This window comes from Miniopterus natalensis, chromosome 2 (assembly GCF_054644295.1).
Source record: "Miniopterus natalensis isolate mMinNat1 chromosome 2, mMinNat1.hap1, whole genome shotgun sequence".
In the NCBI taxonomy this organism is placed as follows: Eukaryota; Metazoa; Chordata; class Mammalia; order Chiroptera; family Miniopteridae; genus Miniopterus; species Miniopterus natalensis.
The window spans coordinates 182,338,680-182,469,828 of NC_142082.1; the positions used below are offsets into that span (position 1 = coordinate 182,338,680).

General features: G+C 44.5%; 3 protein-coding genes, 1 long non-coding RNA gene, 2 other non-coding genes and 1 pseudogene across 7 annotated transcripts; 4 read left to right on the plus strand and 3 right to left on the minus strand.

Annotated features, from left to right (window-relative positions):
• Positions 1 to 2,533: 2,533 nt before the first annotated feature.
• On the minus strand, positions 2,534 to 3,425 carry LOC148093944 (uncharacterized). Its single transcript, XR_015714011.1, has 3 exons — positions 3,312 to 3,425; positions 2,985 to 3,195; positions 2,534 to 2,683 (listed from the first exon to the last, which is right to left on the minus strand). It is a non-coding gene; the product is annotated as an uncharacterized LOC148093944 (long non-coding RNA).
• Positions 3,426 to 4,516: 1,091 nt separating this feature from the next.
• EP300 (EP300 lysine acetyltransferase) lies at positions 4,517 to 76,769 on the plus strand. The gene is made up of 31 exons (XM_016205321.2): positions 4,517 to 5,098; positions 25,036 to 25,652; positions 32,432 to 32,608; positions 33,726 to 33,987; positions 34,825 to 34,938; positions 35,941 to 36,186; positions 43,927 to 44,020; positions 44,778 to 44,915; positions 46,311 to 46,428; positions 47,095 to 47,269; positions 51,857 to 51,934; positions 52,368 to 52,477; positions 53,147 to 53,284; positions 53,889 to 54,320; positions 54,924 to 55,103; positions 55,318 to 55,462; positions 57,502 to 57,620; positions 58,761 to 59,000; positions 59,372 to 59,460; positions 61,375 to 61,455; positions 63,522 to 63,578; positions 64,308 to 64,385; positions 65,176 to 65,243; positions 66,421 to 66,571; positions 66,682 to 66,828; positions 67,420 to 67,533; positions 68,223 to 68,388; positions 69,488 to 69,652; positions 70,663 to 70,824; positions 73,031 to 73,312; positions 73,485 to 76,769. The coding sequence occupies exons 1-31, from the start codon at positions 5,005 to 5,007 to the stop codon at positions 75,684 to 75,686; spliced, it is 7,239 nt and encodes a 2,412-aa protein (XP_016060807.2). The 5' UTR covers positions 4,517 to 5,004; the 3' UTR covers positions 75,687 to 76,769.
• LOC148093945 (ubiquitin-conjugating enzyme E2 L3 pseudogene) lies at positions 36,827 to 37,315 on the minus strand (annotated as a pseudogene).
• On the plus strand, positions 66,155 to 66,256 carry LOC148093946 (U6 spliceosomal RNA). Its single transcript, XR_015714113.1, has one exon. It is a non-coding gene; the product is annotated as a U6 spliceosomal RNA (small nuclear RNA).
• Positions 76,770 to 102,749: 25,980 nt separating the features above from the next.
• On the plus strand, positions 102,750 to 120,529 carry L3MBTL2 (L3MBTL histone methyl-lysine binding protein 2). Of its 2 annotated transcripts, none has more exons than XM_016205322.2 (17): positions 102,750 to 102,836; positions 106,322 to 106,562; positions 107,729 to 107,862; positions 109,841 to 109,964; positions 110,755 to 110,834; positions 111,897 to 112,014; positions 112,443 to 112,577; positions 112,850 to 112,938; positions 115,526 to 115,757; positions 116,200 to 116,276; positions 116,442 to 116,546; positions 117,357 to 117,504; positions 117,606 to 117,688; positions 117,963 to 118,197; positions 118,629 to 118,694; positions 119,511 to 119,624; positions 120,071 to 120,529. In XM_016205322.2, exons 1-17 carry the CDS (start codon positions 102,813 to 102,815, stop codon positions 120,181 to 120,183), a joined length of 2,118 nt encoding a protein of 705 aa, XP_016060808.1. In that variant the 5' UTR covers positions 102,750 to 102,812; the 3' UTR covers positions 120,184 to 120,529. The 2 variants fall into 2 exon arrangements, with proteins under 2 accessions (XP_016060808.1, XP_016060809.1); XM_016205323.2 differs by having other exon boundaries at positions 115,559 to 115,757.
• On the plus strand, positions 104,885 to 104,991 carry LOC148093947 (U6 spliceosomal RNA). The gene has a single exon (XR_015714171.1). It is a non-coding gene; the product is annotated as a U6 spliceosomal RNA (small nuclear RNA).
• Positions 120,530 to 124,164: 3,635 nt separating the features above from the next.
• CHADL (chondroadherin like) lies at positions 124,165 to 130,064 on the minus strand. Its single transcript, XM_087813811.1, has 5 exons — positions 130,025 to 130,064; positions 128,255 to 128,423; positions 125,771 to 127,468; positions 125,084 to 125,250; positions 124,165 to 124,459 (listed from the first exon to the last, which is right to left on the minus strand). The coding sequence occupies exons 1-5, from the start codon at positions 130,030 to 130,032 to the stop codon at positions 124,165 to 124,167; spliced, it is 2,337 nt and encodes a 778-aa protein (XP_087669937.1). The 5' UTR covers positions 130,033 to 130,064.
• Between the last annotated feature and the right edge of the window lie 1,085 nt (positions 130,065 to 131,149).

Consider the following 131,149-nt stretch of genomic DNA (forward strand, 5'->3'; position numbering starts at 1 on the left):
TTGGTTTCTCTTTTTCTTGGGTGGGGCAGAGGCCACTACAATGCTGCAGGGAACATTTTTATATACAGCAGTCAGTCCCCCCTTACCTGCGGGGCATGCGTTCCAAGACCCTCAGTGGATGCCTGAAACCTGGGATACTACCAAGCCCTACATATACTAAGTACATGTTATGGCTTCTGTTTGGCATATCTGAATTGCCAGCATCACTTTGGGCCTTGCACTTTGGGGCCATTATTAAGTAAAATAAGGGTGACTTGAACACAAGCACTGTGGTATCTCGACAGTCGATTTAATAACTGAGACAGCTATGCATATACAGTGTGGAGATGCTGAACAAAAGCAGGATTCACATCCCAGGCAGGACAGGGCGGGACAGAGTGAGATTCCATCATGCTACTCAGAATGGCAGGCAATTTAAAACTTATGAATTGCTTATTTCTGGAATTTTCCACATAGTGCTTTTGGACCATGGTTGACCGTGGGTTACTGAAACCATGGAAAGTGAAACTACTGAAAGTGAACCCTCAGATAAAGGAAGACTACTTGTGTACCTCTACACGTTTGTAGAATACATCCCAGACATACTGGGGTTTTCAAAGTCTCTAAACCTTTGGTATGAACCTAAAGGTTTGTACCATGCCTTATTACCAGCAACAGTGTATGAAAACACCAGTTCTCCACGTCCTCCCTAATATTGGCTATTAGATTTTTTTCAAGAACAGATTATTTAAAATTGACTTGGGAGAGAGAGGAAGGGGGGGAGAGAGAGAGGGGGAGAGAAACATCAATTTGTTGCTCCACTTATTTATGTATTCATTGGTTGATTCTTGTATGTGCCCTGCCTGGGGATTGAACCTGCAACCTCAGTGTATCAGAATGATGCTCTGGCCAGGGCTCAAGGACAGATTTTATTAAAGGTGGGATATAAATAAAAATGTATTCTTACAAATGCTGGGAGTAGAACAGTATCTAGATGGATAATTCCTTATAAAAGATGTGCAGCCACTTTCACAACCCTGAGCACACTCACATTTGCAGCAGCAACCCAAGTTCCTGAACCATTCTTCCCTTGATGACAAGTATTTTGGAAAAACTTGGTTGAGGCCACACCTATGAGAGCGCCCTTTTTTGGTGTTGCTAAGAGGCAATACTTGCACATGTTTCAACACCCATTTGATTTGGAATGTAATTCAGGAAGCAGCATCCATCGGACTTGATGATTGGGAGTGTGGACTCATGGAAGGCATCCAGGTTCCCACCAGGGGGATGGTGCATAGGGGTAAGGGCCACACACAAGAAAGGTGTAGGTCCTGGAGACGGGGGTACGGATGAGCTGAGGCCACGGTGCCTGTGGATCATATGGGTAGCATCTTGACCAGGTGCAACTGATGCATTTATCCTGAGGTTATACCTTTCTCCTGCTATTTTGTGCCCACCATCTAGGGGTCTCCTTTTTGGCAATCAGGGCACCCAGAGAGCTGGATTCATCATCAGAAGGTTTCAAGGTGAACAGAGACTGTCTTAAAGGAAGTTGGATGATCCTGTGAGACATTTCCTTCTGCCCGCGGGGAAGCCAACGTGGTAGCCAGGGAACATTAGCCAGGCTCTGGGTACTGCTAAACACCTCGCGCGCAGCAATCGCGTTTTCACCCTCCTAGCAACTCTCTGAGTTAGGTGAGATCCTTTCCCTTTTAGAATGAGGGACTAGGAACACCTAAGGGGTACTGAGTGCTTACTATGTGCCCGGCACTGCGGTGAGCATTATTCATAAACTACCATGTTTGCTCTTTGCTACAATAAAGTAGGCCTACTCAAGAAACTCCTTTTATAGACGAGGAGCCTGCCCTGAGTGACAGAACCAGGATTTAAACCCGGTCCCAGCTGACTTCAGTGCCTCTGCTCTTATCTGACAGCCTCTGTTGCCTGATGGGTGCTCCTCTCCCACCCTCCCCAACCCCTGCTCCTGGCAGACGGTTCCTTCTTCACAAAGGCACTTTTAATCTGCACATAGCACTGCACAACTGATTACACTTTCATTTGATTAGGTTACATGTAATCCAGGCTGGCCGTTCCATTCTGCTTCCTTGAATCCATCTGAAGTCTCATCTTGATTGCATTAGTGTGATTCTGTTTTCTCCACGGCTGACTTTGGGGTCCCAGGTAAAGACCCAGAGAAGGGCATCCTAGGATGGAGCAGAATTCCCGTGTGCTGCAGAGCTTTTCCTTCTGTGCAGGTGGGACTGGAGAGGCCTTCCTTTGCTCTTTGACGGGCGTCCCGAGCCTGGTCCCACAGTGCTTTCAGCTAAGCTTTGCCCGGCATGTTCCAATGCTGATGAGACTCAAGGTGGATCCTCTGCAAAAAAACAACGAGGCAAACGTTTTTGAAAGGTCAGACACTTCAAAGCCAGGTGAGCACCCTCCCGCCAGGAAATCGCGCAGCCCTGCTTCCAGGTGCTGTCCACCTGCCTGTGCTCTGTCCCGTGTGCTGCGAATGCGGGTGGGAACCGTGAGAAGGCGACGGAGGGCCGGTCTCGCCCGCGGCCCTGCGCACCGGGGCGCCCTGCAGCCGCCTCCGGGAGCGGGGACCCGCGGCTGCAGTTGGGGTGAACGAGGCCTGCCCGTCACACGACATCGCGCACCCTCGTCGGCAACCTGGGCTGCTTGAGGCTTCCGCTCCTAGGTTCTTATTCATTCCTGTCGTTCATTTAAAAAGCAAATACCAACAAAAACGGACGTGAGCTCGACAATTAGCCAACGCCAACTGGGGAACGTATTTTAAATAAGCTGAAAAGCTCCTAAACTCTCTCCACGCGGGCCGGTTTGAGGGGGTTCCTTGGGGAGCACTACCCGCTCCCCGAGGCCAAGCGGATCCTCCCGGGGAGGGCGGTGGGGGCGCGGCCGGCCCCCCGCGCGTCCATCACCCGCAGCCCCGCGCATCGTCGCGCTTCCCCGCGGTGTCCCCGTCTCCGAGGCCCTGCGCAAACCTGGTCTTTTATGAAGCTGGGGGGGGGGGCAGGGTCCCCCAGCGCCCTCGGGCCCCGCAGTTCAGAGCAGCAGCCGGAGGCCCCGGCCCCGCGGCGTCTGGCGGGGACCGGGGGGCACGCGGTGGGCACGGAGCGAATCTAGGTCCGGTCCTAACGCGTCGTCCCGCCGCTGCGACTTTTGTCGTCTGGTTACCGAAATAATACATGCTCCCTGTCAACAAAAAATGGTGAAATTCAGAGAAAAAGTAAACAACTCGAAATCGGTGTGATTAGGGGACGAGAACCGTTTCCTTCGGGAAGGCGATGGACGGGAAGGAGGGGACGCACTAGGTCTCTGGCCCGGAACACCGGGCGCCGGGGTACCCCCGGACTGACGGACTCAACCGGGGTTCGAAAGGCCCGCCGCCCACGGGCCCGGGCGCGGGGCCAGCCGCGCAGCGCTCCTTTTCCGCCACCTGCGCGGAGACTGGGCGCCTTCCCCGCCGCGGCGCCCGCACGCACCGGCCCCCGACGCGGAGACCCAGCCCGGGGACCTTCCCCGTAAGTGTCCACCGACTGAAAATAGGTCCCGAGTCCTCCCCGACCCCCCCCCGCGTCCTCCCCTTTAAAGGGAGCCACCGGGTGACTCCGGGGGAGTTTGCGGAAGCACCAACCGCGTTAGGGCCTTGGGCGGATCCCGTGATTGAAACTGGCCCCGCCCCCGGGCCCGCTTCCCCCATTGTGTGAGCGGCTCGGGCCAGGCCCCGCCCCTCGCCGCCTGCCTCCGGAGGCCCAACCCCTCCCCTTCACCCCCCCTTGGCTCATTTCCGGCCGCCGCTGCTACCGCTAGCCCGTAAGGAGGATTCGGCAGAGGGAAGAAACAACAGCCGCCATCTTGTTTGTGTGCTAGGCTGGGGGGGAGCGAGGGAGAGGGCGAGAGTGGGCAAGCGGGACGCCGGGCAGAGTACGAACCGCGGGAGCGAGAGTGCGGAGGGGAGCCGAGCCGGAGAGAGGCGGCAGGGGCCGAGACAGTAGCAGGGGGCCCGGGGCGCACGGGCCGAAGCGACCGACCCCCAGCCCCCTCCAGCCCGCACACACCCCCAGCGCGGCCCGGGAGCCCGGCCGGCGTCGACGCCTAGGGGGGACCATTACATAACCCCGCGCCCCGCGGCGCTTTCGCCCGCCGCCGAGGGCGGCCCCGAGCGGAGCCCCGGGGGGCGGGTGCTCCCCGCACCTGGCCGCCGGGGGTGGGGGCCGGAGCGGCGGCCGTATTTATTTTCCGCGGGAGAGGAGGGCGAAGGAGGAGACGCGGAGCGAGGGGCGGCTGCCTGCGCCACCCGCCGTAGCTGGGCCTCGGCCGGCTGGGCGGCGCTCTTCGACTCGGCCCTCTGGGCTGGCGAGCTCCGCGCCCGGCGTCCTCGCCGCGCGTCCGCCGCGCGATGTGAGTCGGCGGCGCCAGCCTGGCTCTCGGCTCGGGCGAGCTCTCTGTGGCCATTAGGGGCCGGTGCGGCGGCAGGAGGAGGGCTCGGAGGGTGGGGGCGCAGGTCCGGGAGGGGGCACCGGGAGGAGGTGAGTGTGTCTCGTCGCCTCCTCCTCTCCCCCCTTTTCGCCCCCGCCTCCTTGTGGCGATGAGAAGGAGGAGGACAGCGCCGAGGAGGAAGAGGCTGATGGCGGCGGCGGAGCTCCGAGAGACCTCGGCTCGGCAGGGACCGGCCGCGGCGGGCCGGGGACTGCGCCGCTAGAGCTGCGAGTTCTCGGGAATTCGCCGCGGCGGACCCGCTCGGCGGCTCGGCGTTTCTGTGCCCTTCTCTGGGCCTGGGCCCAGGCCCGGCCCCTCGCACTTGCCCCTACCTTTCTATCGAGTCCGCATCCCTCCAGTCACCGCGACCCGGCGGCGAGAAAAGGGAACTTCCCCCACCCCCCTCGGGGGCCGGCGGAGCCCCCCAAGCCCACCCCACAGAGCGGGGCGGGGACCCCATCTGAAGAAGAGATTTCCCGGGGATTCTCGTTTTCCTCGCCTGTATCTCCGAAAGAATTAAAAATGGCCGAGAATGTGGTGGAACCGGGGCCGCCTTCAGCCAAGCGGCCTAAACTCTCCTCTCCGGCCCTCTCGGCGTCGGCCAGCGATGGCACAGGTTAGTCTCGGGAGCCCTCGCCCTCCGCATCCCCTTTAATCTTTTCTGCTCCGTGCACCTCTCTTCTTCCATATTTTCTTCCTTTCTCTCTCTTCCTAGTTCTCTCTCGAGCAATTTTAAAGGTGTTTGAATGAGCTGGTCGAAGACGTCCAGTAGCCCAACCATTTTCTTTGCTTCCTAATACATTCGTTGCAACATTATGTCATATCGATGTGTGTTCTGGAATCGGAGCTCTTTAGTGGTGCTATAGAAATGGCCTTTATTGTTGCTCCCATGCAGTTTAATTTGGGAAATGCCAGTGCATTGGTGTGTAAGGGTTTTTAATGCAATTTTACTTTTAATTTTGTCGTTGTTGGTAAATGAGGAATTGCGAATCTTTTCTCCTTGGTTTCTCTTACTCTGTGTCCACTACTTTCCACTCTTCCTTTTCAAGGTTTTCTTTGCACAAGATTCGTTTGTTGAGGATGAGGGTGTAAAAAAAAAAAAACCTTTGTTTTATTTATTTGTATGAATGTGATCCAGGATTTCAGGTTTGACGTGAGGTTTAATGTCAAACCTGAAATTTAGTTTGAGTTCTTTCACGTACCATTCCTAGCTGCTTTTTTCTTTTTTTCCCCCCTTTTTCCTTTTTTATTTGCTTTAAGAATCAATATGGAGCGCAGTTCATTTTATAGCTTCCATTCTTTGGTTTGAGACCAAAATGTCTGAAACTCTGGGTTTTCAGGTTGGGAGAGAGTGAGGTATTTTCTCCGCAGTTTGTAGTCACTTTCTCGTTGGGGTGGGGGGGAAGAGAGATAACTGATTTTGTGGAGTTAGGTACTCAGAAATCAAGATAAGAAATTGAAAGAGTCCCAATCATGAACTATAAACATGAGTTGATCTAACATGTTTGAAGTGTGCATTAATTAGGTTTAGTATTTGTGTGTTTTTGCCTTTTTATGCTTTAAACATATTTGGAGATTTCCGTTTAAAAAGCTCTACGAATTCTTCACTCAGTTGGGGACTAGACCTTTCTCAAGAGATACTCTGGGAGACTTTCTTCCATCATCCCTTCCTTACAGTTAGTTTGGTGCTATCCTGATCGCCACTGGCCTTTTTTGCTGTCGCCGTAGTTTGAGGTGCCAGGATAATGAAAAGGAAGAGTGGCTGGCCATCTGACAGTCCACAAGATGTTTCCCCTTACTATGGAGCATCTCTTTAACTCCCAAGAACAGGCTCGACGTCATCCTTCCATCTGCCAGTGAGAGTGCCTAATGGAGTTAAATGTACCCTTTGAGTTTGTAGAGAACTTTCAAGCACGTTTCTAAGAAGACTTCATTTTAAAGGGCAAAAATGTAAGGGTATAGCAAATGCTGTGGTTTCTTTGCTCTTATAAGAAAGATAACCTGCAGAATTTGAGGACTTCTGTGGAGTTCCTCTGCTTCACGCCTGTAATGCTGTCAGTTCTTGAACTTCAATCTGTCCTATTCCTTGAAGTTTCTGTAGTCTTCAGGGATTTTTTTTTAACCTGTCTTTTTTTCTTCTGAATTCATGCACGTAATGAGAGTTGTATTCCTTTGCACTTATTAAAGTGTCCTTCAGAAGTTCTTATAGATCAACATTAGACATGTTTTCACCTTAGATTTTTGGGTGGTTTCTTTAGTTTTTATGTAATGTGATAATGAGTTTTACATTTGAGTTAGCCAGTGACTTGGAATATTTTCGAGGAGACTTCTTTTGTGTGCATTATTTTGATGACTCCTTATTTGAAAAGCTTAGTCTTGGAGTAATGCAAGGCCTGAAGGGAGGCTCTGCTCACGTTCACACCCCTCTGTTCAGGTGCACTACTGCATTCTCCATACCTGATCTGTGTATTTGGTAACTTTAGCTAACTCATTTTGGTATAGTGTTTCACCTGTCTATTGCACAAAAACTGTTTTGCTACTTCATATATCTTTGAATAGTTATAAGAATACTAAATGTATCAAGTGGGTTTTTAAAATAAAAAACATACTCTCAACATTGAGATTGACTCAAATCTTATTTATTACTAAGAGTTTATTTTAGTTAATTTTCTCTAAATTTTGTTGTAAGGGTTGATCCCCCACCTCCCACCTCCCCAATTAAGATTCTATTCCAAGGATTTTTTTGTTCAGTTTTTAATCCTAATGAGTCTGGGGTTTTTGTTGTTGTTGTTGTGGGGGTGGGGAGGGATGTATAAAGAAACTACTGTCCCCCTGTGAACTTACTTCAAGTTGGTTACCATTACATTTCTATTGTATTTTCCTTTTTGCATCCAGTAGTATGTAGTATAAGTTTGCAGCCAACTTTTAACAGAGACACTTCACTTTTTAAAACTTTAAAATTTCAAACTTGTAACTTACACATTTTTTACTTTTGAGCTGTCACTTAGATATTTTATAAATGTGAAAGTAACTTGTTCCTTGGTACTGGTTGTGAATTTTATCTAGAACTGGTCAAATAATGCCATAATTCTAGACCCCAGAAACCTTTTTGTTTTTTAAATAGAGGCTTGCGATTTTAGTTGTGTAAGTGAATCTACCAAGAGTGTTTGCATGTGGCAGTTTTATAGGATAGAAAACTAGAATCCATTTGGGTTGACATTTGAAAAAGTATTACAAAACAAATCAGCATAGCCACTGGTGCAGAATAAAAATGATTGTTCTAAAAAATTTTCAGGTTAATTCAACTGTAAGTTTAAATTTCATGTGTTGGAATGAGGAGGAAGAGACTTATTTTTTAGCTTTTGCATCTTTATGTTCCTGTTTCAGTATTTGCACTTGAGTCATTGAAAGTTTTAACTTACTATGGTTAGGTCAAAACTATTTGATATAAGTCACTCCCCCCCCCCCCCCCAAATTATAAAAGCCATTTGTAAAAAATTTTTGATAAAATTATTGACAAAAGTTAACAGGTAAGTCCTGGAAGAATTTCTTGAATGTGTTTCTAATAATAACCTGAGTGATGGGAATGATGAGGATGATGTGTTGCCTTCATTGCACACTGGACATGTTCTGTCACTCCTCTGTAAACACTTAATGCTATAATGCACTGAAAAAACAGACTCTGGAAAGATGGGTGGCAGCAGCAGCACTAAGATCTGGCATATTAAGTAGGTAAAGATCTTTCTGGTCTTGGTACAGTTTTGTGGCCCTACTGTGTACTCACCTGTCAGAATTGGCTTGGGTTTCATGTCTGTTTTTTCATTTTATTTTATTTTTTATTTATTTGTTTTTTAAAAAACACAACCTTGTCAGGTGCTTGGCATCTACGGTATAAATCACTCTGATCTGTCACTGAGCTGAGCGTGAACTTTGTAGCAGCTTAACTTTTTTTTTTTTTTTAATATATCTTTATTGATTTCAGAAAGAGGAAGGGAGAGGGAGAGATAGAAACATCAATGATGAGAGAGTCATTGATCGGCTGCCTCCTGTACCCCCAGGACTGGGGATTGAGCCGGCAACCCGGGCATGTGCCCTGACTGGGAATCAAACTGCGATCTCCTGGATCCTAGGCCGATGCTCAACTGCTGAGCCACACCCAGCCGGGCCTATCTTTTCATTTTAAAAGCACGGGGCAGGTAGTGTATAAAATACACCTGCATTTTAAGCACTGGGTTAATGTACACAATAGAGATGTGGCAAGGATTTTCTAAATGTCAGTTTTACTTTCTCAAAACACCTTTGTGTATTAGTGGTTTGTCATCGTAACCAGAATGTTTTTGGGGGAGGCCGTTTCTTTTTTCAGCTCTTAAACCTGCAATACTATGTTTTAGTTTTGATTTTTATACAAGTGTTTAATGAGTTCTGCTTCTGGAGTTTTTCAGTTACGGCTCTTTGACCCAGTGAGGTGTTATAAAGGATAAGACATTTTACCAAGTGCCTTGAACTCTAGCAATTGCTTATTCTCAAGGCTTTGTAAGTTCATTTATAGGGCTTCGGGAAGGCTATCTGTGCTTGATAGTGAGGTAAAGTGCCTTTTGTTAAACTGTAAATCTTGTATGTGTTAAAATATGGTGCCCTTTTCCAGCAGGAGTTCATGTTCTATTGAAGAGGTAAGAGGTGTATTGGCCTGTCTAGCGAGTGGATGAAGGGAATGGTGGAAAGGGTTTCTGCCTTGGTTGCCTCTTGGTATTATTTTCTGTTTTACTTTGCTTTTCTGCCTTCTCCTGAGTCTAGTCTATAAAAAAGATGAGGGGTGTGTGACTAAAACAAGTTGAGAATTGGTGCATAGTGTTTATAGGGGCATTAAGTGGTAAATAAGAAAGGAAAAATAAAAGCAAAAGTGTTGCAGATACAGTGGAAGTAGAACTTCTTCCTGGTATATTTACAAAAACATTTCAGGAGTTATTCTGTCAAACACCCAACAATTAATGGAAAAGTAAGACATGCTTCTTTTGTGGTGTGGTGTGGTGTGGGGTTTTTTTGGTGGAGTTTTTTTTTTTTGAGATTTTAGGGTTTCCTCCTTTTAGAATTTTGGAAGTTGAATTTTTTTAGTGTAGCTTACATTAGAAAAATTAATGAGTCCTGGCTGGAGAGCTCAGTTGGTTAGAGTGTCATCCCCATATGCCAAGGTTATATGTTTCATCCTCAGGTAGGGCACATAAAAGAATTAACCAATGAATACATAAATAAGTGGAACAATAAATCAATGTTTCTCTCTCTCCCCCCCCTCCCCCCCCTCTCCCCCACCCTCTCCCTCTCCTCTTCCCTCCCTCCCTCCCTTCCTCCCTCCCTCCCTCCCTCCCTCCCTCTAAAATCAATAAATTTTAAAAATATTTTTAAGAAGAAAGTAAGGATCATGTTTAAAACTTAAATTACACCAAATGTAACATTTTTACAACACTGAATTTTGCCAGTGATTTTTTTTTTCATGTGATGGATGGTAGTTTTCTTTTGAAATTTTAATGGGAATTTTTTTATTGCTCAGTTTTCAAAAAAGGTTTAAAAGAATAAATATTAATTGAGGTGTTAAGCCTCTTCTAAAAATTTTGGATCTCATTTGTTTTTAGATGTAGTTTTTGTGTGTGTTTTTTTTAATATAAATGCCCAAAAGGGCAATTAGGAGTAATTTAGTTGGGAGAGAAAATGAAAACTACTGGAAAAAAGGGACTGGCTAAGAGATTGAATTTTGGACTCACACTACTGGAGTTCAGATCCCAGACCTTCCTTTATCAACTGTGAACCTTGGGCCAGTTTCTTACCTCCCTTTCCCAGCTTTCTCACCTGTAATACCCACCTTACAGCATTGTGGTAAGGAATAAATGAGAATTCTCTTTATCAAATGGTTAAGATGGTGCTTGCTGCAGCATAGTGTGCTTAAGCATTAACTGTTTTTAACCTTACTACTAAATATGCAGAAAAAAGCAATGGTAGATTTTTTATTTTATTTTATTGATTGATTTTTGTAGAGAGAGGGGAAAGGGGGGAGAGAGAGAAACATCACTTTCTTGTTCCACTTATTTATGCATTCCTTGGTTGATTTCTTGTATGTGCCCTTATCTGGGATTGAACCTGCAACCTTGGCATATCAGGACGACACTAACCAACTAAGCTACCTGGCCAGGGCAGTGGTAGATTTTTTAATGACTACATAGAGACTAAAAAAAGAAAGCCAAGTGCTTGAAGTTCAGAGAGTAGTCTTAGAAGTAAGGCTGTGGTGCAGTTAACCTATATGTGAGATTGTTTTTTGAGAGTATAAGAAAGTGACAATAGAGATTAAAATAAAAACAAAAGTATTCCATATATTACTGTCACATAGAACGTCTTATTTATATGATTGAAATGAAAATCAACAAAATTTTAAGACATAATGAGAGCAGATTGTTCTTATTGGAAATGCTCAAGTTAAGAATTGCCATTTGTGCCCGGCTGGCATAGCTCGGTGGTTGAGCATCGACCTAGGATCCAGGAGATCCAGGTTTGATTCCCGGTCAGGGCACATGCCCGGGTTTCAGGCTTGATCCCCAGCAGGGGGCAGCTGATCAATGACTCTCTGATCATGGTGTTTCTATCTCTCCCTTTCCATTCCTCTCTCTGAAATCAGTAAAAATATATTTTTTAAAAAAGAATGGCTTTTTGCTGAAGAATTATGTGGCTGAGCACTATTTTTTCTGTTACGTATTTGCTTATCTGCATCTTAAAGGAACACTTTCTTATAAAGGAGGAGGAAGGACAGTAGAAGGAGCAGTACAGTGCTTCTAAAAATGTTTTGACCACACCCAAGTAAGAACTATATTTTGTGTGGAAAACCAGAGACCGTCTTAGCAATTGAACAAATAATACCCTTACTTCTTGTAATATATTCTTAATATTTTCTGTTGCTTTTATAGTTGTGACCCACTATATTGAGTTCATGCTCCTCTATTGGCTTGTGACCCACAATTTGAAAAATACTGGCTTAGAAAGGTTGACAAGGTAGCAGTTGTCTTGTATTGGACCAACTCTCTATGCTAGGTATTTATCTTCAGTACAGGGAATACTCTGGTAATCCATACAGACAGACAGACCCTTACTTCCCAGAACTTATAGACAAGGGGAGGAGAGCAACATTCAACTCCGATGTGACCATCATTGTATTTGGGAAGTACAGTGTATATTGGGAGAAACAGGGGGATCTAAGCTGTAATTACTATTACTCTGGTGGCTGTCTTTGAGGAACTGGTGTCTGGTCTTAGGATCTGAAGGATAGATACAGGGTTGGTTAGTAAGAGTGACCCAGGCTGGGAAAAAGAAAGCGTGGCCCATTCAGGGAACCTGTAAGTTCCATCTGGCTGAGGGGATAGCAGGAAATGACCATAGAGATGAACAAGGAGTCTGTCATGCAGGGCTTATAATGCTTATTGGAGTTTAGACTCCATTTTTAGCTCTTTTAAATGAATGGGGCAGAATTGTTCCTTAGATGATAGACTAAGTGGGGAATTATTTAGAAAGGAACGGAGAAATGTGAAGCTGAGAGGCCAGTGAGATGGCTGTATTAGGATTCTAGCTGTGATGAGGGTTACCTGGATTAGAAGATGGAAAAAAGTGGAGAGATTTAGGAAAGGTGATTGTCAACAGAACTTGGATGTTAGGCTGTTGCAGTGGAGGAATCAAGGTAACTTTCAAGTTAGGGCAGCTGGATTGGTGAGAATGTCATTTACTAAAAAAGCAAACATAAGTAGTTGTGTATGGATATGGGGAGAGCGGTTATGATAAGTTAAAGTTTGGACATTTTGAAATTGTGTGATTCTCCTAAATTGAGTAGTCAGTTTTCATTTGGTGTACCTTGAAGGTAACTTCCTTTTCATAGAAGTAGGGAAAGTTGGGTATTTCAGGCGAAACAAACACAAGTTTCAAGTGGTTCATTTGTTCTTTTTTTTTTTTTTAAATCAAGGCTATTTTCATTGATTTTTAGAAAGGAAGGGAGAGAGAAACATCGATCTCCCTTTTGGTGTACAGGACGACGCTACAACCAACTGAGCCACCCACAGGGCCAAATACAAGTGGTTCTGATGTGACTGGAACACAGACTGTATGGTGGAGTGTTTTCATGGGATACAGATAGGAAAGGATGTTGGAGTCCTGTTATGAAAAGACAGTCATATGCTAAGGAGTTTGACATTTATCTTACATAAGGATAAAAATTTATGAACAAGGGAGTGACATGGTCAAGGAAAGGAGAAAGACTAATTCTGGTGATTCTGTACAGGATCAGTAGCAGGAAGAGACCATAGTGGCAGGAAGACCAAGGGTATGTCATTTATCTCTTGTAATGCACTTATCATTTGCCTTTGAAGTTTTGAGTAAATGATAATTACCAAAGTGAATTATTTTTTTAAGATCCAAGTTTTGCCCTGGCCTGGTGACTCAGTTGATTGGAGCATCGTCCTGTGCACCAAAAGGTTTCGTGTTCGATTCCCAGTCAGAGCTCATATCTAGGTTGCCGGTTTGATCCCTGGTCTGGGTGTGTATGGGAGGCAACCGATTGATATTTCTCTCTCCCTCTCTTCCCCTTTCCCTTCCTCTCCCTCTCTCTCCCTCTCTCCCTTCCTGTAAAAAACATGCCCAGGTGAGGATTAAAAAAAAAAATCCAAGTTTTGTTTACCAGTTGTCATAAATGTAGAATAATATAGCAGATAACTCAAAAACTGTTCTCTCCCCTTTTTCTTTACAGATATGCAAGTTTTAGGAGGCTTTTTTTTCTTTTCTTTTCCCTTTTTAGGGGCTAGTATGATGTTTTCATTATCAGGATCCACTATAGGCATTCCCAGTCAAGCAAACAAATCCTAGACTCACAACAAAGCTGCTCATATGATGTTACTACTACTCAAAATCCAGAAATGATCAGTGGTAGTTAAGTTAGCATTCAGTTTAGGTTTAATATAAACATGTCATTGAGTTAATTCTGAGACTTAACCTTAAATGTGTTGAGGTTGAGTCAACTTCAAGTTGATCACTTTGCAAAGAATAGATACACCTTTTGATGCCATGGTTGCAGGACAGTGTTAAGAGTGCATATTTTGAAATTTGCTGCACTTTTCCCCTTTGACTCTACTGGATTTCTAAATTGAACAACTGTTACCATGCATAGCTATGTGATCCTGTGTAACTTAATATTATTATCTAATCCAAATTTGTATATAATTCACAGGTTGCTTCCAGTTGTTTTGGAAATTATTACAAGTCTTAACCAGTATAGATATTTTATTTAATTTTCTTTGTGTTTCTTTAAGTGGTTTTAAGTGCACATCTTTTTTCCCTTGTTAGGTGGACTGCTCATGATTAGATTAATTCTGCTTCATCTACAGAGTATTAAAATACGGTTTTTTAAAAATACATGTTTTTAGTGATTTCAGAGGGAGGGAGAGAGAGATAGAAACGAGAATCATCAATCAGGTGTCTCCTGCACACCCCCATCAGATATCAAGCCTGCAACTCGGGCATGTGCCCTGACCAGAAATCAAACCATGACCCTCTGGGGTTCCTGAGTTGACTGTCTACCACTGAGCCACACAGGCTAGGCTAAAATACTAATTTTTTTTTAAAGAATAATTTGTTGATTTTTTTATTTTTTTTTAGAGAGGGGGAGAGAGAAACATCGATCAGCTGTCTCCTGCATGCCCCCTCCTGGGGTTTGGGCCTGCAACCCACAACCCAGGCATGTGCCCTGACTGGGGATCGAACCTGCAACCTTTTGGTGCACAGGATGATGCCCAGCCAGCTGAGCCACACCTGCCAGGGCTAAAATAAAGTACTGAATGAAGTTTAGGAGAGTTGTTTTACCTGATAAATTCGTGACGTTTGCAAAATTGCCTAATTTTAAAGTCTGCGGTATTTATTTATTTATTTACTTATTTATTTATTTTGTGTGAGAGAGAGATATCAATCTGTTGCCTCCCATGTGACTGGGAATCTAACTTGCAACCTTTTGCTCTACGGGATGACACTCCAACCAGCTGAGCCACCTGGCCATGGCTGCTGATCCACTCTTTATACATTCATTGGTTGATTCTTTTACGTGCCCAGACCCGAGATTGAACCTGCAACTTTTGTGTATCAGGACGACGCTCTAACCATCTGAGCTACCTGACCAGGGCAAGGCTGCGGTGCTTTAAAATGTCATGCTTTTAGGCACCCCGACCAGCTGAGTGAATGTAAGAGTGTCCCGGGCCTATAAGAACGAGAGATCTTTGTGAGATTGATAGTTTCAGTGTCTAGCCAAACTGTTACTGGAATTATTAAAGTTACAAGGCTTTGACTTTTCATCTCCATCCTTATTTTTAAAATCCCAACCCCCTCACCTGGAACTCCTAGGGGATCTGAGTGCTTTGGTCTCTACCAGGCTCCTCATCACTGCTCGCCCTGCTTTGAATTTTTTTGGTTGCTGAACTGGCTGAGCCGTAGGCTTTCACACCCTTCTTTCTTTCTCTGCACTCTTTGTTTGTCCAGTCCCTACTCCATCCTCGCCTTACCACTGGGTTAGGTGAAGGAAAGGTCTTGAGAGCTAGAACGTTCATTTTTAGAAAGCCTTTTAATACCACGAAAACTAATTGAAAGGAGAATCCATGCATGGATTCTCTCTTATAAGTGGATACTTGAGAATTGACTAGTTTTAGAATAATTCATATGGGTGTTTTGCTTAGTGTTTAAGAGCAGAACTGAGTTTTTATTTTACTTCAGTTTACCTGAAGTACCAAAATAAGCCTGTTTGTTCAACAAATAATGCATAACTGGAAGAAATACTATTATGCAGTAGAATTAGATTTTGAGCCAAAATTAGCTCAATTTTAAGTTGTTTTGCATCCTAGTTATTAACTAAATTTTATTTATGTTCACAGGTGATACAGTGTTTGGAATTATATTGTTAGTTTTGAAGGTTATGTTTCTCATATATTTCATGGTAGGCAATATTTGCTTTTTATGTACCATGGAATTGTCTTGATCTTTTGATTTATGGATAGGCTAAGTGAGCTGAGTATTTATTTTACAAGAGATTATATGGCTAAATCTGCTATAAGGATTACAGCAATATAGAAGATACCAAGAGTGACCTACAGAATCAATATGTAATAGTGAAGGGATGTTTTGACTCAGTGCTAGTTTCCCACTTGCTCAGTCCAAACTTGTTTTTTTTTAAATTGTCACATTTCTAATACATAGTCCATTGAATAAACCCTCTGTATTATGCTAAATTTTTCAAATAAGATTTAAATCTGCCATTTTAGTCACATTTTGTTTGCATCACTGTGTTTGGACTGAATGTACACTCAGATGAAGAAACATTTTACTCGAAGTCGTTTTGTATTTGAGCATCATTGAATGTCTGGGAACTTACCAACAAACTATTCAGTAGGAGTAGCCCAACAAATATTGGTTGATATTTAGAAAGTAAGTAGGCAGTGTCTTACTAGAGATAGTGTGATTTCATTCATTTCATCAGTTGTATGTGATAGTTTTGTGATATTAATGGAATAAGTATCAGATTTATAAATTTTAATCAAAGAGAGAGGAGGAAGAGTGAGCAGATTACATATCTAAGAGCTCACCCTAATGTCTAGAAAAAGTACTTGGTGTCTTGCTTTACCTCCTGCTTCTCAATCCACTGCAGTCTGGCTTTTCCTCTTTACAACTCCCCAGGACTGCTCTTACCTAAATTATTAAATATATCCTATTATCTGCATTCAGGGAATTCTTTCTGGAGTATGGGACACCACTGACATTTTCTTCTTGGAACCTGGTTTCCAGGACAGTATTCCTGGTGGATAGGCTGAGAAGTGTTGGGTTTTAGCATCCTTTGCTGGTTAAGCCCATGGTTCTTTATTTTATTTTAATTTTTTTAAAGATTTTAATCAGGTAGAAATCTAAGTTTCTCCCTACACTTCTTTTTTTTTTTTAAATATATCTTTATTGATTTCAGGGAGAGGAAGGGAGACCGAGAGAGAGAGGTACAAACATCAATGATCAGAGAGTCGTCATTGACCCGCTGCCTCCTGCACACCCCCAACTGGGGATCAAGCCCACAACCTGGGCATGTGCCCTGACCAGGAATGAAACCGCGATCTCCTGGATACTAGGTTGGCGCTCAGCCTCTGAGCCACACCTGGCTAGGCCCCATGATTCTTTAAATACTGGCGTTTTCAATGGTCCCCTTAATATCTGATGGTGAGTTAATGTCCACATTTCTCTCTCACATCACCATGTATTCTGATTGCCCATCTGGACAGCAGTACCACTGTACTCTTAGGTTGTCCAAGCCAGAAATTTAGGAGTCATCCTTGTTTCTATTTTTTTTCTTAACCCCATATTTATAGTTACAAAACGAGTACTTTAGATCGGCCTTTTTGATGCCTGTGCTCCCCTTAGTACTTCTCCAGACTTAAGTGTTAGTTTCCTTTATTTCTCCAGCAGCAGCCTCCTAACCAGTCACTTACTGTAGACTTGTCTGTCTGATTCATTACTCATCGTATTTGCCTAAGTAGACTCTAATACAGGCAGATTTGTCCATATTATATTTCTGCTTAAAATTCTGCAGTAAATCCATTGTCTCTCTAGAATAAAAACCCCAAACTATTATGTCACAGGACCCTTTCGGTTGCTGCTTGTATTTGTTGAACATCTAAATTTTATTCAGCTGATCTGAACTAATTCCTGTGAAGGGCAAATTGAGATGGGAGCCTAAAAAGATGATTTATTTGTACCTTTATTTTTCCCCCTTTCCTTGGAGGAAAAGGAAGAACCAGAGGAGCTTGGTAAGAGGCATGAAATCAAGGCTGATCAATACTAAAACCCACTGCTTAATAGGATTTGTTTAAATTACGGCATTTAAATTTTTAATTATTTTCCCTTGCATCTTTTTTTTTTTTTTACTTTTTAAATTTATCTTTATTGTTGAGAGTATTACAGGTATACCATTTTCCCCCGCAACTGACCCCCTCCACTTCACTCCCACCCCCTCCCCAGGCCTTCACCCCGTTATTGACTGTGTCCATGGGTTATGTATATATGCATATAACTTCTTTAGTTAATCTCTTCCCACCCTCCACCCCCCTTCCCTCTTTCTTCTGAAATATAATCGTCTGTTGCATGTGTCAGTGTCTCTGGATCTATTTAGTTCATCAGATTCTTTTGTTCATTAGCTTCTTCTTAAAGAAGACCCTTCAACATTTCCTGTAGTGCTGGTCTGGTGGTGATGAACTCCTTTAGCTTTTTCTTATCTGTGAAGCTCTTTATTTGACCTTCAATTCTAAATGATAGCTTTGCTGGGTAGAGCAATCTTGGTTGTAGTTCCATGTTTTTCATCACTTTGAATATTTCTTGCCACTCCCTTCTGGCCTGCAAGGTTTCTGTTGAGAAATCAGCTGACAGTCGTATGGGTGCTCCCTTGTAGGTAACTAAGTGCTTTTCTCTTGCTGCTTTTAAGATTCTCTCTTTGTTTTTAACCTTTGGCATTTTAATTATGATGTGTCTTGCTGTGGGCCTCTTTGGGTTCCTCTTGTTTGAGACCCTCTGTGCTTCCTGGACTTGTAAGTCGATTTCTTTCCCCAGGTAGGGGAAGTTTTCTGTAATTATTTTTTCAAATAGGTTTTCAATTCCTTGGTCTCTTTCTGCCTCTTCTGGCACCCCAGTAATACGAATGTTGGGCCTCTTGAAGTTGTCCCAGAGGCTCCTTATACTATTTTCATATTTCTGGATTCTTCTTTCTTTTTGCTCTTCTGGTTGGGTGTTTTTTGTTTCCTCATGTTCCAAATTGCTCATTTGATTCTCAGCATCCGCTACTCTACTGTTGATTCCCTGTAAATTATTCTTCATTTCAGTTCCTGTAGCCTTCATTTCAAATTGGTACTTTATTATGTTATCGATTTTCTCAGTTATTTCCCTAACCATTTGCTTAAACATCCTTATAACCAAAATTCTGAACTCTCTACCTGTTAGCTTGCTTGTATCTATTTCATTTAGTTCCTCTTCTAGAGATTTCTTCTGTTCTTTCCTTTGTGGCATGTTTCTTTGCCTCCACATTTTGGCTGCTTCCAGGTGTTTGTTTCTATGTATTAGGTAGAACTGCTATGTCTCCTGGAATTTGTAGAGTGGCTTTGTGTAGTAGGTGTCCTGCAGGGTCCAGTGGCTCAGCCTCCCCAGTCACCTGAGCTGGGCCTTCTAGGTGCTCCCCTGTGTGGGCTGTGTGCACTGCCCTGTTGTAGTTGAGCCTTGGTTGCTGTTGGTGTCCCCGGGAGGAACTGACCCCCAGGCCAGTCAGCTGTGAGGACCAGCTGCAACTACAGCCAGAGAGCTGCTGTGCTGGAGACACCCCTACAGAGCAGGATTTACTTCAGTGGAGCTTTGGTGTTCACCAAGTGCGCCCCTTGAGTGTGTCACTCATGGATGTGGTAGGGTTCCCTTGCATCTTCATACGTATTGTTTTGAACTTGGGACTTGCTTTTCTGCTAGTTTTAGACCACTGGGTTTCACTTGCTATTTATGACCAACTTTGGCTAAAGATACAGTCTCTTATTTTAGTAGCCTTTTTACAATATGCTGCTCATGAACTTGCTACCAGGTTTTTTTCTGGGAAGCCTTTGTAGAAAGATTTAATGGGGGAAAATTCAAAATTTGATGGCTAAAGTGAACTCCACATATTAGGTTTTTGAGCTTTAGTACTCTTAATCCTACCAGTGTAGAATTGATTATTTACAGGTTGTGTTAATAGGGTTCATATTTAATAACAAAATAATACAGTCTTAGGGAAGCCAGTGTTAGCATCAGTTACTGCAGCTATGCAATGAGAGACTCAGTAATTTCACACTTGGGTCCTCCCTGGGAGGGTCAGTGTTCTAAAAGAACTGAGTTGGATCTTTATTCTCCCAATTGCTCTTCAGCCAGAACTTTTATGCTTTTTTATTTTTATTTTTTTGTTCCCAAGTAAACACTGCTAAAGATGATCCCAAAGGATTCTTTTGCTGTGCTCCACCTGGTATATAATTTTTTTAAAAAGGGTTAATAGATGTACACATTTATATGCTTTAGAATCTATCTTTTAACATCTTTAAGAGCCACCTCATTGGTTCTTAAAACAGTTCCATGGGGGGGGTGGGTTACTACCTTTTGACAGAAAAGGTAACTTGAGCTCACAGTTGGAAAGTGATGGCTAAATGAGGTCAGCTTGAAGACTTGGGTTTAAATCCAGGTATTTAGATTCCTTGAGCAGTGCCAAGTTAGATACCAGTGATGGCTGATAACATTTGGGAATCATAAATGTCCAAAACTTTGAGGCACAAAATTGATAAGGAGTAATAATGACAGTCAGTGATACTAGATGAAATAATAGAGTCTGTTTGGTTGGGGGTCAAAGTATATATGGCTTTTTTACATAGTCTTCCAGTTTTAATCAATATAGTTAAAAATAAATGGTTTAAAGCTGAGGTAAGAGAACTTTTATAAAGTTGAAATACCAATTCAGACATAAGGATAGTATACAGTTGTAGAATTGCTAGAAATATCTAGTCATTCTGTGAGCATATCCTAGGTGCTATGGGAAATGTAAATATTAAATGAGACCCTTATCCTTCAGGTACTTATAATTTGGTAAAGAAGTAAGATACACACAAATACTATTTAGCTGTAATAAAAGAAATATGAAGTACATAGTTGAACTGCAAAAAAGTGAGCCACCTTGGGAGACAGGACTGTTGGGACTAGTCTTTGAGTTGAAACCTGAGTGATAACTACAGTTAGGTCTGTTGAATGTTTAGGATATAGAGGATTGTCAGTTAAAAAAAAGAACAACCCCGAAATCTTTATTTGCAAGGTCTACCAATGTAAACCCTGTCTGCTTGAAAGTGGAGCCTAACTTTGTAATGTGATGTTAAATGTTTTGCATAAACATAAAACAGCGTAAATATAAGTTCATTAGACTATAGTAGAGGTTAAATGAAAATCCTCAAGATTCTAGGGCCTAGAGTAAGACTTCTATATTATTGAAGTTCTTTTCTCCTCAATGAATTCTGTATATGTCTGTTACCTATTTCTGAGATTGAGAGGATTAACAAGAATGATACAATTATTGAGGCATCAAGAACAATGCTTGCCTCATTGAAAGTGCGTGATAAAAGTTTGCTCTCATTATTATAAACCAATCTTATGTCATAATAGGGTAATGATTTTATTGAATAATAATACTAGATAACATTTTTATATTTTTAATATGTCTGGCAATATTCTAAATACATATATTAACTCATTTAATCCTCACAAATAACCTATGAAGTGTGAGTACATTCCTGTTTATAGTTTCCAAACTAGGTTCTTCTGTATATACTTTAGAAAAATCTTGTCTGGTTCCCTAAAAACTGTTAGGATTTTGATTTAAGGCATTGCATTGACTCTGTTGGGGGCAGAATAGATGTCTTTATATAATATAAAGAATTTGTACCCAGGTGTTTGGAATATTATTCTATTTAGGTAGTCTTTCACAGTTTACATGTATTTTATAGTAACATATTGTGAGATTTTTTTCCCCTAAGTTTCCCCCATGCTATCATAAATTATATTAAAAAAATTTTTTCTAAACATTTATTGCTAATATACAAAAGTGCAGTTTAATTTGTTTATGTTTGTGATATATTCAGGCACCATGCTTAACCTCTCACTATTTCCATTTTGCTTTGGATTTTCTATGTTGACAGTTGTATCATCTCCATAAAATAAGTTTTTTCCTTTTCAATCTTTTTACTCATAATATTTTTTTTATATTATTGCTTTGGCTAGATACTCTAGTACAACATTGAATAGAAGTGGCTGTCATGAGCATCTTTGGCTTGTTTTGATGCTAAAGTGTCTACTTTTCATGTTGGTCCATTATGCATATTTGCTGTTAGGTTTTGGAAGAAACCTTTTTGTCAATTTAAAGAAGTTTCTATCACTTCCTTGATTGTTATTTGTTTTTTTTAAATGTGATTTGGTATGAACTTTATCCAGTGCTTTTCCACAGCCATTGAGATGAATCTTATATTTTCTTTCTTCTTTGTTAATATGGTGAATGACACTTTTTTTTCTTCTTATGTTTTTATTGATTTCAGACAGAGGAAGGGGGAGGGAGAGAGAGAAACATCAGTGATGAGAGAGAATCATTAATCAGCTGCCTCCTGAACACCCCCTACTGGGGAAGCGAGTCTGCAACCCAGGCATGTACCCTGACCAGGAATCAAACCATGACCTCCAGGTTTATGGGTTGACACTCAACCACTGAGCAATACCTGCCGGGCTGAATGACATATATAGATGGTGAAAGGTTCTAATGCAAACCCTTCCCTCTTGGATTGCTGAGATTACACCAACTTGATCATGATAACCCATTTTTAAGGCACTAATGAATTGGTTTGCTCTTTTATTTTTTTAAGGATTCTTGCTTCTGTATTCATGATTTATACTGGTCATGTGTGATTTTTACAGTATTCTTTCTATTTTCTAGACATGTTTGTGTAAGATTGAATTGTCTTTGCCTTGAAAGTTCAGCAGGACATACCTGTAAAAACATTTAGATCAGGTGTTTCTTTATAGAAAGATTAACCAATGATTTATTTTCTGTAGTAGTAATGGTATTATTTAGGCTTTCTATATCTCCTTTTGAGCTTTTTAAAATGGGAAATTTCAATTGAATAGGAAAAAGAACTCCCAGGTGCTTATAACTTCAAGGTACCAGTATTTTTGTGTACCTCCCTCCCCCCTTTTTACAACTGGTTCGAATCAGAATCTAAACAAGGTCCTTAAATCTTTTATTTAATAACTCCTCCCATTCTCCTTTTTGCCATTGATTTGTTGGAGAAACTGGGTCATTTATCCTTTATAATTTTTTTATTTTTTATCCTCACCAGAGGATATTTTTTCCATTGTTTTTTCGGGGGGGGGGGGGGGAACATCGATGTGAGAGACACACATTGGTTGGTTGCTTCCCCCATGCACCCTGGGGGGCCAAGCCTGCAACTGAGGTACGTGCCATTGGCCAGAATCAAACCTGGGACCGTTCAGTCTGCAAGCTGATGTTCTAACCACTGCGCAAAACCAGCTAGGGCCCTTTATAACTTTTTAAAATAAGTTTGGTGAGTATTTTATCAGGAATTTATCCATTTATTTCTCTTCAAATTTTTTTTTACATGAAGTTGATTAGTAGTATTGCCTTCTCATTTTTTGTTTTTTTCCCCTTAACTTTCCCAGAAGTTTATCTTTATTGCTCCTTCAAAGAACCAACTTCTGATTTGTTGATCCCCTCTCAGTTGTATCTATTTCTCTCTTGTTGATAATTAATTGCTTTTTATCTTTTGATCATCTTCCTGCTGTTCTCATATAATAACTTGGATACTTAACTCATTAATTTTTAGCTTTATTTTCTAATATAAGCCTTTAACTTTTGAAATCTAGTATTTTTATTACTCAGTTTCTTTTGTGACTTTCTCTTTAATTTGTCACTTAGGTATATGTATGTTTTTTAAATTTCTAAATGGATAGAAATTTAGGTTTTTAGTTTTCCCTAAGTGTGCAACAGTAAAAATAAAAATATACGTATTTGTAGCCTGGTTGGCATGGCTCAGAGGTTGATCATCAACTTATGATCCAGGAGATCGCGGTTCAGTTCCCAGTCGGGGCACATGCCTGGGTTGTGGGCCCAGTCCCCAGCCAGGGGGCATGCAGGAGGCAGCCTATCAGTGACTCTCTGTCATCACTGATATTTCTATGTCTCCCTCTCCCTCCCTCTTTCTGAAATCAATAGAAAATATATTTCAAATATGTATATATTTATTTGTATACTTCAGGGGAAAAGTAGAATGCAAAATTGCTCATAAACTATGTATGATCTTAGTTTTGTGGGTTATGTAAATAGAAATGATTAAGGAAATATATCATTATAGTAAACAAATTTCTTTGAGTAGTGATGTAAGATAAATTTTGAGACTTCATCTTCCAAAACTATTTTCATAAGACATCTTTTATTATGATGGATGGGCACATAAGATTTTTCAAAAGGAAAGAAAATAATTCTGTAAAAGTCGGGACTCTAAATCATGCCCTGAGGTCCTAGGATACAGTTTGGTTCGATTAAAATATGATCAGAATGTTTAACTGTGTTGGGCATTAGGCAAGGAGTTGGTCTGTAAGTGATAAGACATGTGCTTTCCAACGAGCTACAGCTTGGGTGCATGGGGTGGTGGGCGTGGGGGGGGCAGGTGGCAGCGGGGAGGGGAGAGATAGATGCACTTATAATTTCAATGCCGTGATAGAATGCTATAAGAACAGGAAGGGCACGTAGAGGAAGAGTTTTACTTGAAAAGCAAGATTAATTGGACCAAATAGATCATTTAAAGTGGTATTTTGTCTTCAAGGGATGAACTATTTTTAATAGGATAGTCAGTTGTAGATTCAAGTATATTTAATTATTAAATACCCAGTAATGCCTTCTTAATGTGAAAGTGCTTGAAGAATTAAAAGGGAAGAAAACTCAACAATAAAGAAAAAAAGGGAAAACTCAAGTACCTAACTATATATAATGAGTTAAGACTCTCAGCAGGTGAACCAGGAACAACTTTGCCCTTCCAAGAGACATTTAGTGATACTGAAGACATTTTTGGTTGTCACAAATGGGGTATGGATACTAATGGCATTGAGAAAAGAGAGCAGGGATCTGTGGAGTATCTTAACAATGCTCCCTCACAGCGAAGAATTATCCAGCCCAAAATGTTTAATAGTAGCAAGATTGAGAAACCCTGGGTTAATTTCTAATTTCTTCTTTTTGCTGGGAGTTGGGCGGGGAGAGGGTGAGGGTGATTTGTGTGTTGTTAAAGGAGCTAGAGGCATAGTTTTGTATCCTATTTCAGCTGCATTTTGGTTAAGGAAATCTAATCTGTAGGCTAAAGTCAGGTGAAAGCAAATTCACTCAGCAAATTGAGGACCTACTCTGTGGCAGGTGCTGTGAGAAAACTTGGCGAAGAATGGTAGACAGCCCCTTGCTTCATGGAGCTCACAGTGAATGTTCTGCAGATCAGTGGTCTTTTGTATCAGTTGTCTTTATTATGATGATAGTTTAAATCTTTTGTTCTGAGTTAGTCTGTGTATTGATAAATTATTTTAACCTAAGGCATCCTGGACTGTTACATAACTTGTTTCCTGACCATCAGTACAAACTTAGCAGCTCATAACAGGTTGTGTGGAGATTGAGTCCTCCTTCCTTGTGTTATTTTAAGTTCAGTTCATTAAGTGTTTACACTTGTTGGTATAATCAAGCCGTTCTCCTATTTTTAAATATGTAGATATCAAAAAAAAGTTTTTTAGTATAACATGAAAAACCACAAGTAGATAGTAGTTCATAGAGTGAGGTGTAGAAATGTAATACTTATCAAGAACAAAGTATAGAGCAGTTTTTTATTTTGATTTTTGTCAAACTCTAACCATTATCTTTCTTCTTAATTTCAGATTTTGGCTCTCTATTTGACTTGGAGCATGACTTACCAGATGAATTAATCAACTCTACAGAATTGGGACTAACCAATGGTGGTGATATTAGCCAGCTTCAGACAAGTCTTGGCATAGTACAAGATGCAGCCTCTAAACATAAACAACTCTCAGAATTGCTACGGTCTGGTAGTTCCCCTAACCTCAATATGGGGATTGGTGGTCCAGGCCAAGGCATGGCCAGCCAGGCCCAACAGAACAGTCCTGGATTAGGTTTGATAAATAGCATGGTCAAAAGCCCAATCCCCAACATGGGGATGGGCACTAGTGGACCAAATCAGGGTCCCACACCTTCTGCAACAGGTATGATGAACAGTCCAGTAAATCAACCTGCCATGGGAATGAATACAGGGATGAATGCTGGCATGAATCCTGGAATGTTGACTGCAGGCAACGGACAGGGAATGATGCCTAATCAAGTCATGAACGGTTCAATTGGAGCAGGCCGGGGACGACCTAATATGCAGTACCCAAACCCAGGCATGGGAAATGCCGGCAGCTTAATGACTGAGCCACTGCAGCAAGGCTCTCCCCAAATGGGAGGACAGGCAGGACTGAGAGGCACCCAGCCTCTTAAGGTAAGTGCAGTTTTTGTTTGTGTGCACATCAGTTGTTTTTTTTTAGTGTTCCAATGTTGGAAGAAGGGCTAAGGTCAGTTATTTATTTTTATTCATATTCAATCTATATTGTGTAGCATTTTCCACATATTTTATGCCAAGGCTCTTCTGTATTGTCACAAGTTTTATGAAGCTCTTATTAAATTTAAGTAAAACATTTCACACAGCCACCTGGTATTGTATATACCTTCACAGTTTGTTCCAAATTATTGCCAGCTAATTCCTGTTCTCTGGCAAAAGTATTAGAATATTTTCATATTATTTCTAAACCCACTTTAGCCTTCATAGCCTGCTTATAAATATACAGTTTTGAGATGACTGGCATTATACTGTCTTCAGATAGACTTCATTTGTTACCCCTGCTTTGAAGGTCCCTGCTTTTTAAGAGATATTTATTTTAAGATTTTTTTTAAATGTTTTTCCTTATTGATGAAAATTAAGGTGTGTTAGTTTACTGTGAAACCTCAGGTAACATTCCAGGTGTTTCAGTGGCTACTTTCTTAGTTATATGAATTAGAGAATGCTAAGTATGAGACTTTAAAATGTGTTCTATGTAATTTAGACATCATAAACACATTTTTTATGCTTATTCTGCCATATTTTTCTTTTATATTTTATTCCTTTTTCAAAAAATGGTATCACACTATAGTTGCCACTACCTGGCATGTAGTTAGTAAATATTTGTTGAGTGAAAGAGATGGTTTTGCTTGAAAGGTGTTACTGGAGAAGGGTAAGCTTCTCACAAGTTGTCAAGAGCAAGTTTTCTCTGTAAGGAGTAATTTGAGCAGGCATTCGGATTTCTGTGTTCCTGAGAATCATGGTAAGAGTTCAAGGATGAAATTAAGACACAGGAATGAATCAGGAGTTTGGGGACTAGGGTCAAATGTAGATGTATGAAAGCCCTTAAAGCTTTTTTACTACACAATAAAGTATATTGACATTAAATATGGGAAGAGATTCTGTTTGGCATCCTTACCTACACTAGAGAGTCTCCCTTGCTGGCACTTCTGTGTTGCTGTGGATGCAGTTTACTTAGAATATTTGGAGTGAAAACCAGAAACAAGAGGTAAAATATTTATTGGGCACCTCTTCTAGGTTCTAGGAACTTAGTTGTAAAGAATTCCTGCCTTCCTGATGTTTATATTCCAGTGGGGAAAAGAGGGATGACAGTAAATCTTCACCGATTGATCAGATATTTTTTGAGTCCTAGCTTTGGTGCTGAAGATGGAGCAGTGAAAAATAAAGTAAGGGTAAGGCTCATTGGGAGAATGCCTCAGTTGGGAGTGGAGCTTTTTTTTTTTTTTTTTTTTTTAAGATTTTTTAAAATTGATTTTTAGAGAGGAACGGGGAGAGAGAAACATCTTTGTGATAGCGAAACATCTATCAGCTGCCTCCTGCACATCCCCTACCAGGGATTGAGCCTACAACCACGGACATGTGCCCTGACCGGGAATTGAACCTACAACCTTTTGGTGCACAGTAGGACACTGAACCAGTGGAGCCACACTGGCCATGGCTGAATCACAGATTTCTTGCATCAACATTGTTTGAGGAACTGGATGTATACAATGAATAAAACAGACAAAATTCCCTGTTCTTGCGGAGGTTTATTTTCACAAGAAGGAGGAATTTAAATATTAAAACTTTATTATTAAAATATTTCCTTGTTTTAAGTGAGTGTACAGATTCTGAACCATACTACCTGGGTTAGAATCTGAACTATAGCCACAGTCATCCTCTTTAGTTGCATTTTGTGAAGCTTCTTGGTCAAATCATTTCATTCTTTTGGTTAAATAACTTCACAAGATATTACATCTGCCTCCTCAAAACTGCTGGTAAAAAAGAAATAAAAAATTTTGGAAAAAATTTTTTTAAATAGCTGTCCTTTGTGTGTGAAAAAAATGGAGTTAACTAATAAAAGCATCATAATTAATGGTGTGGACTATGGAGCTATACTGCCTGGGTTTAGAGTGGATCAGCCATTTATATGGTAGCTATATTACATTGGGCAATTTGCTTGCTGTACCTCTGTTTTCCCATCTGTAGAATGTGAATAGTAAGAGGTGTAGCCTACCTCAGAATTGTTGGAGAACTAAATGAGTTGATAAAATAAGCTGTTTATGAGTGGCATATAGTGAGCACTTATTAGTGTAGCAGTACGAGTAGCAAGTGTTTAGTATTATTGTAGTTCCCGTTTTGTGATGACGAAACATTTTTATGGGGCAGGAGAGAAATCAAAACTACATCGTGTGGTTAAGCAACAGTCTTTTAGAGGGGTAGCTGTCAGCTATAACAGAGACTAAATGTACCGCATGAACAGTAGTTGACTGGAGGATGTAGAGATGCTACTAGTACAGACTTCAGTGTGTTAATATATAAATTTGTAGAAGGTTTACTTTCTTTGGAACTAAGGACTTTTCATTCAAGAAGTGTTCATTAATATTCTGGAATATTTAGTTTTTGTTTTTTGTAGAAATACAAAAGAAATCCGTTCTGTGAAATAGCTTATGATTAAGGTGACAAGATCCAAAATAATACTAATTATAGTATCAGGTACTGTAATGTTAGGCTTTAAATGCTAAGGCTATCCTGAATATTAATATGTATTTAATATATGTTGGGGCCATTAATGCTGACATCAACCTGATAAATGGAAAGTTTTATTTTCATTATACAGGTGAGGAAACAAAGTTGGTGGGGAGGTGTTGTAGAGAATTCTTGTCTTTCTGAATTAAAAGTCCATGTTGCTCATCACTATAGACTGTCATTCTATTATTATGACTCATACATTGATAAAACCTACACAGCTGAAAACAGACTCAAGGATTTTATGTTTGCTGCAACAGCAATCACCTCATGACTGACTTGTAACCTTATGTGTGATCACTGCTAGACTGAGACCTCTAAGAGCAGGAGCCATGCCTGCTTTCTATAATCCTGCTCTACTGTCCCTGAACCTTTCACAGACACAACTGTGGAACATCTTCATGTATTACTTTTCAGTTTTTACTCTGTAGTCCTAGATTTGGGGGAAAAGAAAATTCCTAACCCCTTTCCTCTGACTGCTGACCTCACAGGCTGTGACGAGGTGTGTGTTACCTGGTATCCAGATAGATTCATATCCAAGTTTTACATGCTTTGTGACTGATAAAATTGATGCTGAAAAAAGAAATTCTGAACAGCTTTCAAAGGAGTATTGGCCTTAGGAATAATTCCCATTTTCCTTTTCTCTTTTTAAAAATTTTTGAGGAGGTAGGAGCTATTGTCAATTTTGGAGCTCTTTTGAAAATAACACCAGTTTTTTTATGGTCTTTGCAAGAGCAGTGATGATCTGTTGCATCTCTGCTTTAGAACGCGGGTGACCTTAGATAGGCGAGGAGTGAAGCAGGAAGGGAGGACCAGTTACAGGGGCATGGCTCACTCTGCTGGGTTTTAAATGGGAGGGTCTTAGGCCCAGATTGACAGTTGAAATGCATGAGGTTTTAGGTGCACAATATCAGTTTAAGAGGAACAGTCCCTGTAAGGTGATGAGCCGCCTAAACTAAGGCAATGGTATAGGAATAATGGGAATGAGTCTGAAAAATAACGTTGAAGGTTTGGCATATGTTCTGAGAGATCCCTAGTCCTCCTATTTACCAGCATACCCCCAGCACTTCCATAGTGCCTGGCATTTAAGTTGTGTACAGATACATAACGTGGGCATTTATTGAATCCAGTAGCTAGTGGGAAATGTCTGAATGTCATTTAATTTTGTTTTTATTGTTTGGTGAACCTTGGAGTCACACATATCATGTTACTCTTTGTGTTGCTGTAGTGTCTACAAGTTTTATTAAGGGATTTTTGTCCCTGTGTTAAACAGTTCCTAAACTGTTATATTCTCTGTATCTTGGGCACTTCTTTGGATTTGTTAATCACTGTCGTGTGTCTTTTGTGTTCATTTCCCCTAGTTTCTGCTTTTACTATATTGAAAACTTAGAAACAACCTGTAAAGTCAAATTTTTTTTTAAAGAAAGAAAAAATAATCCCCTGCAAGTCCTTTTTGTTTTGGCTTCCTAGAACTGTTTGTGGCTTCCTGGTCCTTTGCCTTTTCAGTTTAGGTAGTTAAGTCAGTATATGTCCTTCCTATTATATTTGGTGAAGGAGTTGTGGGGATTGGGGTTACTTTCCAACAGGTGCAGCAGAACTCTGAGGGAGACTGTAAAACTAAAGCCTGAGTCTGGGTCTGAGCGACCAGAAGTGTGGGGGATGACTACTGCCAGCTGACCAGCAGTCAGTGCAGTCTGTGTATTTGAGTTCAGTCTGCTAGAGAGTGGACTTGGAGTTTCTAGGTAATGCATTGGATTGAAGGAACAAGCAATGTCAGAAACTAATTGAAACTTGGAATAGGCAGGCAAGATATGTAAATAATGGACTCTTAAAAGCATAACTTACTATCTGTTGTTTTTTATGGCCTTTCATGCAGGTTCTGTGATAGAATGGCTTTCATTTTATGTCTATCACAAATTTCTATGCTAATAAGAAACACAAGCTAAATATAACTCCCCCAGGTGTAGGCGTGCATATTATTGGAACTATATTGGTGTAAATGTTAGTACTTTAAAAGCATATGTAGCAGCAGCACTTGAAGCCACATTTGAAACTACCAAAAGAAACCTGAACTGGCATTGAAGCCTATTCCTTTATTTGATTGTCCCTACAATCTTACTGGCCAGATACACTTAGGAAATTCCAATTATTGGAGACTGAATCAGTAAGTTTTTTACTCTGGATGCCCCATTCTTTTATGCTTTCACCCAAACCATGCCACTTCCCTCAGTCTCATTCCCTTTCATTGTTAGAGGAACTTACGATGAGTTACTTTAACTCCTAGTCTTCAGCCTCATCTGGAATATGTGAATGTACTTTAAATTTCTTTATTCATTATTTTGCCTTTCCACTACAGGCAAACCTTGGAACTGATAAATATGTCATGTTTATATATGTTTGCAGAGTATAGATATTGCATATGATTTAAGAACTGAATTTTATTTGTAAAGGTTTATGCTATTTTATGACTTTTATAATTTCTGTTTTCCTGTGTTAACAAGGTCTTTGTCAATCAGGTTTAGGGTGATGGTGCTACAAAGATAGATAAATTAAGATTCTTTCCCTTGTGCCTGGTCTGGGAATAGAGGCATGCATTTTGACAAATTATTTTATCACCTGTCCTGTGTTATAAATAAAGGCATGAACGTTTGTATCAAGGTAGGAAAAGAGCTCTAGCTGTTCAGGAAAATGAACAGCTTCACACAGGTGGTAACTTTTGAAATGTATCTTAAAGGATGAGTAGAATCTGTAGCTGCCCCTTAATGATAGTTGCACCAGCTGAGTAAGCAGCAAAAGTTGGACTGCCTCCTTATGAACTTGACTGTTTTATTTCCTTTATAGATAGGTTAGCATTCAGGAGTCAAATAGGAAAGGAAGATATGCCACTGCCTAGGTTAGGGAAAAGGAAAAGCTTAAGACAAATACCAGAGATTTAAGAAGCGTGATGCCCTCAGATTTGCGAGGACGGGACAGCGTGGAACAGTAGTCTGGCCTCATGCCCACCGTGAGGGCTCTGGTACACCATGGTGTTTTCCCCTTAGGAACTGAATAAGTGAGGGCAGAAGGCAAGAAAACCTGTTGGGCACAGTTCACTACATAGGCTGCGACGAGGGGTTTGAATTAAGACAGTGACAGTGGCGTGGATACACGGAAGGATTTGGGTAGTGGTGCAGAGAAAGACTGAGGGACCCTTGGGTAGAATCGGGTCTGACTGAGAAGGAGTAACATCTGGTGCGACTCCTTTCAATGGGCAGTAGCTGCAGTGCCCTTAGTTCCTGTCGAGCGCTTGCTGTATGTTTCTGTAGGCAGTGATTGACTCACAGTGGGGTCTTACATGGAAGAATAGAATTGTAAGTGGCTTGCATTGTTGTTTTCATCAAAACATTTGGCTCTTGAATAATTAATACTCTGTTTCAATTAATCATTATACAGTATGATGGCTCCAGGTGGACTTACATAAACACGGGGGGGGGGGGTGTCTTTTTAAAGTACATAGAGGTTGCAAAGAAAATCAGATGAAGAGCCAAGCAGGTAATTTAATGAATAGAGAAGGTAGGTTTAAGACAGCAAGAAATAGTGTGAATTCTGAGGTTTACATGACTCTATAAAGGACTCAGATTGAAAAGTGTTAAAATCACGGTGCCATCATGTTCCTAAATAAAAAAGGACTTACCCTGATCTTCCAGTTATCTACCTTGTATGTAAACAAAATGCCAGTGTAATGGAATAAGTGCTCCAGTGCTTTGATGTATGAAACTAACATACTTAGGGATCAGATGAATTACTGAGTTGAATTCATTAAGCCCCATAGTTTGTGCATTAAGTGAAAGTGCATTTAATGCGTTAAAAGTGGAGAGGAACGGTGAAGCTTGCTTAGCAGATAGAGCTAAATAAAGATTCTTTTAAGTTTTTCTAAAGCACATTTATCTCAAATATTTACAGAAAATAGCTCTGTAAATTTACTGTACCTGAGGACCCTAAATCTTAATCTTAAAAGCATATTTTCATGAACATACTCTACAGTCTGTTCCTGTATGCAGAGGCTTTCCTTTAAATTTTTCTTTGTAATTTAGGAAGTGGAAAAGGAAAGGGAAGAGCAGTGTTCTGTTCGTGTGGGGAGTAAGATTTCATTTCCTTCTGTTCCTCATTCTCAGATGGGCATGATGAGCAACCCGAATCCGTACGGCTCGCCGTACACTCAGAATTCTGGACAGCAGATGGGCGCCAGTGGCCTCGGTCTCCAGATGCAGACGAAGTCTGTGCTGCCCAATAGCTTATCTCCATTCGCAATGGACAAAAAGGCAGTTCCTGGTGGAGGAATGCCCAACATGGTGGGTAGTAATCTATTTACAAATTCATCTTCAAACTGGTATTTTTACAAAAGAATTATGTTAAACTTTCATCCCTTCTATGCACACTACAGTGTAACAGATGGCCCTATGATTGAGGAGGCTTGTACCCTTCTTCCAGTTCACATGGTATTTTGTCACTTGTGGTATTGATCAAGAAGGACACTGGTCAAAATAGGAGCAAGTGGAATTGCTTCAATGAAAGTTCTGGAGGTCTGCTATAGTATGCAGCTTCTGCTTGTGAGCATGTCTGTAGGATAGGAAAGTGGAACCATTCTCCTTAGAAAGGATCTTTGGCAAAGGATTCCAACTCCTCATGAACATATCTGCTGATTTGAATCTGGTAATACTACACAAAAGGAACTTCCCTCTCAAAGTTACACATTGTTTTAAACATTGATTTTTGTTATAGGAAAAGTCTCCAACGCTTCTAACATTGCTATTTTTCTAAAGTAAAACTATTTCTAGTTGCAGATGTGTTGAGTTGTCCACATTCACTTTTGGGAAAAATTGTCCTGTAGGAATTTTATTTCTCATTCAGATTGTTTTAGTTTTTTGCTTTGTGTCATACATTCATCGAATGCCTATATTTGATACTCCAGGAAGGTTGGCATTGAAGATAAAAGGATGGATAAAACATGGCATCTCTGTCCTCAGAAATGTTTTCTTTTTTTATTGGACAGATTTCTTCCAGAGTTTTTAAAAGCGAATTTTTCACCCACCTGAAAGATCCTGCTTCCCAAGAAGCCCCTTGGTTCTTCAAAACCTTAACTTGGACACACTCTTCACTACAGAGTTCTTGCTTTCCCCTGCTCCCTGGAATTTACCGTGTGCTCCTCTTTCCTTCACCCTGTATATTATACATCCTTTGATCATATCATGTGGCAATATAGTACTTTGTTTTCTTACTAAGTTGAACTTCTCAATGGTAGGACCATCATTTATTTATTTATGGAAATCTCCTGTGTCAAAAAATGGAGTCTAGCTTATAGTAGACTGTCCTTAAAAGATTTTAATTGAAATGCCCAGGTTCATATTTATTAAATAGGTAGCACATTGTGACACCTAACATTAAGTGTATCTTTGTTTTCTCGCTTAGGGCCAACAGCAAGCCCCTCAGGTCCAGCAGCCAGGCCTTGTGACACCGGTAGCCCAAGGGATGGGTTCTGGGGCCCACACAGCTGACCCAGAGAAGCGCAAACTCATCCAGCAGCAGCTTGTTCTCCTTCTGCACGCTCACAAGTGCCAGCGCCGGGAGCAGGCTAACGGGGAGGTGAGGCAGTGCAACCTTCCCCACTGCCGCACAATGAAGAACGTCCTAAACCACATGACACACTGCCAGTCAGGCAAGTCTTGCCAAGGTGAGTAAGCTCGAAGGGTTTGTGTGTGCAGAAGTCAGTGTTTACATGAGAAAAGAAAATGGGATCAACTCCACTCCTGAGGCTCCTTTTCCTGATGATGTCTTCCTCTGTAGTAGAGCATTCTAAACTGTGGTATCATTCTGTGAGTGTCTAGAGATGTGGTAGGAGAAGACAGTTTTAAAGGACTTCCTTTTCATGATGACCCCTATTGACTGATTTGCCCCAGCATAGCATACTTTAAATATTATTGAGGGTTTGCTAACTATCATGTATCCCAATACTAAAACAGTGTTACCCGATGTAATAGATTGTGTATATGTGGAATCCCTAGAAATCGGTTTTTATAAAGTAGATTGCACAGCTTGGTGTGGTGAAAAGTATGGGCCCTGGCTGGGTGATGATACCTGTGCACCAAAAGGTTGTGGGTTCGAATCCTGGTCAGGGCACATACCTAAGTTGCAGGTTCCATCCCCTGTTGGGGCTGTATCAATGCCCTTCCCACCCCCAAAAAAATCAATTTTTTAAAATATGCAAAAAACATATCCTCAAGTGAGGATAAAAAAATAGTTATGTATTTTTTAAATACGGGTTCTGGAGCCACCCTGCTTGAGATTGACTTCCACTTTAGGTACTCTATGACTTTGTGCAAATGACCCACTTTTGCCTGTTTCTTCAACTATAAAATGTGAGTACTAATAGCTATCCTGTAGGGCTGTTATGAAGATAAAATGAGTTAATAACATCTGTGGCACTTGTTGAGTGACCAATTAAGTTAGCTGATAATAATGTAAAAATATAACCTGCATTTGAAAAAAAAGTTATTTTTCTTCTTTTTAGTGGCACACTGTGCGTCTTCTCGACAAATCATTTCACACTGGAAGAACTGTACAAGGCATGATTGTCCTGTGTGTCTCCCCCTTAAAAATGCTGGGGATAAGAGAAATCAGCAGTGTAAGTGATTAAATATTTTGAAGCTTTTATACCAAAAGTATTCCTAAACTCTCCCCAGTGTAGTTTGATGGGATTTAGAATATTTGATTATGTGAAGTTCCTGTGACTGCCTAGTTTTCACTTTTCATTAACTTCATATTAATGAGGTTAGAATTGAACTGCTCATTACCTAAAATAAGATCCAGAAACTTAGGCATTCCTCATAAAAATGAGGTGAATTTATGCTCATTTTTAAATTCATGAAATTTTTAAATTTATGAAAACTTAAAAGATTATTGCTTTAACACTGGGCAAGTTACTACTCTTTACCTGTAAGCTAAATATTTAGATACTTTGAAATTATTTAAAGAGAAAAAGATGGAAATTATTTTTAGAAACCTGAGATGATGAGAAGCTTTTCTGAGAGAAAAGGCAAGTCAAGAGGAGAAAGATTTAAGTACAGCTACCACATCTCCCCTCTAGAAACAAAACAGTTAAGCATTTAGGATTGAAAGACAAAGTTGGAAATACATATGCAGCATGTGGAAAAGGAATTAAACTTCATAAATTAATGGAGAAATCCTAAAAAGCCCAGTAGAAAATTGAGACTAGGAAACAGACAATTCCCTGGAGGGAGGAAATACCAAAAAATTCGCTGTTAAAGTAAGAAATGAAGTACCATCTCTCCCAACACAGTGCAGAAATACTGCTACCTAGTGTTGGTGTTTGTATGGCCCTGAGGCATTCATACGCTGTTGCTGGGAACATTGATACAGCTTGCAGAAAGGCTTCTGGGTATTTTGGATCAAAAGTCTTTTCAAGCCAATGATCTCCTTTGACCAGTCAGTTCTGCATATCAAAATTTTTTTCAAGGAAATAATTGAGAAAAAAGATGCATGTATTGAGATGTTTGACAAAACAATAATTTTGTGGTTTTTGAAATGCATTCAAACATGTTAGTCGTTTTTTAAAAAAAGAAAACTATCTTTAAAGTTGTAATTCCATTTCTTTTGTCTTCTGTAGCAATTCTAACTGGAGCGCCAGTTGGACTTGGAAATACTAGCTCTCTAGGGGTCGGTCAACAGTCTACACCCAGCCTAAGCACTGTTAGTCAGATTGACCCCAGCTCTATAGAAAGAGCCTATGCAGCTCTTGGACTACCCTATCAAGTAAATCAGATGTCCACACAGCCCCAGGTACAAGGAAAGAACCAGCAGAATCAGCAGTCTGGGCAGTCTCCCCAAGGCATGCGGCCCATGAGCAACATGAGTAAGTTTGTGCCCTCCTAGTGAAAATGTGATATTGTGTCTGTAAATGCCATGTTATATGTAGGATTAACTCCTTAGGTTATTTGCCCTATGTGTGTGTACCCGTCTCCCTCACCCTCCTTAATTATTTTGTTAATGATTCATTTTTGAAACTTTTTTAAAGATTATAGTCCCCTTTTAATCCACATACCAGAGGCAACTGCTACTACTTTATATCCTTCTAAATCATTTTATGCATATGTAACTTTAATTTCTAGAAATGGGATCTCTTGTGTTATTCTATAGCAGACTATTTCTTTAAGACAATGTGGCCATTTTTTAACTTCCTGTACCCAATATATCCTTTTTAGTGGTTGTTGAGTGCTTCATTGTATAAAACAATTTCTAAACAGATGGACATTTAGGTTTCCAGGTTTTTGTTTATCTTCCATTATTTTATTTGTTTGTTTGTTTGTTTGTTTTTAGAACATCTTAAATTTTTAATCCTTCTTTACAGGTTACCTAAGACCACTTTTGATTAAGAAAACTGTAGAAAGTTAGTAACTGCCACAAGCAAACACCAGGTGGTGGGCCTGTGTCAATTTTCCACAGCGTCCTGCTTTGCGGGGTGTCTGAATGCACTGCTCGGGGTCTCTGCTCACACTTTTTGGAATCAATCGTGGCAGATTTTAGTCCACAGGTCGCTTTTCCCCATATTTCTTTGTAAACTCTTCAGCATTCTTACAGAATTTTTTACAGTCCTTAGAGTATTCTTCAGTTAGGTCAGCCCAAAGGGGGTGCTCAGGCTGGGGGTCATTCACCAGTGCTATGAGAGACTGGATTACTTGGTCAGTTTTCGTTGCTGGCTTCCAGTTTTCAGCACTAATGACTGGCAGACAAACCTGTCCCTTTTCGTCGATGTTGGGGTGATAGATCTTTGTTTTAAATGTGATCTCCGGTGGTTTGAATGGGTATTCTGCTGGAAAGTTGATTTCAATTCTGAAGGCCCCCTTATATGGAGGGTTGTCAGGAACAATAAGCCCTTGCCAAGTCAATAAATTAGCTTCATCAACCTGGATGTTACGGAAGTTTTTCATTCCACATTTGTGGATTTCTTCAAGCTCCTTCATCAGCCTCCTGCTGGCCGCCATCTTGGATCGGTGCTGCTGCTTTCCCCTATCTTCTATTATTTTAAACTGCACAAAGAGATTGTTGTGTTTTGGCTTGAAGTATCTTTTTGGTTTGAAATGTGTATAAATGAGTGTGGATATTGTTACTATAGATTTCCACATACGTATCTAGTAGCAGAAATAGTGTTGAAATAGTTTATTGAATGCACTTGTTCTCCTAACCTCTTCCTGTGATATGACTGAGTGGTGTTGTAATAGCCTAATTAGTGGTATTTTTTCTCTCTCTAATTCTATGGTAAAATAAAGGAGATTTGCCCTCTGATTGTCTCTTTGCTGTTAGGCAGTTGAACATCTAAACTGTTTTGTTTAAATAGTTAGATATCCAGCACCGGTAAGTTCGTGACTTTTAATACTTATTTTAAAATTGATTCTGGTGATGAATTTCCTCTGAAACTAGGAAGTAGTATGATTCTGAATAACCCACCATGTTTTTTCCTGTGAACTCTGATTTTTGTCCTTCTATTAGTATTTGTGGTAGGCTTTAGTTTCTGTCCATTTTTTATTCTAAATTAGGAAACAAAATTGGGCACACTACTCTTCCAAAAATGTAATCTCATTAACTCTTGTTGTTTTTAACTTAAGGAAGTGTATACTATTTCATGACAAGCAGTGCTAACTCGTGAAATAATTCTCGTGTGAGGAGTTTAAAACACTAGACCAGAAACAGATGAAGAGTGGTTCTGCCTTTTCAGGCTTGTTTCCAAACTCTTGAGTATTATTAAAAGTACATGAAAAGGGCTTAGAAATAGAAAGAAACCTGAGGTCTTCATTTCTCCCTCTTTAATCTTTTTTTTTTTTTTTTTTAAACTTAAAATGACTTCTCTCCTCCCCATGTTATAAGAGTTCATCTTCCTCGAATTTTATGTTCTTGACCCAATGTAGTTGGCTGCCCCTCGCCTGAATTTTCATTTTTTAATTGGTTATTATCCATTAATTTTTCAAATTTCTGCATATAATTCCTACTTTTGCTCTTTTCATCTCCTGTTTTGCCATCTGTGCAATTCATTTGTATATACCCATAAAATTATTTGAAAGTGAACTTCTTGGGATTTTCCCCCTTTCCCTAATGCCTTTATTTTTGGATTAGATTTCAGATTAAACAAGTTTTTATTTCTTACTCAGTTAATGGTGCTTTTTTAGTAATAATCATGATAAGCCAAAACGTCAAAATACTTCATTTATTTTGTTGTCTAGATCCCGTCTTGAAACCTAGCATGAAAGCATAACCTACATTACTTTTTAGCCTAGAACATCATCATTTCTGTTCACCAGGAACAACCCCAATAGGCAAAGGCCTACTTATGAAGTGTTTTTCCTTTTAAAACAAAGCCCTTCTAAAGATTGTCTATTATGTTTATGTTGAAGGGTGTCCCTGTATTCTCTTTTTCTTTTTTTATGAGTTTCCTAAAGCCTAGATCAGCAATTTTCAACCTTTTTTTATCTCATGGTACACATAAACTAATTATCAAAATTCTGCAGCACACCAAAAAATACATTTTTTGCTGACGCAACCAAAAACAGGTGCGATTTTGATTGATTTACACCCCACCCCCAAAAAAAATAATGTAACTACCTGCCCTTTATGCTTTTTAGAAAATCAGGTGCCTATACTTGTATATAAGGATTTCTGGTACCAAGAATTAACCGGTCAGATGCAACCTTATGCAACATGACCAATAAAATGCAACTCTGTTATATGACCTATATATATATTTATAGTTTAAGACAGGGCATTCACACTGGGCGGCTATTATGTTGGCTGTTGTCATTTTTAAATTTGACATTCTAAGGGGAAAGAGGTCAGCACCCCTCACTAAATAGTCAGGTATTGCATGTTTTAAAAATTCTTGATGCATACCAGCTGAAAATCACTGACCTAGATAATATATAAAGGAAATAAATATCAAAATGGAATCACCATGACTGAGTCATGTAATTTTCTCAACAGTCTTTTTTAATTTTTTAATTTATTTTTTTTCTACTCAGTCTTTAAGGGGGGCTTAAGAAAGTATTTATTGCATATTACAAACATGTGACTGCCTTTTCACTTCGCAACACAGCCTTAAGCAATTTATCATTTTATTCAAAACTTAGTATTTTTAGGTGATGTTTGGGCCAGGGTTTTTTTATTTTATTTTATTTTTTACTATAAATTCGTTTTTTCAGGTGCTTAAAGTGATCCTTTAAGACTTCTATCATTATTAGGCTTATCATTGATTGAACTAGGAAGAGTTGTGATGGTGATCAGAAATATGCCTCTGGAGTTGCAACTTGGCCTTAGCCTAGTGCCATGTTATCAGAAAGAATAAACACAGTTATTAATTACTCAAATTAGTGTCAATAACGATATTCTTTTACTCTTTTGATGTCTCTCATGATTTTGAAATACTAAACCAAGCTCTTTTCACTTTTGTTTTTTTCCCACCGATGGTCTTTATTTTAGGATACTTCAGGTTTGGACCGAAATCCATACTAGGGCTATATTGTGTCAGTGGTGTAAGATTTTTTGTTGTGTTTTCCAACAGTATAAAAATTTTATCCCGCCCAGCTGGCCTGGCTCAGCAGTTGAGCATTGACCTATGCTCCAGGAGATCGCAGTTCAGTTCCTGGTCAGGGCACTGCCCAGGATTGCAGGCTCGATCCCCAGTAGGGGGCATGCAGGAGGCAGCCAGTCAATGATTCTCTCAACATTGATGTTTTTATCTCTTCTCCCTTCCTCTCTGAAATCAATAAAGATATATTTAAAAATTTTTTTTTCATATCCCATTTGTGAACAAAAGCAATGTACTTGATTATATTTCCATTTACTTAGCAACCTACAATGTCTGTCTTTTATGTTTTTACAATGGTTAATGCTGTCAGGTCTCACCCATATTATTTTAACCCTAAAGTATTCTTGGGGGCCCTGCCAAGGGGATAGATTGAATATGTTATAATTAGAAATCTATGCCCTGGCTGGGTAACTCAGTTAATTAGAGCATCATCCTCATGCACCGTGGTTGCAGGTTCGATGTCCAGTCAGGGCATGTACAAGAGGCAACCAAAGAGTGCATAAACAAGTGGAACAACAAATCAGTGCCTGTCTGTCTGTCTGTCTCTCTCCCTCTCTCTCTCTGTCTCTCTCTCCCTCCCCCCCTCCCTCTCCTCACCCTCCCTCTCCTCCTCCCTCTTCTTTTCCATCTCCCTCTCCCCCTCCATCTCCTTCTCCCTCTCCCTCTCCCTCCCACCCTCCCTCCTCCCCCACCCCCCATCTCTAAAATCAGTGAATTAATTAAGCCCTGCCACTGTGACTCAGTGGTTGAGCATCAACCTGTGAGCCAAGAGGTCAGGGTTTGATTCCTCGTCAATAAAAACATTTAAAAAATAAAATATTCTGAGTTCTTCATTGCAGGTTTAAGGTAAAAGGTAGTATTTTGGTGACTTCTCCCTTTCTGAGTACATTTTCTTAAGTGTCTTTCATGTGTTTTCATCTAGTATTTTTTCATCACATTTTTTATATATATACACACACACACACACACACACACATGTCTTTATTGATTTCAGAGAGAGGAAAGGAGAGAGAGATATAGAAACATCCATGATGAGAGAGTCATTGATTGGCTGCCTCAAGCCTGCAACCTGAGCATGTGCCCTGACCGGGAATCAACCCCGATCACCTGGATCCTAGGTCGACGCTCAACTGCTGAGGCACGCCCGGCCAGGCCACACATTTACTTTTGATGAACCCTGTAGATTGTCCCGTAACTTGGATTTGTCTGATTGTTTCCTTACACAGTTGAACCTTGAACAATACAAGTTCAAACTGTGCAGGTCCAATTATATGTGGATGTTTTTTAATTAATATCCCCTCGGCCCTCTGCATCTCCAGGTTTTGCATCCACGGATTCAGCCAACTGCAGATCAAAGTTGATTTGCAGTTGGGAATCCGCAGATGCAGAGAGCAGACCATGCATTTTATATAAGGCACTTGAGCATCGCAGATTTTGGCTTCTGCAGGGGGTCCTATAACCAATCCCCTAGGTATACCGTGGGACAGCTGAGTTTTGGGAAAGTCAAAAGTTATTTGGATTTTCGACTCTGCAGGAGGTTGGTGCACCTACCTCTCATGTTGTTCAAGGGTCAACTGTAATTAGATCCAGCTTAAACATTTTTGGGATGACTTTGTCGTGGGTGGTGTAATTTCAGCATAAAAGTTGCTTGGTACTCTTTATTTGCCCTTAGCCTTATGATATCCCTGTCATCTAGTTTCATTGCTGACCATATCACTAGTTAGCTATTTTTCAGAAAATTTTATAGAAATTCTGGAGCTATAAAATAAAAAGCTTCTGAGTTTCGTACCCTCTTCTAAAACTTTTGTATCTCATTTACTTGGTAGATACGACCTCTATTTTATGCTGCTCCCATGCTGTTGGATTTTAGAGAAAGTATTATTTATGTTATGGTAGGTCTATGTCATACCATCTTTACCTGAGGTGTGTAGCACTGGGTAGGATGAAGCATTTCATCCTAGGCAAACATTTACACTGATGCTTCCATGGGGAAAATATATTCACAGTAACAACTTGATATGACAAATATGTATCCCACTGTGGCAGAACTGGCTATAATGCTCAAACATTCTCAGAGTTATAAATTTTAGGTATCTATGATTGAAAAGGGTATTTGAATAATTGATAATCAGCATTCATTCAGATGTGCTTTGTGCTGAAAAAACATACTAAAGGGACATGTTCTCTACTTTGTAACATCTCTAGATGGGCAGGTGAGTGCTTATGTGGACAAAGCTACAGGATCTCTGTTCTTTATCAGGTTATCGAGACTCTGTAGCAGGGAGGGGAAGAGGAAATCCCCCCTGGAGTCCCAAATTAGAGCTTTTTACTGTAAGCCTACCACAATCACATTCTTGGTCTTCTGGTTCGTATTGAATTCACTTATTCTGTAAAATTTTTTAGTATGGGAGTCCTCCTAGGGCTTAGAAAACAAAAACATAGTCTTGCCGAATTCTCTGTGTTCATTTTTTCTTTCCGACTATTCTTTGGCAGTTCCAGTAATGTCTAGTTTCTTACATTCTTACATTTTGAGCATTCACATTCTCAAGTGAATGCTCACTCTTAACAGTCTTAACTACTAGCCTCTGTAAGGGCATCTCTCTTGAAGTTATCATCGAGCCATTACCTGAAATCAGTGCCAAATATTAAGTGGACCTGGAGACTTTGGAGCGACTGTTTTGCTGTGTTTTCCATGTGCCCTCAGAAGGCATTAAGAAGCAAATTAATATATAGTTTAATCACTTTTTTGTTTACCTCATCATATTATTGCCACCAATAAAAGAAATCTATGTTAAGGCTATATAGCTTTTCTAAAAGGAGTATTTACAGTAACAAATACCGAATTATGGACAACACAGCTCTGTTCTAAAAGACCACTTCAGCAACTACATTTCAGAGACAGCCTGTGCTGTCAGCGAAGCAAAGTGCTGCCTAAGCATCTAGGAAGCATGATGTTCAAAGAAGGCGACAGTGTTTTTCTTCATTAAACGTTGTTTATAGATGTGCCCCAGTTTAAGCGCCGTAGGAGCAAGTTCAGGGGTGGTTTCTTGTTTTTAACTAAAATACAGGTATAGTAATAGAATTGTGTATCAAGTAAGTTTTGTTTAACCACATGGAACTATGGTTTATTGTGTATATTGCTGTTGGATTTTTTTAAAACAATATTCATTAAAATTGTTAATTGAAGAATATATGCACACAGAGATATTTAAACCAGTTTGAAGGAATAATTACATTTTAAATGTTTAACTTTAACCCAAACACTGCCTTTTATTCCCCTCCTTAGGGATCATCGTACGTAGGTTCCTTATGTCCTTACATAAATTGTCTGTGCATATGCATGTATACTTCAGTTCTGTAAACAGTTTTAGTTCTAGCTTTTTGTTTTTAACATCATTGTACTTATGTCTGTTCATACATATATGAACATAACTGTAAGACAAATATCGGGAGAGGAATTCCTAAGTCAAAGAATATGCATATGGATAGTGTTAACAGTTGTCAAATAGCCTTCCCAGCAATGTGTCGATTTACGCTCCTATGAATTTTCATTGAAAATGCTTCTTCCCCCAAACCCTTCTCAACACTTGGTGTTTTCAAACTTTAAAATGTTTTCATAATTTCATATATGAAAAATACATTGCTTTAAGTTTTACTCTAAGTATAGTTGAACATGTTTGCACTTTTTAAACTATTGTATTTCTTTCTTTGTAAATTGACTGTTCCTATTCTGTAGGATTGCTCATCTTTTTCTAATTGGTTTGTAAAAGTACTTCATGTATTAGCCTTTATATATGTGTTGCTGGTTATACTGCTTATAATTATTATATATGCTCCTACTATTTTTCCCCCCGGTATTATTTATTTCTAAATGTCCTTAGGGCTTCTGAGTTTGGGGTCTTGAAAGATAATTTCTTGTGATAATTTCTTCTAGCACTTTCATAGCTTTTCATTCTTTTTGTTTTCCTTTTTTGCTACTGGTATTTAAAATATTCTATCTTGTTTCTTATTTTGACCTAGATGCTAGTCCTATGGGAGTAAATGGAGGTGTGGGGGTTCAAACGTCGAATCTTCTTTCTGACTCGATGTTGCATTCAGCCATAAATTCTCAAAAGTAAGTTTTATTTTGGTTTGTGCTCTGTGTTGTATCCAAACATTTGTTAGAATTTCTTACAGTTTTGTTTGTTGTTTTTTCTTCGTTTCTTTGATTTGAAGATATCCTTGATGAATAAAAACAAATATGATGTTCGAGTCCATACTTTAAGCTTTCTGTAACCTATTTGAAATTGTATCAATTATTTAGGGTAACCTACACCTTCCCATAAACCTTAGGAAGTTGCAAGTATGCAGCTACTTAAAAAATGAGCCCAGCTGGCATGGCTCAGTGGTTGAGCATTGACCCATGAACCAGGAAGTCACGGTTCGATTTCCGGTCGGGGCACATGCCCAGGTTGCAGGCTTGATCCCCGGTAGGGGGCGTGCAGGAGGCAGCCGATTAGTGACTCTCATCATTGATGTTTCTCTCTCTCCCTCTTCCTTCCTCTGTCTGAAATCAATCAAATAAAAAAGTCCATTGTCCAACGAATTTCCTGGGATAAGCTGTGTCAAAATGACAGCATAATCTTAAAACATAAGACTTAATCTTCTAAACCCAAGCCTTCTTTCTCCCCTTCACATAACGAGATGTTGTGGATTAACATTTTCCCTCACAGAAGCACAAAAATTTATATTATTCCTCTCAACCCCGAATTCTTTATGTAGTAAATAGACTTATCACAGTATACTAGACCCATTGCAGTCATCACTTTCCACTCAAATGAGATCTTGCTCCTACCCCTCTTACCTAAAACTATTTTATCTCCTTTTTAAAGCCCAATGATGAGTGAAAATGCCAGTGTGACCTCCCTGGGTCCTATGCCAACAGCAGCGCAACCATCCAGTACTGGAATTCGGAAACCATGGCATGAAGATATTACTCAGGATCTTCGAAATCATCTTGTTCACAAACTGTAAGATTGTAGGCATGTCTTACTCTTAAAGAGTTACCATGTCAGCATGCTTCCAGACTGTCAGGCACTTAACCATGAGAGGAATATTACTGATTTTTTCTGTAGCCTGGCTGTTGCTGCTGACACATTTCTGCTCCTGTGGCTTTCTTGCTTCTTAGTTTCTGCTTAGGGTTTTCACCATCATTTGTTAGGAGTCTTTCAGTTTTAATAGTGTATAAACTATTCTGCCTAGTGTTCAGTAATAAGCATATTACTTAAAAATGATCCATTTTAGTGTTACTTGCCTTTACAGAATTCATAGTTTAAAAAGAAAAACTAGGTCTCAGCTCATTAGAATATGGCACTGGCAGCAGTTTTTTGTTATCCCTGGTAAAGCTTTTACTATTTTGACAAGTTGAATCCGGTAGGATGGTCTGATCCTCGAAAAGTACATATATCAATAATTTGTGAAATGTTTGCACTATTTGTTGAGAAGTTGATACATAGCAGACACTCTGCCTCACAAATACTGTCTTATTTAAAGAGTGTCCGAATAAAGAGGAAAGGCATATTGAGTGCAAAATGTAGTGTGCGCAGTATCAGAAAGATAGAGCGTGGACCTCTCTGACTATAGAACTTACACTTCAAACACGTTTTATTCTTGGAGAAAGCATTTTTTCATTTGTTCTCCACTAGTAGAGGGATTTTATTCATTCCATCCATATTTTTTTATTTAATGAACAGATAATCATCTGACCTGATGTTTTTGTTGTTTTGTTTTTCACCAACTCAAGGATTCTTCTTAACTTCCATTTATTTCTCCCCCTCTGGTTCCTTAAGGTGCTGTACAGCTGAACATGAGATACCCAAATGATCAAATTAGTGGCTAGAAATCACATCAGTCAGTTTCTAGGGACACAAGTGTCAAGCATTTTGTAGGAAACAATAAAAGACATTTGACAGAATTATTATGGATTTCTGCCCCCTCCCCTTCAAGTTTTTGATCTTTTAAGATTTCATGCTGATGCTTAGGTTTTATTTTACTAAGTTGAATAAATTTAGGAGAGTGGAAGGATCTGAGGGCTATTGCTAATTAATGCTGTACCAAAGGTCAGGTTTCCTCACTTCCTTAATGCAAAATGCGCAGTATAATTGTTTGCTTCAAATTAGAGAGTATATTTATGGAGTCATTTATTCTGATCAAGAAAACCTTTTGTTTACCACAAAGGGACAATTTCATTTTGGTCAGTATTTTATATGTGAGAATATACCACCCCTCATTTTTAAATTTTAGTTAATGTGGTGTATGCTGTACAAAAATGAGAAAATACTAATAAAGTTTAAAGTACTGTATATTTCTATGATGAGATCGAAAAGCTGACGTGATGTAACAGTGGTAGAATTCTCTATTCTTAGTGTTCAAGCCATATTTCCAACTCCGGATCCTGCTGCTTTAAAAGACAGACGTATGGAAAACCTTGTTGCATATGCCCGGAAAGTGGAAGGGGACATGTATGAATCAGCAAATAATCGAGTGAGCACCTGTTTTTCTGTATAAAGTCAGAATTGGACTTGTTCTGGTTGCTTAATTTATTCCTTTGTAACATGTACTTCAGAAGATAGCCTTTAGCTGTCCTGTCTTATTCTCACTATGCATAGTCAAGATAAAGTGATTTTCTTAAAGTGTATGTCATCAAGAATTTTACATTTTTCCTTTTATTAATACAGTGCACTCATGTGGCACTTTATCTGGGTTGGCCTTCTATCAACTTAGAAAGTGGTTGAGCTGTTTCCAGCTGTGCTATTTTCACTAGAATATGGTGAATCAGCCGCTTAGGATTTTCATCTCAAGTAGTATTGTAGTTTCTCTGCATCATTTGAACTTTCTTCTCTAAACTGGCACTTCTTAAAACATAGCATAGTGTTTGCATGTGCTGTGAATTGCCAGCACGTACTTTGTATCCCTACTTTGAGAGGTCATACTCAATACTGTGTAGATTCATAGTAAAGCTGCTTTTCACATGATAATTCCGAAATGAGCTTGTATTTGGAATGATCTAGGAAAGTAGATCAGGTTCTTCCCACTTCTGGTTTCTGCCTACCTCTGTAAGTGAAGCTAACATCTCTTAGTTTATTTTTTCTGTTACGTAATGGTAGTTCTTTTTTTCTCATCTCTGTTTTATTTCCAAAATTCAAAAAGGCGGAATACTACCACCTGCTAGCTGAGAAGATCTATAAAATCCAGAAAGAACTAGAAGAAAAACGAAGGACTAGGCTACAAAAACAAAACATGCTGCCAAATGCTGCAGGCATGGTGCCAGTTTCCATGAACACAGGTCCTAACATGGGGCAGCCACAACCAGGAATGACTTCTAGTAAGTGCTTTTTGTTATAGTTGATTTGGGGAAAATTTGGTAATAAATGATTTCTCACCCAGGTCATTTATTTGCATTAGCTTATGAAACGATTCTAGTTTTCTAATGATCCTATTTTGCCTGTGCAAAGAAAAACATTTATCCTGTGGTAAAAACAGCTGATCAGTATATTTAAGATTTCTGAGCATGGTGCTTAACATGTCCTGATAATCTGGCTTCATTTGAGAGCCCCAGATATTCTTCTCTCATAGTGACACGTAGAAAATAATAGCCCACAGGTTTTCACTCACTTGCATGTGGAGTAGATGTATACTGAGCAGGTTCAAAGGTCCCACCAGTTTGTATACATCCTAAACATGCCTATCATGTGATTTACATTGACACAATATATTCAAAAACTAAGAACAATTTTTTTAGAAGCGTTTAAAATTCATCTTGACAGTTTTCAGTGTTCTGTTTATAGCGGCCTTCTCGGCCTAATGAGTTAACCAGATAGTCAGGATTACTCTTCACTGCCTTATTCATTCATTGTCTGGTTGGTAGGTTCTAAACAGTGAAATGTGGAGTTAGGTACACAGCGGTGAGAAACAATACAGGCTATTTAAATGGTGTGAAGAAAGTCTGCAATACGGAAAAGGCTGTGTTTCTTGAGTCAGGGTAGGCTGACTACCTATAGGGTAGCTCCAGCTGGGCCAGCATGTACCAACTCTTATATGCTGTTAGTGGATTTATAGGTTGGCTTAGAGATTCATCCCCCTCAGGCCTTGACATAGTAAAATGGAGAACTTGGTTGCCACTGGCCTTTAGTAACTTCATTTGTTAACTGCCATGTGCTAAAGACGTTTTCTCATTGGCCTATGATATGAAAAGAATTGAGAAGAGCAACAGTTGTTTCTAGCTGAAGAAATAGTGTACACAGAGACCCACTGGCAAGGGAAAGTACAGATATGTTTTGAGTATGTGGGAGAACAGATGTTCAGAAACAAAGTCAAGACTAGAGTTGAGGAGACTGCTTAAGTGCTAATGGTTTGAACTAGAGGTGTAACTAAGGTACAGAGACAAGTGGACAAATTTGAGATACTGGGGTGTGGTAGAATTTACTTGAGTTCTTTAGAAATTGGAGCAAATTTAAAGTCTATCAGATATTAAATTGTTGTGCTATGTTAGAGTAAAGGTAGTATGGTACAGTGCAGGCAGGAACACGTGCTAATAGAACAGAATAGCCCTAAGTATATGTTGACGTTTAGCTTATACTAAATTTGACATTTTGTAAAAGGAGATCCTTACCTTATCCCATATACAAAAATTAATAGAAGAATTAAAAGTTTTAAACTTTAAACAAAATATAATACAGAATACTGAAGAAAACATAAAATGAGAAAGGTCTTTAAACTAGATAACCACCTGAAAGCTTTAAAGAAAAAATGACAACAAAAGATATCATAAACATAATTAATTGACAAACCAAGGACATTACAACCTAAACATGCCTATCATGTGATTTACATTGACACAATATATTCAAAAACTAAGAACAATTTTTTTAGAAGCGTTGTTTAAAATTCATCTTGACAGTTTCAGTGTTCTGTCAAGTAATCTCTTTATTTTAATCCTCACCCGAGGATACGTTTTTATGGATTTTAGAGAGAACCATTGATCGGTCGCCTCCTGTATGTGCCCCAACTGGGGATCAAACCTGAAACCCAAGTATGTGCCCTGACCAGGAATCGAACCTGCAGAACCTTTTGGTGTACCGGACGACTGCTCCAACCAACTGAGCCACCCGGCCAGGGCAATACTATGTTGCCCATTTGCACTACAAAGTCGCTGAGAGAGTAGATTTTAAAAATTCTCATCACAAGAAAAGAAAATTGTAACTCCGTATGGTGAGGGATGTTAACTAGACTTATGGTGATTATTTCACAGTGTGTACAAATATCAAACCATTATGTTGTATACCTGAAACTAGAGAAAAGTGGGTGACAGTTTCCATGCTCGCTTAATGTGATGTATTAATTTGAGTAAATTTATTTCTATTTCATTTTTATATTTGCATGAGAAAATGATTGTAAGAGGAATTATGGAAGACTCGAGCTTCCTCATTTTTTGTATTTCTGTAAAGTTTGATGGGGGTTTTTTTGCAAAGTATAATAATGCATTTATTATAGTCAAAGGGTGGCTATGGTATAGGTCTATGTATTGGCCTAGAAAGATGTTCATAAGTGAATATAAGCAACATATATGTACAGTCTGAAAAAGATAAACCTAATTATTAATTAGGTTGAGTTGGAGCTGACTCAATTATTTGAAAATATAAAAACTTTTAAGAGAAAGTTGATGACAGACCAAGTGTATATATTATCTGATTTTTTTGAATTGTGGCATATTCCAAGAAAACAGTTCTGAAAGAAATAAATATTAATCTGTTTGCATTGGTTTCTTATGGGGGTGGTAGGATTCCTGGATAACTTAGTGTTGGGTCTTACAAGGTTTTTGATTGTCTAATCTGTGTGTGTATTTTGCATTAAGAGAGTATTTATTTAAATGTGAATGGTGGACGTTTTAATTAATGGTTTTAAATGTATACATGTATTCTTTATCTATAAATACTTTATACAGAATATTTCTTTTTTTTTTCTTTTTTTTTTTAATATATCTTTATTGATTTCACAGAGAGGAAAGGAGAGGGAGAGAGATAGAAACATCAACAATGAGAGAGTCATTGATCGAGCCCGCAACCTGGGCATGTGACCTGACCGGGGATCGAACCCTGATCGCCTGGATCCTAGGTCGATGCTCAACCACTGAGCCACGCCCAGCCGGGCTCTCTATAGATACTTTAAAAACTCATCAAAATGTTCCTTCAAATGTTTATCAGATGTTTTTATTTGTTTTTTTATTATTATTTTGTTTAAAATATTACGAATGTCCCTTTTTCTCCCCCAATGACCCATTCCACCCAGATGTTTATGATAAATAAAAAATTAAGAGTTACCTAATAGGCCAAAAGTAGATTTTATGACAGTTTATGTCATGCAGTCAGTAAAGAAAAATCGTGCACATTGTAGTTGTAAGCAAAAGTGCGTGAGCCAGATGGAGGCAGCAGGGTTATGTTTCTATTTTGTCATTTGATTAGTCTCACATGTTTAAAAATCAGAAGGTTTTGCATTAAAATCTGAATTTCTGGCTTCCTTTAAAAATGGAAGGATCTTGCAGATTTGGCCCTCTCCCCCCAGGGACACCACTATCTATAGCTAGAACAGTGGCTTCCTGTTTAGAAGGGTTGTGCTTTCTCTGCTTCACCACAGTCCTCCGTGTTGTTTCAGGTGCTTAGTCTTTTTCATTCATTGATTCTAACTTGCTGATCCTGCTGGCATTTAGCTTGCAGTACCTATCCATATTACTGACAGGAGAAAAAGTTCCTCTTATATTACGTGAAAACTTTGTTTTATATAAAGTGTATGTGAATACATATGTGGAAGATTAAAACTATTAATAGAGGTTTATCTCTTGTTTCCTATAGTCTCTAAATTTCTATATAGTGAACACAGGTTACACATGTAGTTTTGTAAGTCTTGCACAGTTGCAGATAAAAAAATTTACATGACTAAGTGTTCAGCATTCTTCTGTTTTCGGTTTGTATTTTATTAGGAACAGTATTAGTGGTAAGTCCTTATGAACTTAATAACTTGAATTGCAGCAAGTTACATAATTGTGGGATTTTATTAAATGAACAAAAGTGACAGCAAAATTTGAGAGTTGTCTGAAGTGGTGGGTTTGTCTTTAGAGCACAGTGTGCCACAAGTGTGCCAAAGGCTTGAGTGCACAACACTGGGTAGGGGTGTGTGGGATAGAGCTGGGTCACTAGAAGCATTCTGCCTTTACCCTCACCTAAGGATATTTTTTCCATTGAGTTTATTTATTTTTTTCTTCAGAGAGAGTAGAAAGGAGCGGGGGAGAGTGGGAAGGAGGGAGAGAGAGAGAAACATCAATGTGAGAGAGACACGTGGATTGGTTGCCTCCCACAGGTGCCATTACTGGGGGCCAGGGATCAAACCTGCGACCCAGGTACATTCCCCCAATGGGGAATCAAACCCGTGACCCTTCAGTAAACAGGTTGATGCTCTAACCACAGCTGTGCCTTCCAGGGCTATAATATGTATTTTATTTAAAGTCAGTAGTCACAGTACATAAAACACATTATTGGGGTACACAATCAAATTTGGTTACTGAACAAAACCTGTGGCCCTTGTCTGGAGGTATTCTGCTGCATACAAAACAAAAAACCTGGCTTAGTCAAGTAATAGCTTTTTTTTTTTTTTTTTTTAAGATTTTACATTATTTTCCTGTCCATACTGAAGGCACCATAGTTCATAGAAGAATGTACTAAAACCATTTGGAGGCATTTTTTTTTATACTTCAGAACTAATACTTTCTTCAGGTTCCTGAGTCATGGTTTTTTTTGTTTTGTGATTCAGACTGAATTCTTTAGGCTATAACTAAAAGTATTCTGTGGATTTTTTCTTTTAAAGGGAAAGAAACCTGGCTGAAAAAGGCTTTTCTAACCATTTCTCTGTTCCACTCTAGATGGCCCCCTTCCTGATCCATCTATGATCCGTGGCAGCGTGCCAAACCAGATGATGCCTCGGATGACTCCACAACCCGGTAAGTTATAGAAGAAATCCATGTATTTAATTGTGGTCGATAACAGCCCCTGGTGTACTACAGGATTATACTTGCTACCTTGATTCTTGCCTCAGGCCAGGTAATCATAATTACCTGCCTGAGAAATCTGAAAACCCTTTGGAGTTGGAGCCCAGGGAGGAAGGGAAGGGTGAAGAGCAGGCTGGCTGGCAGATCAAGGGGCAAAAGACATGAAATGATCAAATATCCATTTAAAAACAACTGGCCAATATGGAATTTATGTTAATTCACAATGCCCTATTACTACTGTGAATTATACAGATTGATTCACAGTTGAAAATGGGTTGCTTTATTTGTCCTGGTAAAATGATGTAGAATCAGAAGTAAGAACTCTGTCTTCTATTCTTTGGCCCCATGAAGGTGTTCAGATCTAATATTTCATACTTATTCACAGGTTTAAATCAATTTGGCCAGATGAATATGCCCCAGCCCCCCATTGGACCACGGCAAACCTCTCCTCTTCAGCACCATGGACAGTTAGCTCAGCCTGGCACTCTCAACCCAGTAAGTGTGACCTCTTTTGGCCTTTACCTGACAATTTTAAAATCCTCCTTCTTTATTTCTACTTCATAAACAAAAATTCTCACATTTCTTAAACAGCTGACTAGAAGTGATTCTTAGAGTCTTTCTATAATTCGGTTGTATTTGGCCCTAATATACACATGATTAAATGATTGTGTTTCAGAGATGAGAATAGACAGTGAACAGTAAAATCCTTAATCAATTGGTTGCCTCCCACATGCACCCTGACCAGGGCCAGGGATCGAGACTGCCACCAAGGTATATGCCCTTGGCTGGAATCGAACCCAGGACCTTTCAATTCACGGACCGATGCTCCAACCACTGAGCCAAACTGGCTAGGGCAAGATCTTGTGAAATTTTGATTCACTCTCCTCACTTAAACAGTATGCAAGGAAACAATTTGCTCTAGTCTTTCAGAGTTCTAGGTGCATTTATATATCAATTTGTTTGTAGCCTTTTGTAATTTCTTTAGAATGGGTTTAGGTAAACTATGAGGCTTTCCTCCGTTATCTTGGCATGAAGACAGCTGTTGCACTACTTCCTTTCCTACCTTCTCCCACCCTCCCCACGGCAGGGCCAGAGCAGTTGATTCCAGCTGCTCTAATAGAATGACTCTAATGTTGCAATTTGGTGCTGTGTTTTCTTGTGCAGCCTATGGGCTATGGGCCTCGAATGCAGCAGCCTTCCAGCCAGAGCCAGTTCCTTCCCCAGGCTCCCTTCTCAACACAGGGAATGAATGTAACAAATATGCCTTTGGCTCCATCTGGAGGTCAAGCACCAGTGTCTCAAGTATGTCTCATAAATGGGTTTCCTTACTTGGTTTTCTGATTCTTGAACCTCCGATCAAGGTTTTTTACATGGAAGGGAGGGAGGCAGCAAGTAGTGGGTACGAGTAAATGATTTTATTTTTTTTTTAAGTTTTTATTAAGAACAGTTATAGACATGTGGTATTTGGAACAGTGAAGAGATTTCTCTGTGGCATAGCTATGTTAATTGTTATAAACTAGGAGAGAAGTTAAATTGAGAGTTTTAACCATTTTTTTAAGTAGTGGACATGTTAAGATGAAATCTTAGTGACAACTGCCATGCAGAAGGAAGAACTCGAGCTGAAGAGAGCACAGGAATGCCAAAAAAACAGTGTACACTCACCGGTTCCATGCCCCTGCAGTGACTGAGGCCATTCTGCTAAATTTTTTAAAGTTTACTTAATTGTACTGTATTATCCAAAGCTGCGCCCCTAATAACAGGATTTTTATCACATTTTTAAATGGAGGCATCCATTGCCATTTTCTGTTTAATTAGTTTGTGTCCTTAAATGCATATAGCCTGCCTAGGTAAATATTACTTTAACCTCCTCTTAATTGCCACCTTATTATGTTTTTCATTTTAACAGGCACAAATGTCCAGTTCTTCCTGCCCTGTGAACTCTCCTATAATGCCTCCAGGGTCTCAAGGGAGCCACATTCACTGTCCTCCTCTCCCTCAGCCAGCTCTGCATCAGAACTCACCCTCTCCCGTACCTAGTCGAACCCCCACCCCTCACCACACCCCCCCAGGCCTAGGGGCTCAGCAGCCACCAGCAACAGCAGTTCCAGCCCCTGTTCCTACACCTCCAGCCATGCCACCTGGGCCGCAGTCCCAGGCTCTGCATCCACCCCCAAGGCAGTCGCCGCCACCTCCGCCGGCGCAGCTCGCTCCCCAAGTGCAGCCTCCACTTCCTGCTGCTGCAGCGGACCAGCCGCAGCCGCCTCTCTCTCAGCAGAGTGCGCCGGCGCCCGGCGCCACCCCGACCGCGCCGCTGCTGCCCCCGCAGCCGGCCACTCCCGTAAGCAGGGGCTCGGGTTTGGGTGTGACCGATCGTTTCACCTCCACTGTGGTGTTCACATGCTTGTGTTGTCTGCTGTTTCATCTCTTCTTGTCACCCCAGGTAGCCTAGACTCTCTTCGTAGTTAGGGACTCTTTTCCTTTCTTCTCTTTCTTTTCCTTTTTCCTTCCTTCCTCCCTCCCTCCCTCCCCCCCCCTCTCTCTTTCCCTCCCTCCCTCCCTCCTTCCTTCCCCTACCATTTTTTATTTCATTTTCCTGTTGTATTACCTAGCATAGAGATTTTGTTTAGGTTTGATACTGACCATGCTGTTTTATGTTGTATTCTGTGGGTTTAAGGCATATAATAAGGGGGACCACAAGGGGAGAGACTCTAATACATTTAGTACACCGCTTCCTCTCCAAGCATTTCCTTGAGTGAGGATTTTAAATAAGTAAAGTAAAGCATGATTCACTACACAGGGGTGAAGTGGGCAGTAAGTGAAGGCACAGAAAAAGGGTGGAATGGTACCAGCCTAGAAACCGGTTAGCCATGCCACCTTATTGTGTAGCTTAAATTCTGGTTGTATGATTGGCAAAATTTTTGTGTCCCCTCCTTCTGCCTAGCTTTCCCAGCCAGCTGTAAGCATTGAGGGGCAGGTGTCAAACCCTCCGTCTACTAGTAGCACAGAAGTGAGTTCTCAGGCGGTCTCTGAGAAGCAGCCTCTACAGGAGGTGAAAGTGGAAGCCAAAATGGAAGTCGGCCAGCCAGAACCAGCAGACACTCAGCCCGCGGATGTTCCAGAGGTGAGCCGTTACTGTTACTTGGTTAGGAACTCGGCCTAGAAACCAATTAAACATGTTACAGGGAAGTATTTTGATAATTAGATCTCATTTAATTGATTTCCATCTGAGAAAAGCGTCATCAGATACATCCGTTACGGGAGGGGCGTAAGACAGTGATATTTACTGCTTCCAGTGCATGTCTTTGGAATAATAAAATACTTGCCTTGGCTTTTAGACTAAAGCAGAAGACTGTAAAGTGGAACCTACAGAAACAGAGGAGAGGGGCACTGAATTAAAAACTGAAACAAAAGAGGAGGAAGACCAGCCGAGTACGTCAGTTACCCAGTCGTCTCCAGCTCCGGGACAGTCAAAGAAGAAGAGTAAGTCTCAGGCTCTGTGTTCCTGAAAGCAGGGAAAAGCCAAAGAACTTGGAAGAATGGGATCAGGCTTGTTGGACCTCAGAGATGGACTCTAATGTTGATTTCATTAAGCTGGGAGCCCTTGGCCCGGTCTCTTTAACTAATGATGGAAAAGAAGTTATTTATTTGTTTGTTTTAAGGTATATTTGCTTCCTGGAATCACTGGGTCAGTCATACCCATCATTTCTTCAGGGTTGGGTGGTTAACACCCTGTCAAAATTGTCTTTTACAGAGGAGAGAAATTAAGTAATATTCTTGAAATGCAGAAAATAGCACTAACAACATTTATTATTAATCTGTGTACCAGGCATTTTGCCACACACCTGCATTGTCTCATCTGATAACTTCACAAAAACTCTGAGGCTATCGATCCCATTATACAAGGCGAGAAAACAGGCTCAGCAAGTAACTTGCCCCAGCTTACTCAGCTGGTACGTGAACCCAGGTCGACTAATGCAGAGTCTCTTCTTTGAAGCACTCTGCTGAATGTTGACAAATGAAGTCAACCAGGCAGCGCTGCTTAACATAGTGTTAAACTAAAACAGTTTCCACAGAAATTAACTAACTAGTTTAGGGCTAGAACTTATTGTGGCTCTAGTGACCCCTTCAGTGGCACAGGCAGAACTTAGCTCAAGGGAGTCTTTTGGCTCGTGGAGATGCTGCTTATAAAAGTGTTCCATTGATGTAGTTAAATGTTGAAGTTAAAAAATTATTTTCATTTAAAAGTAAGGTTGTATATATTGAGGTGTTGTTTTAATGTAGGCTGCAACAAACCCAATCTTACTATTAGAATTCTCTCTTTAAAGCAGCTAAGCATACAAGTTTGCTCAAATTCTGTTTATTTTGAATACAACCAAGTATGAGAGAGAAAGCCCTCTGCCTGGTTTTTTTTTTTCAGGGCAGCCCCCACAATGAGGTGAAAAATGCTTGAAGTGCTAACAAGTATACCTTTCCAAAGATAAAATTAATTTGTAAATAGTAGAAATAAGGCCTGTGCTCAAGAGTGTGTTTTTAAAGCTCAGAGCAGGACCTTTCATGACTAGCTTCTTGAATGACAGCTTAAATTGATTCCATTTGGGACACACCTGCAACTCTTCCCTGACTTTTGCGAAACATACTGAAAACACATTTGAGCATATTTTGGTAAACTGAGTCTGTAATTCCAACAATAACAATTTAGTTCTGTTTCCTTAGACTTAAACCTAACAATGCCATTAATATTGTGAATATGTCTTTCTCCTACACTCTGAAACCTCAGGGACTCTTCTTTGAGAGCTTCCGATACCTTCAGAGATGAGACAGTGCCAGGTCCAGTTTCTGGAGTGTTAAACACTGCTGTTGTGAATGAGTTCTTTTTATTCTTACTTCACAGCATCCCCTCCTATCACCAGTATCTTTTGGAATATTATTTTGACAAGTCTTCATAAATTTTTAGAAGGCTTGGGATTCTTTTTTTACTTTGGCAAGACCGTCCTAACTGCTCTGGCTTTTGTGGCTCAGTTGTTCAGAGTGTCATCCCTTACACTGAAAGGTCATGGGTTCAACTCCTAGTCCGGACACATACCTAGGTCTCAGGTTCAATTCCTGGTCTGGGCCATACCTAGGTTGGGGGTTCCATCCCAGATGGGGCACATACGAGAGGCAACCGATCTACATTTTTCTCTCACATCTATGCTTCTCTCTCCCTCTCTCTAAAATCAATGAGTGTGTCCTCAGGTGAGGATGGGGGAGGGGGGATCTTAACTAAATTTCTGACTGAAAAACTAGCTGAGCCATAAAAGGTGTTTAAAGATGAGTAGACATGGTGTTTTTAAGGTGCTGCCCAAGCAAACCAGGAATTAGGAATTGGAAGTGCACCCTTAGTGATACTTCCATGGGGACACTGGAGACATTTTTGTATTCTGTGATTCTTAAGATGTTTTCATAGCTTGGACTAGAACTTTTTGAACTTTTTCTCTTCTTTTGCTTAATTGATAACTAATTTCAAATGTACTCTTAAGTTTTCAAACCAGAAGAATTACGTCAGGCGCTGATGCCAACACTGGAGGCACTTTACCGACAGGATCCAGAATCCCTTCCCTTTCGTCAACCTGTGGACCCTCAGCTTCTCGGAATCCCTGTAAGTATATGGTGGTTCTTCTGATTTTGTTTTTTAATGTGTTAACAGCTTTATTCAGATATAATTCACATATTATATAAGTCATTCATGTAAAGTGTACAATTCAGTGGTTTTGTGTAATTACAGAATTGTGTAACCATCACCACAGTCAGTTTGGGATCATTTCTATCAGCCCTGTCACAAAAGAAACCCCATATCCATAAGCAGTCACTCCCCATTTCCCTCACAACCCCTGCTACCACTATCCCCAACCCACCATAAGTGTGCTTTTTGTCTCTGGAATTGTCTGTTCTGGGCATTTCATCAAATGGAGTCCTACAGTATGTGATTCTTTGTGACTGGCTTCTTTCACCTAACATAATGTTTTCAGAGTTCATCCATTTTGTAGCAAGAGTCAATATTTTATTTAATGGCCCAGCAATGTTCGTGTGGCTATACCACATTTCCTCTACCGATTCATTTGTTAGACATTCGGGTTGTTTACTCATTTTTGGCTGTTGACACTAGTGCTGCTAGGAATATTCACATACAAAGTTTTGTGTGGTGTATGTTTTTATTTCTCTTGGATATATACCTGTTGTTCCTGGGTCATACAGTTTAACACTGGAGTAGCCATAGTTGACAATGGAAAAGATGGACCCAAATTAGCTTTATCTGCTTTTAATTTAAAGTTGCCCTTACCCCAGGCTCCTAGCAGGTTTCATTTGAGGCTGTTAAGTGGTATTGAACAAAGCAGGGGAGTGATTCAAGGGTGGAAATCCATTAGGAACTTTCCCCCCTATATTTTTCTGTGGCCTTAGGTGGATCGCTGATGTTTTCTGGACTTAGTTTCCTTATCTGTAGGTCTCATCTAGTACTAAAATGTTAAGGATCTTTAAACTGATTGGTAAAGCACCTGGAATTGCTTCAGTAGCCCATCAGCCTGCAGTGTGGGAAATCTGGTGGCTCGGTTATCTTCTCTGCCCTCTGAGCTGCTTCATGTCTCTGTGGACTAATGATTTAGTGTTCGATATCAGTCAACTCTTTAGAAATACAGGTCAAAGACTTGACATTACCTGGAAACTTGATAATAGGAAGAGAGGCCATCCACCTTAAATATACTGATACTTTGGTAATGTTGCTTGGTGTCACTTGTCCTAGGATTACTTTGATATTGTGAAGAGCCCCATGGATCTTTCTACAATCAAGAGGAAGTTAGACACTGGACAGTATCAGGAGCCCTGGCAGTATGTGGATGACATTTGGCTTATGTTCAACAATGCCTGGTTATATAATCGGAAAACATCGCGAGTATATAAATACTGCTCCAAGCTGTCTGAGGTCTTTGAACAAGAAATTGACCCAGTCATGCAAAGCCTTGGATATTGTTGTGGCAGAAAGGTAAGATTTTTGCACAGATAAAAATTGTGTTGAAAACTTGACTAATTAGAATCCTTAATCATCAGATTATAAGTTCATCTGGAGTAGGGACTTGTGCATACTACCTGTCAGGTACTGACTTACCTGTGCATACCAATTCACGTTGAGCTCCTCTTGTCCTGTTGAGTTTTTTGGTAAGTGGTGGGAGGATATAACTGCTGACTACTCACAGTGGTGAAATAATACATTAGAATGGTTTCAGTTCTGTGAACTGTCTTGGAAACAGCCCATTATGATTAAGACTTCACTAACTTGTGTTTTGATTTGCCAGTGTAAATATTCTAGCTTGTCCTTCGGCCTGTGTACTATTTAATGAATGGTTTCTTTTGCAGTTGGAATTCTCTCCACAGACACTCTGTTGCTATGGCAAACAGTTATGCACAATCCCTCGTGATGCCACGTACTATAGTTACCAGAACAGGTAAGTTCGACCGTGTGTGGCCCATGGTCCATGTGTCCAGAGAGTGCATGCAGATGGACCAACACACATATGGTCATGGTTCATGTGTAACTTGCCTGAAAACAACTGTACAGCACAAGTTCTGGTTTTGCAATTTGCCTTTGTAGAATTGCACAGTTTTCTAGCACAAAGTAGCCTTGTGTCAGATGTCTGGGCCCTGGTTTATAAAAATATAAAAGGCAAGAACCCAAGGCCTTAGGAAGTTAAGCAACTTTATGAGTTGGTGGCATAGATGGGATTACATCCCAGGCCCCACTTCTCTTTCCACTGTCATTTCACAGCTCGTTACAGCCTCCAGCAGAACTGAGATTTTCAAACTAATAAGTCTTTCTACTTGTCCATGAAATTGCTGCTGGCTTCCTCCTTTCCCCAAAACTACCGAGAAAACTTCTAATCAGAAGTTTGTTAACCAGCTATATCTTTTTGGAAATGTTTCATTTTTGTGTATGGCCTTATCCCTAAGTAGTTGTTATTGAAGTATATGAAGATAGAGGATTCCAGAGTATTTGTTTTGCCTCTATTAAACAAATAAAAAGGAACACCTCCAAAAATAGCTCTGCATCAGACTGCTAACTGACAGAGATTTGCATATGACAGTGGGTGATAGGTTTCTAATAAATTAGGCATGTCTGCCTTATTTTCCCCTGCCCAGACAATGTCTATAGTTACAAAAATTGCACTCACTAAGCTATCTTAAACATGATTTGTCTCCTGTCTTCAGTAATGGAGTGTTTACTTTGGGCTCTGACGCAAAATAGCAAGGCTCGGTTAATACTTTACTTTTTTAGTAAAACCAGTCCCTTGGTGGTGTTTTTTGCAGAACTTGTGTGTTACAGATGCATTTCTAGCTTTGAAAGTGTCACTTAAACTTTTTGTTTTATTTACAAAAAGTTAGGTGTGCTCTCTTAGTGCTTTGTAGTTATTAGTGTCCATAGTTTTTTACTCATTAAAACCTGGAAAAAGTGGGTCTCAAGTTTTGAGCACCTTAGGTTCAGAAAAGCAAGTAATCAGCATGAGATTTTTCTCATACTACAGTCTTAACATTTCATACTATATTTGGATTTTTATCATCAGTCTACAGTGTTTGTAATCTTTGTACCAAGGAACATGTAATCAGTACCTGCACACACCACTGCCTTCCTTTTGCCTTTTTAACTATATCAGTTGATGGTTACAATCAGTATTTAACTCCTTGAGCAAACTTTTCATTGAAAAACAATTTTTTTATGTGGCTTCCTTGGGATCAAAAAGAAAATTTTTTCCCAAGCCACAGTTGGTTTTGGATAAGTTGTGCCCAGTGCTGTATTTTTATTTTTTGGAAATGGGAGAAGTGTGTGATTGCTGTTTAGGTAAAAGGGGAGCAGTTATTGTCTCCCCAGTATATTGATCCCCCTTCCTTCTGATTATTTGTATCAATTAGCATTAATTACTAAAATGAAGGGTGTAGGTCTGTGTAAGTGAAACTTTATTTGCTGTAATCATATGCTGCTTGTGATCCCATTTGAGATATTTAATGCTAATCTGTGCTTTGCCTTGGCTTTCTGCTTTGTGTTGTCTTGTCTTGCATTTATGTTTTTTTGTTGTCCTGCAATCCCTCATTTCTTCGTTTGTTTTGTGTGTTTTGTGTTGTGTTTTTTTTTCTCCCTCATGCTTGTCGTTGTCTGCACTTGGCTTTGATTGCAAAAAAAAACAAAACAAAACCCATACTGTGGGGCCCATAAATCTGCATCATTGAATGTTCTTGTCGCCGTTGATGACCTGCTCTCTGCTCCCGTCCCCCTCCTTGGCCTGCTGTGATTGGTGGCTTCGTTGCTTGGCTTGGGCTGTGTTGTGTGGACGGAACAGTTCACCTCAGTATGGCCTTCTTGCCGACAGGTATCATTTCTGTGAGAAGTGTTTCAATGAAATCCAAGGGGAGAGCGTTTCTTTGGGGGATGACCCTTCCCAGCCTCAAACGTAAGTAGCTGCATTGTTTTAGAAAGCGCCGTCTTATTTCTGTTTGTTGCCAGGTGATCATGCTCAGGCTTCTAAGTGGTCTTGGATTATGCTGTCCAGTATGGCAGCCATTAGCCACAGATGGCTACTTAAAAGTAAATAAAATTTAAAGTGCAAGTTTCTCACTTGCACTTGCCACATATCAAGTCCTATGGCTAGTGGCTGCCATATTGATCAGCACAGACAGAGAGCATTTCTCTCAGGGACTGCATTGGCCCTGGGTGGTCATTTTAGATATATTCTAAAGGAAGCAGTTAGCTTCTTTCCTAAAAGTGAAAAGTCGTAGGGCAAAGGACATCATTATTAACAGTTTTGAATTCGAGGGGAATTGAACAGAACCTTACAGCCTTTTCATCTAGGTTAATCATACAGAATCACTATAATTGTGAATATCATTAAATAGCATTAGGGCTTTGGTAGTTTGTTAGAGTGACTTAGAGACTTCATTAGGCTTTTGCGATCTTACAGGCTCTTACTTTTTGTTAAATGCCAGGAAAAGTTTTCAAACATATCCTGAACTGCTGCCTCATACTTTTTTTGTTGTTGTTAATCCTTCCCTGAAGATGCTTTTCCCATTGATTTTTAGAGAGAGTAGAAGGGAGCAAGGGGGAGAGAGAGGAACATTGATGTGATGAAAGAGACATCAATTGTTTTCCTCCTGCACGCACCCCTACTGGGGCCAGGGATCGAATCACTGAGCCACAGCATACTTCTAATCTCTGAGATTTAGTTAGACACTGTATTTCAAATTTGAACTGTCTTAGGAAGAAAATACTGTTCGGTGTATTTCTAATATTCTTCAACTTCTTTCCTGGTTTAACCCATAATAATCAGAAGCAGTTCAGAACACTCCAAAAAATATAGAATTGTTATGTTACTAGTAAAATAAGGCTTCTTTGAAAAACTGGTTAATTTTTCCAAATTGAGTTTTGAAGTTGCACTTTAATGACCATTGAAGTACAATATAGTAGAGTCAGCTTTCAATCTGGGGTATAGGTACTGGGTCCCCTTGAGCCCTATGGAGATTTTCTGACCCTTGGCTAAACCAGGAAGTCAGGACTCTGGCTGGGTTTCCCTGATGCAGGACAGGAAGGCAGCCTTACTGTTTGCACTGTTGAGTGTCTTACCATGTGTTCTAAACCTTAGGACAGTGCACCTCTGACTTTGAAGAGTCTAGAAACCCCCTTCCGATGCTGTAGGAGTGGACCTGAGAGTCTGCATTACTAGCAGGGCCTGCCTGTGCTGCCGATCTTCAGTACACTTAGAGTACAAGGTCGTAGGCCATGTAGAGATGCATCTCTAGCCTGTAACTAGTAGGAAACAGTGGGGGCCCCTTTTTTGTGAGGAAGAAGCAGTAGTCAGTTGGCCCTCTGAAGTGTGTTCTAGATAGAGAATGATAGGAGTGCCAGCCTCTGTATTTGTGAGGCTGTGAGTGTGGTGTGAGGCCGCGAGTGTGATGTGCCAGTTCTGGAGGGCTGGGAGGCTGTGTGAAAATTTTAAAATAAATACTATAAAATAAGGAATTTTTACCCTTTAAAACTGAAATACGTGTTCTTAATATTGAAATTTTCTATGAATATAAAAAGTTGTTTAACTAGACTTCCTGAAAAATGAGTATTATTTTTATATAGTGGATTAGTTGCCTCTATAAACACCGTCTTTCATAGTTCAGTCTAGGAACATTAAACTATTAAAAGGCATAAATACATAACACTAAGAGTAGCAGATGAGCTTTAAAAAGGAAATGAAGGATGACCTCCCGTTCCTAGTTCTTCCTGCCTTCTCCATTTCCTACAAGGAGAATTGGATTTACTATAAAGCCCTTTCCAAAAACACAGGCATTCCTCCGTGTAAACATGCATTTTGTGGGAGCCAAGAATGTACCTGCTCTCAGTGTATCCTCAGGATATTCTCAGGTTTAAGTAATCCACTTACAGTATGAGATTTGTTCCTTGGGATAGGACAGTGGTCAGAGCGCTCATCTTTCTGTGTCACTTTTTCTCATTATGTTCCTCTTTTCTCTTTAGTACAATAAATAAAGAACAGTTTTCCAAGAGGAAAAATGACACACTGGATCCTGAACTGTAAGTCATTCTTCCTGAATAGTCATTACACTTGAACCTGCCCTCCTTTCAGTTTCTTGCTTTGCGTGGCCAGTGGGATAATTCTGTGTTCTTGGGCTGAATCTGCATACATACAGCTAACATAGATGGTAGAAATGCGGATGTCTGCATTACAGTTAGTATCCGTTTACAACGCACTAAAGCACGTAACCGTTGGTGTTACATGGGCCCAGGTGAAGCAAGTTCAAAGTCCCTACCTCTGTGGTGAGGCCTTTCGGGGCACTGAAGTGTTCCAGTATGTTAGGCACCCTTAGAATGGCTAGGATGGTGTCGGACTCATTTGGAAGCTTCAGCTTAGTGATCTTTCACTTTCTACTTCTTCCCATAGTCACATTTAAAATTGTCACATTTAATAACTGAACTTAATTTCTTTTGAAAATTGCTCTACCTGTAATAATAAAGAGCTTTTAAAAAATTAAAAACTTGCCCAGCCGGGCGTGGCTCAGCGGTTAAGCGTCGACCTAGGATCCAGGCTATCAGGGTTCGATTCCCGGTCAGGGCACATGCCCGGGTTGTGGGCTACAGCCGATCAATGACTCTCTCATCATTGATGTTTCTATCTCTCTCTCTCCCTCTCCTTTCCTCTCTCTGAAATCAATAAGGATATATATATTTTTTTAAAAAAATAAAAAATTAAAAACTTTTAAAAACTATTTCAAGTCTTTAGATATTTTGGCTTTTTATTTCCAGGTTTGTTGATTGTGCAGAGTGTGGAAGAAAGATGCACCAGATCTGTGTCCTTCACCATGAGGTCATCTGGCCAACTGGGTGAGACACCAGTATTTTATCTAGACTGTTTCTTCACCATGAGTTTTAGCGAGTTTTTGTCTTTGTGATGATTATATCTTATCTTCAAAGTTACTGTCTCTAAAAATTGTTCTTTGGATTGGGAGAAGCTAATTAAAGTCCAGATTTAAGCCAGGCTAGTGTGGCTCAGTGATTAAGCATCAACCCAGGAACCAAGAGATCACTGCTTCAATTCCCGTTCAGGGCACATGCTTCTCCGGTTGCAGACTTGATCCCCAGTAGGGGGTGTGCAGGAGGCAGCAGCCAGTCAGTGATGTTTCTATCTCTCTATGCCTCTCCTCTAAAAATCATTTAAAAAGTATATCTAAAATCAGTTTTAAAAAACAACAAAACATACCCTCAGGTGAGGATTTTTTTTAAAAGTACATTTAAAATCTATTGGTACTTTTGAGTGTATTTACATACCCACTAGCACACAGACTTCTGCCAGTGTGATTGCCCAAAAATCAAAATTCCTGTCTTAATCTGTAATCCTTCATCATCTTTTCACTCACATGTAAGGCAATTTATATGCCCTTCACATTTTTTCGTGTCTTTTGCCTATTTTTCAACTAGGTTTTTCCCTTTTTGTGTGTGAAGGGTATCTACAAGCTCTTCGTATATTGTTTGTATTAACTATTATATATTTAGAAATGTTTCTATTTCTCCCAGGTCATTTTTTGAATTTTAACTTTATACATACTTAAGATAGTGTAGTATACATTAAGTTTTTCTCTAAGTTTTGTAAGCAAAGTCTTGGTTTACATTTTAGGTTTTTCTGTGATGGCTGTTTAAAGAAAACTGCACGAACTAGGAAAGAAAATAAGCTTTCTGCTAAAAGTAAGTTTCATTTTTACAGGTACAGCTTGGCAAGACTTCACGGAAGCATGCATAGTTAAGAATAAGCTACTTAAGATGAATTGCTTTGTTTCAGCCTTATTTAAAATATTTAACCAAACTAAAAATAACTTTTCTATAATGTATGTACTTAGAATTGAATTGTATTGTACTTTTTGGTATGAAATTCGATAGACCTAAGAAAAACATTTTCAGGGATCAGGGATTGTAAAATGGCAAATCTGTTTTTCTTACTTAGGCATTTCTCCATATTTGGGGCATTTTTTTTAATGGGGGGTAGGTGTGGAAATATTTGGCCAGAATTGCCATCCCATGAGTGGTTCCCTCAGTTTTGTCCATATCATTAGTGGGGGCTGCTTTTAGACCTCTATATGATCTTTTCAATTGAGGGTTGGGGGGGGAGTGGTGGCCAAAAATTTTATACAATTAATATTAAAATTTATCTTACAGTATTTGGTTTAGTTTCATAAGTACCTTTGCAATTCTTTGCTGATCTATAGGTTGCTTTAATTCCTGCAAGGTTTCTCATAATACCCAACTTTTTAAAAATTATTTTTGCAGCCCTGGCCAGTGTGGCTCAGTTGGTTGGGCGTCGTCCTGTGCACCGAGGGGTCGCTGGTTCGATTCCCGGTCAGGGCACATGCCCGGGTTTCAGGTTCAGTCCCTGCTTGGGGTGCGTGCAGGAGGCAACTGATCGATGTTTTTCTCTCACATTGATGTTTCTCTCTCCCTCCCTCCCTTCTTCTAAAACCAATAAAAACATTCTTTTAAAAAATTAGTTTAGCAGTCGAGGCAAAGTGCATATGGGTGTTCTATGTTTTAACTCTTCTGTAACTGGAAAGTTTTCAAAATAAAAAGTTGGACAAAATAACATTTAAAAAGTATTGACTACCATGCTTGCTGTAACTGCACATGTACTCTATTTGGAATGATAGAGGTCAGCATGGCCCCTGTGCGAGGATGATACACAAATTCGTGAAGTCTTCCACGGGGGGAATGCTTTCTAGTATTGACCACATTGCTTGCTTTTAGTAAAACCCAGCAAATTGCTCTATTTGTATTGAAAAAGCAGACATGAGATTTGATATTGAATCTTAAGACTGAGAGTAATAAATTTGCATCTTGGTTGCTACTGAACTTTTAACTTCTACATTCCTAGGGTTGCCATCTACCAGGCTTGGCACCTTTCTAGAGAATCGTGTGAATGACTTTCTGAGGCGACAGAATCACCCTGAGTCAGGAGAAGTCACTGTTCGTGTCGTTCATGCTTCTGACAAAACTGTGGAAGTCAAACCAGGCATGAAAGCAAGGTATCTAGTAATCTCTTTCATGGATCTGCACTCACTCGTGCGTGCTCACTGTTGACGGTTCTGATCTGAATGAGTTGCTGTGGTTTTTCCCTCCAACCTGAACTGTGTAGGTTTGTGGATAGTGGAGAGATGGCCGAATCCTTTCCCTATCGAACCAAAGCCCTCTTTGCCTTTGAAGAGATTGATGGTGTTGATTTGTGCTTCTTTGGCATGCACGTTCAGGAGTACGGCTCGGACTGCCCCCCACCCAACCAGAGGTAGGTTTTACTAGGGCTGCCTTCCCTTCTGGAGTGCGTGGGAGTGGGCAGGGAGATGAGGAAGCAAAACGGGCAAGAAAGTGTTTGGTGTGCTTGGTTTGGAAACGCAAATTCTCAAGTGTAGTATTGAAATAAAACAAAAAACATAAAGTACTGTTCAGTACTGCCTTTCTGTGGTCATAGTAATGAGGAAAGGGTTGTGAATGGGAAACAAACTCATTACTTTTCAGAAAGTGGGCTTAAATTTAGGTTGTGTGAAGAGGTATGTGACTGTCATGCAAATGAGGTAGCGTATGGTTTAGAATTTGTTTCCAAAATAGTATAAAGGCCAGAATAAGAATGCTGCCAGATCACATTTGGATCCATAAATATTGACTGATGCACTATGTTTCAGGCACTGCTGGGTGCTGGGGCTAATAGAGCCTTAGGCTCACTAAGCTCCCCTAAAGGGTTCATGGTCTAGTATAGTACCCTGCAGACAAGGTGAGCTTTAAAAAGCACAGAAGAGAAGAGAGAGCTTGTATTTTTAGTCACATCGATAAGAACGCATGTGATGACCTGACTTGGTTTCTTTCTCCCCATTTGTTGTAGGAGAGTATACATATCATACCTCGATAGTGTTCATTTCTTCCGTCCGAAATGCTTGAGGACTGCAGTCTATTATGAAATCCTAATTGGATATTTAGAATATGTCAAGAAATTAGGGTAAGTTAAAAAGCAGTTGGTTTAAACTATCACTGTGGTGTAGTGGTAAGATACAAGTTAAAACATGCAGATATATGACTTTGACTTTTTTCTCAGCTTTGGTTTTCATCTACTAAAACTGGACCCTCATTTTTTGCTGGAGAGCTTTTGATGTTGCCCCCCATCCCAGTTTCATTTTGTTCAGTTAAGCTGTTTGGAGCAGTTTGATTTCAGAGTTGATTGTTACTCATTTAGGGCCCAAACCTTGAACATTTGCCTTGATCCCTTTACACCTGGGTATCAAAACCAAAAACAGAGGCCTGGAGGTAATAAAAATATGTCAGACTGGTTCCTTACCACCTCACCTTGCAGGTTTTTCTTCTCAACAACTTGGATTTTGTTTAGCTTTCTTATCGAAACGGATCCATTTCCCTTTGCATTGTAGCTTTCATTTGGTCGCTAAATGCAAATTTGGGATTTTGGGATCCAACTAGCTTCCATAGAACCTCTAAGAACTAAGCCATGTGAGCTCCATTGTTAGTGCTGCAGTCATGCGAAGCTCTGGCCTAAGAACTCTGATCTGATGCTGCATTGTGTACTGTGTTGTCTTGGGGGGAAATCATTGGCTTCTGTACTGACTTGCACCTTGTATGGCATTCTTCCCAGAATGGATGATCATTTCTCTTCAATATTTCTTCTCTTTGTGTTAGTTATACAACAGGGCATATTTGGGCATGTCCCCCAAGTGAGGGAGACGACTATATCTTCCATTGCCATCCTCCTGACCAGAAGATACCCAAGCCCAAGCGACTGCAGGAGTGGTACAAAAAGATGCTTGACAAGTCCGTGTCTGAGCGAATTGTCCATGACTACAAGGTCAGGAGGAGTTGGGGGAGTGATAGAAGAGCAATTTACTAATCCTGCTGCTCTGTATTCTGCCACTTAACTGTCTTAAAAAGCTTCTATTTGTTCTCCCTCTTCCATGTAACATAAAATTATGCTAATTTGGTAAAGTGTTTTTATTTTGCCTGAATTATTAAGGTGAAATATATCTGGCAAAATGTTTAAAAATTGCCAAACCTAGCAGTCAGTTGAGTACATCAGTGTTTAATATTCTCTTTTCTATAGTCAAACTTCTTCAAAGTAAAAACTAGGCCTTCAAAGAGTCTTCTTAGATAAGTAAATTTCTGTTTTAAAGATGTGACTAACTAAAAATGTGTTCTTAGTAGCCATTCGTAATTATAGGGCCTCTCATAATAAGAACTTGAACTACTGAGTTTCTTACCTGTTTTTACTCTTGGGGAGGAAGTTATCAGCTGGGTATTTTCCCGGCAGCACAGATCTCTGTCGCTATCCATTTCCCAGTATTTGTAGTCTTTGTGTTGAACAGTGTTTCTCAGTGAGAGCTGCTGGAACTCCAAGGATGGTGCCAGGCAGGGGTGCCTCACATTGCACTGCCTTTGTCATCAGGAGTGGTCAAGGCCACATGTAAATGATGATTGGTCCTGGTAGGGTACTTGGTTATATAAAGGCAGATAATCTCCCTGCCTTCGTGGGCGGAGGAGAGAGAAAACCAGAAATACTGACTTAAGATGGCCTTTTTACTGTTAATGACACTAAATGTCTTCCCAGGGATGGTGCTTAGATAAAAAAATCTCTGCCGCCATTTTGGAAGGGATGGGTGGGGAGAGAGAAAAACATCGATATGAGGGAGACACAGCAATGGGTTGCCTCCCGCTAGAGCCCAAACTAGGGCCGGAGATGAAATCTGTAACCCAGGTACATGCCCTTGACAGGGAATCAAACCTGTAATCCTTCGTGCACGGGCTGCCACTCTAACCACTGAGCCCCGCTGGCCAGGCCTAGGAGACATTTTAATCCTTGGTGTTTCATATGTCCATTAGCTGTGACTGCTTTTGTATAACACGTTTTTTAAAAATTAGAGACTTCATTTTGTGCATGGATATTTTCACAGGATATTTTTAAACAAGCTACTGAAGATCGATTAACAAGTGCAAAGGAATTGCCGTATTTTGAAGGTGATTTCTGGCCCAATGTTCTGGAAGAGAGCATTAAGGAACTGGAACAGGAGGAGGAAGAGAGGAAGCGAGAGGAAAACACCAGCAATGAAAGCACAGACGTAAGGGCTTTTCATTTTCCTTTCCAACTTCTACCTCGATTCTCATCTATAATCAGAAGTGAGCTTAAACTTTCAACTTGGTCTCAAAGCTCTCAGCTGTGAAAGGGCTCTTTAAATTGGGCAAGAAATACTGAGGTTCTATATCTGTGGCTTTAAACCTTTTTAGCATGAGACCCCTCCTTTGTAAATGAAGTCTTGGATTTCCAGTTTGGAAACTGATCTGGAAACAGAAAGGAACCCCTGAATAGTGGATACAAAATTACCTATCTAGAGACGGAGATTGGTAAACTTTAGCTTCTGTAAAGGTCCAGATTATGGGTAGTTGGGGCTTTGCAGGACATATATTGTCTCCGACACTTTTTCTTCTTTTAAACAACAGAAACAGGCCTGGACCACAGTTTACTAGTCCCCTGTGTACAGAGCCTGGTTTTGTAGGCGAATCATCTAAGGAGCTTTTCCTGATGTTATTGACTCATATAGCATGTCTAGAATTGCCGTCATTTAGTTTGACCTTCTAAAGTCACCCTTAAATAGTCTGTTGAAGAACTCTTTACGGCTTTGTTGTTTAAATTCATTGATTGAATGTTTTTCAATAGTTTTTTGGAGTAGGTCCATAAAATTCTAGAATGTGAGTAGAAGGAAATGAGTCCAATTCCTTGACTCACCACTTCCATGCACCCTTCACTGCCCCACACTCCTTGTTCCCCATCCTCAATCCTGGGATAGGATTGCTCGACCTGAGGGGACTCCAAACTCTGGGGCTCTTCGGTCAGAAAGCTAAGGTTGCCATTGTCTTAATGAAGGGTCTTAGTGTAGGGATTCTTCTTTGGGAGAAAACTAATGTTTACTGTAAATAGCTTAAAAATAAAGATTGTGAGTAAAGAGCAGTTGGTGGAAAGCATAGTATATCCTCTAGTTTCAAAGAAAGGATTCTCTTTTACCATTCATATTATTCAAATCACTTCCTAACAGAACGTTAATGTTTTCTTGTCTCCTTTGCTGTCCTGCAGGTGACAAAGGGAGACAGCAAAAATGCTAAAAAGAAGAATAACAAGAAGACGAGCAAGAACAAGAGCAGCTTGAGTAGGGGCAACAAGAAGAAGCCAGGCATGCCCAGCGTGTCCAACGACCTCTCGCAGAAGCTCTACGCCACCATGGAGAAGCACAAAGAGGTAAGACGCAGCCCCACGGACGGGAGAGGAAACACTGCCCGCCGTGTTGGCATGTATGGCGTGAGCCCACACTGGAAATTCGGGAGAAGTCACATGAAGAAGAAAGAAGAGGGTGGTAGGAACAGGAACTGATAAGGTGGCTTTGACTTGTAGCTGTTGTAAATCTAGATGGTATTGGATTGTGTCTTACACAGTCATTTGCTGCTTGGTGACATTTTGGCCAGTGATGGACTGCATATACAACGGTGGTCCCATAAGACAATGAAGCTGAAAAATTCTTATCACCTAGCGATGTCACAGCCTTAGTAATGTCCTAGCACAGCGCATATCTCACGTTTATGGTGATGCTGGTGTAAACAAACCTACAGTGCTGCCAGTCATATGAAAGTGTAGCACATACAATACAATTACACTACTAGGTTATAGACCATGTAGCTTTGTGTAAATACTCTTTCCCACAGTGATGAAATCACCTAATGATGCATTTCTTAGAACATGTCCCAGTTGTGAAGTGGCACGTGACGATAGATTGTGAAAGCACAAGCATAGTTTATCTTGTGGGTGTGCCTCTGTCCATTGTTCAGAAGATTGGCTTACTGGATGTTTTTGCTATTTTAAACAAAGTTCCTTAGAACTCTAGTTTGTCTGTAGTGGAACTTTGGCCAAGCAAATGAATAAAAATGTTGACTATTGGCCTTCCTGAAAGTGAATTGGGAAGTGGAGAGAATTGAAGAAAAGCTAAACTTTCATAAATACACTTGTAACCTCTTCTCAGAGAAGTTAAAACTTTGAATTATTTCATTATTTAAATTACCTACTTGTTGTGGGGTGCGTTGGGGTTCTTTTTCCATTAGCGTTATCACTGGTGAGATGAGAAGGGTAATTCATGTCAGATTTTTAATGTCTCAGTCAACTCTGTTCAGACATCGTAATCCAGTTCTTACAGGAAGTGGCTAATTATGTGGAGAGGGAGCTGAAGGCTTGAGTATGGAATTACAAGCAATTAAGCACTCTCCGGGAGAGAAATGGTTATGGCAGAACCCTTCTTTAGAGTTATTGTAATGGTGCTTGACCTGTAAAGCTTTTCAGAGCATCTTTTCCCAGATACCACTACTCTACTAAGGTCAACAGGCCTATGATGATAGAGGCCTAATATCCCTTCGCCTGTGTCTTATCTTAAAAAACTCTTGTTTTATGCAAACATTTTCCCCATGTATATTCTAAGTTTCACTGCCAGTTTGCACAGGTTTTCGGTCTCTGAAAAAACTGGTACAATACAGAGAGGGCAGTACAGCACTTGCTGACAGGGTCCTGACCTCATGAAGGTACCATTTTACATTTTATTAGGTTAATAAGAGTTTATAGTTATATATGAATTCATTTCAAATACATGTATCCCAGCTTCCTATTGCAGCCTTTCCACTAATGGTTATGGGAATTAATGGTGGTTATGTGTTTTCAAACTTCAATGAGCAAAAATTTTGCTGCTGCTACAGCAAGAAATAAGGTTTTGCTTTGTTACCTTTTCCACCCCACCAACATTTTTGTTGTTTCAAACTTACAGGAAAGTTGCATAAAGGACCTCCCCCCACACCCTTCACTTAGAGTCACCAGTTGTTAACATTTTATTACATTTCCTTTATTTCAGCGAGTACCTTCTAAGAAAGAAGACAGCCTCTGCATGGCCAAACTAGGTTTCATACTCAGGAAACATAACCAGTATCACCATCTGTTAAGGAGCATGTGTCATGTTGAGTTGCCATGCCTTAGCTCCCGGCCTTATTTTCTTTCTTGACATGGACTTTTTGTTGAAGAGTGCAGGCCAATTGTTTTGCAAAATTTCCCTCAACTTGGATTTGTCTGGTTTGGTTTTGGTTTTTTGTGCGTGTGTGTTTTTGTCTGGTAATTAGATTCAAATTAAACCATGGGTTGCATCTTATGCAGAAAGTCTGCTGTACCTGACCTGGTCCATTCTTATTTTGAAGGAATTACTGAAGGAGGAAGAAAAGATCAGGTGTAGATTTTAGGCCCATTGTAGACAGTCTCAGAGAATAGACCAGAGACATGAAGCAGGAGGGGGGCTGTATCACTAACAGAGTGTGTCGGCCCCACAGGCGGCCAGTCTGACTCGCTTGTCCAGTGTTACTGATCCAGCACTGCGTGGTGCTCTAGTTGCCAAGTCAAAATGAGCACATCTGTTTTGCAGGTCTTCTTTGTCATCCGTCTCATTGCCGGCCCTGCCGCCAACTCCCTGCCTCCCATTGTGGACCCTGACCCCCTCATCCCTTGCGATCTGATGGATGGGCGGGACGCCTTCCTCACCCTCGCGAGGGACAAACACCTAGAGTTCTCATCCCTCCGGAGAGCCCAGTGGTCCACCATGTGCATGCTAGTGGAGCTGCACACCCAGAGCCAGGACCGCTTTGTCTACACCTGCAATGAGTGCAAGCACCACGTGGAGACGCGCTGGCACTGTACTGTGTGTGAGGTATGCCCCAGGTGGCAGGGAGAGGAGGGCTCTGGAGGGTTCTGGGGGTCTGGCCTTCCTGTTTGAGTGGTAGAACTAAAGGGGCTTTTTAGCTCAAGCAGAATATGTAAAATGCTTTTGAATGACTTCAGTCTTGGAGAGTTGACCTTGCCACCTGTGTTCTTTTCCCCAGGATTATGACTTGTGTATCACCTGCTATAACACTAAAAACCATGACCACAAAATGGAGAAACTAGGTCTCGGCTTAGATGATGAGAGCAACAACCAGCAGGCTGCGGCCACCCAGAGCCCAGGAGACTCTCGCCGCCTGAGCATTCAGCGCTGCATCCAGTCTCTGGTCCACGCCTGCCAGTGCCGAAATGCCAACTGTTCCCTGCCCTCCTGCCAGAAGATGAAACGGGTCGTGCAGCACACCAAGGGTTGCAAACGGAAAACCAATGGAGGGTGCCCCATCTGCAAGCAGCTCATTGCCCTCTGTTGCTACCATGCCAAGCACTGCCAGGAGAACAAGTGCCCTGTGCCGTTCTGCCTGAACATCAAGCAAAAGCTCCGGCAGCAGCAGCTGCAGCACCGGCTCCAGCAGGCCCAGATGCTCCGCAGGAGAATGGCCAGCATGCAGCGGACTGGTGTGGTAGGACAGCAGCAGGGCCTGCCCTCCCCAACTCCTGCCACGCCAACCACGCCAACCAGCCAGCAGCCCACCACCCCACAGACGCCCCAGCCCCAGCCCCCTTCTCAGCCTCAGCCCACCCCTCCTAACAGCATGCCGCCCTACTTGCCCAGGACTCAAGCTGCTGGCCCTGTGTCCCAGGGTAAAGCACCAGGCCAGGTGACCCCTCCAACCCCCCCTCAGACTGCTCAGCCTCCCCTTCCGGGGCCCCCGCCTGCAGCAGTGGAAATGGCAATGCAGATTCAGAGGGCAGCTGAGACACAGCGCCAGATGGCCCATGTGCAGATTTTTCAAAGGCCAATCCAGCACCAGATGCCCCAGATGAACCCAATGGGCCCCATGGGTATGAACCCACCTCCCATGGCCAGAGGTCCCAGTGGACATTTAGAGCCAGGGATGGGGCCCACTGGGATGCAGCAACAGCCACCATGGGCCCAAGGAGGATTGCCTCAGCCCCAACAACTACAGTCTGGGATGCCAAGGCCAGCCATGATGTCAGTGGCCCAGCATGGTCAGCCATTGAACATGGCCCCCCAACCAGGATTGGGCCAGGTTGGTGTGAGCCCTCTCAAACCAGGCACTGTGTCTCAACAAGCCTTACAAAACCTTTTGCGGACTCTCAGGTCTCCCAGCTCTCCCCTCCAGCAGCAACAGGTGCTTAGTATCCTTCACGCCAACCCCCAGTTGTTGGCTGCATTCATCAAGCAGCGGGCTGCCAAGTATGCCAACTCTAATCCACAAACCCTCCCTGGGCAGCCTGGCATGCCCCAGGGCCAGCCAGGGCTGCAGCCCCCTGCCATGCCCGTTCAGCAGGGGGTCCACTCCAATCCAGCCATGCAGAACATGAATCCCATGCAGGCGGGAGTCCAGAGGGCCAGCCTGCCCCAGCAGCAACCACAGCAGCAGCTCCAGCCACCCATGGGAGGGATGAGCCCCCAGGCTCAGCAGATGAACATGAATCACAATACCATGCCTTCACAGTTCCGAGACATCTTGAGACGACAGCAGATGATGCAGCAGCAGCAGCAGGGAGCAGGGCCAGGAATTGGCCCTGGGATGGCCAACCACAACCAATTCCAGCAGCCCCAAGGAGTTGGCTACTCCCCGCAGCAGCAGCAGCAGCAGCAGCAACAGCAACGGATGCAGCATCACATGCAACAGATGCAACAAGGGAACATGGGACAGATGGGCCAGCTCCCCCAGGCCTTGGGAGCAGAGGCAGGAGCCAGTCTGCAGGCCTATCAGCAGCGACTCCTTCAGCAACAGATGGGGTCCCCTGCTCAGCCCAACCCCATGAGCCCCCAACAGCATATGCTCCCAAATCAGGCTCAGTCCCCACATCTACAAGGCCAGCAGATCCCTTCTCTCTCCAATCAAGTGCGTTCTCCCCAGCCTGTCCCTTCTCCACGGCCACAGTCTCAGCCCCCCCACTCCAGCCCTTCCCCAAGGATGCAACCTCAGCCTTCTCCACACCACGTATCCCCACAGACCAGTTCTCCACATCCGGGACTGGTAGCTGCCCAGGCCAACCCCATGGAACAAGGGCATTTTGCCAGCCCGGACCAGAATTCGATGCTTTCTCAGCTCACTAGCAATCCAGGCATGGCAAACCTCCATGGTGCAAGCGCCACGGACCTGGGACTCAGCACCGATAACTCAGACTTGAATTCAAACCTCTCGCAGAGTACACTAGACATACACTAGAGACACCTTGTAGTATTTTGGGAGCAAAAAAATTATTTTCTCTTAACAAGACTGTTTTGTACTGAAAACAATTTTTTTGAATCTTTCTTAGCCTAAAAGACAATTTTCCTTGGAACACATAAGAACTGTGCAGTAGCTGTTTGTGGTTTAAAGCAAACATGCAAGATGAACCTGAGGGATGATAAAACACAAAGAATATATTTTTGTTAGGGCTGGTTACCACCGGCCTTTCCCCGTGTGTGTGTGTGGTTCAAGTGTGCACTGGAGGAGGCTGAGGTCTGAAGCCACCCACATGCTCCTGCCTTGCACCTCCAATAGGTTTTATTATTTTTTTTAAATTAATGAAAATATGTAATATTAATAGTTATTATTTACTGGTGCAGATGGTTGACATTTTTCCCTGTTTTCCTCACTTTATGGAAGAGTTAAAAAAGAACATTTCTAAAACCAGAGGACAAAGGGGGTTAATGTTACTTTAAAATTACATTATATATATAAATATATATAAATATATATTAAAATACCAATTTTTTTTCTCTGGGTGCAAAGATGTTCATTCTTTTTAAAATGTAAAAAAAAAAAAAAAAAAAAAAAATTTCCCTTTCCTCCCCTCAAGTCAACTTTTGTGCTCCAGAAAATTTTCTATTCCGTAAGTCTGAGCGTAAAAACTTCAAGTATTAAAATAATTTGTACATGTAGAGAGAAAAACGACTTTTTCAAAATATACAGGGGCAGCTGCCAAATTGATGTATTATATACTGTGGTTTGTTTCTTGGAAGAATTTTTTTTGTTATTTTTACATCTAACAGAAAAAAATTAAAAAGAGGGTAAGAAACGATTCCACTGGGATGATTTTAACACGCGAAATGTCCCTGGTTTCTTCGCTTGCTTTCTCCCTCCTCACCCTGCCCCGACACACACACACTTTCTGTAAAACTTGAACATAGAAAGCAGAAACCCTCAACTGTTGTAAATCATGCAATTAAAATTGATTACTTATAAATATGAACTTTGGATCACTGTATAGACTGTTAAATTTGATTTCTTATTACCTATTGTTAAATAAACTGTGTGAGACAGACAGCTAACTTTGTTTCACTTCTTGCCGCCCCCCCTTTGTCTCAGAAAAAGCATCAGTTAAGTCCCTGGTGCACAGGGTTCAGAGAAGCAGAAACACTAGCTTAGAGCCTCTCTGTGTATTGAAGTGAAGCTACACATGGACTTTGGTAAATCTGTCCAGCGTTCAGGGAAAAACAAAGTACCAGCCAAATGTCAATTTTATCTATTTGAATTGATATTAATTAGCCTTTAACATCTTGGCATGGGACCGACTGTGGTCCCCTATGGATGACTCGTCTTCCAACCAACCTCTCACAGGGCTGAAAATGAGCACCTAAGTCACAGCAGTTTCCTGAAAAAGCAGTGCTTAAGAGCCACAGTACATCCCTCTTCTGTCATACTTGGTCTTTGCTAACTGCCAAGAAGTCAACGCAGGGGGCGGGGCGAGGCAGTCTAGTAGGAAAGAATGGGTGGGCCCTGGCCCGTGTGGCTCAGTGGTTAGGGTGTCAGCCTGTGCATCGAAGGGTCCCGGGTTTGATTCCGTCAAGGGCACGTACCTGGGTTGCAGGTTCGATCCCCGGCCCTAGTCAGGGCCCGTGCAGGAGGCAACTAATAACTGTCTCTCTCACATCGATGGATGTCTCTCCCTTCCACTCTCTGAAATCAAGGGGAAAATATCCTCAGGTAAAGATTAACCAAAAAAAGAAGAAAAAGGGTGGAAATAAGACTTGGAAGGCTAAGTAAGAGCTTAATTATAATAGTCCGGTGTGTTGCCAGGTGTTAAAAGAACAGATTACTGGTCCTACCTCCAACTTCATATTAATGACATTGGCTATGAACAAGTTTGAAAGAAGACTGGCATCATTTGGCAGGTCTTGTTTTTATCATCAAGCTTTACACTAGATATGATAGCTGAGGGTTACAGAAAATCTTCAAGTACCTTTATTCAAACTCCTTTTTGTTCTGCCTATTTTACATTGTCTCATCAAAAATAACCAGCGACTTAATGTGCAGTAAGCCTGCACACGGTGTTTTTAGAGCCCGCCCCAGAAGACGTATCAAGCATACACCTGCCTCGGGTCAGCGGTCCAGCAGATGTAGGCGAAGCACCTACATTCTCCGCCAGCCAGGCAGAGCGCACAGAGAGGATGTATCCCTGCCCTCGAGCAAGCCAGTTTGAGATCCAGAAAAGATGGAATGATGCTGAAATGAGATGAAATGGAAAACGTTAAATGATGTAAGCAGGAGTAAGATGCAGAGAATAGGGGGGAAACCTGGCTGATGGGAATTGGAAGTTTCTGGAAAGGCTAGTGATTAAACTGGATCTTGGAGGGGAAAGATGGAGAGGAAGGAGGGGGAACTCCACCTGGAAGAGTGCAGAATTAGATCCTGTTGAGGAAAGATCTTCAGAGCCACTTGGCTGAGACCAGATTGTAGAAGATGGTGAATGGCTGTGACAGACACCCCACCCCTATTTTACTCTGTTACTAGGGGCCCAGGATCTGAATCCCCAAAAGGGCAAAAATGTCCAATTCTAGCCCATTTCCAAGCAGCAAATATCCAGCTTTTACAGCTTTAGCCTCTGACTACAGACATCTAGGTTGGAGCATTAGACCACATTTCACTGCAATGTGGGGAAGTGTAACTAAATGGGAAGGGGGAGAGGAAGCTGCCCTTGCCCAGGCCAGAGGTAGTTCTAGGGAGGGGCAAAATACATATTCTAGAGTCAGGAATACAAGAATGTGACTTCAGTACTATTGTGTATTTGAAAATTACCACAATGAAAAGCTGGGAAGAGCTAAAAGCCACAAGTTGGGCTGTTTCTAACACACCAACCCAGGAAATTGACCCATTGGGAGCCAGCAGTATTCCAGGTGCTCTTACTGACTGAGCTTACTGAATCCCCCAAACAGCCCCAATGGACAAATGAGAAAACTACAGCTCAGATGATACAACTTGCTCAAGATCTCACAGCCAGTGAAAGGCTTACAAGGAAGTCAAGGTCATCTCCTGTACTATAGAGAAGCCTAGTGATGGCCGCAAACTAATACATGTGACACGGGTCCTGTTCCTGTTCCAAGCAAATCCAAAATACTAAAAATTGAAAGGGGCGGGGCTAAGGAATCATAAAGGTAAGATCTCCAGGCTTCTTTTTTTATTTTATTCCTCACCTGAGGACATGCTTACAGAGGAAAAGGAGGGGAGAGAGAGAGAAACATCAATGTGAGAGAGAAGCATTGATCCGCTGCCCTCCACACATCCCAAACGGGTTACTCCCGCAACCCAGGCACGCACCCTGACAGGTGCGAATGAGCCACTCGGGTAGGGCACTCAGGCTTCTTTTCAACCAAGGAAACTGATCTCCAGACAGATGGTTTCCTGAAATGTTATGTTCATGATGATGTCACCTTAATTAAAGAGCACACAGACTAACATCAAAAAGAATAAAATAAAATTTAGTAAAAAAAGTACAAGACTTTTGAAAACTACAAAACATCACTGAAAGAAATTAAAGATCTAAATAAATGAAAAGACATTCATGGGTGGGAAGACCTAATGTTGCTAAGAAAGTACTACTCCCCAAATTGATCTAGAAATTCAGTGCCATCCATATCAAAACATCTGGTTTCTTTTAGGAGAAATTGACATGCTGATCTTAAAATGCATATGGAAATGCGAAGGGGCAAAAACAGCCAAAACAACCTTTGAAAGAAGCATAAATTTGGAGCCCTAGCCGGGTAGCTCAGTTGGCTAGAGCATCACCTCCATACACAAAGGTTGTAGGTTCAATCCCCAGTCAGGGCACATACAACAATCAACCAGTGAATGCATCGACAGGTGGAACAGCAAACCAATGTTTCTCTCTTTCCCCCTCTCTCTCTAAAAAAGTCAATAAATAAAATGTTTTAAATAAGAATAAATTTTAACTAGCACTTCCCAATTTCAAAACTTAAACTACAAAGCTACAGTAAAGTAGTGGCATAAGAACAGACCTTTAAATCAATGGACTAGAGTCCAAAAATAAGCCCATATATTCAGAGTCAACTGGTTTTCAATAAGGACGCCGAGACAGCTCAACGGAGGAAAAAGAATCTTTTCAACAAATAGTGCTGGGACAACTAGATATCTGCATTCAAAAGAATTAAGTTGGACCTCTAACTCACACCAAATATAAAAATCTAAATGTAAGAACTAAAACGATAAAAATCATAGGAGAAAACATAGGTATAAATCTTTATAACCCTGGATTAGGCAATGGTTACTCACATATTACACCTAAAGCATAAGCAATAACCAAAAAAATTGGACTTCATCCAAATTAAAAGCTTTTGTGCATCAAAAGACACTGTGAGGAAAGTGAAAAGACAACACACAGAACGGGATAATGTATTTGCAAATCATGTCAGATAAGGATCTGTGTGTCCAGACTATATATAAACTCTGACACTCAACAATAAAAAGACAACCCAATGAAAAATAGGCAAAGGATTTAAATAGATATCTCTTCAAAGATGACATCCAGCTCGGCCGGGCGTGGCTCGGCAGTTGAGCATCGACCTAGGATCCAGGCGATCAGGGTTTGATTCCCGGTCAGGGCACAGGCCCGGGTTGTGGGCTCGATGCCCAGTCAGGGACGTGCAGGAGGCAGCCGACCAATGACTCGCTCATCATTGATGTTTCTATATCTCTCTCTCCCTCTCCCTTCCTCTCTCTGAAATCAATGATTAAAAAAAAATATATATATATATATATATACACACACACACACACACATATATACACACACATATATATATACACACATATATATATACACACACATATATATACACACACACGAATGGCCAATAAGCATATGCAAGATGCTCAACATCGTTAGTTATTAGGGAAATGCAAAGACTCAAAACTACAATAAAATACCACCTCACACCCACTAGGATGGCTATAATCAGACAGACAGACAATAACCAGTGTTGGTCAGGGAGCAGTGGAATCGAAACCTCATGCACTGCTGGTGGGAATGTAAAATGGGGCAGCCACTTTGGAAAACTGTAGCAATTCCTCTGAAAAGTTAAATACTTGTATTTGTGAGGATGATTTGCACACTGCAGAAAATGCTATGACACAGATGAACCTTGAAAGCATTATGCTAAGTGAAATAAGCCAGACACATAAGTCCAATAGTGTATAATTCCACTTCTGTGAGGTGCCTAGAGTAACTGAATTCATCGAGACAGAAAGAATGCTGGTTTCCAGCACTGCGGACAGAGGGAACTGGGGGCTTTTCTTTAGTGAGGACAGAGTTCAGTCTGGGTTGCACAGTGTCCTTAATGCCACTGAGTTGTTCACTTAAAAATGGTTAAAGTGATAAATGTTATGTTTTGTATATTTTACCACAATAAAAAGATTACACAAAACTGTGTTAATGAAAATATATTGTGAACTATAAGACACTGATCCATCTGTTATTTCTTTCCCTCCTGTGCCGCGTCCTCTCTCAACCACGTCGTCTGACAGGGTCCGGACGGGGAGAGGAAGCTTCACGGAAGGCGTCTTCTGGGGAGAGACGTGGCATGTGGGTGGCAGTAACTGGCTTAATGGAAATAGCTCTTTTCCTCCTTGGAGGGGGACTTTGGGTCGTAAAGTCAATCACAAACCTGGGAATGGTAAATGATGTTCTCACTTCTGAAGAAATCCTGATTTCCCCAAGTCCAGCCACTACCACATGTGCTGGATGCTTTAACAAACTGTTATTAGAAGAAGCTAGGAAAATTCCCCCTGGCGCCCCAATAAGGAATTTATGGAAGAACTAGAGAAAGCTGAGCTCATGCAGCCACCTATATTCAAATGCCTCCGCCTATGAATGCAAAATTAGTCGAGGGCAAGAAAAAGGCCATCGCCCCTTGCCTACTGCACAAGGACCACCCTGGGTAGCATATAGGATGAACGGCAGATTGTGGCATCCCCCTAAAGGGGCTAACAGTATGGAAAGGCTACCAGACCCTCCTCTGCCTTATACAGGTGCTTACAATCAGAATAGTTAATGTAAATGGAAGGCATGTTCCATAGAGTAATTTGCCTTTCATGGAACGCTTAGCAAGGCAGTGTCCACACTGGTGCTTGCTTTCTAAGGAACAAAAGAAAAGCATTCTTAAGCAGTTAATCAATAGCCAGGGCAAAAAGAACTCTTAAAAGAATATGGCAAGAAGAATATAACAGTTTATGAATAGGTCCATAGTTAAAATATAACCACAAGAAAAGTTAGTAGCAGCCCCAGGTAGATATTATATGAGATATCTGTCTCACAAGCCAATATATTGCTGCTGCAGACAAAGCCGTGTCTATCACTTTATAGGTCACTGATTTTTCCTTTCTCCACTATTCTAAGACATAAAAAGTCAAGATTGTTCCATTCTGATGAAATCGAAACTTGTACTATTATTTTCCTGCTTTACTAACCACAGAAATGTAATCATAGCCAAAAAAAGAAACTATAAAAGATTATGTTGATTCTCAATAAAGTGGAACAGTGTCACACCACCTCCGAGTAGTGTAGTCTGCTGTCTCCCAGCGCCGACGCCTTGCCCACCTTCGGGACCCCTGACTCCTGCCGTGGCTGGACCGTGGCAAGTGGCACCCAAACAGGGACCGAAGGTAAGTCACTGAGTTATGGTAAGGATAGGCTCTCGCCGATTGGGTGCTGCAGACCGCTTAGCAGAGGAGGCTAAGTAGAAAGGGCGAGTAATCATGGGACATACAGAGTCTAAAGAAAGAGGACTCTTTATTGATATAACTAAACATATGTTAAGTAAGAGAGGAATTCATGTATCTCATAGGCAACTTAGAGAATTTTTTCATTTTGTACAAGAATGTTCCCCCCTTGGTTCCCAGAGGAAGGTACTTTGAATTTAGAGACTTGGAAGAAATTGGGGAAGGAAATGAAAGTATACTATACAATGCATGGGCCTGAAAGAGTCCCCGTAGACACTTTCTCACTTTGGAATCTGCTGAAGGATAGTTTTGATCCTACTCATGAGGCTGTATGTTTTGCAAGACAAGTTACTGAGGAAGTGGTTCCACTGTATTCTGAGATTAAAAAGGCAAAAAGTTATACAAGCATTAGTAGTCAAGACTCAGCCAGACCACCCGGCAAGCCGGTAGTAAAATTAGACCCAGGGGGCTGCCCCAGGCCCCGACTCAAAACTGGGGACCTCAGACACTAAGAAGCGATCCATCCATGACCTGGCAAGAGCCTCCCCTGGAAGCGCAGGGTTAGATCTACCTGCCTCTAATTTTGCTATAATTAAGCCTGAAACAGAAGTGACTCTTATCTCGACAGGAATATTTGGGCCCTTGCCCAAGGGCTATATGGGGCTAATTATAGGAAGAAGTTCAAGTTCTAAGGCAGGGATACAGGTCCTCCCAGGAGTAATAGATTCAGACTATACAAGGGAATTAAAAATTATGATTCAACCTCCAAAAAAAGACCATACAAATACACCCGGGGCAGAGAATAGCTCAATTATTATTACTCCCCTATTTGGCCCTTCCAAATGTTACATTAAAAGAAGAGAGAGGAGCCCGGCCGGGTGTGGTTCAGCGGTTGAGCGTCGACCTAAGATCCAGGCGATCGGGGTTCGATTCCCAGTCAGGGCACATGCCCAGGTTGCGTGCTAGATCCCCAGTCGGGGGCATGCAGGAGGCAGCCGATCAGTGACTCTCTCATCATTGATGTTTCTCTCTCTCCTTCTCCTTTCCTCTCTCTGAAATCAATAAAGATATATTAAAAAAAAAAAAAAGAAGAAAAGAGAGGAGATCAAGGATTTCACTCTAGTGATATAGTAGTTTGGGTACAAAAGGTAGGAAGGCATAGACCCATGAAAAAATTATTGATAGAGGGAAAAGAAATAGAGGGCTTAATTGACACAGGGGCAGATGTCTCCTGCGTAGCTGGTAAGGACTGGCCTTATACCTGGCCCACGACACAGAGCTCCTCTACCTTAAGAGGATTAGGATTGGCATCTAATATGGCAAAAAGTTCCAGTATTCTACACTGGGTAGACAGTAATGTATCAGGGACGTTCCAGCCTTATATAATTCCTTCCCTACCTTTTTCCCTACGGGGAAGAGATATATTATCTCAAATGGGTATGACTTTAGAAGTCGCAGAAAAACAGGAACCAAATTTTTTATGACTATGGCCACTGTTCCCTATTATGTAGACCCTATACAATGGAAAACAAATGAACCGGTATGGGTGGGACAGTGGCCTTTAACAAAGGAAAAATTGGAAGCTGCTTCAGAGTTAGTAAAAGAGCAATTAAAACTAGAGCATATAGAACCCTCTAATAGCCCCTGGAATACACCTATTTTTGTTATTAAGAAAAAATTTGGAAAATGGAGATTGTTACAAGAGTTAAGGGCAATAAATAAGACCTTGGTTACTATGGGGGCCTTACAACCTGGGCTCCCTTCTCCTGTTGCCATACCTAAGGGTTATCAAATCATAGTTACTGATTTACAGGATTGTTTTTTTTCCTATACCTCTATCACCTAATGATTGTAAAAGATTCGCCTTCAGTCTGCCGTCAGTCAATTTACAAAGGCCTTATCAAAGATATCAGTGGAAAGTATTACCTCAAGGAATGAAAAATAGTCCTACACTATGTCAAAAATTTGTTGATATAGCATTACAAAAGGTCAGGATACAATTTCCAACTGCATATATTATTCACTATATGGATGACATTTTAATAGCACACAAAGACAAGGCAATTTTTCAGGAACTGTTACAGAATATGGTCCTAGAATTAAGCAAGTATGGATTGGTTGTGGCGCCGGATAAAATTCAGACGCACCCTCCGTTTAATTATCTAGGACGAATCATTAATTCTCCTCTAGTACATACTCAACAAGTGGCTATTAGACATGATCAGTTAAAGACTTTAAATGATTTCCAAAAATTATTAGGGGACATCAATTGGCTAAGGCCGTTCTTAAAACTAACAACTCAGGACTTGAAACCCCTTTTTGATACATTGAAGAGGGATCCATCTCCAACCTCAGTTAGAGCGCTGACAACGGAAGGAAAAAGGCCCTACAACAAGTAGACAAGGCATTAACTGAGAATAAGTTATCCCAGGTAGACTATACTAAGCCATGGCAGTTAATTATTTTAAAGACCCAACACACTCCTACTGCCTGCTTGTGGCAGGGGCTACCCTTAGAATGGTTGCATCTACCCTCGACCCCTAGGAAAGTGATCTCATCATATCCTCACCTGGTTGCAGTACTAATTACTAACGGAAGGATCCGTAGTAAGGAGCTCTTTGGGTCGGATGTGCAGGAAATTATTATTCCCTATACTAGAGAGCAATGTGATCAATTATTTGTAGTAGAGGACCAATGGGCAATAGCATTTGCAGGGTTTACAGGGGATATATTATTTCATTTGCCTCCACATCCATTGTTACATTTCATGAAAAACACCTCTGTTCTTTTTCCTACTCGATACTCTGCAAAGCCTTTGCCTCCCCCCTCAGTGTTAATATTTACAGATGGTTCCTCAAATGGAATGGCAGTAACAATTATTGAAGACAAATCTACTAGTCAATAGACAGAGGAAACCTCAGCCCAGAGGGCTGAATTAGCTGCTGTTATCACTGCCTTTCAGCAGGTACAGGCTCCATTTAATCTATATACAGATTCAGCATATATTGCTCAATTATTTCAAGCTATCAAGACAGCATTGATTTCCTCCAATTCCACCATAAGTAAGCAGTTTCAGGAGTTACAAAATTTAATCCATCAAAGAGTTCATTCATTTTTTATTGGACACATTCGTGGGCACTCTAATTTAGAAGGCCCTCTAACAAAAGGGAATGAATTAGCTGATAAATTAACCATATTTGTAATGACAGCAATAGAAGAGGCCTCATCCTCTCATACATATCACCACCAAAATGCATCAGCCCTCAGGCAGCAATTCCACATTACAAGGGAACAAGCTCGTCAAATAATTAAGCAGTGTCCTGCTTGTATGACCTTTCTCCCCTCTCCTCAGATGGGAGTCAATCCTCAGGGGTTGAAGCCTAATGTATTATGGCAAATGGATGTGACTCATATATCCGAATTTGGAAAACTGTCATTTGTTCATGTTCCTATAGACGCATTCTCACATATATTTGCTTCTGCCAGAACCGGAGAAGTGTTCAAGAACGTTGCACAGCATATGATTCAAACCTTTGCATATATAGGGACACCAAAGAATTTAAAGATGGGTAACGCTCCAGTATATATGTCAAAGGCTTTCAAAGAGTTTTGCAACAAATTTCAGATTAAGCATAATACAGGAATTCCTTATAATCCACAAGGACAAGCAATTGTAGAAAGAGCTCATCAGACACTAAAAAATCAGATTGCCAAATTACAACAAGGAATAACAAAGTATTTATCCCCTCATCATATTTTACAGCATGCTCTGTTGGTAGTTAATGCCCTGAATGTTAATGATCAGGGCCTTACTCCCATGATGAGGCACTGGGAACAGACAAAGTCCCATCATCACGGTAAAATGGAAAGACTTACTAAAGGACAATGGAAAGGGCCCGATGTTCTCTTAACATCAGGGCGAGGATATGCTTGTGTGTTCCCACAGGATGCAGACTCCCCCACATGAATCCCGGGTCGGCTCATCCGGCCTGCACAGCAAGAGAAGGATGCCACCGCAGCCCTATCCTGCGACAAGATCGGATCTACAGGAGGATAATCCCGACGCATCAGTGCCGAAGGTTGCTAAAAAGCAGGCTCAGGCTACTAGAAAGGCCACCCTACCAACTTGGGGTCAGATAAAGAAGATGACATCGGACGCCGAGAAGGTGGTCTCCCTTGGAGGTCATCAGCCTACTCCAGAAGCCTTATTTCTGGCTATGGTAGCTCTAATCTCCTGTCAGGTATCCATGGTTAATGCACATTATTCCTATTGGGCTTATTTCCCTGATCCACCATTGCTTCATCCTACCTCTTGGGGAGATGGTAATCTCAACGTATTTACCAATAATCCAGATTTAATGGGAGGCATCTCAGATTCTCTTATCCCCCATAAAACTACTGAAGAAGTAAACTTTGAGGGGTTTGCGGACAATGCCCCATTATGTTTTGTTACTAGAGGGCATCCATTACCGGGATGCTTGCCTATCAATTATAGGTCCTTTTTAACGGATTCCCCTCAATTTACAGAACAAAGACGGTATATATGGGACCTAGAAATTGTTTCCTTAGGCTATAATAGTTACAATGACACTTATGTTAATCTTACCAAAGATTTTACTTTTCTGCTAGAATCCTGTAATACAAAATTTCCAAAATTAGATATATATTGGGATTATATTGAACCTGACCATGGATTTCCTAAATGGATTGATTGTGGGTTTGACCACCAAACTACAGTATTTTTGCCTATTAGCTCGAACCTCACCATTTATGATTACTGTGTCATCTCCTAACTATGACTATAGGAACTATTTAAAAATAATACTAACAAATTTAATTATTCTAATGGGTTAATTAACAAGGAACCCTTACACAGATGGTTTACCCCTGGGTGGGTTTCACCCATTTATCAAAGCATATCTAAAAAACATAATAGAACTACATTATATCCGGATTTGTTCAGATTAGCAGCAGCCACTAATATGGTTATATTTAAAAGACCTTATAAATATAAATCAGAGACTTTCTCAGTATGTGCATGTGTCAACACTCCAGATGCTATTTTAATTGGGAGTTCAGATATAATGCAAATTTCTCTAAAAGAATCATCTTATCATATAAAATGTAATGGGTGCTTGCTAACAAACTGTATCCACTCAGCCCTTCCGAAGAATTATATTATATTTGTAATAGTTCATCAACCCTCTTATGTTCTTATACCTGTCACATTAACAGAGGAATGGTTTGATGATCCAGGATTACAAATCTTGAATAGACTGAATGAACTATTAAGGCCAAAAGGTTTTGTTGCAGCCTTAATCTTAGGAATCATTGCTTTAATTAGTTTAATTGCCTCCTTAGCTATATCTACTACTGCTTTAATCCAGGAGATTCATACTGCTAATCATGTCAATGATTTATCACGTAATGTATCTGTAGCTCTCTCTCTACAGGAAAGATTAGATAAAAAATTAGAGACAAGAATTAACACATTAGAAGATACAGTACTTTATATAGGAAATCAGGTTCAAAATATTAAGACGCAAATGACTACTCATTGTCACTCACAGTATAAGTGGATCTGTATCACCCCATATCCTTATGATAATGCTACTGAGCCTTGGGACAAGGTAAAAGCACATCTGCAGGGTATTTGGCGTAACACTGAGTTAGCTCCGGATTTACATTCCCTGCAGGAAAAAATTAGGGATTTGAGTCAAGCTAAATTAGACCTACCCATGGGCGAGACCGTGGCACAAAGCTTATGGCAATCCTTAAAAAACACAGTTAATCCCACTATGTGGTGGTCTAATTTAGTTCACATAGGAATAACGGTGCTAATTATAATAATCTTATTATCTTCCCAGTCATCTTCCGAGTGATTTTATCTTCAATCAAGAGTCTCCATACCCAACTTGAATTATTTAAATTAAAAAATAAAAAAGGGGGAGCTGCCACATCCTATCCCAACCACGTCGTCTGACAGGGTCCGGACGTGGAGAGGAAGCTTCACGGAAGGCATCTTCTGGGGAGAGACGTGGCATGTGGGTGGCAGTAACTGGCTTAATGGGAATAGCTCTTTTCCTCCTTGGAGGGGGACTTTGGGTCGTAAAGTCAATCACAAACCTGGGAATGGTAAATGATGTTCTCACTTCTGAAGAAATCCTGATTTCCCCAAGTCCAGCCACTACCACATGTGCCAGATGCTTTAACAAACTGTTATTAGAAGAAGCTAGGAAAATTCCCCCTGGCGCCCCAATAAGGAATTTATGGAAGAACTAGAGAAAGCTGAGCTCATGCAGCCACCTATATTCAAATGCCTCCGCCTATGAATGCAAAATTAGTCGAGGGCAAGAAAAAGGCCATCGCCCCTTGCCTACTGCACAAGGACCACCCTGGGTAGCATATAGGATGAACGGCAGATTGTGGCATCCCCCTAAAGGGGCTAACAGTATGGAAAGGCTACCAGACCCTCCTCTGCCTTATACAGGTGCTTACAATCAGAATAGTTAATGTAAATGGAAGGCATGTTCCATAGAGTAATTTGCCTTTCATGGAACGCTTAGCAAGGCAGTGTCCACACTGGTGCTTGCTTTCTAAGGAACAAAAGAAAAGCATTCTTAAGCAGTTAATCAATAGCCAGGGCAAAAAGAACTCTTAAAAGAATATGGCAAGAAGAATATAACAGTTTATGAATAGGTCCATAGTTAAAATATAACCACAAGAAAAGTTAGTAGCAACCCCAGGTAGATATTATATGAGATATCTGTCTCACAAGCCAATATATTGCTGCTGCAGACAAAGCCGTGTCTATCACTTTATAGGTCACTGATTTTTCCTTTCTCCACTATTCTAAGACATAAAAAGTCAAGATTGTTCCATTCTGATGAAATCGAAACTTGTACTATTATTTTCCTGCTTTACTAACCACAGAAATGTAAACGTAGCCAAAAAAGAAAGTATAAAAGATTGTACTGATTTTCAATAAAGTGGAACAGTGTCAGACCACCTCCGAGTAGTGTAGTGCTGTCTCCCAGCGCCGACGCCTTACCCACCTTCAGGACCCCTGACTCCTGCCGTGGCTGGACAGCGGCACTCCTAGATGCTGTCAATCAATTAGCCAAAAAGAGCCAACTACATACTGTTCCCTATAAGGATGGTGGAGAGATTTCTGGCCATGAAGTCTGGTCTTCCCTCCTAGTCCACACAGAGGGCAGTGAGTGCCTCACAGAACAGTGCCAGAGACGGCTGGTGGTCTCTTTGTGGCCTTGTCGCAAATCCTTGCACCAGGGTGAGCACCATTTTCCATACATGGCCTAGTGATGAGAACATGACAGGAAGCAGTAGCTGGTCACTGCCTGGTTACACAGAGCAGTAGCCTCAAAACCTCAGGGAGCCCTGACAGGTGAGGCTCAGTTGGTTGGGCAGCATTCAGTGCACAGAAGTGTCGCCAATTCAATTCCCAGTCAGAGCACACACCCGGGTTCCTCCACGAAGGGTGCGCCGACCTTGGTTATCTATTTCTCCAGGTAAATTCATAAACTAGCATTTGTTCCATCAGCTGCTGCACCTTTGCTTATCATGTGTGGGGGCCTGAGGACAGAAGTGCCCTCCTTGCCTCGTGCTGAGCTGGGTTTCTGAGCCTGCAGACAGATCCAGGCCAAGGACTATGGCTGGCTCACCTAGCTTCTCCCTTCGTGCTAGGCACAGGATGGCAGGGCTATCTGTTCCCTGGTGGGAATCTGTCTAGAGGATACCTGGCCTTTCCCAGGTAATTCTCCAGCTTCTCTGAGAGTCTCTTTTCCAGCTCAAATTGCAACTATCTATGGTACTGAGCACAGAGCCAGGGACATGCAGGAAGCACTCGATGGTGGCTCAAGGCCCTCTTCTTCCAGAAAGCAGCCCTAACCGCTGGCCCACAGACTCCTTTCCCTTCAACCTACAGAGCACTTGCTCTCACAGCACATATGGGTCCTGGTCACACACTGTCCCCACTGCATGCGGTACCACATTCCCGCTCACCCAGCATACCCCTGGGCCACGCTGCCCTGCCTCTGGGCCTGTGCCCACAATGCCCACTCAAGGCACGTGCCATCCAGCTGGCCCGCCTTACCCCTGGCCAGTGCGTGATGAGCTCCTTCTGGGCCTGCAGCTCTCAGCTCAAGTATCACCTCCTCACAGGGGTCCTCTGACTCGGCCTGAAGCAGCCATACTGCTGCCCTCTAGCACAGCCCTGTTGTGACGCTCTCCAGAATCCTCGTCACTAACTGGCATTTTTCCTGTTTCTTGTTTTGACCCTGTTGATTGGCTTCAATCCTGGTCCCACCATCCCACTAGCTGTGTGACTTCAGTCAATGATAACATAGTAACAGTTACAGCTATAAGCCACGTCAGAACTAGCTAGCTATCTGCCGGGCACTGCCAAGGTCTTTACATCCATCATTTCGGTTGACACAGTCCCAGCGAGGTAAGTGCTGTTATTACTCCAGTTTTACTCATGAGAAAATTCGGATGTGGGATGATTAGAACTTGCTCAACATTACACAGGGAATTCGTAGTGGAGTGACACAAACCCCTCTGTCTATAGTGCCCTCATCTGGAACAGGAGGCTTACTTCTCAGAGCATCCTAAGAAGTAGAGGAAACAATGTCTAAAACAGTGTCGGTGCCCTGGCCAGGTGGCTCAGTTGGTTGGAGCGTCGTCCCGTACACCAAAAGGCTGTGGGGTCAATTCCCAGTCAGGGCACATACCTAGGTTGTGGGTTTGATCCCCAGTTGGGGTGCATACAGGAGGCAACCGATCAATGTTTCTCTCTCACATTGATGTTTCTCTCTCTCTCTCCCTTCCTCTGTTTCCAAAAAAATCAATAAAAACATATCCTCAGGTGAGGATTTAAAAAATAATAAAACAATGTCCATTAGCTTCTCCTTTCGTGCTAGGCACAGGGTGGCCGGGCTATGTGGAAGCCACAGAGCTGGTGGAAGCCTGCAGACATGTCCACCGGTGTAGGAAGGGGTCCTCACCACTGGGAGGCATCAGAGGTTTGCAGATGCCCGGACTGGATCTATCCATACAGTGCATTATTACTCAGCAATCAACATAAACATGACATTGATGAATCTCAAAAGCATTATGCTAAGTGAAAGCAGCAAGATGCAAAATACTACTGTATGAAAATCTCTATAAAACCATAATACAGTGACAGAAAGGAGGTCAGTGCTTTCCAGAGGAAGTGGTTGAAGATGGGCAAGAGCCACAAAGGAGCTTTTAGGGTTGATGGGAATGATTCTGGTGGTGGTTACACAACTGTACACATATGTCTACATCAAACTGTAGATTTTAAATGGCTGTATTTTATTGTATTTGATTAGGATTAAACTGAAACTATAGATCAAGATGGGAAGATCTGACATCTTGGACAATATTGAGTCTTCCTATCCATGAACATAGAGTATCTCTCCATTTAATTAATTAATTTATTTTTTTAATATATCTTTATTGATTTCAGAGAGAGGAAAGGAGAGGAAGAGAGAGAGATAAAAACATCAATGATGAGAGAATCATTGATCGAGCCTGCAACCCGGGCACGTGCCCTGACCGGGAATCGAACCCCGATCGCCTGGATCCCAGGTCAATGCTCAACCGCTGAGCCACGCCTGGCATGGCTAATTTTTTCTAATTTGATATCTCTCATCAAAGTTTCGTAGTTTTCCTCATATAGGTCTTGTATGATATGTTTTTTAAATGCATGTACTTGGTACATCCATTGCATTTTGTCCATGTAATCACATCAACCTTTGAGATCAGGGCCATGTCTGCTTAAGTAGCAGATGTCCATGACAACATCTGCACATCTGGGTGTCAAAAATGCTCATGAAGAGGAGGAAAGTCATGGATTCCAGCGGAATCTGGATTCTAGTCCCAGCTCAGCCCCTACTTGGCTGTATGACATCTGGCAAAAGATACTCCTTTCTATGCCTTAATGAAGAAGTTAGACTAGACCAGTGGATCCTGAAATGACCTAGGTTCCTGGGATCAACTCCCAAATATATTTTCAATAGGTCTGGAGTGGGTCTTGGAAAAACCTGTATAATTAGTAACTTCCCTTGGGTGTTTCTGATCTCGGGGATCCACTGACTTACTTGGAGTAAAGTTTCCCAAGTTTTCTCCATTCATGGTGGCTTTAGTGTTTCAATAATTCCTCCATGATACCCCTAGACCTATAGAAATAAGTAACAGTTCTGTTCATTAAGTAGATAAGTCCAAAGAAACAGTATTTATGTCCTAACAACGTCATACCTTTTGGGCACCACACACCTTCTTGAACTTTGGAATCACACTGAACACACCACTATCATTTCCTGTTCCATACTGACTTACACACAACACTTGCTTTTTATCACAAAAACCTCCAAAACCTCAGCTTTGCAAAGATATGACATTATCAAAAGGACTGTAGTGGAGCTAATGTAAAATCTGCCTCAAGCCAGCAGTTTGTGCAGGATTAGACAGACGTCACTGTGTGTTATGAGCTGAATTACGTCCCCTCTTCCAATCCATACGTTGAGGTCCTAACCCCTAGTACTTCAGACTATGGCTGTATTTGAAGATAGAGCCACTGAAGAGATAATTAAAGTAAAATGAGGTCATGGGGCTGCCACCCTTATACGAAGAGATTAGGACACAAATACGCATGCACACAGAGGAAAGACCATGTCTGGACACAGTGAGAAGGTGGCCATCTGTAAGCGAAAGAGAGGCCTCAGAAGAAACACAACCTGCCGACACTTTGATCTTGGACTTCCCAGCCTCCAGAACTGAGAAAATTTCTGTTGTTTAAGCCCCCCAGTCTGAGGCATTTTTTTATGGCAGCCTAGCAAACAAACACCTTAAGTTTCCCCTAAGACTCTAAAATCCCGCTCAGCATCCCTGTGAGTCCTCTGCCATGCCTCAGAGGACCTCAAGACATAGTTGGAGAACCACACACCTAGGGACTTAAATATCCCATGAGTATGACCCTACTCAAACCACTAATGGAGATACGTGGACATATTGCCAGGGTCAGCTAGCAAATTTCATTCAGTACAAATAAACATTTCTGCCCTAATAACACCTGATTCTTGGCTTCAGCAGATATTAATCAGCAGTTGGAAGAGTTACGCTAGGCCAGTGATTTAGGTAGCCAGTTGGGAGGTCGGTGAGGTGGTCCAGGAGAAAGCAGGTCATGACCTGCACAGGATCATCAGTGAGAATGCAGAAAAGTGGACATATTGGGATACATTTTGTGGTAAGTAGTAGTTCTGACTCAGAACCTGCTGATGGATTTGTGAGTGGGAGAGAACAGAATCAAGGATAATTCCTGGGGTTTTGTTTGTAATGGAGTTATATTTCTATTGTGACTATACTCTTTTATTTCCACAATTTTTATTGAGAACCTGCTAAACGCCATGCTGTCTGAGGTGCTGGGACACAGAAGTGGGAAAAATAAGATTCTCTTTTGCTTGATTAAGAATGTGGATGTTGGAGCTGGACTGCCTGGGTTCAAATCCCAGCTCTGCACTTATTAGCTGTGTGACCTTGGGCAAGTTGCTTAACCTACCTAAGGCTCAGTTTTTTAGTCTGTAAAATGGGGACAATAAAGGTATCCACCTCCTATTAGAACTGCTGTTAAGAGTTAAATAAGCTAATATATTAAAGGACTTAGAATAGTGCCTAACAAGTATAAGCATCCTATAAGTTTTAGCCTGTCCAATCCAGGGAGCTTTCACTCTAGTGGAAGGGGGCAGAAAAGAAAGAAATGGTATTGTATTATGATAAGTTCGATGAAGGAAATTGAAGAGGGTGGTAGAGAACTTCATGACTGCTTTACATCAGGTGCTCAGGAAAGGTCTTTCTGAGGAGATGACATTTAAACCAAAACTTAAATGGCAAGAAGGAGCCAGACATGAGCAAATCTAGGAAAAGAATATTCTAGAAGGAAACAAATGTAAATTCCCTCAGGCAAGAACAAAATCGGCATGTTCCGGTGACAAAAAGGGCAGTAGGGCTAGAAATGAGAGAGGGAGAGAATGGAGTTGGCGAGGCTGGCAGCTGACAGGCAGGGTAGGGAATCAGGTTTTCTCTTAGGAGCTATGAGGAGCCAGGGGAGTGTTTCAAGGAGGAGGGTCTGGTTTGCCTTACATTTCAGAGACCTGTCTGGCTATTGTATGAGCAGGTTTTGGGGTGGCAAGAGAGGACACAGGGAAACTAGTTGGGAGACCAGCGAGGGTTGCAGGCGAGAGTGATGGTGACTTCATCTGGCTGGCAGGGGACAGGTAGGACAGATCTGGTGTGTGTCTTAGATATAGCATCAGCTAGACCTGTACTTGACACGGAGTTCTGCTGGACAAAGTTCTGGGTAGTTTGCCTGACACCAGTCACAGTGTTTCAGTTTGCAGCACAGGTTTAGATTTGCAGCCCGAGGGTACTGAATTCTGGCTCCAGCACTGTGTGACCTTACACAGTGTGACCTTTCACCTTCACAACTGTGAAACAAGGACGGGATACGGATGCTTAGCTCGAAGGGTAGCTGTGAAAGTTAAATGAGGTAATGCATGCAAAGCACTTCACACAGAACCCAGCCACACAGAAAGCTCAGTGGTTAGCTGTCATCCTTCTCATCAGTTACTGGACATTTCCACATTCACTCCATTGAACTAACTGCAAGAGTTCATTTCCTGACCTCCCGCCCCCAGTTCCACCTGCTCCAACCTGTCCTCAACTTTACCTAAAACATAAATCAATCATTTCGCTTCCTTCTCATAAACACTACAATGGCTCCCACGGCCTACAAATTAAAATCCAAATGTCTTAGAATAACATCCAAGGCCCTTCATACTTGGGACCCTGCCTGCCTGCACATCCAGCCCCTTCCCATGTCCTAGCCTACAGCCATGCTAGTCATTTCTGTCCCCTGGAAAACTACTGTTACCATGCTTTCACCTATGCTGTTTCCTCTGCTGCAGCATCCTGTCCCCTTGTGTACCTGTTAAACAATTACCCCGTCAAGACTGAGCTTAAACATCACTTACCTTGACACCTCCCTCCCCTCCTTTCTATTATTGTACATGGTACACAGTCCAGTGCTTCGCTGATGGCTCTGCAAGTGTCTGTCATCTCCACCTGTGAACTCTTGGCTGATAGGCAAATAGATCACAGCTGTGTGATCGCTGGTCCATCTCTAGAAACACCCGCACAGCAGTCACTCAGCAAACACTGGATGAGTGAACGGAGAGCGATGCGGGAGGAGAACTTTATGAATACACCTCCTCCAGGGAGTCTGCTTAGTTCCCCAGGTGGTCTTCTCAAGGAGGCTTTACCCTGACATGGTTAGGAGAAAGGGCTTTGGAATCAGAAAGAAACATGCTGGCTCCACTAGATACTCACTGTATGACCCTGAATCCGTTACCTAACTCAACACTCAGTCTCTTCATCTGTAAAATGAGAATGATAACCTCACAGGGTCATTGCAAGGATCAAAGGATAATTTATGGCCCAGCCAGCGTGGCTCAGTAGTTGAGCGTCGACCTACGACCCAAGAAATCAAGGTTCGATTCTGGTCAGGGCACAAGCCCGGGTTGTGGGCTCGATCCCCAGTCGGGGGCATGCAGGAGGCAGCCCATCAATGAATCTCTCATCACTGATGTTTCTCTCTCCCCCTCTCCCTTCCTCTCTCTGAAATCAATAAAGACATATTTTTTTAAAAAAAGATAATTCATGTAATGTGCTCAGCCAAGTGCCTGGCACACATCGAGCACTCAGTAAACGGTAGCTTTAAAAAGTGCAAAAAAAAATCCACAAAAATACAGCTGACTGTTCATAGTGATTATGTGGCGTAGGGGGTACATATTGAGGGAGTCTAAATTTCCATTTACATATTTTTATGTATTGTTTGAAAATCAGAAAAAAATAAAGATATAGCAAAATTAGTAATAAAAATTAAAAACAGATCCAGGTCTTCTCATTTCTATCCAGTGTTCTTTACATGCTCCCAAGCCCTGGAGAGAAGGTTCCTGTTTAAGAAAAGGCTTGGCCTTGGAGGGCAGGGGCTTACTCTGGGAAAAGAAAGCTAGGGTTTCTTTGCCCTAGACTGTCCGTCGTAGCAAAGTAAGGAGACGGGTACGTGGGCTGTAGCTCTGTTCAGTGATAAACACTGTGTAGATGACGAGAGCCTCTGCTCTCAGTGGCAGGATGTGAAGACAGACTCATGCATTTCTTTAAGAGTGAGGCTGGGCCCTGGCCGGGTAGGTCAGCTGGTTAGAGGGTCGTCCCGATACACCAAGGTTGCGGGTTCGATCTCTGGTCAGGGCACGTACCAGAATCAACCAATGGTGCATAAAGAGTGGAGCAGCAAATCAATGTCTCTTCCTCTCTCTCTTTTTAAAATCAATTTTTTTAAAAAAAGGGAGGATGGGCCAACTGGAGAGGACAGATGCTTTCTAGAGGAAACAGCTTGCAACTCAGCTGAAGGCCTGCCCACCATGCAGGCTCAGAGCTCCAGCGTTACATCATTTTTTTACTTTAAATCCACCTGAGAACATTTTTCCCATTGCTTTTCAGAGAGAATGGGGGACAGAGAGAGAGAGAAACATGGATGGGAGAGAAGCACATCAATCGGTTGCCTCCTGAACAGTCCCCTACCAGGGCCGGGGATAAAGCCTGCAACCAAGGTACATGCCTTTGGCCGAAATCGAACCCGGGACCGTTCAGTTCAGGGGCCGATGCTCTAACCACTGAGCCAAACCGGCTAGGGCTCATATCATATTTTTAAAAAGAGAAGTCGGAAATCCAGATTATCTTTGTAAAGTTTAAATATGACCTCAAAAATGTCCATAACCACAGTACAAGTCAAACAGCACTTGCACAGGCTGAATTTGGCCCAGAACTTCCAGCTTGCACCACTTTTTATAACAGGATTTCTTAGGAATTTGGGGCTGGGGCAAACCATAAAAATGAATGCCTCCAGCAAGGCCATACTCCTTCATCTTTCCCTATGTGTGTACAAGTGATTTAAGCCTATCTGTCCTCATATTTTCCCCCATCAACAATAAAGCAAACAGTCTTTTTTTTGCAACTTATCTGAAACTGCACTCAACATGCTTCAAGGTAAAACAGAAATAAATAACTTCAACTCAATCCTTCACAACCCAGCTCAGGTGAGACCTTCCCTGGGAATCTTCCCCTGGATCCCTTATCCTAACTCTTACCATGCACTCTAATACTAACAAGCAATTACTGAGCACACATTCTGTGCCTGGCCCTGCTTGAAGCAATTTACTATAAAAGCCCATCTGATCCTCGAAATATACTCAGGTAGGTACTACTGCCACTCCCAGTTTACATAAGATTAACCAGCCAGAGATTACACGGTGTACATCTCTAGGTCACCATGTGGTCCAGCCCCAGATGGGGAACTCCCTGAGGACTAGCTTCTTGTCTTAATCACTTTTGGACCCACAGATGGATCATTCTCCAACCACACGTCCATGGTAGGCTCTGCAGGGTGATCTTAACAACACAGGCATTTATTCAACAATCATTCTATGCATCAGATCTTGAGGTCTAGACATGAACAGAGCAGGGTCAGAGGGTTCACAGTTTAGTGAGGCTACTTGATATATAAACTACAAATTACAAACAGCAGCAATGTCACTTGAATTTGCTTAGAAAAGTCAAGGAAAGCTTTTTTCTTAATTAGTGATTTAAGTAACAAAAATTATGGTTTTAGAGCCTACATATTTACAAGAATGCCTTGCTAATGAAAATTAAAAGCAAATCATTTTACATGCACCACTATGGTTGGCAAGCTGCCCCTTGAGAAGCTCGCTGCTTTCCCAGGTGCTCAAGCTGAGTCTTGAAGGAAGAGGCTAAGTGTTCCTAGGCAGGCAAGGCAGGAAAAAGAGCCCAGGGAAGCTGGAGCAAAGGCATTGAGGTGACCCAGCTTTTATCCAAAGACCTGCAACTAGTTCTGAATGGCTCACATGCAGGAAACATGCTGGGCATCTGGGGGGAGGCTGGAGGGTGGACAGTTTAAGCATGCAGGGTTTTCTTTATTTATTAACCATTTTTTTGAGGTATAAAAAATGGGTTTTATAGCCCATAAAACTCATCTCTGTTTTGTGTACAATTCCATTCTTAGTAAGAAGGAATCAGGGAGTTGTGCAACCATCACCACCATCCAGTTTTAGATTTCATAACCCTCAAAAGATCCCGCCTGCTTGCATCCAATGCCTGTTCCCACCTCTACCCCAGGAAACCCCCAATCTGCTCCTGGCTGTGCAAATGCCTTTCCACCAAAGGCAGGGGGGAAAAAACCTGATCAGATTTTTTTTTGATCACTCAGAGTTGTGGAGATCAGTCGGAGGGGTGGTTCAGACTGAAGGCTGCCTGGGTCAATATTTCCCTCAGTGCTCAGATTTAAGCAACACTCTACGAATCTCCTTTCTTACTGGCTATTTTGGAATATCCACATTTTTTTTGTAAGTAATATCTAATTTATCCAAGCTTCAGGTCAGTGGTTAGTTCCATTAGCCAATATTTTGTGCGTTTATCACAGGAAACCAGTATTTTCTGATTTGTCATCATTGGGAGAAAATGCTCTTGTAGTTCAGTTTGTTACCTAAGGCCCATGTTTTGTTTGCACCTCTCTACGATGTCAGGAGTGTACTAAAGGAATTGCTGTTGGTACCCCATAGAACTGCATCATATTTACAAAGGGGGATCTAACAACAATGGATTTACAAACGCTTACCTCCTGCGCTGTATGGGCTCTATTTTTTTTAAAGGCTCACTAATTGATTTCAAGGTGATCAGCTGAAATGAGCAAAAGGCATGGTGGGTTGTCATGAGGATTAAATACAATACTCAAAAGCACCTGGTATAAATAGATGTTCATTAAATATTTGTGGATTCTGAACCTGGATCAGCAATGTGAAAGTTGTTTTTCGTGTGTGTTTTTTATTGATTTCAGAGAGCGGAATGGGGAGGGAGAGAGAGAAACATCACTGATGAATCATTGATCGGCTGCCTCCTGCATGCCTCCTACTGAGGATGGAGTCCACAACCGAGGCATGTGCCCTGACGGGGAATTGAACCTCGATCTCCTGGTTCATGGGTGGATGCTCAACCGCTGAGTCACACCGGCCGGGCTGAAAAGTGGTGTTTAGTGAACAGTTTTTTCAGCAACAACAGGGCTGCTTTACTTAACCTTCCTAAGCTTCAGTCTCCTCAGTTCTAAGAAGGATAAGAATTCCTCCTTTAAACTTTGTTTTGAGGATAAACAAGGCTACAGGATAGGTGAGAACAGCCCAGAAAACACCTGGCACTCATTGCAGACATTAGGGAACACTTGGTCCCACTTCCCTTTCACAGGCCTAAAGGGATGGAAAACATTGCATCCCTCGGTGTATTTGTCATCATTTGTAGTGACGGGCTGCCACCTGTGTAACCTCTGCCTGTATTATTAGTAAACATACCCCTCAAAAATGGGCATTTGATAGGTACCTACCAATGAACTTTATACATCCAGAAATGGTATCACCAAATTAAATGTTATCCTACACATAAACAATTTTGGTTCCTTTAACTGATACTTCAAAATCCCTACTTACACTTCTCATGATCCTTCCAATAATTTGCTAGAAGGTGGACCTGTCAATAGAAAGGACAAAAGTTATTATTCACCACCAATGCCATAAAATAAATAATTCTTACTTAGAAAACCAGAAACACTCAGTTGGAATTTTCAGAATTCAATCACACACACCCCCCACCCCACCCCCGCCACCCAACTAACTACCTTCCACTTTTGACTTCACCTAAAGCACTCCTCACAGTTGGTCCAGCCCAAATCACAAAGAAAGATTAAAAAAATAATCATGAGAAACTGCTGTGTCGTGGTGATCTGGGTTGCTGGGCTATGGTTGTTGGTAGTTGGGGAGGGGCAAGCAGATCCGGCAAAAGTAATGTTTCAGATTGGTAGCTAGGAGCTCAGATAATGAGGTCACAGGGTGGCTGTTTCGGAACTTTATGCCCCTCCAAGGCAGTTATGCCGCAAGACCTCTGAATGCGCCTAGGGCACCGCTCGGCCGGCGCCGGGTCCAAACCCTCTGCGGGGCACCTTTCCCCGCCTGTGAAAGGCGGATGCGGGCTCGTGCTGGGCGAGCTGGGTGCGAGGCGGTATCTATGCCAGCGTCGTGGAAAGTGCTTTACACCCGGCAGAGCGCTCCTTACTCTCAGCTCCGAGCTCCCCTCAGCCCAGCCACTGCCCCCGGGAGCGAAGCACGGGCTGTGCAGCGCAAGTCTCCCCGGGGTCTTAGGAGTCGGGGCTCGGTGGCCCGCGTCCGTCAAACCCGTCCCAGCTCCAAGTGCACGCGTTCCCCTCAGCCTAGCGCCGGGCAGGAGCCGGGGGCCGGGTTCGCACCCAGGTCTGCCTGTCGCCGTCCTCGCTGCCGCCGCGGGAAGGAAGGGCCGGGCACCGGCCAGGCCACCTGGGTGCTCAACGACGGCAGTTAGCTCGGCCGGCTCGGCCACCGAACACTCCCCGTCCCGGTCCGTGCCCGCGCCGCGGCCGCAGCCACGCCGGGGGACCCGAGAGCTCGCCCGGCCGGGCACCGCGCTCCCGGCTCCGGTCACGGCCCGGCGCGGCCTCTCACCTGAGGAACGCGGACAAAGGGGGGGGCCTCGCCGGCCGCTCCCCGCTGCGCTGCCGCCACCCCTCAGCCCCCCTCCTCCGCGCCGTCAGACTGGCCGCAGCTGTTCCGCAGCCCGAGCGAGCCCGCGCCGCGCTCCAACCCGCTGCGGCCCCGCGGGCGGGGCGGGCGCCCTGCCTTCCAGAGGGGTGGGGGCGGCCGGCCGGCCACGCGCGGGGGCGGGCCGGGGGGCGGGGCGCGCGGGGGGGGCGGGGCGGAACGGCCGGCGGTTGGAGTTCCGCGCGGACTCGCACCACCCGGCCACGTGACGACCCGGCGCTTCCCCGCCCGCCCCCCTCGGGGCCCCGGGCTTGGCAGGACTGGGGGGGTTGGGTGGGGGCGGCGTGGGTGGTCCAATCACCTCGGACGGCGCCCTGCACCCCACCCCCTGGAAGGGAGCGCTAGGGTCTGGAGCTACCTGCTATCGGCCCATTTTGCAGATTAGGCGAACTGAGGCCGGCCGTCTACGCAGTGAGCACCGTGCGGGCCGGCGGCTTGGACCTGAAAGCCTTGGTCTCCTTTCCTTCGGATCTTATTGGAACGGAAGCTCCATGAGAGCAGGAACTGTGCTGTCCTGTCGTTCACTGGTCCCTCCCCAAAGGTCTTATCAAATAATTAGGGGAAGGCTAGGCAGAAGTGAGCGATATAATAAATATAATTATTCCTTTTTTATAATTATTAAAATATAATGCTCTGGCTGCATATCTCTGTCGGTTAGAGCATCGGCCAGATACACCACGGTTGCGGGTTTGACCCCTGGTTAGGGCACATACATGAATGCGTGGAAGGGTGGAGTGGCAAGGTTAGGTTTCTCTCAAATCAATTTTTTTAAATAAATATATTTAGCACATATTCAGCCTCCACCTACTACACTTAGATCCTCAATCAGAGCACAGTACATAACATAGGGAAAGAATTTGGACTAATTCTTAAATTCCAATCCAGTATGATCTTGGAAAGCGTCAAGACCCAAAGAGCTACTGTTTCCTCGTCTTTCGAAGGGGGACGGACGTCCCCGGATTTGGGACGTTTGCAAAGCTCCGGGACGGCACCTAGAAGTTGCAGCACGTAGGGAGGTTGTGGGAAACCCAAACGGGATGGGGCAGAGAGCCTCAAACTTGAGGTTTTACTCGGGAGGTGGTGATGTAGAGCCGGTGTTGCAGGGTTTTAAACATGCGCGGCATTTACAGCATTGGGCATAAGAACATTCCAGTGTCTGCCTGAACTGGAAATAAGTTTCCTCTGCTAGACATCCGGGCACCTAGAGCACCTACTCAGGAAGAAGGCGAGGTTAGTCCTGAGGCCTGGAATCGTAACTGACTCTCGTCACCCGGGGAGAGGTTGTTTTTAGAGAAATAAAAAGACCGGCGCCCCCGCATTTCCACGTCGCTATTGTGACTCCCCCTCTACAGGCACCCACGGGTGAACTACAAGTCCCGCCGGACGCGCGGCTTCCCCGCCTCAAAGGGAGGAGGGGCGCAGGCGAGGGCGGCACCGGCTGTTCCTCTTTCTTGAAGCGTGATTGGCTCGCGGCTCCGGAAGGTGACCAATGGGCGAGCGCAGGGAAAGCGGCGAGGCCAATATGGCTTCCTGCGCCTGGTGACGGTTGAGAAAACAGTTAAGTCTCATGGAGAAGCCCCGGGGCATCGAGGTGAGCGGGAGAGGGCTTATGGTGTCTGGGAAAGGGAACCCCGAGAGCCTAGCTTGGGGAACTCTCTCTTAGGCCTTTTAGCGACGCTGGCGGGTGGAGGGTGGGAGGATGGATGAGCGGCGGCTGAGCAGGGCCAGAGGCGATTGGTGGTGCCGTTTGGTCCCGCGCTGCTGGGGCCGACGTCTGGCGAGTAGTTCAGGGAGGAACCGCCTCCCTGGTCGGGGGGAAAGGGAGCAGGGTTGAGGGCCTGAGGGCTCCCGACTCGCCTTCGTCCTTCCTGTTTCGTGGTCGTGTTCTTTAGGGATTGTGAGGCCTGTCACAGCCTGGTGTGACGCGACGGGAGGTTCAAGTGTAATGAACACTCGGCGTCTCGAGCGGTCACGTGCACGAGCTCCCGTTAGAGCCACTGCGTTACTGTTCCGTTCTTATGGTTCAGGGAGCTGAGGCTGAGCGAGGTGGTGACTCCGGGAAGCGGGGAGCGGGAGCCGCTGTGAAGTGGAGGAGGCGGCACTAAGCCCCGCAGGCCCCCAGCCGCTGCCGGCTACGCTTTTCCCGCTCCGCCGCAACCCGTGACCCACCCACTCTTTAATCATTTGGCTTCTGGTCACCTTGTGTTTTTATTTGAGAGACAGGAGGGGAGAGGGAGAGAGAGAGAAACATCCATCGGCTGCCTCCTGCACGCCCCCTACTGGGCACCTGGGGCTCCGGGGATGGAGCCGGCAACCCGGGCGCATGTGTCCTGACCGGAAGGGAACTGGCGCCCTCCTGGTGCACCGGACGATGGCCAACCCACGGAGCCACACCGGCCAGGGCCCCCGTCACCTTGTATTTGAATTCGGTTTCCGTTCTAGAATAATAATAGAGAATGAGAATAATGCTTAGCCCTGGCCGGCGTCGCTCAGTGGTTAGAGCCTGGGCTGGCGCGCTGGAGAGGCTCGGGTTGGATTCCGGCTGGGTCACGTGCCTGGGTTGCAGGCTCGATCCTTAGCCTGGTCGGGGCACGTGCGGGAGGCAGCCAATTGATGTGTTTCTCTCACATGGATATTTCTCTATCTCTCCTCCACTCTCTCTAACAATCAATGGAAAAAATATCCTTCGGTGAGGATTAACAAAAAAGAAAAAAAGAATAACTCACACTTTTAGAGCCGTCACCAACTGCTGGAAACAGATCTAGGCTTTAGGTATCTCAGTCTCCATAGCAGTCTTCGGAAGAAGGCTTGTTATTATCTCCATTGTACTAATGAAGAAACTGAGAGCAGCAAGGTTAACTGTCCTACACCAAAGCACACAGGGAAGTGGCAGAGCCAGGACCCAAACCCAGGCAAATCTGGTTTGAAATGCCATGCTTTTAACCAGTAAACATTGCCAACATTTATTGAACACTTATAATGTGCAAGTCTCTGTTCCTAGTGTTTTACATGTATTAACTCTTACTTGCCCCCCAAAGCCATGAAATAGGTGGTATTGTGCTCATTTACAGATGGGGAAACTGAGGCACTGAAAGATTGACTTGCTGCACATCATATAGCTAGTAAAAATTAAAGGTGGTGCCCAGTGAGCATGGCTCAGTGGTTGAACGTCAACCTATGAACCAGGAGGTCACAGTTCAATTCCCGGTCAGTGCACATGCCTGGTCAGGACACATGCCCAGGTTGTAGGCTCTATCCCCAGTGGTGGCACGCAGGAGGTAGCCCATCGATGACTCTGTCATCACTGATGTTTCTCTCTCTCTCTCCCTCTCCCTTCCTCTCTCTGAAATCAAGAAAAACATTCAAAAACAAAAAACCTAGAGATGGTATTTGAGCCTTGACCTAGAGCCCAAACTCTTTACATCTTTTCTACTACATGCCAGGAAATTCATATACAATATCTCATTTACATCTCACATCCTGTGCTCCAAATTTTATGTTATTTTATAGATGAGAAAATTGAGGCCCAGAGTGGTTAAATGATTTGCCCCAGCCCCTCAACTAGTTAAGATCAGAGCTAAGTCCAAAACTGTGGTATTTACCACTATGCTGTCTTCTGTCTTCAAAATCCTTCTTATGGTGCTCGCTTCGGCAGCACATATACTAAAATTGGAACGATACAGAGAAGATTAGCATGGCCCCTGCACAAGGATGACACGCAAATTCATGAAGCATTCCATATTTTTATGCTAAGTGAAATAAGCCAGGCATCGAGAGCAAATATCACATGATCTCTCTTATACGTGGAATCTAAAGAACTTAATAAACTGATGAACAGAATAGATTCAATGACATGGAAGCATAGATGAGACTGATGTATGTCAGAGGGATGGAGGAGGGTGGGTGGGTAGAGGGGGAGAAAGTAACCAAAGAATTTATATGCATATATACACAGCCCAAGGACATGGACAATGGTGGGGAGAGGGACTGGGGAGGGGGAAGGAACGGGGTGGGGGGGAACGGGTCATTGGGGAGAAAAAGGGACATCTGTAATATTTTAAACAATAATAAAATTAATAATAATAATAATATTTTTTAAAAATCCTTCTTATGGCAATCTGGGTCCCAAGTGAACTTTAGCTCTAAACATGTGAGCTAAACTTAAATTGTTTTTGAGCTGAGGTTACTGGTGTACGTGTGCTGAAGGCTGAAGGATAAGTTTTTGCTGAGTTCAGTTAAAGCAAGTCATAATCTTTTTGCTTGTGGAGGGTCTTGCCTTCAATTTGTAAAAATTGCAACATCTGTGAAGTGCAATAAAGCAAAGTGCAATAAAACGAGACATGCCTGTACAGTTTTCCCTCAGTATTTGCGGGGGATTGGTTCCAGGAACCCCCATAGACACCAAAACCTGCAGGTGCTTAAGTCCCTTATATAAAAGAGCATGGTATTTGCATATAATCTACCCAATCTTCCCATATACTTTAAGTCATCTCCAGATTACTTATAATACCTAATACAATGTGAATGCCATGTAAACAGTTGTTATATTGTATCATTTAAGGATTAATGAGAAGAAAATTAAGTCTGCACATGTTTAGTACAGAGGCAACCATCAAAGACCTAACTATATAGCATGTCAGCAACATTGTAACATTTTATTGGTATTTTCTTTATGCATATGTGGAACCCACTGATACGGAGGCCTGCTGTATACATCTTTCCCAGAAAGTCGTCATGAGGCACCTCACTTAGGATATTTTCATATTGTAGTCTGTTTGAATCATGTTAAAATATAATCACTTACAAATCCACAGGAGCTTGGTTAATTCCTAAAACATGTTTTTTCTGTCTTGTTAAGCTATTCTCTTGAATTGTGGCTGCAGAGTGTATGAACAACAGTAATGACTCTGGTGTTTGCAAAGGGGTACTTGATTCTGCCTGCCATTTTGCCCAAAAGTGTTCACTTGACCAAGAACTGGAAAGGGAGCTGATAGCGATCCGCAACCAGGGCGCCCTCCCCATGTACTAAGCCAGCCGTGATTCCTGCCTGGTTTGTGTCATTTTTTCTTACACTAGGAGCTTCCTTCTTCAGAACCAATGGAGGAAGAAGAGGAAGATGATGACCTGGAGCTTTTCGGTGGCTATGACAGTTTCCGGAGTTATAACAGCAGTGCGGGCAGTGAGAGCAGCTCCTATCTAGAGGAGTCAAGTGAAGCAGAAAATGAAGAGAGGGAAGCGGGGGAGCTGCCCACCTCCCCCCTACATTTGCTCAACCCCGGGACTCCTCGCTCCTTGGATGGCAGTGGGTCTGAGCCAGGTACCTTCAGAGTGTCCCTGAAGATGGGGAGGTTTCAGGAGGCTGTGGAGGAAGAGGGGATGTAGGCCCTATGGGCAGAGGCATCCAGGTGTGAAGGGCTGTTGGATCTTAAATGTAAGGGATCAGATGTCTAAGGACCTGTGAGAGAGACATAAACATCCCAAGTATCCCCAACAGTCATTTCCTCTCCTGCAGTCTGATTTCATTCACTCTTTCATACAACTAATTTTATTCAGCATATATTAGATGCTAGTCATTAACATGGTGCTACTCTTGCATTTGTGTGAATAGCTAGTGGATTTTTAAGCCTGGATATTGAGAAGACAGGACACCTAATTTGTTCTGATTACTATCCGGGAAGTGACAGGAAATAGCTTGTGGGTCGGAAGTGACAGGGAGGGAAATACAAAATAAAGCGGCTCCCAGGTAAGAGAATTAGTGTGAGGTGGGCAGATAAGAAGCCCCGTGGAGCCTGTGGAAGCCAACTGGCTTCAGTGATGTGATGCTTGGACAGCTGCTGGACTCATGTCAGGGTCGCCAGCGTGCCGGCTGCCTGTGAAAAGAGGCAGGCTAGGCTGGTCTGTGAGAACACTCCTGTTCCTTGGTGCCTAAACTCTTTAGAAAAGTTATCTAAGACCCTCTGCCAGTTGAATCTTCCCTCCTTTCTGTTCATCCTGTCTTCCCCTCGCTCTCCTTTCATTCATCTTTCTCCCTCCTGTCTCCTAACTGTTCTCTTAGAATCTTAGAGCTTTAGAAATGGAAAGCCCCAGTAGAGAGCATCCAGGCCAGGGCTCTCTGTCCTGGCTGCACAGGAGACTCTCTGCCTTGGCACTTTTAAAAGCCCCCACATGACTCTAAAGTGAAGTCAGGGTTGAAAAACTGATCTAGTTCAGCCTCTTTATAGATGAGAAAAAAATACTCAGAAGTTAAATGACTTGGGCACTTTTTTTCTTCTTTGCAAACTTTCCAAGACTCACTTGCTTCCTCTTGGATTTTCCTTAGTCCCACTGTTGGCACACAGCCAGGGGATGTCAAGCAGCTTATCTCAGGTGAAAGATTCAGGACTCACCTGGCTGATGCAGTGCCCAGGTTTAGAAGGGCCCACCGTTTTGTTTGATTTGGGGTGACTGTATCAGGTGAGTCACCTGCTCAGTTCTCTTTCCCAGCTGTCTGTGAGATGTGTGGTATCGTGGGTACAAGGGAAGCCTTCTTCTCCAAGACCAAGAGATTCTGCAGCGTCTCCTGTTCCAGGAGCTACTCCTCCAACTCCAAGAAAGCCAGTATCTTGGCTAGATTACAGGTAAGAGGCAGTCACTGGGGAAGACCCTTCCTGGGGCCAGGGGAGCTGAGACAGGAACAACCAGCTAACTGATGGCAAGGGGCCAGGAGGGCTTGGGAAGGACCTTGCTTGTATCCATCCTATGTCGTAAATTTCCTAGTATTTATTATGATCTCAAACTTTAGAGGGCAAAGGAATCTATTTGTGTAGCTCGTTAACCTGCAGATTCACTTCATTCCCCACCCTCACTCCTCAGAGTATGATACGTTTAATATTCAACCTGTGGGGAGGTTCAGTAAATTTTGAACAAAAACACCCTTGGTCCTTGCTCCACACTTTTATAAATGTTCTGAAAGGAATCTGGGAATGTTCATCAGCCACAGTGGGTTCAGACAGTGACACCTCATCTCTCACTCCATGTCATAGGCAGCCACCCAGAAAGTCTAGTTAATTATTGACCTCCATAGAAGTTTTAGAAATGGAGGATTCTGATGTGTTGTGTAGCCCATACATTAACTTACCTGGTGAGCGTGCTGAGGTCCAGACAGGAAGAATGACTTCCTAGGGTGGCTCTGTAGGCTGAGGGCAGCAGAACAGGGCTGGAAGCTCCTCTCGGGTGCCTGCCCTGCGCTGTTTCATGGTAACGATGGCTGCCTCCGCAGCACTGGATCTCAAACTTGACTGCACATTGGGATCACCTGGAAGGTTTTAAAAATAACAAAGCTTGCGCCCTAGCCAATTTTGCTCAGTGGTTAGAGCGTCGACCTGCAGACTGAAGGGTCTCAGGTTTGAGTCTGGTCAAGGGTTGCAGGCTCCATCCCTGGCCCCGGTCAAGACGCGTGTGGGAGGCAACCAGTCTATGCGTCTCTCTCACACTGATGTCTCTGTCTCTCTCCCTTCCACTCTCTCTGAAAAGCAATGGAAAAAATATCCTCAGGTGAGGATTAAAAAACCAAAAATATCAATGCTTGGGTCTCACTCCCAAAGATTCCGATTTAACTGGGACGAGCATGGCCTGGACACGGGCTTTAAAGAGCCCCCAGGTGACCCTGATGTGCAGCAAAGCTTGCAGCCTCCTATGTTTACGGAAGTCAGTAAGGTCTTCTGTTTAGTGCTTCATATGCTTTCTCACCTTTGTGAGACGGTTACTGTTGTTTCCCTCATTTTGTGGATTGTAGTCGAGGCATAGAAAATCCTTCCTCAGTGAGCTGATAATTTTGTTAATAACAATTTCTCCAAATTGTAGTTAATTGTAGTTATTAATTGTACTTACTAAGGGCTTGGCACTCTCAGTCTAACCAATGATGTCTTATAAATGAATTTTTCAAAATTCCTATTTTAAAGGGTCAAAAATTTTTAGTAACTTGCTCAAAAGTACACAAATAAAATTGAAGAGCCAGGATTTGGCCCCAGGTCTGTGTGGGTTCTAAACCCACATTTCTCCTACACTAATCTCTCATAAATTATCTGGGCCTCTGATCAGTACTTAAGTTACAAATTACAGATGGGATTGGTGTCCTTCAACTTTGGGCGACGACCCCTTTGAGTACCTGATGAAAGCCAGGGACCCTCTTCAAAACATTCATATATGTACAGAACGTTGCCTCCTGATTCAGTTCACAAATTCCACTGACACCCATTCTCTGCCACAAATCTAGAATCACAGGGGTAGGTAATGACTGAGAGTTCAGGCCACTAGGAAAAGCTTCCTAGAGGAAGTAAAGGTTTAAAAGATGGAACAGGTGTCCCTCCTTGCCCCACTGCTCTGCCGCCTGCCCCCAGTCCCTCTCACTTAATGAGGGCTGGGCTCACACCGCAACTCCCATCCTTGCAACCCCCTTCCGATTTAGAGCTAGGCATTGTTATTATTACCACCTTGATTTACAAATGAAGAAACTGAAGCCCCAGAGAGCTTAAGTAACTGGACCCAAGCCAAGAATGGCTACATTCAGAGCTAGGTTCTTAGCCAATTTGCTACAGACATCTCTCCTCCATTCAGGGAAAACCACCTACCAAGAAAGCCAAAGTCCTGCACAAAGCAGCCTGGTCTGCCAAAATTGGGGCCTTTCTCCACTCGCAAGGAACCGGACAGCTAGCAGATGGGACACCAACAGGGCAAGACGGTAAGATGGCTGAGGAATGCTCAGGAAGCTGCTGGGCATGGGAGTGCGGTGCCAGGACTGGGGCAGCCCACTCGGGAGCGAGGAGGGAGAAGATAGCCAGCCAGAGAGAGCCCTGACCTGGGCTTACTGTGGGTTGCATCTTCCCCACCTGGTGTAGGTATTGTGGAAATTTTTCCAGAAAATCCCTTCAATCACCCAGAAATGGCAGGACCCCCACTGATAATTCAAAAACCATGAATTAGCCCCTGTTGTTTTGCATTGATTTTAGCCCTATGGGTTTTGTTTCCCGGGGCAGTGGAAAACCAGATCTAGTTGGGAGGGGGTGGTGGGGCAAGAAAAGGAAACTCTTTCTGAGTATGTAGCAGTTTCTGAGCAAATTGAATACCCGCCCGGAACAGCTTGGCTCTAAGTGGTCTGAGCTGCTGAGATTGACCTCTGCAGGCAGGGGAGTTGCAGGGGCCTAGGCTGTAGCCAATGACAGGTCAGGGGAGGTCTGAGGAATGTAATCTCAAGGGTCTTTGAATTTCCTTTTTTCTTTGGGGGAAGAAAGGTCAGACATTTCCTTCTGGATGTTTACTCCTGAGAGTCTGGCAGCCTTTGGATAAGATCCTGATGGCTGCTAGTGGGGCAGGTATGGGGACAGGTGGCCTCCTTACACACTTGGGATCGAGATGCTGCTGTGGTGGGAAAGGGACCTGCTTCTCCAGGCTCCTCAAGGGCAGGTTCCCAGAGTAGCTGCTCCTTGAGCTCCCAGACTCCACTCCCTTCAACTCCTCTTTCTGCTCTGCAGCGCTGGTCTTGGGTTTCGACTGGGGGAAGTTCCTGAAGGATCACAGTTACAAGGCTGCTCCTGTCAGCTGTTTTAAACATGTGAGTGCCCTGGAAGGGAGGGGAGGGAGAGCAGGGAACCCAGGTCTCACCGCCCACCTCACCTCGCCTCTCCAGAGCACTGTTCCAAGGCTGGACTTTGCTTTGGCACCGGTAGCACACAGTGGTGGGATCTGGGTGGTCTAAGCCCAGCTTTGCCACTCGTTTACCTTTCTGTTCACTTCTTTTCAAAAGTCCTCCCCCAACCCTCAGTGAGAGTTTGTAGCACTAAGCTTGCCCTCTCAGGTCCCCACTTTGTTATTTACATAATGGGACTGTGCTAGTTTATGTCTGAGCACCAAATCTAAAACCCATTTCTCCTTTCTTCCCCATTTTTCATGTTTTCCCATTGAAAGCTTGGTGCTGAACTGCCCTGGGCCCCTTGGTCCCTGGGAGGCAGATGTGGCTACCTCCTGGAGCCCACTGCTGCAGAAGGCTCCCTGACCCCCTACATTGAGAAGCACCAGCAGGCTGAGGCCCTGAGGGCTGGGCTTGAGTGGAGGTACTGAACGCAGCATCTGGAGCTTGCGGTGGTCAGCAGGCGAGGAGGGAGGCCTAGAGCAGCACTCCTGTTTTGTCTTCCAAGCCAATTTCCAAAACCCCAGGAAATCCATGAGGAGTCCTCTTTATTCAGAGTCCCCTCACCAGAGTAAACTCATCTCCTAGCCTCTCCTTTCTGAACCTCTACTGATCTCTGCAGGGTGCTGTGAACCATGAGAAGTCTCTGAATTACTAGTTAAAGTGCACATCTTGCCTAGCTTCCCTGGATTCCCTGCACTCCCAGCATCAACATTTTCACTGCAGGGGAGTTAACATCACACTTGCATTTAACATACCTGATTCACATGCTCTGAGAAGCCTGCCCCTGTGCGCCCAGGTAGCATAACCATTTCTAGGTTCTCTGGTGAACTCTATCTCTGTGGCCAGGGAGATGGGACAGGATACCCCAATGGGCTTAAGCTAGGCTGAGAATGAAGAGAAGGTACCAGTGGCAGCAAAGTGAGGATTAGTTATTGGGAAGGCACCCCCAAAAATGGTTCCTTGGGTTCTCTCATCCCCACCCAGGTCCCGCTCTATGACCAGTGGGAAGATGTAATGAAGGGGATGAAGGTGGAGGTGCTCAACAGTGACGCCGTGCTCCCCAGCCGGGTGTACTGGATCGCCTCTGTCATCCAGGCTGCAGGTTGGTGCTCCTCTGGCCAAAGCAGGGGCATCGTCTGGAGAGTGGCATCTCCAGATAGGCAGGCAACGCTGCAGGCAGAAATTGGCTTCATACACCAAAAAACCCACCTGGAGTTTCTGGCTCCCTTGCAACCCTACCTTGCCTACTTTAGAGGGAACCATAGAGCTTGGCAAGTTTGGAAACTCCCATTTTTTTTAGTTTATTCCAGGGATAATCAGACTATAGAAAATTAATTTTCCCCCTTATGCCATACTACTTTCCAAGTAAGTGGACTGGGCTTGTTTTGGCCGTGACTCTTGTGGACAATGGAGACCACATTGTCCGGAAGGAGTTCCTGGAGTAGGCAGTAGAAAGTCCAGGTTAGGCTGCAGGAGGAAGACCTTTCCCCATCCCACCCTCCCTCACTGGTGCTCTTTCCCTCTTCCTAGGGTACCGAGTGCTGCTTCGGTATGAGGGCTTTGAAAATGATGCCAGCCATGACTTCTGGTGCAACTTGGGAACTGTGGATGTCCACCCCATTGGCTGGTGTGCCATCAACAGCAAGATCCTGGTGCCCCCCCGGAGTAAGTTGGTGCTGGTTTCTGCAGGGCCCTTGATAGGAGGGGTGTCCTCTGTCTTAGGTTAGGCCCAAACAGAACCCACTTGCCTCTTCTGCCCCAGAGGCCCTGTGGCAGCCCCAGGTTGTAGAGCCAGGTTCTATAGGATGAAGCGATTGCTGACTTGAAAAGGCAGAAATAAGGTGTTCATTCTTCTCTGCTGATCTCTGGGGCAACTCTGGCACCCTCTGTCGGTGGAAGTGTTGTCAGCATGTAACCAGGAATCTTCTGTCTCGCAGCCATCCATGCCAAATTCACCGACTGGAAGGGCTACCTCATGAAGCGGTTGGTGGGCTCCAGGACGCTTCCCGTGGATTTTCATATCAAGGTCTGGCAGTGAGCCCTCTGGGTCCCCTAAGTGATCTCCCTGTTTAACAGTCTGTATCGGCTCCATGTTTCCCAAGGCAGGATGGTGGTTCCTGCTGCCTTCCCAGCCTGATGCCAGCCTTGTCCCCACCCAGAATCTGATCCAGCCCAATCAGCCACGCCGCCTTGTCTGTCATTGGTTCTTCAAGATCCTTACCTTTGCTCATAACGTTTTCCAGGAGTATTCATTCAATAGATTTTATTAAGTGCTTGTTGTGTACAAGGCACTGTGGGAATGTAGACCCTACCACCAGGACTCTCCTGTCTGGCAGAGGACAGGAAGTCATGCATGTAAATAATTATAAAAGAGCCTTGGTTGTGCTCAGAATTACCTGTGTGGCATTGAATTTTAATTTTAAAAAATTATTTAGTTTTTTAACCTAAAGAGTCCTCCACATGATAAAAATTTAAAGGAATTGAAAGGATACAGAGCGAAGACAGTCTCTCCCACTCTGTAGGCCAGATCTGCTGCTGTGGGGCTCGCTCACCTAGGTGCCTGACCCAAACCTCGGGTCTCCTGACCCCGATGCTCACAGGTGTGGTCCCTCAGTGCCTGGGTGCTACAGCAGTGAGCTAGGGAATGCAGGGCAGGTGCTGCCATGACACAAAATTGAACTGGCTTTGTTGCCTCAGGAGCAGCAGGTAAGGAAGGCTTCATGGGGAAACAGCATTTGAATTTGACCTTGATCACTAGGGCATGGGTGGTATGGAAGCCAGCATTGGAAAACAGGGATGGAGTGGAAGTTGGGGCATCTCACCCAAGATGCCAGACACCAGCTGTAATAAAGGTTGCCACACGGGCCATAACTGGAGGAGAGCGGGCCTTTGGCAAGGGTGGCTCTTAGCACCTCAGGGAGGCATTTTCTGGCTTTATTTCCCTAAGTAGAAATGATCTTTCCCTTCTTTAAACTCAGTGGGTGCTACTCATTTGCTTTTTATCTCTATATTGTTAATTATCTTCTCATATTCTCTTTCCAACCAAACTGTAAGCTTTTTCTCCTGCTTTCCCACAGTGCCTTGCACAGTTGGCAGATTGGCTGTTGAAGGTGATCGTTTCCTTTTTCTCAGCTGGCCCTGGTGGTGGTGGTGCAGGCCACCGTGGGGATCAGGTGGCCTCTTTTCTGCCTAAATTATAAGGAGCTAGACTCTGGGGGCAGAACAGGGTTCCATGTGAGCCAGGTGGCAAGCATGCGTTTACTGTCTGTCACCTATCTGCTTGTGCAGTGCATGCGGGGGGGACACATACGCAGCTGCCTGTGGAGACTGAGGATGGGGAGTATAGAGAGTGGGCTTCTGGAGGAAGCGTCAGTACAAACATGCCCTTTGATGCCTGCAGTATGGTCAGTGCTTAGTAAAATGTTTTACTAAAATGAGTGATGCATCAGCCAGGGTCTGGTGTGTGCCTATGTTTGTTCATTGATGAGAAAAATCATTAACTGAGCACTCACTCTGCCTAGTTGTGTGCGCGGGCTGAGAGTGTAGACGTGAACCGAGCCGAACCTAGCTTCTGTCCTTGCAAAGCGCACGCTCCAGTTGTGACCGTAGACACGGGCAGTAAAGTGTTGGGTTCTGGGCTGCGCTGGGTGGGTGCAGAGGAAAGGAATGTGTCAGGAGAAGCCCGGTAGGGAGGCAGCCCAGAGGGACCCCAGCCCAGGCCTCGCCTGCATCTCTCCCCTTCCAGTCAGGCAGTTGGTGTGGGGTGGTGCGTTCCAACCCAAGTTGAGGGCTGAGGGTCTGTGGTGGAGGACTTTCAGTTTTTCCTGGTAGTGCTCTGTGACCTCTGAGGCTCTTTTCCTCCTGGTGAAATTTGAAATAGCACAGCTCAGTGCCCCCGTACCAGGCCTGGGGCTGGGTCTCCCTGAGCCCTCAGTTGAAAAAGCCCTGCAGAGCTCACTGTCCCTGATCCTCACCACAGTTACAGCAAACAAAGAATCTCCTGCCCCCTCCTCCATGCCTGCCATCAGAACTCTCTAGAGCAGCTGGTGGGTCTCTTGGCCACTGTCCTTTACTGGGTCAGAGGGGGCAGGCATTGCTACTGAGGTGCTACGAAAGCAAAAGCCATTTAGAGCCGCAGCCTGGTGAGGCCAGAGCTGGAATTAGATGTATGGAAGCAAAGGGGACTCAGCTGGGGGCCGGGCAGGAGAGGGGAGTGTGGGGTACCCCTGGGATCAGTGCACATCCCTGCAGGAGCATAAAGCTGAATACTGGGCCCAGGTTCAAGGCTCAGCTCTGGCACGAATGAGTGTGGCTCTGGGCAAGTCACCTGACCTCTCGGGGCGCCTGCTTCCTTAGTCTGAAGGGGTTTAAATTCCCCATCAGGTTGACTTACTGGCATGTTGGGGTGCACGTTGTAAGCCACGTGCCTTCTCGGTATCATCCTCAGGACTTGAAGGCCAGAGCTGAACCTGGGAGACGGGAGGGCTCTCTTCCTGACAGTGCTGGGGTGGCTCCACCCCACTTTCCTTGTCCTCTGGTTACTTGTGAGAGATAGCAGGAAGGTGGTGGGAGGGCCCCCATGCCCACAGCAGACCTGTGTTCTGATGTTGCAGATGGTGGAGAGCATGAAGTACCCCTTTCGGCAGGGCATGCGGCTGGAGGTGGTGGACAAGTCCCAGGTGTCACGGACCCGCATGGCCGTGGTGGACACTGTAATTGGGGGTCGCCTACGGCTCCTCTACGAGGATGGTGACAGTGACGACGACTTCTGGTGCCACATGTGGAGCCCCCTGATCCATCCAGTGGGTTGGTCACGGCGTGTCGGCCATGGCATCAAGCTGTCAGGTTAGCAGAGCCCCAAGCCAGTGAGACCCCAGGCTCTGCCTCCCCAAGGCCTGGGTGGGAGCACCCTTATACTCCTCAACAACACTCCGTGGTAGAGGTGATCATCACCCTGCAAATGGTAATACTGGGGCCCAGAAAGGCTGAGTAACTTGGCCAAGGTCACTTGGCTTATAAGTGGTAAAACTGATCTGGACTAGAGACCGGTCGCAAGCCCCGTCTTCTTCCTTGTCACAGGGAAGAGCCGGGGTCTTAAGGGCTGAATAGTTGCTAGAGAGAGCGCCTGATGTTTTTGGTTTTCTAGTCTAGGCGGAGTGGCGGCTGAGATATAGATTAGAGCATATGCAGGGCAGCACCCACATTTCTGGGGGAAGTACAGCAATGACCCTGTTTGTAGCTTTCAACTCCCTTCTCTCCCTCACTCCCTTTGCCATCTCCCCAAAAGAGAGGCGCAGCGACATGGCCCACCATCCCACCTTCCGGAAAATCTACTGTGATGCTGTTCCTTACCTGTTCAAAAAGGTGAGGCGTGGCCCTTGGGTACCTTTTCCCTTGACCATGGGTCCATTCCAGGCCTTAGGACCCAGGCCCTCCCCGTTGCCTTCCCAGCCTGTGGCAGATGAGGCCTGCCTCCCCCACCCTTCCCTTGGGCTGGCCCAGATTCCCCAACTGTCCTGTTCCTTCAAGGTTCGAGCTGTCTACACAGAAGGTGGTTGGTTTGAGGAGGGGATGAAGCTGGAGGCCATTGACCCCCTGAATCTGGGCAACATCTGCGTGGCAACTATCTGCAAGGTGAGCCTGTGGCTGGCCCCCCAACCTCCAGCGTGGCCTTTTCAGGGGAGGGAGCAGGAGCAGAGCCCTGTACTCCATGTCCATCACATTCCCAAAGCTGGCTGTTTCTGGAGTATCTGATTTTGTGAGCAGGGGCTCACCTGCTCCTTGCTCAAAATCTGCTTTCATGTCAGGGTCCAAGGTGCATTGGACAGGTTTTTTCTTTTTGGTTTTTTTTTAATGTATTTATTGATTTCAGAGAGGAAGGGAGAGGGAGAAAGAGATAGAAACATCAGTGATGAGAGAGTCATTGATTAGCTGCCTCCTGCACTCCCTGACCTGGAATCAATCTCCTGGTTCATGGGTCAAAGCTCAACCGCAGAGTCATGCGGGCCGGGCTGGACAGGTGTTTATTGATCAGCTGCTTGGCCTGAGCCTGTTCTTATGTCAGGTGTAGGCCCTACCTTATCACCTCCATGGGGGCCTTCGCACTGCCACATGCCATCTCCTTTGGGTGCTGGCCTAGCTGAAAGCCTCAGCGGGCTGACTGCTGCAGACCTCCTCCATTATTGCTGCAGAGGACACAGTGGTAAAAAGAATGACATAACCCTAACCCTTCTGGCAGATTGCCCAGTGAGGACAGTCAATAATCCCACAAGCGCAGGCTGCAGAAGTACTGAAAGCTCTGGAGCAGCAGCTCAGGGGAGCTGGCATCTAGCTCCGGTTGGATCCACGGCCTCGTGTCCCCACCACAGCCACCTTGCCCTGGGATGGGGTGCAGCTCGTGATACCATGTTCTCTGTCTCCCTGCCCCTCCTCGGCCACCCCCAGGTTCTCCTGGACGGCTACCTGATGCTCTGTGTGGATGGAGGGCCCTCCACCGATGGCTCCGACTGGTTCTGTTACCATGCCTCCTCCCACGCCATCTTCCCAGCCACCTTTTGCCAAAAGAATGACATTGAGCTCACACCCCCAAAAGGTAAGACTGGCCTGAGCAAGCTACAGTTGCCCTTTTGGTAATGTGCTCCTTCATGGACTCCTCCCACATCCCTCCTCCCTCTGCATCTCCTGCTCCTCCAGGGTACGAGACACACACTTTCAACTGGGACACCTACTTGGAGAAGACCAAGTCGAAAGCAGCTCCATCGAGACTCTTTAACATGGTGAGGAGACTGCGGATGGGGGCGCCCGGGGTGGCCCGGGGCTGGCCCTGCCCACTGTCAGCGAGTATCTACTGCTGAGATCAGCCACTTCCAGGGAGAAGTCCCAGCTCCGACATAGGCACTGTGCCCCATAGTTCAGCAGGCCCTTTCCACAGGGACTGGTGCTTTGGCACAAAGTATAGTGGGGCCATTGGTCAGAGGGACCGTTCCCTGAAGGCACTCAGCCCTGCTCCCTCCCCGGGGCTGGCTAGGTCACTGCCTTCCTCCTCCCCAGGACTGCCCCAACCATGGCTTCAAGGTGGGCATGAAGCTGGAGGCCGTGGACCTGATGGAGCCCCGGCTCATCTGCGTGGCCACGGTGAAGAGGGTGGTGCATCGGCTCCTCAGCATCCACTTCGATGGCTGGGACAGCGAGTATGACCAGTGGGTGGACTGTGAGTCCCCAGACATCTACCCAGTGGGTTGGTGCGAGCTCACCGGCTACCAGCTCCAGCCACCTGTGGCCACAGGTCTGGGTTCTTGCGGCCCTAAGGGTTCTTGACTTTCCTTTTTCCCTCCTGCCCACCTGTGCCCACCCCATTCTTTGGCATGAGATCGAGAAGTCTCCTGGACCACCCTTGCTCCTGACTTCTCTGTCTCCCTTTCCCTCTGGCCTGCAGAGCTCCTTCCTTGATCTTGCCCACTCTGTCATATGCTCGTGCCCTTACCACCCAGGTAAACCACCCAGGCCCCTCGGAGCAGCCCTGGCGATGAGGGTGGGAAGGGACAGCTGCTCTCCAGTCCCTCCCCCAACCCCTCCCCCATTCTCATGCCCAACTTTGGCTTTCCTTCTTGGGGTATCCCGAGTGTAAGGGAGGCCAGAGGGTGGGCAGGCCTCGGGATGTGCCTCTACTGCGCCTCTGGACACTCCCTCACCTCTGTCCTTTTCTTTCAACAACAGAGCCAACCACACCTCTGAAGACCAAAGAGGCCACGAGGAAGAAAAAGAAGCAGTTTGGGAAGAAAAGTAAGTGGGGCTCTAAAGCACCTGGGCTGGCGTGTGCCCCAGGACCAGTGGGCCTGTGTCCTTGAGAGCAGAGCTTGGGGTTGTCACTTAGACATTGACGACGGCCCCTCCATCTCTTCCCCTGCCCTTTGGCCCCGTGGGTCGTCATCCTGTCTTCAGGGACCCAGAGCATAATAAGGAGTCTTCAGTCCCTGGCAGTGGGCAGGATGCCCAGGAAAAGACATTGTATTTGAGAGAGAAGGGAAGGGGTCCCACCCCTGCTGCCCCACAGCACAAACCGACCCCCGCAGTGCGCAGCTCCTGGGTGCGGAAGTCACAGGTGCTAAAGGACAGAAGCTGCTCCCCCAGGCTGCTCGTCTTCCCTCCTGCCCCCCTAAGGGTGGGAGCAAGGGTGGCCATGGAACTTGGGTGTCATTTCCCTAGGCGGGGCCCACTCTCAACAGGTCCTGAGCCCAGCATGGGCTCGGGGCAGCAGGTTGGAGGGGCAGGGGTGGAGGAGGGTGGCGGTGAGGTGGTCCCCGTGACCAGTGAGGTGGTCCCCATGACCAGGCACCAGGCAGAGAAGAGGCTGTCCCGCCACAGGACAGAGAGGAAATGGGTGTGGTCACCGAGCAGGATTAAGGTCATTGGAGGGTATGGAGGGCTCTCTGAGCCTTGGGGCATAGGGCCTGAGGGGTGACGTCAGAAGTTCAGGCCATTTCCCTCAAATGGGTACCATCCCCCCTGCTCTGCTGCCCAACCACTGAGAGAGACCCCGCCTTCCAGCCTCACGCCAACAGAACCCTAATGCTGAGTTTAATCTGTTTTTATTCAAAGGGAAAAGAATTCCTCCGACCAGGACCCGGCCCCTGAGGCAGGGGTCCAAGAAGCCCCCGCTGGGTGAGGACCCGCAGGCCGCAGAGATCTCTTCGGGGCCTGGTCCAGATGAAAGTAAGAGCCACTGGGCTGGGTGGGGTGGGGCGGGGCAGGGCCGGCTGCTCCAGGGCTCAGAGGCCCCTCTCCTTCCGCACCTGGGCACAGAAGGGTACAGTCAATTTTGAAGGGAATTTCCTGGGCACCAGCAGCTCTTCTCAGACCACTGGGCTGAAGAGCTACCCAAACACCCACCCCAGATCCGAACGGAGCCCCCCAGACCTGAGCAGAGCCCATCAGCTCCAGCCTGGCCTCCCCGCCTCTGCCCCCACCTCAGGTGCTTGGCAGGGTGGGCAGTGGAGGGGCAGGTGCCAGCATCTCTGGCACAGCTGCCTGGTGGGCATGTGACAGGCCTGGGCCTTCTCCCCGCCTCATCCTGACAACCCCACCTGGAGGGAGCGAGCCCCCACCCTTCCCAGCGTTACATTCACAGTCACTCCCTCTCGCCCCCACCCCCCCTTCAGTCATTGCTGTGCGCGTGAAGGAAGAGCATGTGGATGTGGCCTCGCCTGACAAGGCCCCAAGTCTAGAGCTGCCTGTTTCTCTGGAGAACATCAAACAGGAGACAGACGACTGAGCCGTCCCTGCCGCCAACCTGGCCACCTGGAAGCCAGATCAGGGCTCCTCTATTGGCACACCCTTCCACCCTACTCTAGTTTGGAGACTGAGCCTTTTTGCATAAATTCAGCCTGGTGCTGAGGAACTGGCACTGAAGGACAAGCCAGGGTCTCCTTTGACCCACCCTGTGACCCCTGCCCTCTTTGGCAAGGTCTAGTGACTGATGAGTGGCTCCCTCTCCAGCTGGAGTTTCCGAAGCTTCCAGTGGCCTCCCTCCACACCCAGAATGCCCCTCAGCTGCCGGGGTGGAAGGCTGTCGTCCAACACACTGCAAGACAAGACAGTGAAGTGTGCGTGTGTGCGTGTGCGTGTGTGTGTGCATGCGCGTGCCCAGGCAGGTCACATAAATAAAGGCTGCAGCAGCTCTTGAGGGGGACATAGTCACCTGATGGTGAGTGGTGTGATGGGTCCAAAAATTTAACCAAGTGGCCTATCTTGCCTCCTGGGTTGGTGCTCTGCTCCTAGCAGCCTAGGGGGGTTTGGGAACCCCATGCAGACACCCATCTCTGGCAGGCAGCTGACAAGCAGTGATCAGGATGTGGGCTTCAGTGGCTTGTGAGGTGGCCTTGACCTGTTTTCTCTGTTGGCATGAGCACTCCCATTTCTGAAAGGAACAGTGGGACAGAGGTGGGGTCTGCTAGCTGTGTTGGGGGACTTGCAGGGGCCTAGCGAGGGGAAGACTATACCAGCCCGTGCCCCTTGGGGACGGTTGATGGTGGGTGGGGCTGGGGAGCAGCAGGGGTAGCAGGTCTGGGAGGTGAGGTCGGCCAGTGTGATGGAGGCACCACCTGAGAGGGAGACTCTCTCAGTGTTGAGTTTAACCTGCTCCAGAGGCCAGCTTGGCTGGGGCCCATCCTTTTCACTGTCCTGTTATCCAGGGTCAGGTACAGCCCTGCCAGAGTCAAGGCCCAACAAGGGAGTGGCCAGCCCTGCTGGCTGAGGTGGCCCTGGAGGGCCTCCTGGACCACGGAGAAGAGGGGTAGCAGGATGCACTTCCTAACTCCCTCTCCTTCACGGTCCAAGCCCTTAACTCCATAACTTAGATTTCCCTGCTCCTCTGAAATTACATCCTAGTTCTCTTTGTGTTTGCCCAACTTACAGCTTTTGTTTTCCCAGTGAGTCTCCTTTGAAACTCTTTTCTGATCAATCCTGTCTCTTCATTAACTCCCCTTTCTGGAACCTAAGGCACAAGCTGCAGTCCTTGGCCCTTTTCTGGCCTCAGATGTGGGTAGAGAACCGCACTACCAGGGGTTGGCCTCTAAGGCTGCAACTGTGCTGGCCTGGAGTCCAGCTGCCTTCTGAGCTGGTCAGTCAGGCTGCCCTGGCCTGTGCTTGCCACGGGGGGTGTCATCAGCTTGTTCAGGACCTGGGCTCTTTGGTGTCATCCCAGAGCTTGGGTGACCAGCCAAAGGGGAGCCTGTTTTCCGTCAGTTGGGAGAGAACTTGGTCTGGTCCCCTTTGCTCAAGACACTAGGCAGCTCCACATGGTGCAGAAATGAGGCCCAGAAAGCAGCCTTTTGGTGCAGCCTGAGTTCTCCAAAAAGGGACTAGAGCATGTTAGCCTTTGGTTCCTCTTGAATGAAAGAGGTGCCCACAGGTGCCATGAGCACAAAGGCCCCGAGGTTTCGATGGCAGAGTCGGAGGACCAGGTTAGCTGCCACTTGAGCCCTGGATCGGCCTCCCCAGACAGACAGTTAAATCCCTCCTGCACTGAAGCCTGGTTTGTCAGATTTCCGTCCCTTGCGGCAGCTGGGTTCTGATTTGCCACCTCACAGTAACAGTTACGAAGTGAATTCACGGGGCAGAGAGAAATGTCACCTGTCTCCATAGCAACCACACCTAGTCTCTTTATTTCTGCCGGACCCTGAGTTCCCCAAAGGCTTAGCCTGTGCCTTGTTGTCCTTCGTGCCCTCTGATGGGCCTGGCACAATGAGTGTATGACATGGAAGTGTATATAACTGTTGTGTTACTGGGGCCTAAAGGTCAATTTGATGTGTCGCAGATGCAGGTGTTGACCTCTGGGACCGTCCCACTCAATGCACAGAAAACCTGTGCCTCAGCTCTCCTGGAAGCCTCAGCAGTGGGCTGCTGGCCAGGAAGCTGCCTGAAGAGCCCTTCCCACTCCCTGCTCTGCTGCTGGACCTGCAGGGCTCCCAGGGCAGATAGACCAAATCCAAGTGCACCCCACACCTTTCCTGTCACCCAGGCCAGCCCCTTGGCCCTGCTCCAGGGACAGGAAAACAGTCTCACATGCCGAGCCCTGGTTACACACATTTATACAGCTAATTGCATCAGCACAGTAGGCCTGGGAGGTACAGGACTTCATTTTACAGATGAAAAGAAAGACTCGTTAAGGTCTAGTAACTTGGTTGCTTAAATTGACTACTTAAATGATGGCAGTGAGATTAAACCCTGGTTGATCGGCTGTGTTACTGCTGCTACTCTGGTTCATTCACTCACTTGACATTAAGCATCTTCCGTGTGCCGGATACCAAGCTAGAGGTCCGGCCTCGTGCCTTCAGCAAGGTCAGCACCCCACCCAGAACCTCCTGCCACAGCTCAGGACCCTTATCCTTCAATTCCTGTGTTCCTGAGAGAAAACTGCCACTTTCAACAAAATAAAAATGCAGAACCTAGAACTCCAGGGCTGGCCTTTGGTGAAATATCTGCAAGTCGGAAAGTGGCGGATGGTGTGGTCTGGTGTCCCCTTCCTGCAACAGCCAACACACTGTGTATGGTCGGGGGCTGAAGGTGGAACCATCAGATCTGCTCCGTGAGCTCCCCAGGCTGGCACAGGGAGAGCCCTGGTGCTGGTTATCACCTGGGCCTGGCAGCAAGTCAGCGAGCACTCATGAGTATCAGCTGGCATCCATACTGTCATCAACACTAGTTCCAGGTCTTGCTTCTAAGGCAGAACCACTCACCTTCAGCTTGGGGTCTTTTTAGGGGTTCCTTCCTCACTCCCAGCCTACCCCCACAAGGAACACTGTTAGGGGTTAAATTATGTCCCTCCAAAGAAGACATACCTCAGAGACCTTATTGAGAAACAGGAACTTCACAGAAGTAACCAAGTTACAGTGAGGCCATTGGGGTGGGCCCTAATCCAATATGACTGTTCTTACAAAGGGAATTTGGACACACAGGATGCAGTGAGATGATGTGAAGACGAGATACCAGAGGTTGCAGTTGTGCTGCCACAGGCAAGGAACACCTGGGGCCACCAGCAGCTGGAAGGGGCAAGAAGGACCCTCCCTTTGAGCTGTCAGAGGGAGTATGGCCCTGCCTTGATTTCAGCTCCTAACCTTGTGAGATAATGTACCCAGTTTGTGGTACTTTGTTCTGGCAGCCCTAGGGAACTACTGTGCCGCCTAATGGTTCCCGGCACCCCAAACCTTCAAAATGCTGCTCCTCTCCCCACCTTCCAGTGCCTCCTTGTTCTGTTCTCAGGGCTGGCTGCTCCCCTCTGGACCCCCCAGTGCCCTCGCCACACAGCATGGGCTCCCACATGGAGCAGCGCCCACATCCAGCTCACTCGTCCCTGAGGTGCTGCAAGGTTTTGCTACAGCTCATCTTTCAAGTGTGAATGCGTTTGTCAGGACGGTGAACAGAACGTCAAGGGGGTGATGGACTGATGCCGAGTGGAGTCCAACCTGTGGCCGGGAAGCAGTGGAGGCGCCCGCACTGCTGGTCTGCTCTCCCAGGGGTGAGCCAGGCCCTGGAGGTCAGTGGGAAGGGTTGAGTCAACAGTGACCCGGTGATTCTGGTCACAGCGGGATTGGTTTCATGGACACGACGGGTCCAGCATGCTGAAAGGCCACTGTCCCCCAGGATGAAATAACATGAAGTAGCGAGTCCTTACAGGCCCACCCTGGGCGCAGCCCGAGACAGGTGAGGAGGAAGGATGGGCATTACTGACGGAAAGCAGCGGGGTCACCTAGATCTAGAGCCACGTGAAGCTGGGACCAAGAGAGGTCAGAGCCCTGTTGCCTGGAAGCTTTGGAACCTGACCCACCCGCCGAGGCCTCCCTGCACCTGCCCTGTGGCCAACCTTGTCTGCTCCCTGCCGTCTTCCCTTCACGCGGGTCCTCCTGGCACTGGGTGTCCGCTTGGCCTTCCTGGCAGCCCAGCTCGGGCAGGCTTCGAAGACAGCAACTGCAGCCTTCACCCTCTGGCCACGGGCACTGGGAGGGGCGGCACAGGTGGCCCCCACGCGCAGGTTCAGCCCAGTGAGCCACCTAAGGAGAGAGTTTGGGGACCCCACAGTGCTGAGCTTTCCTGAGGAGAGGGCAGGGGTCTTCGGGAATTTGGGGCAATGGGGCCTAATGCTTAAGAATGGACTGGAGAATCCTGGTTCAGCCGCTCACCAGCTATGTGACCCTGAGCAAGTCACTTCCAACCTCACATCCCTTCTCTGTACCCAGAGGGTGGTGATCGTGATAAACAGAGGGCAATAACTGTTCAATCTACACACATAACTACTTCGATGGAATTCTTACCAAGCCACCTCCACGAGGTGGACACGATTACTACGACCCCCTTTACAGAAGAGGAACCAGCACAGAGGGGTCCTGTGGCCCGTCAGACCGTCAGGCGGATGGAGCTCGGTTTCACTCCAGGTCCTTGTTGCTTTCTCATGTATGTGAAGTGCCCACGAATACTGATTCGGCCCAGCCCCGCTGGGAGGGTGAGGGACTCGCGGCCAGAGGCGTCCACCCCAAGCTCATGCACACTGGCTCCCCCAAGAAGTATCGCTGGCCCTGGTAGGACCCTGCCCCCAAAAGCTGCTCGGCCGGGCAAGCATGGTGCCCTGGAGATACAGTGGGGGGTCCCCGGCTGGGGGTCCAGGTGGACGTGCTCACCTGTGAAGTGGGAGCAGTTGGCAGTCACAGTGGAAGGGATTGCCACTGAGGTCGACCAGCTCCAGCTGGCTGAGACCAGGCAGGGCAGGCAGGGCCTGCAGCTGGTTCTTCTGCAGGTGGAGGCTCTGCAGTTGGGGCCCCAGGCCCAAGAAGGCCCCAGGAGAAATCTGCAAGGAGGTGCCAGGCCACGGTGTGAGCTCCTGTCAGGCCAGAGAGGGTGGCCCATGCTCCCCTAGCAGAAGGGAAGTGGGGACCCTCAAGCAGAAAGGGCAGTGCTGGGGTGGAAACATAGGTTCGTCTGATGCCAAAGCACTTGCCCTCTGCAAGTCAGCTGGACCCCAGATCATGGTTCTTTCTGCTTTGCCTGAACTACACCCCCGCCCATAATGGCAAAGCCTGAGGGCTCCAGCCTTTCCCTCAAAGTGAACAACAGTAGGTGACCCTGTGGACCCACGTTCCTCCTCCTCTGTGCCCCAGCGTTACCCTCCCTGGCAGGCCTCTCTCTGTGGCACTGGATTCTCCTGCTGTCACCCACACCTGAGTTCCCTGGGGGCAGGCGTAGTCTGGCTTATCTAAGGGTCCCCATGCCCAGCCTTGGGCCTGCACTACGAGGTTGGCAGTGTTTGTTGAGTGAATGTTCGCTGCATAGGGCCATGCCGTCTCCCCAGCCCCACCCCTTGTGCCCACCTGCTCCAGGCCACTGTTATTCAGGAAGAGGTGCTGCAGTGACCGGCCCACAGGTCGGAAGGCCCCATCCCGCAGGGCCCTGAGTGGGTTCCCCGAGAGCTGCAGCTCCAGGAGGGCAGGCAGCCCCTCCAAGGCCCCAGTGGGCACCTCTCGCAGCTGGTTCCTGTCAAGGTGCAACTTCTCTAGGTCCGGGGCTGGGCTTAGTGCCCCAGCGGACACCTGGGTGATGCGGTTCCCACTCAGGTAGAGCCAGCGCAAAGCCTGCATGCCCCCCAGGTCCCCAGGTGCCAGGCGGTCCACAGAGTTATCCTGCAGGTGCAGGGAGAAGAGGCGGGGCAGGGCACGCAGGGCGGTCCCGGGCACCTGCAGGAAGCGGTTGCGCTCCAGGTACAGGTAGCCAAGGCGGGGGGCCCCTTCCAGGGCGGCAGCGCTGAGGCCGGAGAGCTGGTTGTCAGAGAGGTAGAGGTAGAGCAGGCTGCCCAGCCCAGCCAGGGCGCCCGCCTCCAGCTCCGCGACGCCGCAGCGCTGCAGGTGCAGCGACACCAGGTGGCCCAGGCCCGGGAAGGCCGCGCGCGGCACCACGGGGAAGCGGTTCTGCCGCAAGTCCAGGAGCTGGGTGTCGCTGGGGAAGCCGCGGGGCACCGCCTGCAGGCCGCGGCTCTCACAGCCGCTGTGCCGGGACTCGGGGGCGCACACGCAGGCGCGCGGGCAGGGCCGGGCCGCCCCGTCCTCCGGCTCGGGGGCGCCGGGCGGGGCGCGGGGCCGCGCGGCCTCCAGCTCCGCGTCCTCGTGGGCCTCCTCCGGGCCTCCGGGGCAGCGCAGGTCCGCGGGCCGCAGGGCGTCCAGGGCCTCGCCTCGCAGGCGCCGGGGCCCCCTGCACGCGCCATCGGAGCGCACGCGCGCGCGGGCCACCCACTCGAGCAGCGGCCGGGCCTGGCAGCCGCACCACAGCGGGTTCCCCTGCAGCCGCAGCCGGCGCAGCTGCCCCGGGCCCTGCAGCGGCGGCAGCGTGTCCAGCTGGTTCCCGCGCAGGTCCAGGGTGTGCAGGCGCGGGCAGTGGGCAAAGGCCCTGGGGTCCAGGGCCTGCAGGGCCCCGTGGTCCAGCATCAGCTCCCGCAGGCCGGGCAGCGCCAGCCCGTCCTCCTGCCCCGCGTAGGTGAACGGGTTGTGGCCCAGCTCCAGGCGGGCCAGGCCGCGGGCCTGGGACAAGGCGGAGCCCGGCAGGGCCTGCAGCTCGTTGTGGTGCAGGCTGAGCCGGCGCAGAGCCGGCAGGCCGGCCAGGGCCTCGGGGGCCAGCACGCTGAGCGCATTGTGAGACAGCTGCAGCCAGCGGGTGCGCAGCAGCCCCTGGAAGGCCATGGAGGGCAGGTAGACCAGGGCGTTGTGGGCCAGATTGAGTGTGACCAGTGCGCCCAGTGCCCCAAACGTCCCCGGCCGCAGCTCCTCCAGCATGTTCCCCTCCAGCTCCAGCCGCCTCAGCGAGCCCAGCCCGTCCAGGGCCTCCTGGGGCAGCGCGCTCAGGCGGTTGGAGGCCAGGTTGAGGGACAGCAGGCGGCCCAGGCCGCGGAAGGCACCCTCAGCCACCAGCTCCACCTGGCAGTGCCGCAGGTCCAGATGGGTCAGGTAAGGCAGGTCCCGGAAGGCAGCCGGAGGGATCACCTTCAGCATGTTGCCCTGGAGGTCCAGCCGCTGGGTCAGCTGCTCCAGGAGAGGGGAGAGGAGCTGACAAGGACCCGTGCAGCCTGCGCTCCCTGCCAAGTTTCCTCACCTGGGACACTCTTCTCCCCTCTCCTTTCTCTTATTCTCTCCATCCTGCTCCTTGACGCCTCCTCCAGGAAGCCTTCCTCCCCAGCCACGGGGGCATCCCTGGCCCTCACTTTTTACATTGAATTGTCACTGATCGTTTTCTTCCCTCACCACTAGTTCTTGACTCTGTAGAGCAGAGACCATGTCTGCCTTCCTCCAATACATCCCCAGTTCTCTGCCACAGGGTCTGTAATTAATCCAACATTATCTGTAAGTCAACCTACTTGTGGCAGTTACAGAGGATTTTATTTATTTATCCGCACCTGAGGATATTTTTTCCATTGCTTTTTAGAGAGAGGGAGGGAGGGAGGGAGGGAGGGAGACATCAGTGTGAGACAGACACATCAATTGGTTGCTTTCTGCACTCGCCCCAACCAGGGCCAGGGATCAGGCTTGCAACCAAGGTACATGCCGTTGGCAGGGATCGAACCTGGGACCCTTCAGTCAGTGGGCCGATGCTCTAACCACTGATCCAAACTGGCCAGGGCCACAGAGGATTTTAAATAGTTTGTCTCCCTGTTATTGCTTATTGTCATTCCCAGTTTACAGATGTGAAAACTGAGGCTTAGAGAGGAAAAGTGACTTTCCAAGGTCTCCTCCCAGCCAGGCAGTGGCAAATCCTTTAGTGCCAGCCCAGACTCCTCCTGCTCTCCTCCCCCACCCCCTCGCCCTGCTGACCTCAGGGATGGTGTTGGGCACCTCGGTGAGGTTTTGGTGCCGGCAGGCCACATGCCTCCTGGAGTTGTCACAGACGCAGGTCTGTGGGCAGCGTTGGGCGGCTGCATCCCTGTGTGGGCCCAGCGACAGCAGCAGAAAAAGCAGCAGGACCAAGGAGATGCTTTGGGGCCTGAGAGAGAGAGGGAGAGTCCGTTTTTCACAGGGGCAAGGGTCCCACATTGTCCACTCAGAGCCCAGGCTCCGGTCCTTTGGCCCCAGGGAAGGTGTCCGTCATTTCCTTGCACCTCCCCAGCCCCTACAAGTAGCAGAGGCTCTATTGTTAGTCCTGTTTTACGCTGGAGGAAACTGAGGCTCAGAGGAGACCTGACACACCCCTTTGGCTGTCTGCCCAGCGGTTCAGGGAGGCCTTGCTAAATGCAAGAATGACTCTGGGCCTCCATCTGTGCCGGGCTGTGGGGAGGCTCTGGGTCCAGGGGGAGGCCCCAATCTCCCAGCGTGAGGTTAGGGGTGGAGGGAGAAGCAGCCAGGCCTGAGGGAGCAGCCCAACCCCGCGGTGGCAGGGAGCATGGCACCCACCTGGAGAAGACAGCCTGGCAGCCAGAGGGGAGGGCTTCGGCCTGCCTGAGTTGTGGGGTAAGACTTGGGGGACCAGGAATTGTGGGGTCCGAGAGCCTCAAGAAGTCCTGAGGGCTGGTCACAGCCATCCTGACAGGTGAGCCGACTACCTCAGTCCTCCTCTTTCCTGTCTATTCCTGTGTCTTCCCTTCACTTTAGTGTCACGAGCTGGCCAGGACTGCAATAGGAGGGTCTGGGCTTGGGGCTGAGCTTCGGGCAAGGTCTGTCCACTTACCTGTCTGTCCACCCATCTGTCCACACACCCCACCCCCACTCATCCATCCATCCATCCCCCAGTTGGACCTCTTCATGCTACAATTTCCTGGGGACAACCACTGCCCCAGGGGGGTCGCCTGGCCTCTCCAATGCTCCCATCACCCACCACCAAAGGGAACTTTCCAAAATACAGATGGGCCCTGACAGCCCCGCTGAAAAGCCCAGAATCACCTTGCTGCCCATGGGGGGAAGTCTGGGCTCCTGGCTCCCCAGCGGGAACCTGCTCAACCTCCCCCAGCGCCTCGGCCTGTGCGAGGCTTGGCCAGCGCCTCTGGCAGCCTTTCCTTTTTACTTCCTCTTTAGGTTTTGATTTAGTTAAATTGAACTTAGACTTTGGAATATTTTTTTTTTAATTTATTCATTTATTTATTTTAATTTATCTTTATTGTTGAAAGTATTACAGATGTCCCCTTCCCCCCCCTTGGATCCCCTCCACCTGGCTTCCCCCCAACAGCAGCCTTTCCTGATCCCTCGGCTGGGTGCCCACCCTGGGTCTCCCCCGTTTCCACTCACTGCTTTGTCACCATCTGTTTTTCACCCTCCTTGGGGTCCCTGGGTCATGGCATCCCCCAGACCGTGGTGAGGCTGAGTCTAGGGGTGGGCCAAGGAGGGGGACCTGGAGGAGGGGACAGATCCCTAAGGGACAAGCATCGGGAGCTCAGAGGGCTGCTAAGCTCTCAGACAAGCCTCCAAGGGACGAGGCCACGAGAGCAGCCACGTTCCCACACACTACCTTCCTCAGAGACCACTTCCAGGAGACCCTTGGAGAAGCTCTGCCCAGGCAGATTCCATCGGCCCTGCGAGCGGCGGGGGCTTGACCGCAGCCACTCAGCTTCTCTAGCTCCCCAACCCCCCCCCAGTCGGGGCCCAAAGACTCACCCCTCCATGCCGCCTCACAGGGTCAGTCCAGCCCGGAGGAGCAGCACAAGGGAAAGGCCGCGTCTGTCCCTGTCTGGATGCTGGCAGGAGCCCCCTCCCCGCCCGCGGGCCTGGCAGCGGGGACAGGGCTGAATGGGAGGCATTGTGGGCAGCCCAGCCAGAGGCCGAGATGAGGGAGGGGCGGGCAGGGGTGGGAGCAGAGGCTGGAGTTACAAGGCCTCCTGCCCAGAGCCAGCTCAGGATCCTGCCCAGGCCTGAGGGCCAGGCCTGGGCAGCCGAGTTCCAGGCGGCCCAGCAGGGAGGGGCCTGGAGGGGCTGTGGGACCTCCAGCTGTGGGACCTGGGTGAGGCTGTGTCTCGTGGATCCTCAGGTTCCTACTCTGTGAGGAGAAAACATAATTAGTAACTAGCTCAGTGGGTTGCCGTGGGGATTAAGGTAGGCACCTGGCACATAGTAGGTACTCAAGAATGGCTAACTCTGCCCTTTCCGTTTGTGATCATACATTTATCTACATTTTTTAGTACTATACATACATTCTGCAGTTTTGTTTTTTTTCACTCGACATCAGATTTTTGGAAACTATCCAAATTGATTCTTAGTCATACTCATTCATTTTGACTGCTGTATAGTATTTCATGGTGTACATTTATCAACTTTACTTGCTCATTAATCTCTGGTACCTCCAAGTTTTGCAATCACAATGTTGCAAAAAACATACAAATAATTACCTTCTTAGAAATGTGCATTTTTCAATGAAATAGTTCATCCAGACCATAGCAAACATTTCAGTATCCTATAGTTTTTCTGATGATATTGCATCTTTTATTATTCCATTTGGCTTGTTTTTTAAAAAAATATGTTTTTATTGACTTCAAAGAGAAGAAGGGAGAGGGAGAGAGAAACATCAATGATGAGAGTCATTGAGCAGCTGCCTGGGCATGTGCCCTGACTGGGAATGGAACTGGCGACCGTTCGGTGCATGGGACCACGCTCAACCACTGAGCAACACTGGCCAGGGCCATCCATTCCATTCTTGATGGAATCTAGGTTGTTTCCAGGTTCGGGCTGATATGAAGTGCTGCGTACCATGTTCGCACGTTTTTTCACGAACTTATTGCAAACCAT

Excerpts from the sequence above, each read along its gene's own strand:
- L3MBTL2 (XM_016205322.2), top strand. The coding sequence starts at position 102,813 with ATGGAGAAGCCCCGGGGCATCGAG. Across the intron at positions 109,965-110,754 it reads GACACCAACAGGGCAAGACG|CGCTGGTCTTGGGTTTCGAC; the intron begins GTAAGATGGCTG and ends TCTGCTCTGCAG. Across the intron at positions 118,695-119,510 it reads GAAGCAGTTTGGGAAGAAAA|GGAAAAGAATTCCTCCGACC; the intron begins GTAAGTGGGGCT and ends TTTTATTCAAAG.
- EP300 (XM_016205321.2), top strand. The coding sequence starts at position 5,005 with ATGGCCGAGAATGTGGTGGAACCGGGGCCGCCTTCAGCCAAGCGGCCT. Across the intron at positions 44,916-46,310 it reads AATCATCTTGTTCACAAACT|TGTTCAAGCCATATTTCCAA; the intron begins GTAAGATTGTAG and ends CTCTATTCTTAG. Across the intron at positions 69,653-70,662 it reads CCAGCAATGAAAGCACAGAC|GTGACAAAGGGAGACAGCAA; the intron begins GTAAGGGCTTTT and ends GCTGTCCTGCAG.
- CHADL (XM_087813811.1), bottom strand. Across the intron at positions 127,469-128,254 it reads TGCCCAACACCATCCCTGAG|CTGACCCAGCGGCTGGACCT; the intron begins GTCAGCAGGGCG and ends CTCCTGGAGCAG. Across the intron at positions 124,460-125,083 it reads CAACTGCTCCCACTTCACAG|GTGGCTCACTGGGCTGAACC; the intron begins GTGAGCACGTCC and ends CTCTCTCCTTAG.